Below are 121,896 nucleotides of genomic sequence, written 5' to 3'. Positions count from 1 at the left end.
TCAGACGTTCTTAAGTATCGAGTGAAAAACTCGATGTCACCCAATTTCATTTCTTGTACAAGCCTGTGATATTTGCCAAACTGTTGTAGTTTAAGGTGAATTTCTTGCATATAATCACGTTTACGACATTGTCTTCTCCTTCTTAAATGTAAAACGAATGTAAAAATCTTCCATTTCTGCTCGTATACTTCTTGGGTCAACAGGAACAACAGTGTCTATGGCAGTGCGCTGATCGGGCGATAACTGAGCGACAGGCGGCTGTCACTGGGTTTTCAGCTGAGCGATACAGTATAAACCGGCCTTTACTCTAGGGGCCCATTGTTAATTAAACGATAGTGCCAGTCGATGATGGCTCCACCGTGTGACAGATGACCGCGATGGGAGTTATGGTCAACTATCACATAGTAGATCATCATCGAGAGGGCACTATCGCTACTAGAAAATTATTTTTACCATTGTTTTCTTTAAAAAAAAAAAAACACTTCAAAACCTAGATTTACCTTGAACTTGTACTGATTTGTACCTTTCCGCTGAGTAAAGAAATTCTAATAAAATAGTCCGGAACATTTTTTAATGCTAGAACTGGAAGCTGATTGGCTGACTGTACTGAATTGTTTTCTAATAGACTATAGATGCCCACTGGAATGCATCGGCACCAACTGTGAATCAAATTTAAAATCTATCTGCTCAAAGTGGTTTTTCTTTTTGACTTGCTCTGTACGGACGCCTCGGGAAGTACATACATTCAATGTATACGGACATCCTAAAGGGCCTTATTGCATTTATAATCCTGGTAAAACAGTGGATTTGAAGGAAAAAAATGCATAAATCATGTTTAAGGCAAAACATTTTTAGTGATTTTTATTAAATATCCTTATGCCATATAAAGTAGCCCCATGTAGAACTTTGAACTACACACTAAGATGAGTTTAAGAAGTTTAAGATGAGTAAATTAATTCAATTAAAACAACTAAAAAGTGTTTTTTGTTTGTTTTTTGGTTTTTTTTTGATAGTGTGCGCATTGCCATTGAAAAATACACCAGGGGGCGGAGTAGAGCCGGCACTGAGCTATTTATTTGCTTCCTGTCACTGTCAGTGCAAGCACAGAGCGGAACAGACGTGAGGAATAAAAATAAATTCAACTTTGTCTTGGATTTCAGTATTTTGTTCAAGATCTGTGCCAGAGAGGGGTGGGTACTGTGCGCAATTGTGTTTTTGTGTTTACAAACCACTAAAAATACATTATTTGAAGTGATGAGTCCGCATAAGGACAGCGATTTTTTGTGTGTTTGTTTTGCTATCTTCCAGTTCATTTAATTGGTCTTCATCAAAATCGGCAGTTTTACTTTGGGATGTTTTGCAGGTCACTCAGTTTCATAGTTACATGTGTACATCTGTAAGTGGGTGTAAGCAAGATAGCTGCGATACTTAGTTTAAATTCTGTGAGGCAGCACAGTGATTTATATATAATTATGTAATTGTATATGCATAATTGAAATAAGACCCTGCAGTTTAAGACATTTCAGTTTTTATGAGCTGCAGGCTCTGTGCTCATTGTACTGATATAGCAGACAAAAAGCAAATGTCTGCAACTCGTAAAAACTGAAATGGGTCTTCAAAGTCCTATGCAAGGAGAGTCTTATTTCCATCCATGTATCATGTATTATATTCTTGAAAAACGAATTTGTAAATAGAAACTACCATGCAAATGAAACCACTGCATTAATGAAAAACATGTATTATTATACTTTCTTCAAATTAGTGTTCAAACTATTTTCTTTGGGGGGGGGGGGGGGGGGGGGGGGGGGGGCTGCTGTTTGCACAATATCTCAACGATGGACAAAGGGTGAATACAAAAAACGAACAGATATCGTGAACTCAGTAATCACGGTATAGAAAAATGGCTGCGGTTTCAAAACCATGGCAGTCTATACCACGGTTTAACTAAATACCGGTATACCGTGACATGCCTACTCAATACAGATGTCTCCGAGAACACCCCTCAAAAAGCAAGCGAAGTGTTCTTACAAAGTTGACCACCAGACACAATATGCCAAGGCCAATCACGATATGAATCAATAAATACAAATGTATTTATTACTATGTCATGACACACGTGCATCAGCATATGAAATGAACAGAATGAGAGAAAATAGGCAAGGGTATGTTAATAAACTATAATAATAAAGTAACAGACAAACTAAACTAACTGATGACAAACTAAATTAACAAAGCACCCCATGCAGTAGCAGCTCTAACAGTAATTATTAATACGGGAGGAGTATTGAAAACAAGAATACATTTTAGCATATTAACACAGCACCCCTACACACGTTAAAAAATGCAGCAGCACCTCTAGATTAATTATGAACACAGGAGCAGTATTGATGACAATACAGAAATGGAAGATGAAGCGCTTCAGTTAGTTTTTACTTCTGCTTTACTTTTAAGAAGACAATGTCGTAAACATGCTTATATGTGGCAAAATCCACTGCAACGACTCAATTTCTTTAAAAATACTTCACGGGTGAATTGGACGCTGACAATGTGTTGATCGGGCAATAACCTAGCAACGGGTTTTCAGTCGAGCAACTGGCCTTCACCCAAGTATTATACAAAAATGAATGACGAAACAAGCATGGTTTGTGATGTTGACAGTCACTGTAATTTGTTAATTATATAGAATTAGGTATATAAGAAGAAAAACGTACCTATTTCTTTCAGCAGTTTTTATCTGACAAAAACCCCCCCCCCCCCCCCCCCCCCCCCCCCAAAAAAATATAAAAACAAGAAATAACTGGCAAGACAGAAAATCTACTCGCAGCAAACAGATTTCTGGCATCCCTGGCTTCTAGCATCCCCCCACCCATGCCATCGAAAAAAAAGAAGTAATGAGGCCCATCCCCGTAATTCAAGCACTAAGAATAGCTGGTGTATGTAATCTGGTTTCACAATAAAGTTGACGTTGTTGCAACCTTTATTAAGCATATGACGGCAACAGTATTGAAACGCATGTGTGAAGGTGTACTTTTCCAAGTGTGTGTTCGGGCAGTCGCTAACTTCGGCAGGAAAGGACACTGATGGAATCGCATGACAGATGTTTATGGGTGGTAGCAGCCCTAGTGAGATCTGGGAGAAAATGACCAGCAAAGGATGCCGTTCATATTAGGGACATCATGGAGCAAGTACAACAGGGAAGATGATGCCTTCCAGCTAGAAGGAGGAAGCTGGTAGTTAGTGAAGTGCAAAAGCAGGGGAGTGGATGAGGTGTGTCAAGAGGGTGTCCCAGGCCAAGCAGAGAGAATGGATGAGATGGGAGAGTGTGGAACATGGTAAGATTGGCTGGTGAGACCTGTGAACAATGGAACAGAGATCAACGTCATACAAATGTGTATATTCATACAAATCAACTGTTATTTATTGACTAGTTATAATCTTTTGCAGTAATAATTACATCAATACCATCTAGCTGCTAATCTTACATTCAAGTTAGTCAGTGACATTATATATGGTAAATGCTGAAGCTGTAACCTATTACAGTGTATAATACATATACCTGATGTATATAATGGACAAAACATCTACAAAATAGAGCATGTTAGTGGAAATGGCCTGTTCCTTATGTGATTGATCCATTTGTTGTGCAAATCTGTAATATATAAAAGCTGGGTCTCCCTGTTACAAGTCAATTTCGATCACAATGATAGAATATGCTTTGTTGCTTGACACGTTACTGATGTTAAAATAACTTATGTTTCATAAGTGACAGTGCAAACTCAATGGATGACTCTGCAGAGCAGTTGAGTCAGTGATGTCCGGGTTGCCCACGGTGGAATTACAGCCAATCAGTAGTGTTGTGGCAGGTGTTTTAAATGTTTTGTCCAAGCTCTCTCTCTCTCTCTCTCTCTCTCTCTCTCTCTCTCTCTCTCTCTCTCTCTCTCTCTCTCTCTCTCTCTCTCTCTCTCTCTCTCTCTCAACACACACATTGTGGAGTCAACGTCATTTCCTTGCTGGTTGAATACTTTGCCCTCAGTATCAAGAGTGGAAAGTATGTACTCAGCAAGGGTTAACTCTTACAAAAGTTTACCACAGTAAAATAATAGCAGTGAAATGAAGAACAGTGACAGCATGTCAAAGCATAGGTAAGCATTGTAAATCCCTGAGAGGTATGATGTATGACAAAAATATAATAAACCATAGAAAATGATGGTAAATACATTGTATAAACATGGGAAAATTGCTAAATTACCATGTACATTTCTCATGGTAATATTTTCTTGTCATGTGAAACCAGTTACCAATACAACATGGCTAAATGACCCATAGATAAAATCACACAAACAAGTGTTAGTTTACACAAAGCAAAAGTAGGCACAATTGTAGCACAATTGTAGTATAACAGGTTAGACCAATTGCCATGAGCAAACTCAGTGGGCGGCTGGTAAAAGGGTTTCAGCACGTCATGTCAGCAAGAGGAAGGTCAGATACTGTAGTATATCAATGGTAGCAGTTAGCAGTCTAAAGAAACCCATCTGGTAAAAGGTCCAGTCTAGAAAGTAATGGATTGTCAAAATGTAGTCAAACTAGGCCAAACAAGACAGACTTGATTCAAGTTTTATAGTAATATTATATTACTGGACTTCAAGTTAAAGGTATACTTCAATTAATCTCCTAATATATGGTTTTCTATTGTTGTCTGCTAGATGAAGCATTATTTGCTATGCTATTCCAGCAAAAAATAATGCAGATTGAGGACAACAGAGGTAGGGAAGTATCACAGTGTTGCACAAGCTTCACCCATGGGTTTCTGAATAGTAAGTACGCACGGCAAATAATGATATAAACAGTGCCTGCAATAAAGAATACATATGAGGATATTATAATATACCGAGTATCAAAAGAAACTTATCACTTCTATTTGAATAAAATTCACTTGGTGTGATCAAAAAATGACAAACTCTGTTTTAGAGCAGGTGCAGTGACTTTTTATTGTGCTAATTAACAATTGACATCATGAAGATGCTGCAAAATGATCTGTCGATCTTGGGCAGGTGTTGTGACTCTTGGTCTCCCAGTTCGTGGCCTGTCATTGACAGTGTGTCTGGTTATACCATCTCGCCAGGTTTGAAATTGATTGCTGTGCACACCCAAGACAGTGAGCCACAGTACGCTGCCTTAGTCCAGCTTTCAACATGCTGATTGCACAAAGGCGCTGCTCTTTTGTCAGGCGTGGCATATTGTTTTTTTTTCTGTGTAGCAGGGCTAGATCTGTGCTGACTCTGCTGGCGTGTTCACAGTACTGCAGGAAGAGGGAGGCAGTCGTCCAACAACCGCCTGTGAGTCATGGCAGTGACACAGGGAGGTGGGAAAGTGGGTGTGTGGACTTTCCCCCTCTCTGAATGGCTGAGAGGCGAGTCTTGGGAGATTGCTAGCCCTATGAAAAAACGCTCTGCTGTTTCCTCAGCTCTGCCCTCTTAGATACGCTGTGTGTACGGAAGCGCTGGTCGAGGACCGAGAAACCAGCTGGGAGAAACACGGCAACAAACAAGGCAGAGAGTGACAGCGGGGAACCCTTAGGCAGACCCCGAAGTATTGTTTAGGCAGGGAGCTGCTAGAGTAGGTCGGTGATCCGGGTCGTGTGGGTAGCAGCGACTGGGATAACGCTGCCGAGTGCAGCACCTTTTATTTGTAGTTTTATTATTGTGTTATTTTGCCTTGTTCTTTTTGCCTTCTGTTTTCATTATTATTTCTTTGAGCACCTGCGAGTGCGCCTGCAGTGAATTCGTTTACCAACTTTGGTATTTCTGTGGTGCTGTCTATCATCGTTGGTAGGCAGCCCACGGATAACAGTGCCCTCTGCCGGTGAAAAATAAGAACTGTCCTAAAAATAAAACTGGGCACCTGGGTGGTGTTCCAAGTACAACCGTTCTGTCTCGTGTGTCAGTGAATTACCCACCACCCTTCCACACTGTGATTTTCTTTATTGCTTTTATTCAAGCTTGCAATTCAACAGCTGAAATCACTCCATAGCCAGTGTCCAATCAATTGTCTCACTAACTAGGTGATTAAGTGCATATGCTTCAGTCATAGTCGCTAAATCGTGTCATGGTCAAGGATGAATGATCGAGTGATTAAAAAGAAACCAAAAACATGTTGTCAATGTCCCATCATTTATATCCCTTATTTTGTTCTGAAAATAAATGTGTTATAATGGTGATAAGTTTCTTTGGATACTCAGTATATAAACTTTAATATTCTGCCAGTACCTTTTATCCATACCTGGTTTAAGTTTGGCAAAAATCATCCAGAACATTTTTCACACAGGCGGAGTACAGACTGCCATTTCAGTCATATATAGGACATTGTTAATAAATTACTGCTTAATACATGTGCAGCAGCTACAAAATACAGCATATATATTCTTCAAGTATACAATAATTACTAATATTTATCATAAATACAGGAGTTTAAGAAAAGCTGTGCATGTTATTAATTTTGTTATTCATTTTTTGCCATTAAACTTGATAATTCACACGCCCTAGTAAATCGTAACTGACAGTAACAATACTGTATCGACAAACATGTCACATTTAATGAGCCATTCTCTAGATAAAACAGGAAAAGACCTCATCCTTCCACGACTGAAGGAAAGATTTCTTGTCCCTTGTTTCTATACACTGACAGTTAAGACTCTTGCTTGTTAACCTTCATTAGACCTTCCTAAAGACTCTCACATATTTTGCAGGTTCAAAAAGTTTTTTGTCAATATTTAAGTATTGTTGTATTAAAAAAAAAAACTTACTGTTGTCATTTCACAAAAAACCCAAACAGAATAAAAGGTTTCTGCCATTCCATTTGTTTACTAAGAGTAAAAAGATATTGACAGAGTGCCATTTAGAACTCCACTTTGTGCAAGAAACCTATTTTTTTTACTTTAAAATGCAACCCTAAACAGGTTAGCCAGATTATTTGCTAAAATAAAGCTAAAATAATAATAGCTAAAAAAAATGTTGTAATATTTATTTATTTATTTATTTTTATTTTTAATACATATATAATTTGATTGACTGGATCACTAAAATATGGTCATTTTAAAAACTTATTAAAATGTGGCCATTTTAACCTTTATCTCTGTGTGTATTTAAAAAAAACAACAACTTTTTTTTGTAACTTCAGTCAACAGATGACTTTTAGGTTCCATTGCATGCTATGTGTTGTATGTGACACTCCTTTAAACCAGTATTGGAAGAAGCTATCTTTATTGTTAGATACTGGTAGTGGAAATCAGTTCTGGGTTTGCTTTTACATCTTTCAATGAAGATTCCTTACAGCTGGGTATATGATCCTCTAGATACAGTAGTCTCTGCGTATAGGAACACTTTTTAAGAGAGCACTTCGGCTGAGGGAACAACTGTGGTAAAACAGAATTTTACAATTGTAAATGCTCCGCCTAAAGGAATAGAAACTTCACTTAAAAGAACACCTTTTTGGCACCAATAGTGATTCCTGATACAGTACAATTCTGTAACATGATAACTGATCATCATCAAACTCAGATTCAGGTTGCTATGTTAATAACCATTGTGTTAAAATCAGTTCTCGTATTCATAATTACTGTTAGAGCCGCAGCTGTGTTTTTACCATATGTAGGGGTGCTTTGTTAATTTAGTTTGTCAGTTTATTTATTAACGTTATTGCTTTTCACTTAATCTGTTCTTTTTTGATGTTGATGCACATGCGTCATGACATAAGTAATAATACTTATTGATTGTCTTTGGCATATTGTGTCTGGCGGTCAACTCTGTCTTAGAGAATACTTCACTTGCTTCCCAAGGGGTGTTCTCTTAGCCAGAGACTACTGTTTAGTGAAAAACACAGAATACTGTTACTGGATATCTGAATTGAGCACTTATTTTAATAACTGTACAATGAAATACAATTAATGTGCTCGTGTTTGAATATCTTTACTTTAAACTAAACCTAAACCTGTTGATTCAATAAGGTTTTAGATTTTACGTTGGTTGAAGATAAATGAAACCAGTTTTTGATTCCATTTGCCACTGCGTCTATTAAGCGGTTTTCATTGTATGTTCAGGTGCCTCCATTGTGTCACTGTTGCCAAGTGATATGCATCCCACACAGGGGATAACCAGAGAGAGTAGGAAGCTTAATTGGGCAATCACAAACTAAACTCAAAACAAAAACAAAACACAGCGCAAAGACAGCAAGAAATTAATTCCTAAATATAATAGCAGCATCTAAATATGTTTCTGTGTGAACTGCCCATGTCCACGAGGATGGCTGGACAAGTGGGTAGTTTTATTGTTTATGTAACAAGTACAATGTATGAATAAAAGTACAAACCAAAATTAAGCATCTTAATTGTTGGGAATCCCTATATAAAGAGCTGGATCAGAAGCAAAATGCTGTGCTGTTCCACTTCAACACTCTTTCTCTGTCCCTCCTACGTTTTTACATTGATGTTTCATGTGAGACCAGTGCTGATTTTAACAGGGTGCCACTGGTGGGTGGCTCAGACGGGCTCTCAACAGGAACCTGAGGGCAACAAGGGAGTTTAAAGATGTTAGTTTATTACCATAACCCAGGTTCAATGAAAGAGAATTACAACCATTACCAAATGGGAAGAGCCTCTCTGACCGTCAATCACTGAGCATATATAAAAAAGCTGCTCTATCAGGGCCCTGCTGTGAGGGGGATGTCCCTCCCACCTCCTGTTGAAGAGGGACGTCCTCACAGTAGCACATTGCCATTTTCTTTCGAAAACAGAGGTCAGCTGGGGACACAACCTCAAAGGGTAATGGTTGTCATTCACTTTCAGGGAACCAGGGCTATGGTAATAACCTAACGTTCCCTTTGAATTCAAATGACAACCATTACCGAATGGAAAACCGGTACCAAAGCTGTCGTGACTCCAGATGACCGACAGTACAACCCCACAGCGATAGCATCAGAGCCCACATAACGCCTAAGGGCATGCCGCCTGCAAAACTCTACAGCCCAGAGAGGGTCTTGTTCAGTTTGTAACATCAAGGCAGTAAAAACGCACAAATGTCTGACTACTTGTCCACGTAGCAGCATTGCATAACTCATCTAAGGAGGCGGCATGAAGGAAAGCCCACGAAGTTGCCTGGCCCCTAGTAGAATGGGCCGTAATGTCCACCGGTAACGGGGAGCCCGTCTGTTCATACACCAAGCGTATCGCATCTGTCACCCAGTGTGCTAAACGTTGCTTCTATAGGGCCTGACCTCTAGAGTGGGACCCATAGCAGACAAACAGCTGGTTGGACTGTCTCCAGAGCCCGAACTGGGCATAGCGTGTGTTGTCTACGGTCCTCCTCTGACTTGTGCGGGGGAGGTCTGAAAGTTTCCAAAACCACTGATTGGTTAATATGGAATGGGGATAATGTTACCCGTGAGTCTTTCCCAGTGAAAGCCACACATGTGTCATCGATGGACAGCACATGAAGCTCACTTACTCGTCTGGCAGGCTATTAAAAATGCCACTTTCAATGAAACAGGGCGCAGTTCTGCTGACACCATCGGCTTGAGTGGGGCACCCATAAGGGCCCGCAGTACCAGTTCTAGATCCTACTTGGGGACCATACTTTTCATGGGAAGACGAAGCCTCAGAGCCCCGTTAAGAAATTGCACTGTCAGGAAATGTGCCCCAGGAGACACAGAGTCAATTTTGTCATGGCACACTGATATTGCTGCCAGGTATACCTTCAAAGTGGATGCTGACTTTCCTACATCAAACAAGTGGAAAACTTTCCATTTATATGAGTATTGGGCTCTAGTGCTCAGCGCCCTAGCAGACTGTAGTGTCTCTACTACTGCATCTGGCAAACCTCGTCTAAATAGACGGCTCCGTTCAATGGCCAGACCCAGAGTTGGAGCTGGGCTGGGATCGGGTGCCATAATAGCCCCTCTGCTTGGCTCAGGAGGTCCTTGCACAGTGGGTGCTGCCACAGCTGATCCGACAACATGTCGGAGAGAAGAGCAAACCAAGGGCGTCTCGGCCATCTGGGTGCAACCAGCAAAACCCATGCTCTCTCCACCCTGATCCTCTCTAGTGTCAGGGGTAATAATGATAGCGGAGGGAATGCATACAGTAGCCCCCGTGGCCAGTGGTGAGCTAGCACATCTACTCCCAGGGGGCCCCCATCTCCATGGAGAACCATACGGGGCAATGAGTGGACTCAGCTGTGGCAAAGAGGTCCACTCTGAGCTGTCTGGAGCTCTTCTGGACAAGTCTGCTGCCTTGTTGTCCACACCAGGGAGGTGAACTGCCCTGATGGAACGCAAGTTTCTGTGCATCCAGGACAGGAGTCTGTGCGCTGCGTGGTGAAGGCCTGGCGAGCACAGGCCGCCTTGGTGGTTTATGTGGGCTACCACTGTAATATTGTCTGTCCGGACCAGCACATGTTTGTGCACTAACTGATGGCAAAAATGAGATAACGCCAGGTTCACTGCTTGCAGCTCTTGAGCATTTATGTGCGCTTGCTGCCAATGTCCCTTCCACTGACCTCTTATTCCTTTCCCATTCCAGACCGCTCCCCAGCCCAGGCTGGAGGCGTCTGTAGTGATCACTTCCCTTCTGTGAGGTGATCCGAGGGGAGACCCGAGGCGTAGATTGCCACGACGGAGCCAGCACTCCAGTGTCTTCTGGCATTGTCTGGACACTCGCAACAGCTGGTACCGATCTCGGACTGGGTGCACCTTGAGCGTATTTATGCAGGCTTGAATCGGGTGCATTCTCAGCAGCCCTAGTGGAAGGATTCTCGAGGCGGCTGCCATCAGCCTCAATAACCTTTGATATACCTTGACCTGTAGGAGAGTGTCCTCTCTGAATAGGGAGAGTGTGGCCTCCAACGACCGAATCCTGTCTTCCGACAGCGAGGCAAGCATGCTCACAGAGTTCAATTTGATCCCCAGGGACAATGTGGACTAAGACGGTATGAAGTTGCTCTTCTGTTGATGTATTATGACCTGCTTTGTGTGTGCCTCTGTGCGTGCTTTTTAATACGTGCAAACTAGCCAATCGTCCAGATAGTTCAGGATCTGAATACCCTGCAGCCTGAGTGGAGCCAGTGCTGCATCCATCCACTTTGAAAAAGTACAGGGCGCCAGCGAGAGCCCAAAAGGCAGCATGCAGAATTCATACGCGTTGCCTTGAAAGGGGACGTGAAAGTAGGCGTCTTGCAGGTCGATCAATGTGAATCAGTCGCCCTGTTGGACGGACTGGAGGATACACTGTGCTGTCAACATGTTGAACTTCCTCTGTTTGAGGAACAAGTTGAGGACCCTGAGGTCCATAATTGGTCTGAAACAGGCGTCCCTTTTGGGCACCAGGAAGTACCCAGAGTAAAAGCCGCTGAGGGCATCGCTTGGACTTACCAAGCGTACAGCGTTCTTACTTTGAAGATTGACGATCTCCTGTTGAAGGAGTATCACCCTCGCTGGTTCGACGGTAGTGGGGAGCACACTCTTGAAGGGTGGCAGACCTATGCGGAATTGTACAGTGTATCCGTGTCTCATTGTCGATAGCACCCAGAAGTCCTGGGTGCAGCCCTGCCAAGGGTCGTTGCCGTTGGGCAGTCCGGTTGTGGGAGGGTGTGACAGAAATACAATGAGTTCTCGTGATAAATCTTCCTCCCGACCTGTGACGGAGCTAAAGAACGAGAGGAGAAGTATCTGGTAGGGCTGGCCTGACAGTTCGTTTCCGGGACCGGGAAGTGGTTCAGCCTGGAAAGAAGCGAGACTCTGTTGTAAGACCGTATTGACTTGAAAGGTAAACGGGGGGCAGCTGCAAGTAATAAGGCAGCTGCAACCGTTTACCTAGCTGTCATGCGGGATTACATATTACATACCAAGGTGAACGCTTGGAGAGAGAAGGACTGAGAGAGGAGCTCTCGTTGTGAAAAAGAATACGTGTTGTGTATTGTTGTGTTTGTCTTTATAACTGTCTGTGTTTTCACCACTAGACAGCTAAACGCACAAATCCGGGGCTGCCGGCGAGGGTCAGCACGAACCGGATCACCACTGCACCAACCGTCACGAATTACCCGTGTCTTCGCCACTGCATACGCACATCTGCACTCACCCAGGACTGGTGACCATGTGTTTGTTTTTGTTCGGGACTGTGCCTTGTTATTGCTATCCCCGCGCTTTACACATTGTTGTGTATAGCCGGGGATTCATTATTTTACGGTCTCCAGACCTGGATTACAAATAAAAACACTTTTTTTACTGGATATCGTTGTCTGCCTGTCACTCCTGCATCGCATCACCGCTACACCTGTTCCCCTTTACCAGCCACTTTGCCACAGGGGGTTTGGTGGCAGCCGGGGCCCCTCAGGGGCGGTCTCCCTTGGGCTTGGGAGGGGGCGGGTCTTTCTTAGGTCCTGGCCTTAGTCTCCAGCCGGAGAACCGGTTACCCCTGGCCTGCGGTGGTCCCCTGCCGCTCCCTGCCTCTGCCTCTGCCTGCTTGTCTACCCTGGGGTGGAGGGCAGTGTTCAGACCCTTTCACCCCAGCAGGCTGCCTATGCCATCTTGGGCGCTGACGGTAAGCCGTAAGGCGTGAAAACTTGGAGGCGACCCCAGTGGTCTTGTGGGACCTCTCAAGGCTCACATCAATGGTCGTCCCAAAAGTCTGCCCCGGTGTAATGGGGGCGTCCAGTAGCGCCATCTTCTCAGTCTCCACGACCTTGGCTTGAGTCAGCCAAAAATGTCGGCGAGCAGCCACCAGCGACCTCCCCTATTAGGTTGGTCATCGCCTTAGCTACCGCCTGGAGCTCCCCCATGTCTGCTTGTATAGCTCTCTCCTGCAGCCTCTCTGCCAACTGGTTCTGGTAGAGCACCAGTATAGCCATGGCATTTGCTGCTTGGGCCAACAGCGCTGCTGATGCGTAAGCTTTTTTAAGCATCGCATCTGTTGTTCTGCAAGGCTTGGATGTACAGGTTGGGTCCTTATCCCCCTTGGTGAAGGTGGAACCTTGCACCAAAACCGTGACTGTGTCCCCAATAGTTGGGAATGTGCCTAGGCCCGCTTCTTAGGCTCCTCCAGGAGAAGCGCACCAATTCCAGGAAGTCCTGGCATAGGTGGAGGGCATGCTGTGGGTGTCCTTTTTGTTGGCGGAAGCGGTTCCCCTTACCATCTTGTTCTGTCGGCCAGGGAGCGTCCGTGGCTGTAGCTGCACGCTGCATTAGGGCCCGGAACTCTTCCCTCTGCGACATGTGTGGCAAAGGCGTTAAGGAGCCTCCCACTGTGGCCTGCCCGATGGAGGTGGCTTGGTCCGAGACGTCCAATCTGGATGCCAACAAAGACTAGGGGGTCTAGGCAGAGGGGATGGGAAACGAAACTGTGCTGGGGCTGCACGGTGGTAGGGCGCAGCCTGCCCTGAGATTTCAATAGGGTCTCCAGCATGGTCTCCACGAACCGCCGCTCAGCCGAGCTTGGGCGCCTTCGAGGCAACTGTGACGGTGAACGTCTGCGGTGCGTGTAGAAGGGGAGCAGTGCCTGAGCGGTGACCACCTGCCCCTGGTGAGTGTCCCCTCGAGTGGTACCGCCTCGGCGGTGACCATCTCATCTCCCTTGAGAGGTGTCTGCGCCTCTGTACCGGTGGTGGGGTAGGGGAGGGTGACCCAGATGAGTGGTCATTGTAGCAGGGGGGGTCCTGGCTGACCTCTGCGGAGGCTCTTGGACCACTGATCTCATTCTCCCCTGGCTGGAGGAGAGAGACTCTGCTGGGGATAGGGCTGTTGTCCGTCGCTTAGTTCTCCTCGAGAACTTCACATGGACAGCAGTCCAGCTCTCCTGCCAGTGCTGTTCACCGGCCGCGTGTTTTGGCCCTAGGCGTCTGGTGCAGGACCGGTGCTCGTCCTGCCTTGGTAGCTTCGCCACGCATTGATTGCACTGGTGGAACCCAGCGGAGGACCCAATTGATTGGATTGACATGGTTTCGCAGATAAACTGCTGCGCTCGGTGCCGATAGTAGTATGGTCGTTGCCGGCCTGTAGACACTTTTGAGAAATTCACTGGTGCCAAATTAATCGGTGCAGGGACTGGAGTCGAGGCCAGCGCTGTCGAGTCAATGTGTAGTGCGTTCGGTTCCGGGTGTAGACGGCCCCGAAGCTATTCACCAGTGCTGAATCAGTCGGTGCGAGGATCGGGACAAAAATAGCGTGGTCGGTGTTGAGAGGTTGGTGCCGAGTCAATCGGTGTCAAGGTCGATGTCGATGTGTAGCATTGTCGGTGCCGGGCTGTAGACTGCCTCAAAGAGGTTCGTCGGTGCTGAATCAATCGGTGCCGGAAACGGAACCGAAAAAAGTGTTGTCGATGTCGAGACAGTCGGTGCCGAGTTGACCTGTTTCAAGGTTGTGCCGATGGTAGGCACAGTCGGGACCAAGCTGCAGGTTGCGCCGAAGATGTTTACACTGGTGCCGAGTCAATCGGGACCGGGTAGGCACTGTTTTCTCAACCTCGCGATCGGCGGGAAAAAACGCGGTCGATGCCGGGGTATGCAGCCGATTCAGTCCGCGTGGTCACCGAGGGCAAGCGCAGCTGTGCTAGGAAAGCTGTTTTTTTAAAAAAAAATGTAATGGTCGCTGTGACCAATTAAATTGGTGTAGAGGTGTATATGCTTAGTGATTGGCGGTCAGAGAGGCTCTTCCCATTTGGTAATGGTTGTCATTCGAATTGAAAGGGAACCGTGGGTTAGCAACCGTTACTGAATTGCATGATTCCAACACAAACATTCATAGGGGTCTAGCCTTTGGCATAGAGCAATGTAAAGCAACTGGCATTCACTTTAACATAAACAGGTAATTATATAATTCTACAACCTGCTATGTGTTTATGGGCGAGTATTTAATTAGTATTACTGAGCTAAACTGATTTAGTTTTGTCAGCGTGAGAAAACCATAACTCTTTTAGAATCACTGTGGTGCTGGTAACCTAGCTATAATAGTAGTAAAACCTGACATCATGCTCCAACTAGGTTTTTTTCTGCAAATGTTTTTAGATTATTAATAATATAATAAAGATAAAAATGTCTTGTGTTATCCTCCTCTACCACCAACAAAGTAAATAAAACATATATATTATGTTACTTACTGCTTCTACAGCGTTGTTTGTAATCCCCATGTTAACATTGTGTCTTTTCAACTCAGATTTGATTAAAGCTGTAAATCAGAAGAAAAAAACTGTTAAAATGCATATTATGATATGAAGATACTATAAATAAAGTATCTTTAAATGTAATTGTTAAAATGTAAAAAAAGTATTTATGAACAATAAAAGACCAAGACTGTTAATTTAGTTACAAGCTACCTCCCCATTAAAACACAAGCTTTATTGGCCCTTTCCATTAGGGCACTCTGAGAGTCTAACACTACAGACCATGCTTCTGCTATTTGTAGCAGTAATAATATACCATTTAGAGCCCAAACATGAAAAGCTTTAAAATTATAACCTTGAAGCTCTATTACAGCTCAGGAATCAAAAAATAGTCTTTTTGCGTTCAGCGATAAAGACAAGCTCAAAAAGTATCCTATGCCTTGTCCCATAACATTGCACCACCAACCTGTTAAAATGACTCCTATAAAGATCCAGACACAGAGGAAAATATTTCCGGCAAGGGGATTATAATCCGTTGTTAGTTTCCCTTGAATTAAGGTGAAAATAATTCCAAATACCTCAAAGGAAAAACAAAAGGGGGGCATTTTACAGACTGTGATCAAGCATTACACACTGAAGACTGGTAAGCATTATACTTCATTTAACTTTATAGCATGCATGTACAGGGTTCTGAAATGTCTTTTTATCAGCTGGAAATTACACTGCACAAAGATTGGCTATACTGCTTAAATTATTCTTATTTAACTATTTAATAGTATTGGGTGCTGTATAAGACAGGAGCTGATTTTCATTATGATGTTTTTTACTCTGGTAAGAGTGTTGGGAGATCGCTGAAGCTATTAACGGGGCAACGTAGACCCTCTCATGCTTATCGACCGTTTTGTCGCCGACAACCCCAATTTGTCCCAGATTTTAAGAAATTAGTCGCCTACTCCTCAGCTCGTCGGCGATCAGCAAAAATCATGCAGTGTAAAGCCCGGCATAAGCCCGTTATTAGTGTCACGAGATTCTTGAGCCTGTTGGCAACCCTACTCTCAGGTCAGGTGACACAGGTTGAAACAGTGTTCGGCCAAATCTTTAGAGTTATACAGTTTTAATTTAGATGAATACATAAAATGGAACTGCTCTGCAAAATCAACAGACTTTCATATCCTGGATCTTCTTTACAGAAGGACTTTTTGCTGACGGTTTCCATAGATACCTGTGCAGAAGCGTTCAGGAGACCAGAAGATGTTCCTTCTGGCACCGGATATGTAATTTCAACTCCAAATTCGAATCCCAGTGGCAGGTATCCTGTCATAAAGAAACTGAAAATACAGTGGGACAGTTTAGGAATAAATCGTCATTCTCTTCTTCAGACCGTTTTTACATTACATACTCTATAAAGATGTACTGCAGCATGCTGGGGAAGTGTACATTTATTTCCTGCTAGGTTAAAGTGAGTGGCTTTAAATTTACCCTTTAATTGTTTGTAATCACCTGACTAGTTATGAGTTATGTTGCTCCAATATTTTTTCTCTAAATCTGCCTTTACCTGGCTTTGAGCTTGCTTTGAAAGGTCATACTGTCACTTGATGTGTAATGGATTGGTGTAAGAAGGCTGTTCAGTGCCAGCACTTAAGATTCTCAGGCAAGCTCAAAGTAATGTAAACCTCAAAGTACAGGAAAACAATAATTATAGCTCCTTGTTAAATACAGCCAGAACCAGTTGCTGCCCATGGTTACGTCAACAGTAACTTCGCAAACAAAAGTTTAAGCTCCTAAAGACTAAGGAATTTGCTAATGCTTCTTTAAACAGCTACCAATAAATAAATGTATTTATCCTCAAAGTTAATTCTCCTTTTGTAACCAGTACTCTCTTGCTGTGCGAAAAGCCTAAAATATTAACTTTTTCAATGTTGATTAAAGGAGCTGTCAGTCATCCAAGGGTCCACTATCAGAAAGCTGAACCACCCGCTTATGATTTCTAAAATATTTTTGTATTTTTCAGCTCTCTGTATGCTTTACTAAAACTGCGTTCCAAGTGAAAGGCACAAGTTTCAATCTGAGACAAACGTCTCTCCTGAAATCAACAATGTGGTGAGGGATGCTTTATTTTGCTGATTAAATTAAAGTTAAACTGAAGGGGCAGCAAAAAGGGTAACTTGGTATTAAATAAACAGCCACTTGGTAAGGGCATGGAGTGTGACATTTTGACTAACGTATTCTTGTTGCTGTTGGAACCACTTTGTAAATAATTTTCTCTTCAGTTCATTGCAGTTTTACATCCTGGTGACTTTTTAACAGCACCCCTGTGATAACTGAAAAATAAAACAATAAACAAAGTGAATCCAAAAAAGAAAAAGAGAATACGCTAATTAAGACAACTGTAGTAATTCGTAACTATACAAAGGTGCTCTGGAAAGTTAGTATTCTTGATTTTGTCTTAGTTACTATAATAAATGAAGTATTCTGGAATGAAAGCAGTAAATTACATAAAATAATTTGTACAAGAAGGAACAATTAATCAGAAACACTAAATAACATGACAAATATCTTACCCAAGTATTCCTGCTGTAACAAATACAAGAATGAGGTAGCCAAGTTCGAGTGTAAAGGTGAAAATAATAATTCCAATGAAGGACAGGAGGTAAACTATCAAAGTGGTCCCTCTGGAAAATGGGAGAGATTAAAACACATCAGTAAAGTTAGAAGAATAATAAGAAACAACTTGGGTAGTCCTTACATTATCAACCACTAGTTTTGTAGTATTGGAATTTTTATTTATGCTACAAACTCCACACAGTTAAAAAATGCATGTCCGTCTGTCTGTCTTTCGCACTCTACACGGTGAATATATTAAACCTGGCCAAACTGCTCTTGCAAAACTCCAGAACTTGTAAAATTAAATCGGTACGCTTCAAAACTGTATTTTACTCATTCAACTTGAACAGTCGTTGTGATTATGTTTCACAAGTGTCTGAGCAGTTACACGCACACCTGCAAAAATTATTTCCAAATCAGATTACTCACTATTACCAATATTAAACTCACATTAAAGTATAACTGAACTGCAGTAACTTCAAAGGAAACTCATTATCACTTCTACAACAAAAAAGCACGTTTGAACCTGAAAACTAAAGTTTTAGCAATTTTAGCCAGAAGATTAAAACTGATTGCTACTGGCTGAAAGAAAGCTTAAAAACAGTTACCTTCACCTACTCCCAGAGCATTTGCATCAGTAAAACAGTAGTATTGGACAGCTAGCTTGGAAAAAAATCATAAACAGTTCTGTTTATTAGGGCTTAAAGCAACTCTTTAGTCGGGAGAACACAACATTTATTTTGCTGTGAACATAGTGTTCTGGGGGTGACAATCCTATGCAGCCGAGCCCTATGGAGAGAACCCTGTACCCATATTCAACCCCACTGACAATTGCAGGGGAATTAGCACGGTACTGTGGAGAGCTCAAACCAGTCAATCGAATAATCCGTTTGTGGAGGTGTACATTTCATGCTATGAATCGATACACCAGAACTTCCTGCATAATAGCTGTTGCAGGAATTCATTTTTTAATCAGGCTACTGCGATTTAGGCTTTTTCAGTTATTTTATTTATTACTTGAACGCCAACAACAAACAACAGAACTATATAAGATTCCAATTGTTTGATCTTTTGGTTGTTTCTGCATATAAGACATTTTATTTGTGACAGTTTTAATATAATTATTTGCTGCTTGTTTAAAAAAAAAAAGAGAAATACTGTCCTGTAACATACTGTGTACATGAGTCAACTGGATGTCCTGTGTTAAGCATTTTGTGGAACAGTAATGTATGACTGTTATTTAATTAATATTTGAGTAGAATTGAACATACTTGTATGTTTTAGTGTAATCCAGCCAGAAGCCACAGATAATGGAGCCCACCATCCCAGCAACAACTAGAGTAAGTCCAATCCGTCCAGCATTTACTTCTTCACCCTAAATAAATTAGTGAAAGCAAGTGAACACAAAAAAGGGTTAAGGTCAGATACAAAACATCTTGATCTGCCAAAAAAGAAAATATTTGTACATTTTATTTTGGGAGGTACAGATGTGTCAAAATAACAAAATTACCCTTGGGCATGTTAAAACCAACAAAAAAAAACAACATATAAAAAAAAATGTTTACAATACCCATTTGTAACAGATCAACAGGCAGTAACTTTTGTTTCAAGTTATGTTTTATTTATTTATTAAGCTTTAACCATATTTAACAATACAATTAAATTAATTATCAAGACGTAATTTATATTTCTGCGTTATTCTTCACTTATTTTCTTGGGGCCAGTGACTGGCAAATTGTTCATATTTACACTCTTAGGGCTCGATTTATGATCCCTAAAGCTGAAGAAACACAAAGCCACATTGCAGTTTGGTACTTGGTTTCAGAAGACTAGGTTTCACTGCATGGCACACCATGGATACAGATACAGAAAAGTTGCCCCAAACTCAGTCTCCTGGAACCTGTTTTCAAGCCACTGTTCCTGAAAAATTGGCTTTGTGTTCCCTCAGCTTAACACGTCCTAGCACTCTGAAGTAAAAGACATCGAGCTCTGATTTGATGTAATTTCCTGTATTAAACCCCAGGTAACACACTTAGACACTGCCAGTCGGCATTAACAAAGGGGTTATTGAAGGTCTGGGTCAGGTTTATGTAGTTGGAGTGAAAGTATGACTAGACAGGGTTCAAATCTTGCATTTTATATACACACATATTTACACTTACCGGGCAGGGGATCTACAAGTGTAAATATGTGTATTTTGTGGCAGGGACAGGAGCAGGGGCAGGGTTAAAGCCACCCTGCCAGCCTAAAGTGTTTAATTTGTGTTAATTGTTTAATTAATAGTTGGTAATTGTTTTATTGTTTTGGCAGTTGGCCTCATTATTGTTAAATTAGAGCCAGCTGCCTATACCAGGGTTAGTTCATTTTAGGCTGCTGCTGAAAACAGGCTAATGGAGGAACAGCGCTATGCAGCCCGGCTGAAGGATAAACAGCCAAATAAAGAAAAAGAAGGTAATGTGTGATTTTGTATTTTATCCCAGGTAAATGACTTAGGTGTCCTGCACGTTAGTCTGGGCTCGGAAGAGCTTGCTGTTTATTTTGTTTTGTTTGTTTTTTGATTGTTTTGTTTAAAATAAAAGTGTGCAAATAAAGTGCATACAAATCAAGTTCAGCTTCTGGGACATGTTTTTTTATAGGGGCACAAATCCAAAATCAGGGCATCTTGGTCACATATATACCATGGCTGGAATATATATTGGTTACTATATTATATAGATATACACACACACACACACACACACACACAGTACTGTGCAAAAGTTTTAGGCAGGTGTGAAAAAATGCTGTAAAGTAAGAATGCTTTCAAAAATAGACATGTTAATAGTTTATATTTATCAATTAACAAAATGCAAAGTGAGTGAACAGAAGAAAAATCTACATCAAATCCATATTTGGTGTGACCACCCTTTGCTTTCAAAACAGCATCAATTCTTCTAGGTACACTTGCACACAGTTTTTGAAGGAACTTGGCAGGTAGGTTGGCCCAAACATCTTGGAGAACTAATCACAGTTCTTCTGTGGATTTAGGCAGCCTCAGTTGCTTCTCTCTCTTCATGTAATCCCAGACAGACTTGATGATGTTGAGATCAGGGCTCTGTGCGGGCCTTACCATCACTTCCAGGACTCCCTTGTTTTTCTTTATGCTGAAGATAGTTCTTAATGATTTTGCTGTATGTTTGGGGTCGTTGTCATGCTGCAGAATAAATTTGGGGCCAATCAGATGCCTCCCTGACGGTATTGCATGATGGATAAGTATCTGCCTGTACTTCTCAGCATTGAGGAGACCATTAATTCTGACCAAATCCCCAACTCCATTTGCAGAAATGCAGCCCCAAACTTGCAAGGAACCTCCACCATGCTTCACTGTTGCCTGCAGACACTCATTCTTGTACCGCTCTCCAGCCCTTCGGCAAACAAACTGCCTTCTGCTACAGCCAAATATTTCAGATTTTGGCTCATCAGTCCAGAGCACCTGCTGCCATTTTTCTGCACCCCAGTTCCTGTGTTTTCGTGCATAGTTGAGTCGCTTGGCCTTGTTTCCACGTTGGAGGTATGGCTTTTTGGCCGCAAGTCTTCCATGAAGGCCACTTCTGACCAGACTTCTCCGGACAGTAGATGGGTGTACCAGGGTCCCACTGTTTTCTGCCAATTCTGAGCCGATGGCATTGCTGGACATCTTCTGATTGCGAAGGGAAGTAAGCATGATGTGTCTTTCATCTGCTGCAGTAAGTTTCCTTGTCCGACCACTGCGTCTACGGCCCTCAACGTTGCCCGTTTCTTTGTGCTTCTTCAAAAGAGCTTGGACAGCATATCTGGAAACCCCTGTCTGCCTTGAAATTTCTGCCTGGAGAGACCTTGCTGATGCAGTATAACTACCTTGTGTCTTGCCATGGTGTATGACTTTTGACAGTAAACTGTCTTCAGCAACCTCACCTTGTTAGCTGAGTTTGGCTGTTCCTCACCCAGTTTTATTCCTCCTACACAGCTGTTTCTGTTTCAGTTAATGATTGTTTCAACCTACATATTGAATTGATGATCATTAGCACCTGTTTGGTATAATTGTTTAATCATACACCTGACTATATGCCTAAAAAATCCCTGACTTTGTGCAAGTGTACCTAGAAGAATTGATGCTGTTTTGAAGGCAAAGGGTTGTCACACCAAATATGGATTTGATTTAGATTTTCAGTTCACTCACTTTGCATTTAGTTAATTGATAAATATAATCTATTAACATGTCTATTTTTGAAAGCATTCTTACTTTACAGCATTTTTTCACACCTGCCTAAAACTTTTGCACAGTACTGTGTGTGTGTGTGTGTGTGTGTGTGTGTGTGTGTGTGTGTGTGTGTGTGTGTGTGTGTATATGTGTATATATATATATATATATATATATATATATATATATATATATATATATATATATATATATATATATATATATAATATATATATATATATATATATATGATGCAAAAAACAATTTGAATGCATTTTAATTCCAGGCTATAAGGCAACAAAAGGTGAAAATTTTGAAAGAGGGTGCAGACTTTCTATAGACACTGTATATATACACACATTAAAGTTATGTGTGCAAAAGTATGTATGTTCAATAAAAGTGTCATTCATATCAACTACATTTTATTCACATAAAAAAATGTGTTTGTTACACATAAATAAAATACATTACTTTTTTTTTTTTTTTAAAGTTTGCAATATAAACCCTGTGTGGGAACCAAACCAAAGCCATGCTTCCAATGCAGCTTGCAATGCAGATGCCCTAGCTTTCATGCCACAAAGTTTTTTCCATTTCATAACATTTGCAGGTAGTACAGCAGTAAAGACAGTTTTTAATAAGTAAGACGAATAAGATTTTGTAAATAATGATTATGTATTATCCTGATTGTATTGAAAGCGTTCATCTGATTGTGCAAACTATCATAATAAGCTTGATCCGTTCATTTAGTATAGTGTAACGTTTTCATGTTTAGGAAGTAGACGGTGTTGAATTCTCAAAATGTTTGTTTTATTTGAAACTACAGAGAATTCCTGTCAGGGGCCGGAATTCACGGCACCAAAATAATAACCCTACGTTTTAGTCTTGGCACTTTTACTGCATATTCTCTCCGGTCACAGCTCACACGCTCGCTCAGTCGCACCCACAGTTTCTCATTCAAGTTCAGCGCTGGACTGTCTCCAGTCCCCAGGCTCATGCACTTTTATATAACCTCCCATCATTTCCTGCCACTGTCCAGCTCATCAACCAGTCACATCCATGCTCTGAAAACAGCAACACACATTCTCCCCACTCATTCACTCACTCCCCCTTCCCATGCCATGACCCGTTCCCCTTACAATACATATAACATAAAAGACAGATGAGACAAACTGAACAGACAACAAGTCCTGCAACAAAGCAGTTGTCCGGGTCATTACAATATATATTTTAATTTTGAAAGTAAAAATATATGAAAGCATGATGACCTTTATGTACAAAAATCTTCAGTAATATGCAATTGAACAAGAACTGTTGTATTTATTTTCGTTTTATACAGTATTAAATGGCAGTGTTTATATCTGATAGTGACAAATTTAATAAATATCAAGATAAAGAAAGAAATGTCTATGTATTAATGTATGTGTTCATTTATTTCAACATTTATTTACTTATTTATTTGATTTACTTTTACCAAATATATAGGCTTTCCTTCAGCATAACTAATTCTCAGAAATTAACGTTCCTTTTTGTCCATTGGGGGCCACAAACAGCGTTACTTTCATCAACCAGTATCGAGAGGAACCATACTTCCCTGCATCGATAAAGACCACACTGAGCGTTACACTGGCAGGAGATCAATGATTATGCTGATTCGAAAAATCTAAAATAACAAAATCCAGAGAATTCTCAGCTGGCTGTCTTTATCTTTCAAAATACTGCTTGTTTTCTCAATTAATTGTATAGCACTAACACAGCATGCTTGCAAACTGAAGGTTATAGTTTCATTAAATCCCACACAAGCCATACTTTTTAACAAAATATTTTATTAAATAAAAAAATATGTTTTTTGCAGGCAAATGTGCCATTTTAAAACAGAAATAAATAACTTAATATAAATGATAGAGGCAATCCGTGGGACCCGGACTGGACGATTTTATTTTACAGCCGAGAGGAAAAATGTACGTCAAGAGGGGCTGACTTTCTGTGGGCGGCAAAGATACATTTAGATTGAGATTATGGAATTGGCATTTGTTAGCATTAGGTTTTTGAACAATAGGCTACTGTATGTGTGATCTGAGTGTTATAGGTGGGCTTGCTACTATTCGATTTTTATTTTCTTGCCAAATCGATGATTAATATTGACTTTTATTTTAGAAAGAATTTCCTCTTTTTTTTCTATCTTTATTTTTCAATTCAAGCAGAGAGTGGGTGAAATCAACCTTTATGCTTTAAATTTTTTTTAAAAAACTGGCTTTTTATACAGCATATAAAAGTGTATTGCCCAGACCTTTTATAGCATAAATTTACGAGTAAAAATAATATGCACAGAACAAAACATTAGATAATTGAACAGGACTAACTTGCACTTATTATTCGGAGTCTGAGCTCCCTCTCTCCGGCTTCAGCACAGACTGTCTCAGAGTCAGTGGAATGCAAGGCAGCCGGGCCTGCTTCGTCCTGCTGCAGAGACTTCAACCGTCTTTTGCGGCCCATTTTCAAATCAAACTAGTAACTGTCACTGTATACCTACAGCAAAAGCTTACGTACACCTTAACCTGCTAATTTCAAAGTAGCCGCTTTGAATGACAGGCACTGTAGCTGGCAAATGAGAGCTTTCTAGCACTGCTTCAGTCAGAGAGATGTGTTAGAACAGGGTGAAACTACATTACTAACAGACCACTGAGATGACTGACAGCGACCCCCAGCCATTCAGAGCGGAACAGAGACGGGACAGACAGCAAGTATAAACTACACAAACAAGATTTCTAAATGATTATTTTTGGTAAGAAAATAAAATAGCATTTTAACAACGTTTATCGTATATAAATCTATTTCAGTCGAACTCGTATTTTTCAGTGTGACTGTTTTCAAATTATTATAACTGTTATTAATAAGACACAATGTAAATAAAAAAAAAAAGTGCACTAGAGCCTAAGATAATACCTGAGGCAACAAGCTGCCAAGGTGGAGGATGCTGGCCTTAAAAGGCAAGTTTTCCTTGCTGTTGTATATTAATTTAATCAACTTTATATTTGCAAACAACTGAGGATTTATCTGTGTGTTTTTGATGTGGTCAGTTATGTTTGTTTTTTCATGTTGTCAGTGGATACGTATTCACAAGCCTTCTGAGATGCCTGTGTTAAACATACCTCATAGTGCACCATGATCATCTGATTCAGCAGTGTTGACACAGAGTAAAACGACCCAGTCAGTATACCTATAAAGAATGAAAGGAAAGCAGATTAATAAAAAAGGACAGTTTTTGGAAGAGATGTTCAGGGGTCAGACATGAAAACGGAAACACCTGCCATTTGTAGCAACACTTTTTTGTGTAAAATGGCTGTCCTTTGAACAGTTGATTTAGAAAATGTAAATGACATCTATGATATATATTCTATAATATAGGAAATCTGCATGGCTGAGACATGATGGATAAGACAGCTAATGAAGCACATTTATTTATTTTAAATCTTAGTTTGCATTAGTACTGTAATTTACCAAAAAAAAAATGACATGTACAATACACACACACACACACACGGTCAAATTGGGTACTGTAGCACACACAAGTGTGTGCTGGGAGGGAGCTAACTGAAATGTGCTGTGTAAATGACACCTGTATTTACTAGGGGGTAATATTGGCTTTATCTTTATTATTGTAGTAAATCTTTAAGGCGCCTAACTGCGGGAGCTGAGAATAGATTTCGGAGAAAAAAAGGTTCACAAAAAAAGTTAATTAAATCAATTTTACTCCTAACACGTTTCTCAGTTGTAATTGAGATCCATGAATGGCTTAACAAGGATCAATTGGTTTGAATTCTTAAACGAGAGTGTAAAATTTGAAAATAATTTGAAACATATTAAGGTTATAGTAGACAGTACTTTTCAAACAACATCATTGACTGTTATTCTGAAAGGTAACAATATGAAAAAAATAGTAAAATAAAACAGTGTCAGGGGAAATCTAAAGTAAATATGATGTTGAATAAAATGATTTACAAGTTTGAAATGGAGGGGAGAAGTACAAATGGGAGTCTAAATTGTCATTATGCAGCAAACAAACTAGCTGATCGTGGGAATTATACATTTAAAATACTGTATATCTTCACTTACTTTCCAATTGTTTCCTATGGTCCTGCTTTCTTTACTGCACTTAAATTATTGGCATGGGTTAACTGTCAATTTCCTTTTAAATACTTTCACCTGATACTGTTAACAGCTGTGGTTAACCTGACCAACCTCAAGGAAACATGTATAATTACTTAAGAGTGGCAGTGTCTATGGTATCTACAGTTCCAATGAGCCCTTTGTTTCTACCCAGTTTGAAATTCTCACTTGGAATGCTGCCTCACCACTGCAATAGAGAGAACTGAAAAGCAACAGGTTACCCTTAACTCTCACTGTCAAGCCAATCTTTTCACTCTTTAAAGCAATAGCTGTTACTAAACCCTGGAGGCAAGGACCTAGACTGGCAAGTCTTTGTCAGGCCTCGCTGAATACCTGTCCCCCTAGGGCACACTGAAGCAAGATGAAGCAGTTCCCCCAGACGATTTTACACCAGCCTGTGCAGCCATGACTGGCAATAGGAACTTGAACTGTATGGCTCAACCTGCACTCTATGCAGCAGTGTTTTTACTGTGACAGCCACTGGGGGACCTTTATTTATATATTACTCACCATAACTGACTAGCAGAAGCAGAAAGGAAAAGTTCTTGAAGAGGTTGATTATTGACTGCTTGTAGGAGTAATCTTCAGGAGAGCTTTCTGGCAGCACAGCCTGAGCCTGGCTTGGCGGGAGTAAAGGCTTTTCCTTAAATACTATAACAAAATAAAGCAGGATCATTAGTAACGTATAAATAACTAAGCATATGTAAAACTGTACATTGACACATGTAGAGGTGACAAAAATACTGGATTTAAAATGATATGCCTTTCCAAAATAATAATTTATTATAGGGAACATTTCCTAGTTAAACTATTTTCAGGTATGAACCCACTATGCATAAAATCTCACAAGAGCAAGTTATTTGTAATAATTTACCTCCATGGCATATCCACTATCACAATGTTCCTGTTTATTGCCAAATCTTATTTCAAAGTTTATTATATAAACTTGGTTGCTAAATTATGAAATGTGGAACACCATTCTGATTTCCAGATATGCTATAGAGCAGGGGTACTCAGATAGTTTAGTGAAGGTCCACAATTCTTGGTTACAGCAAGGTCAAGGTCCAGAGCACAATTTCACTCCCATCCCCCATACTGACAAACAAACACAGAGCTACATAAATATAGTTTTTAAGCAGGAGAAGTGGCAGGTCCTCAAGGGCCTTGGAGTTACAGGTGAGCTCAGCAAGAGCAATACAGAGAAACAAATCAGTGCATCAGTCAGAACAAAACGCCGATATTAAATATTAATAATGTTCATCTTCCAGAATGAATACCCGCACAGATTAATCTGCAGAAACTTGACAGGAAACATTTTAACTGCATGTGTTGTAAGCCTGACTTGGATCGCTGAAATTGACCATTTTAATTGCCAATACACGCAGCGTACTTATTGCTAAGCTTTTTGGTGGATCGTAGAATGATGCACTGTCTGTCGTGGCCAGGGTTCAGTCCGTACCATTGCTTGCAAAGTGAAGTTTCTTGTGTGCATTCTGAGTCAGAAGTACCAACAGTAACACAAATATGCATTGATTGGTATGTGTTTTTAAAAACCCTTTCGAAATATCCTATGGTCTTCTATGGTAACCATGGTAACCATGGTTTAATTGCAGTTATTTTAGTTACTGTATTAAATACCATAGTAACTATGTTTATATCAGTAGTAACCATAGTACCACAATGGTTTGTCTGTAGTTACTATGGTTACCATGCATAAAACATGATTCTGAACCTTAGCTGTTAGATCCAACAACAATGAAGGACATGTTTAATTCAATAAGTATACTGAAACATAAACAAAACTCTTATGATGAATCATTTATATTTCATGAATATGCCAATTGTCATAGGAACATCTTTCAAAAATAATAATTTTAGGTATGATGCACAACACCCAAACAGCTCTATCAACCACACACTATCACCTTTTCCAAAACATTTTCTAACAGATCTAACACAAATCCATTTCTAAGTTGGGTTTTAAAAACTCATGGACAACATGCTGACAGTGACATGCAATATAAACAGATTCTAAGAATAAATAACTATTTACCCTTTATAGGACAAGACTGGGGAAACAAACAATATGTTGGGGGGAAAAAAAGTCTGCATTTATACGTAGTTTCAATGACTGATCCAAACAAAGCACAATCGCACTATTTAAAAACATAAGAAAGGTTACAAACGAGAGGAGGCCATTCGGCCCATCTTGCTCGTTTGGTTGTTAGTAGCTTATTGATCCCAGAATCTCATCAAGCAGCTTCTTGAATAATCCCAGGGTGTCAGCTTCAACAACATTACTGGGGAGTTGATTCCAGACCCTCACAATTCTCTGTGCAAAAAAGTGCCTCCTATTTTCTGTTCTGAATGCCCCTCTGTCTAATCTCCATTTGTGAACCCTGGTACCCTGTTTCTTTTTTCAGGTCGAAAAAGTCCCTTGGGTCGACATTGTCAATACCTTTTAGTATTCTGAATGCTTGAATTAGGTCGCCGCATAGTCTTCTTTGTTCAAGACTGAACAGATTTAATTCTTTTAGCCTGTCTGCATATGACATGCCTTTTAAACCCGGAATAATTCTGGTCGCTCTTCTTTGCACTCTTTCTACAGCAGCAATATCTTTTTTATAGCGAGGTGACCAGAACTGAACACAATATTCAAGATGAGGTCTTACCATTACTTCCCTTGATTTAAATTCAACACTTTTCACAATGTATCCGAGCATCTTGTTGGCCTTTTTTATAGCTTCCCCACATTGTCTAGATGAAGACATTTCTGAGCCAATAAAAACTCCTAGGTCTTTTTCATAGATTCCTTCTCCAATTTCAGTATCTCCCATATGATATTTATAATGCACATTTTTATTTCCTGCATGCAGTACCTTACACTTTTCTCTATTAAATGTCATTTGCCATGTGTCTGCCCAGTTCTGAATCTTGTCTAGATCATTTTGAATTACCTTTGCTGCTGCAACAGTGTTTGCCACTCCTCCTATTTTTGTGTCGTCTGCAAATTTAACAAGTTTGCTTACTATACCAGAATCTAAATCATTAATGTAGATTAGGAATAGCAGAGGACCTAATACTGATCCCTGTGGTACACCACTGGTTATCACATTCCATTCTGAGGTTTCTCCTCTAATCAGTTTCTGTTTTCTACAAGTTAACAGCTCCTTAATCCATGTACATGTGTTTACTTGAATCCCTACTGCGTTCAGTTTGAGAATTAATCTTTTGTGTGGGACTTTGTCAAAAGCATTCTGGAAATCTAAATAAACCATGTCATATGCTTTGCAATTATCCATTATCGATGTTGCATCCTCAAAAAAAATCAAGCAAGTTAGTTAGACACGATCTCCCTTTCCTAAAACCATGTTGACTGTCTCCCAGGACCTTGTTACCATATAGGTAGTTTTCCATTTTGGATCTTATTATAGTTTCCATAAGTTTGCATATAATAGAAGTCAGGCTTACTGGTCTGTAGTTACCTGGTTCAGTTTTGTTTCCCTTTTTGTGGATCGGTATTACATTTGCAATTTTCCAGTCTGTCGGTACTATCCCTGTGTCAGGAGACTGTTGCATGATCTTGGTTAGTTCTTTCTGGTCCCTTTTTAACGCTCTGTAAAGTGCCTTTTTTTGCTGAATATTTTTTTAATTGATCTATTAAGCCATTTTGGCAATTTAGTTTTACATTTAGATTTATCTACTTTAGGGATGTAATTGTTTTGCGCCTATAGTACTGTATTTTTGAAGAACAACCATCCTTTTTCTGTGGATGTTTTTTCTATTTCACTCCAATCTATTTCTGTTAGTCTCTGTTTTTGAATTCTCCCACATGCACAAATTCATATTGACCCACCTACTCTAATCAAATACGTTAGAAAAGTGAATGTGTCACCTCCTTAACATCCAGTGTGTATCTTGAAAACTATACGTTATGTGTACCAGTGTACAATTTAACATTTATGACATGTCATAAGAGGCACACATATTTAGCTATGAGATCATTTTCATTGGCAGTCCCCGGACAAACACAACAAACACAACATAATACAAATAAAGTAACATTTAGAAAAGGAGAATATGATTGAGCATCAGATAACTGTATAAGAAGGAGAAATAAAATAGAAAAAGAAAAATAAGGATATGTAGAGAAAGAAATGGCAGATGAAAAGACACATTGAACATACTAAAACACAGAACTAACTAATAAAATAACACCAAAACAGCCAGTGTCCTTTCCCAATGTCCTTACACGGGGGCGTCACATGTAAATAGCCAGAGTTGCGTGTTTCATTATTTATTTTTTGAGCAGGGATACAAAAATAAAATACCTTTACGTTTCTTTAATGAGAGTGGCATTTATTCGAGGGCAGTGTTTACTAAAAAACTGATATCTGAGTGAGGCTTTAATTCAAAATATTATGGTGTGTGTGTGTGTGTGTGTGTGTGTGTGTGTGTGTGTGTGTGTGTGTGTGTGTGTGTGTGTGTGTGTGTGTATGTGTGTGTATGTATATATATGTATATATATATATATATATATATATATATATACACATACATACAGTGGCTCTCAAAAGTATTCACCCCCCTTGAACTTTTCCACATTTTATTGTGTTACAAAATTGATTTAATTAGGAGTTTTTGCCACTGATCAACAAAAAAAAGTCCATAATGTCAAAGTGAAAAAGAAAATCTACAAATTGTTCTAAATTAATTACAAATATAAGAAGTTTCTTGAGGAGTGTTGATTGACAGCAATCTTCAAGTCATGCCACAAATCAGTCATGCCAAAGTCAGGGCTCTGACTGGGTCACTCAAGGACATTTACCTTTTTGTTCCTTAGCCACTACAGTGTAGCTTTGGCTGTGTGCTTTGGGTCGCTGTCATGGTGAAAGGTGAACTTCCGTCCCAGTTTCAGCTTTCTTGCAGAGGGCAGCAGGTTTTCCTCAAGGACTTTGCTCCACTCATTTTCCCTTCTATCCTGACAAGTGTCCCAGTCCCTGCCGATGAGAAACATCCCCATAACATGATGCTGCAACCACCACGCTTCACAGTAGGGATGGTGTTCTTTGGGTGATGCGCTGTGTTGGGTTTGCGCCAAACATAACGCTTTGAATTTAGGCCAAAAAGTTCAATTTTAGTTTCATCAGACCACAAAACTTTTTGCCACATGGCTACAGAATCTCCCCGAGTGTTTTTTTGCATACTTCAAACGGGATTCAAGGTGGGCTTTCTTGAGTGATGGCTTCCTTCTTGCTACCCTACCATACAGGCCAGATTTGTGGAGTGCTTGGGATATTGTTGTCACATGCACACTTTGACCAGTCTTGGCCATAAAAGCTTGTAGCTCTTGCAAAGTTGCCATTGGCCTCTTGGTAGCCTCTCTGATCAGTCTCCTTCTTGCTCGGTCATCCAGTTTGGAGGGACAGTCTGATCTAGGCAGAGTCTTGGTGGTGCCATACACCTTCCACTTCTTAATAATCATCTTGACCGTGCTCCAAGGGATATTCAAGGTCTTTGATTTTTTTTTATACCCAACCCCTGATCTGTGCCTTTCACAACTTTGTCCCGGAGTTCTTTTGAAAGTGCCTTGGTGCTCATGGTTCAACCTACAGGAACTGCTGAATTTATCTTGAAATCATGTGAATCACTACAATTTAACACAGGTGGAGGCCACTTCACTCGGTGTGTAATTTTGATGGCAATTGGTTACACCTGAGGTAATTTAGGATTGCTATTACACCAGGGGGTACACAAGGGGGGGGGTGGACACTTATCCAACCAAACTATTTCAGTTTTTATTTTTAATTTTCTACAAATTTCTAGAATATTTTTTTCACTTGGAAGTTGTGGGGTAGGATGTGTAGGTAAATGAAAAAAAAAAATGAGTGAATTTTAATTCCAGGCTATAAGGCAACAAAAGATGAAAATTTTGAAAGGGGGTGTACACTTTCTATAGGCACTGTATTTAAGTTTTTTTGTAAATTAGCAAATAAATGATACTGCTTTCTTAATACATGAACCGGACATTTAAATGCAACAACTTTGTAAAGTCACTAAGGTATTAACGGATTAGAAAAAAATGTTGTGTAATTTATAACACTTGACGTTTACTGTTTAGAAGCATTTCAAGACACACTTTCTCCGGCAAAAAATACAATGCTTTTTTTTTTCCTTTCAATTTTAGTGTTGACAACCTAGTTTGATACAGTGGAACTGAGTTTATCCGTGTGTTTGGGGTGACATAAGTCCATGGATGTGTGAAATCCACAGATAAATGAGGTGTCATTGTGTGTGACTAGAATGCATGAACAAAATACAGAAACTAGTAATGTAAACCAAATTAGAGTTTACTGAAGAGGTATGCAATACAATATATTACACAGACAGAAGACTATTTTAAAATGTGTTTACTTTGACAGTGTTACTCCTAGGAAAAACGTTTCAAAATGTGATACACCTCCAACCCCGTTTCCCTAGCTTTCTCTGTTACCAAAAATAAATAAATAAATAAATAATACAAAATAAATAAAAATAGAAATACTACAAAGCTACAAGATCATAAGACATTGTATGACGGGAATAAGCTATTCAGCTCTTTAGAGCTTATAATTTTGCTATAAACTAAGTCGTGTATGTCTAGCAGCTAGAAATATCACAAGGTATTATCGATAATTTATTCCACGCATTAATATTAAATAATGTTAGCTAAGTGTTGCTAGTTTTACAGGATTTAAAAATAATAATTATTATATTTGTTTTAACTTTAAAACTAAATAACAAGCCTGCGGTGTAATTTTAACTTACATTTCAACAAAATACATAAACAGTGTTTTTTTTTTCTTAACAGCTTTTTTAAACAATTCACTCATTCTTTTGAACCTTGACAAAGTCCATCATAGTCTTTTGTTTCAGTGAGGCAAAATATATTTGCTGGGCTTAAGAATCGGCATCTTTCTGCTGTTCATAAAGGAAATTAATTCTCGCATCTGTTGTGCGGCTGTCTTGACATCTGCTCCACAGGTTTTGGACTGACGCATGCGTCTTTATATGTGTGTGTGTGCGCTCATCGCAGGCAGTAAGTCTACACTGGCAATAATGTATTGTATTTCAGTGATAAAACTCGTCAGGTAGCCGCGAATAACTGAAGTTGCGGATGAATGGGGTGCGGATAAATGAGGATTTTTTTACATTTAAACGCTACATTAAAACAAAATTTTTTTTTTTTTTTTTTTTTTTTTTTACTAGATTTGAACAGAAGTGATATTAGTTATTTATTGGACATGCACAACCCATCAATTTTGTGAAACCATTAAAACATGAATATTGACAAATATGTTATGTTATATGATAGAAATGAAATGCTTACATATGAGATTATCTGTACAATATTTTATTATTATTTTTAAATACAATACAAACTATAAATCTCATGGCATGTTTATGCATTAATTCGTGTATGTATTTATTTTTCAGTGAGAATAGTATAGGAAAAGAATGTTGCCCTCCCAAAAAAATTTAAAAAAATTAAACCAGGATCACCCTGCTGCAGCAGTGTTCCAGTTAGCCATCATGGGACAGGATGTTAGATGAGGAGAAATTCCACAAAGCAGTGGTATTCGTACCTGTGATGCAACAAACTAAAACACCTGTACATCAGGAGTTGGATTCAGCTTATAGAGAAAGAAATTGCTTATTATAGTTGTACTCTTAGTATGTTACTTACATTTACTAGCAAATGTGTTTCAAACTGCACAGAAATGAACATTTCCTTAAAGTATGTTATACATTTGTTGAGGTGAGGTGGGGCCCCTGTTAATCACCAATTGACTGACTGTGTTCACTGTTAAATAAATCCAAAATCCTACAAGTTTTATATTCTACTTTTTTGTGTGTGTTCTGTGCGACGGGGAGGGGACAAGTATATTTTTAAGAAGGACAACTAGATTTTTCTAACATTTTGTCCCTTGGACAACAAGTGTTTTTCAAATACTGCACACCCCTGCTCTCACTAGAAATATGTTGTCTGAATAAATTCACATCATTTCCAATGTGAATGCAAGTGAAAACACAGATTGGCATATGACTTGGCGGTCCGGTCAAAATGTACTTGCGGTACGGATTCGGATCGGAGTCCACCTATTGAGTACCTCTGTTATAGAGGAAGGAGTGTCAAGCAGAGGGTTATTTATGTAAATTATGCAGATTTCATAATCCAGCCTCCTTGGGCTCTATGTACTAATATTACTTACGTGTTTGTAAATACTGCGAAATCGTAGCCTTCGGCCTTCATAGAATTTTTGCGTGTAATGTACTAAACAGCTCTTTTTCGTGAACAACTACTGTAATATCACCGCAAGTTTACGAAAAGCATAAATTACTGCTCATTGTACATGAAACAGAAATAATATCAAGAAACATTATTTAACACTTTGCAGGACCAAATAACATTATGAAAAGAAACAAGGAAAGAAATAACTAACAAAATACATTCACTGGGACACAGTAAGCAACAGACACTTAACATTTTAAAAAATGGCATGACCTTAGGATTACAAGAACGGAAGCAGCAGAAAATAAAAAAAAAACAAACAGGACAAACTGAATGTGATGTGTTAAACGTAGCCTAGGCACAGCGAAAACAAACCAAAAGCAAATTCATACACTACTTGTTTGACTGAATGAGTACTACACAACAAGCTTCAATATGAAAGCTGAACACAAATTTCAGTAAACAACAAAATACTGTAGCCTACTTCACAACTTTAGTGAAGTAGGCTTTTTAAATACCAGTGCTTCCGATTATACTACTGCTTAATAACAGGAACAACATTTTATTTAGGGTTGGTGTTGAACTTAAACGCGTTCTGTAACCCCCACCCCCACCCCCCCCCCCCCCCCCCCCCCCCCCCCCCCCGGCACATGAACAATACCCTAACTAATTCCCCTATGTATTTCTATTCAGGCCGTGCACCGGAATTATTTCAAAAACATATATAAAGAACTTAAGTTTTTGAAAAAAGGTAATTGTCTTTGCAAACAATATATAAGAACTTAAGAAAGGTATTATTGTCTTTGCTTGCAGTCCGGCACCGATCTTTCTTTACAAAGTAGGTACTGGTTTTAGTTATCTATGCATTAGTTAATTATTGAAGAAAAGATTTCACTCTGTGTTTAGTTAAAGAACTCTGCAATGATTTGTTTCTGTGTTTCCCTACATTATTAATGTATAGTTTAAATTAAAGCACCTTAAAATTTAAAAGAAACCAAAACAAAATGTATTTATCCCATATTTATTTAATATAGACTATTAATAAATGCATTTTTTTTGTTATTTAGTTAACTAGATCCTAGCCTTTTATTTAATGTGTTTGCACTGTTTTTTTAATGTTGTATTTAATGTGCTACACCCTGTATTGCAATTTAATTAATGTTTTATGCATTGTTCCTCACTATCTTGTAAAGAGCTTTGTGATGGTGGTCCACTATGAAAGGCGCCATATAAAATAAATATTAATTGATTGATTGAAAGTAACTAAAAGCCTACAAACCTTTAAACAGAAAGTTTCACATATGAACAGCTAGTTGAATCTACGCCAGTGAGAGGCATGCGTAAAATAGCAGGCACAAACTGAAGCCATAAATCAGGAAAAAATGATAACACATCAAGGGCAAGCGTGAAACTTCGGTATTATACTGAGATTCGTACAATTGCATACGAAAGTAGTTTGATACAGAATAATGAACAAATTGACAAACGCTGGTAATTTCTTCCAATTCTGAGATGGTGACCCTGGAGCCAGCTCCCGGTTTAGCATGGAATTTACCCTTTTTGATTTACAAGTTTAAAACGGTTTTGCTTACCAATGACTGTTAAAACGAATAGCAGAGTAGACGCCACAGCTGTACCGTAGAACATGATGCTGATGTTGCTGCCAATTAGATCTATATTGTTCTTGGTGTAGGGTACCAGAACCGGAGGCAGCAGGAAACCAATAGCTGTACCAAGCTGAGGAGCAAAGAAGGAAAAATGGTATATTAGTACTTTGACTATGCATGTGTCTGTGTGCACTACACATTGTACAGAGATTTGTGCTTCTGGTTAGTACCAAGACATGCAAATGTGCTGCACACCACAGTGTCTGTACGCCTTATGTGATACAGGTAGTCAAGATTCTCAGACAGCGATGATTTTTCAAGTTGCAACAGGACACTGGAAATCTATGCTCATGAGATTTCTACCAGAATGTTGCTGCATTTTTAAATAGGCTTTATAAAATGGTAGCAAAAGAATATAATCAAAAACTAAAGATACTGATATACACTTTGTCAAAATATTTATTTGCCTTAAATGTGCGATAATCAAGACTTTGGTCTGAGCAACTTTAGACTGACCCCGTTTCATTGTGATTAACAGAATTAATGGTGGCCTTGCAGCCATTTTGGCCGTTGTGCCCTTTCCTACAGCAACTAGGTATGCCTGTATTAGGAAGTGTTTGGATCCAAACAACAATACCACATTTCCATGAACCACATAACCTGGGTACATGCCCCTCTGCACCTCAGTTTCCATGTTTTTAAATTACTCGAGTTGGCTCTTCGCGATTTATCTGGTCCAACTTCACTCCTGGGGCTGGCCTGAATTTTAAAGTCTGAATTTGGGCTGGGAGGAAATTACATCACTAAATGTCAATCAAACATATTGTAGGGGGCGGGCACATACCGTATAACGGGACATTGTGGCTATTATTATATTCGACAGATTTGCTACCTTGAGGGATTTTGACAGTTTTTGAATTGCCGTTTTTAACCAAGCACGTTCACAAAAAAAATGCAACATAGTTTTTCATTTATATTTTTAATTCCAAAAACATTCAATAAAAGTAACTTGTCATAGAATCTACAATGTCACTGCAGCAACATGGAGAACAATAAGGTCTTCTAATCAGTTACAGTATTTGTCGTTCTTATATGGCCCTTAATTTTAAGATAGCATTTGCTATTTGTCAGTTTTAAAATGTAGCTATATTTCACAACATAACACAGTAGAATGGTCACAGTATCATGTAATTGTAGGACAGTATTGCCATGTGTGAAAATTTTAACAATATAAAGCCAAAACGAAAATGCTTTAATTTAAAACTGGTTAATAGACTAGCAAGCACTGGTAAATCAGCTCAGTTTTATACAGTGCAGAAAATAAAAAAAGTTTTGTTTATGCAAAACAAATGCAAAATAATATCTAGATGGATTTATCTTTTAAATCATTGACAATTTGACTAAAACCGCCTGCAGTGAATTCACGTCTTGACATTTAACTCGCAAGTATTTCTGGGGAAATCCGTAATATTGCCCAACCTTTTTCACCAACTCGCATTGTCCATCAGCTCGAGTTCTGGGAGAGTTCATGCTAATTCGAGCCCACTCAAGTCGACTCGGGTTGGCTGGCCATGGATACAAGGTATAACATGATGATGTGATTTGCATGGTTAAGTCGCATCAGCCGAGGAAAAAAACAGTAACAAATAAACATGGAACACAACCCTTTCAAGCACATGGATTTCTACTGTGCGTAATAATGCCATCTTAGAAGAGTCCAGAAAATAGAAAGCCTTGCACAATATGCACAATTGAAAAAAAAAAAAGATTATTTACTGTAACTAACTTGAATGTTTCAGTTGCTGTTATCCCCTTATTTTAATTTCTTTATTTTCACCCAAACCGTAGTTTAGATTGTATTACTGCGTTTATTAGCATTATTTGTCCATCTTATGGTAGAATTTTTTTCAGTTCATCCATAAATACAAAATCTGTATTTGTATGTTACACGGGGGGAACGAGATTTCTGAGTTTAGTTTAAACTGATCAGAATATACAGTACTGTGCAAAAGTTTTAGGCAGGTGTGAAAAAATGCTGTAAAGTAAGAATGCTTTCAAAAATAGACCTGTTAATAGTTTATATTTATCAATTAACAAAATGCAAAGTGAGTGAACAGAAGAAAAATCTACATCAAATCAATATTTGGTGTGGCCACCCTTTGCCTTAAAAACAGCATCAATTCTTCTAGGTACACTTGCACACAGTTTTTGAAGGAACTCAGCAGGTAGGTGGGCCCAAACATCTTGGAGAACTGACTTCTGTGGATTTAGGCAGCCTCAGTTGCTTCTCCCTCTTCATGTAATCCCAGACAAACTCAATGATGTTGAGATCAGGGCTCTGTGGGGGCCATACCATCACTTCCAGGACTCCTTGTTCTTCTTTACGCTGAAGATAGTTCTTAATGACTTTCGCTGTATGTTTGGGGTCGTTGTCAAGCTGCAGAATAAATTTGGGGCCAATCAGATGCCTCCCTGATGGTATTGCATGATGGATAAGTATCTGCCTGTACTTCTCAGCATTGAGGAGACCATTAATTCTGACCAAATCCCCAACTCCATTTGCAGAAATGCAGCCCCAAACTTGCAAGGAAGGCTTTTTGCCTGCAAGTCTTCCATGAAGGCCACTTCTGACCAGACTTCTCTGGACAGTAGATGGGTGTACCGGGGTCCCACTGTTTTCTGCCAATTCTGAGCTGACAGCACTGCTGGACATCTTCCGATTCCGAAGGGAAGTAAGCATGATGTGTCTTTCATCTGCTGCAGACTTCCTTGTCCGACCACTGCGTCTACGGTCCTCAACGTTGCCTGTTTCTTTGTGCTTCTTCAAAAGAGCTTGGACAGCACATCTGGAAACCCACGTCTGCCTTGAAATTTCTGCCTGGGAGAGACCTTGCTGATGCAGTATAACTACCTTGTGTCTTGTTGCTGTGCTCAGTCTTGCCATGGTGTATGACTTTTGACAGTAAACTGTCTTTAGCTACCTCACCTTGTTAGCTGAGTTTGGCTGTTACTCACCCAGTTTTATTCCTCCTACACAGCTGTTTCTGTTTCAGTTAATGATTGTGTTTCAACCTACATATTGAATTGATGATCTTTAGCATCTGTTTGGTATAATTGTTTAATCATACACCTGACTATATGCCTACAAAATCCATGACTTTGTGCAAGTGTACCTAGAAGAATTGATGCTGTTTTGAAGGCAAAGGGTGGTCACACCAAATATGGATTTGATTTAGATTTTTCTTCTGTTCACTCACTTTGCATTTAGTTAATTGATAAATATAATCTATTAACATGTCTATTTTTGAAAGCATTCTTACTTTACAGCATGTTTTCACACCTGCCTAAAACTTTTGCACAGTACTGCATGCTATTGAAATTGTGCAAAAACAGTTGTGTTTGGAGCTGCTGGTTACAAAAGAAAACTAATTATTTATTATTAAGTTAAACTGTGTTGTTTCCTTCTGTGGCCAATTAGCTTTATATATGCATCTTAAGCATAGTTACACAACATCCTATACTTTGACCTTGACTTAAGTTTAGTGGTCTTGGTGCCCTCTACGAATTTATTGAACTGAAGGCCATTTGGGCCTTTTCCTTTTTGTTGCTAATTTAGAGCCCTGAGATGTGTAGGTTCTGTATTGTAGTTGTTTTGTTTTTTCTGGGATAATCCAAATCTTAGTATTTCAAGCACTGTTCTTGTAATGTGATCATTGTTTGTTTCATGTTTAGTGTGATTACAATTTCCAATGAGCAATCACTTAAGGAAATAATCACTCTACAAAAAGAAAAACACTGGGCCTGTATTTTACTTTTCCTTCTAAAATGTACTTTTTAATTGTAAAGCAAGGGATATTTGTATCTTTAAAAAGCAGGATAGAAAATATGTTTGACTAGTATTTTACTGCCCAAGAAAGGGAACTCTCTTCAAATAAAACATACATCATAATTTCCAAAGATTTACATTTTCATTGTTCTTTGTCTATACTTGAATAAAGTTTGTTTGGAGGAAGGTTTGCCTTTTCCCCTTTTGCTCTAAATGTTTGCCACAGTTAAGACATAGTAATGTGTACTAAAGCATAGTAAAAGCAAGGTAAGGAAGCCCAGAGAGGTACAGTATGGTAAACTATTACAATTGCAAATGATGGCATGGTAAAAATTGCAAAATGGCCATTCAAATTTACTATGGTAAACTTTTATAAGGGCTACATTGCACTATATATTTGTTTAGATCCTCCCAAAAAACTATTTTGTCATTTACTTTTACTTTTTCAAATAAAAATGTACTTTTTTTCCTAGTGGACATTAGGAGTGTACACAAAGACTAGTACAAAATAAAAGTTAAAATTCAGATTCTGTAAATAAACTCTAATTACAGTGTACTGAAATATACTGTTCAAGTCTGGTTAGATCCAACCAATAAAGTAATTGATTAATGTAGTGTCTTGTTTTGTTTAAAATGCAGTATCTTGCCTGTTTGTGCACAGCAGACTCTTACAAAAATATCATGTTTCCCAATGACTTTCTCGTGGTTATACTATGCATGCAATGTCCTACCATAGTTAATGGATGTTCATAGGAATGTTTTATTATGTTTATTAATATGCTTTACTATACCTGTACTCTATGGGCTTTGCAAGGCTAACCCCATACTTTCACTAAAATAAACATTTATGAAGGGGATATGTGTCTAGAAAAAAAAGATTTTTTTTTTATCAGACAGGCTGAATAAGACTGAAAGTTTATCAGAACAGATTTCTTATACAATTTCAGTTCATATGAAATATAAAGGAATTGGTGGTTTTATACCTATGCAATTTTTTTTTTTTTTTTTTTGGTATTTTGAAGTAAATAGTTTGCTTTTGTTAATTACAAATGCCTGTTAATGAAAGTAAACGAACATTTTTAAGTCAACCGTCGCACAATCATCGTATATTTCACAATACAAATATACTGTATTTAGTGTCTGTTTACCACACAACATTTTTCTTCAACTCAGGCTGTGTCTACTGTTTCATAAATCACTGACTGACTCGTTCGTTTGTGTCTTCCAAACGAAATACTTATAGGGGTTACAAATGTCATCCTTACGGCTCATTAAATGAAACAGGTATTGTGCAAAGCGATGTTTTTTATAGACTAAACGTATTATTTGTAAGCTTATTTTAATTACATCTGCGTTATGGGACACTTGTCGAATGCAACCCATAAATTATAACTTGTAGGATATTAACATTAACATTTTGTCGTTCAGTTATCAAAACACCCACCTGATTTCCTAAAACTGCGATGGCACAGGCGGTTGATACTTCCTTGGGCCCAAACCACACCGATGCAATTCTTGAAGGTAGCCCTAAAATGAACACCTGGGCCACTGAACAGATAGTTTGTGCAAACATGGTCACTCCAAACAGGTCGGGTCTCACACTGGCACATTTTATCCAAGCCCCAAAGCAGTTCAAACCTGCGCCCAGGACCGCCGTGATCTTAAGACCCTTTTTATCCAGTAACCACGTTGCGGGGAATATCAGAGGCACATAGACGATCATGTAGACAACTGACAGCCAGTCGATCTTGTCGCTTGTCACATTGTAGTAGTCCATGAAGATATTGGTGATGATGCTGTACTGGATCCACTGGAAGGCGTTGACTAGTGAATAAAGGCTAAATACTATCAAAACTGCAAATCTACGCCTGTAAAGTTTGGTTTCAAGTGGCTTCGGTTGCCCAAGCAACATGGTATGGTTCTCATCGGGAGATATCTCATGCTCAGCGGCTATTGAATTCCCATCAACAGTGACCTGCACTGGTCCAGGAGTTAGGTTCATATACTGGTTTCCATTTGGAGCAATTACATTATTTTCGTCTGGTGTAGTAGTCATGTGGTTTTCGTCAGGTTTGCATCCATGCTGTTGATGCTCCTGTATGTTGCTCGCCACCATGATGCAGCTAAATTAGTAATATCACTGAGTCTTCTGTGTAGAGAAACAGGAAATCCTCCTCGCTCTGGAGCTTGTATGTTATACCAAATATCGAATTGAAATTTATACAAAAAGAAAAGTGAGTCAGATAAATAAACTTTTGTTTTAAAAAAAAAAAAAAAGAAAAAAAAAGCCATACAATATTATATGAGCACTGGAGTGTGAATACGAATGCTATTATCAATTCTATGGAAATATATTAATCCATACTGACAACGGTCGATTGATATACAACATACACAAAAAAGACTTTAACATAGAATATACAATACTGCCAACAACAACAATGTTCGCTGATAACACCGGCTTTTCCATCTGATCCCACAGGCAGAGCAAGACGTGTGTAAATTATATCCACCTAGCAGTCCTTGGTGTTGCGTGAGTATGGCGATTGGCTAGCACACAGACAAGCAAAAAGCCAAAACACCCGATGTTACGACAGCCAATCCCAACCAGACATGGGTGTGGTTATTCTGTATACATAAGGGAGTGGAAAGAGCTATACAAAATACTGTACAAACAACTGTATAATCAAAGTTATTATTTATTTTCCTCTCTTACTACAGTATTAGTCTCAAGGTTCTTTTAATATTTTTTTTTTTTTTCACTATAAAGTAAATAGATAACGAGGAGCTTTGTTAAATGGTAGCACTCCGAGTCATAGCATCATGGTGCATGGGTTGCGTTTAATACTGGTGTCCGTTCATTTGACGTACTGCTAGTGCATATCTTATTATTAAAATTCAAGAAAACCCTGTGTTTAAAATATAACAGTGCACACAATATAGTTTACACTGGCTTTGAGAGATGAACGTAGCATTGTGTTTAAAAAAAAAAAAAAAAAAAAAAAACATTTAATGGTAGTGTTAAATAACTGATCGTTGGGTTTTCTTGATTTTTAATAATATGATATGCACTAGCAGTACGTCAAATGACGGATACCAGTAGTAGAAAGCGCAACCCATGCATGACTAAGCTTTGACTCAAAGTGCTAGCATTTAACAAAACGGTTACTACACTGAAGTCTAGCTTCTCCTGGCTTATTAATATGTTTTGGTAAATCAATAAACATTAACACGAAAGTGGAATATTACATTTTAAAATGTGAACAGGCTAAACTAGTTACATACGTTTTGTAAATCACATACAACGATATAAATACGTACAAAAAGTATATTTATTTATTTATGTAATTATTTTATATATCAGACCTTTAAGAAAACGGTGCTAAATGGATTATGAAGGGGTTCTCTCATTATTTGGTATTTGTTAAGCACGGTTTAGCTCACATTATTTTTTACTGCAACCACGTAATTAGGCCTACATTAATTTGTTTTTATTATAAAGGGGGTTCAGTTGTTTTTTTTTTTTTTTTTAAACCCAAACCAATACTAAATTAAACTATTGCAATTTCTGTGAACATTGGCGGTTTAGTTAGCTGTGCAGTATATCGCCTTTCTGATAAAATCTAGAAAAAATACTTTTATGTGCTTACAGTGTTATGTACTATTGTGGATCAAAGCAAAATATAATATTATAAAAAATAGCTTTTAATTGTGAAATACACAATATTGTATTCGTTAAGCCTGTACAAGTTTTAAGGACACAGCATAATACGTAATAACCTGAAGGAGTCTATTAATACTATGTGTACTGTACCCATAATGTCACCTGTTGCTGTGTGTGAGAGTGTGAGTTTGTTTCGCCAGCTAATCCTCTCGGTTTATTCTTGAGCAGCCTTCCTGCCTATTAGTTTGAGTGTGTATGTGTGCGTGTGTAAATGCCCGTGGAGAAAAACGGGCCAATGGGTGATGAGCAGGCAGAGTCCGCATTTAGGAAATATTATGCTGTGCGCCAATTGAGGAAGTTGAGTTCTATGCAGATGACCTGGTCCTGCTGTCACCTAAGCTGGGTCTTCAGCAGAGCCTGTCACTGATAGAGCAATACTGTTAGAACCGGGCACTAGCAGTAAACGTGGACAAGACCAGAGTTATGGTTTTCCAGAAGAAAGACAGATCTCAGGGAAACAGATACACTCTGGGCAACACCACACTGGAGCAACAGCACCAGCTACACTACCTAGGGTCCGACCATCAGCGCATCAGGGAGCTTTAACCTGGCAGTGAATGCATTAAAAGAAAAAGCACACAGAGCTCTATATGTCATTAAGAGGAAGCTGTATAACATGAATCCCCCATAATATGGCAAAAAATATTTGAAAGGGTTATTCAGCCCATTGCCCTATATGGTAGTGAGGTGTGGCATCCACTCACAGACCAGGACTAGACAAAGTGGGACAAACACCCAACATCAATCCTTCGTATATACTGTACTTCTAACTGATTTGGCAATGCCACCAATGTTGTCAGTCCAATAAAGCACCTTTACATTTGAAAGTCACCAGAAAAGAGCACGAAATCCATTGCTAAAAAGAGCCAAAATAAAACAGCAGTTTTCACTGCTTTCACTGCACGCTGTTGTCTGCCTCTTCATTGACCTCCAGAGCCCCCACACATAGCCGGCCGCTACACTGGTGTCAAAAGTAAGCGGGCTACAATGAGTAGAGAAGACACACAGTGGGCCTGGGGGAGTCAGGATCTCCGGATGCTGAGGTGTCAGTCAGGAGTAGAGTCGACAGTGGGTGCTATCGTGGCTGAAGACAACGCCAGTTGTGAAGGCTCCCTGGAGAGCTAAGATAGCTAAAATGAAAAAGTAAAAGAAAATAATTATCTTGAATTAATTTTTTCCAGTATTATATATTATCTCAAAATTACTGTCCATAAATAGTTCATTTTTGTTTAGCACCTCACAGGTTAGTATAGTTTCAAAATTATTATCCCATGTATGCATTCTGCTATGGAGAACTTTGCTCTGGGTACTTTGAGCTGCTCATGAACTTTGCAGTTTTCAGCTCATCGTATAATTGAATACTAATCAGTAAAGCAAAATCTGTATTTTTTAGAAGTACAAAGGCTTTGGTAAACAGAAATAATAATCCAACGTTTGCTGTTTAAATAGGATTTTTTTTTTTAATTTAATCTCTTGCAAGTTGGCAGCATTGTGAAATTAAAGACTGTCTTCTGCTATCATTGCTTAAACCTAATCTACTAACATTAAAAACATAATTGCTACTCCTTTACATCTGATGACTTTGCCTCTTTCTTCTGCTCCAAAGTAGCAGACATTCAGAAGCTCTCCTCCAGACCATCTTCTACCCCCTCCACACCTGAACACACCCCACCTTTCTGCCACCTCACTGTTTCTCAACTTTCCCACCTCTATATGACTCCTTACTCTTTGTCCCCTGGATCCCCCTCCTATTCTCTTATTCTAAGAGAAAATCAGACAGGGAGCAAATACTTTTTCATGGTACTGTACATTGCATATACTATGTATGTTCGAGACCTTTTGCTTATTACATAATGCATTGTATAAAGTAAATAGAAATAAAGAAGTTATTTCACTTCTTTATTAACCATGTGGATGCTTTGTTTTTGTCAGCAAACACTTTAAAAACATGTTTTCTCCTATGCCAATTTGTAGAGCTGGCAAACAAAGTTTCAACCGGTTCGACCCTACATGAGCCAAATGAGGCAAACCAGCGTCATGAAGCAAATGTTCATTTGGTTCAGTTGAACCATTACACATGAACTGTGTGCATTCTTTTTAGGTATCCTTTGACGTTTCAGACATTGACAGTAACAAAACGTAATGATTATACTGACACTGTCCAGTTTCTACCACAATATTCACAGTGCACTGTTTCAGGCAAGCCGCAATGCTGCAATGTTTTTGTAATCAACAGGAAGATATCATTTTGGTCACGTCCACAAACAGTCGATCAGATTCACATGAAAGAATTGTAATATGAAAGCAAACACCTTCTGGTGCGATTACAGTTGTCAAGGCGAATTTAAACTTGCTTAGAGAAAAAAAAAATAGTTTGGTATTTTTCAGTGTGAAACCAAGTGAAGCAAAATTGCAACATTTTAAGTGGATTCTGAATCTGATCTTTACAGATGAACTAGGTATGAAAGAGCCCTAAATTAACATAGCACCCCTACACATGTTAAAACTTGCAACAGCAATGGCCTATACAAGACATGCACGTTATTTAAGAGAATGGTGAAGCAACTCACCAGAACGGAAACACCAATTTGCTTATGACTTGTGTCTGATTCAGGTTTTTTTTCAAGAACTCGGCCAATTTCCAACTTTTTGTAGCTAGAGAAGCAGCGGCACATTTTGCCTTTTGTTTACATGCCATTTTGTAGCGATGAGGTGCACTTGTGGAAATCAGGATACAAAATGAGTCAATAATATGACAGCGGTTCTGGAAAGATTTAATAAACCAGTCATTGTGCCTCAAGATACTGTTGTGTTGACAAGTCGCTTTTGTAAAGACCAAATAAACCATTTCAATTTAAGTTTGATGCTAATGCTGAGTTATTAAGTTACAAAACAGTACTGTATCAGTTGTGAATGCTATCTGTGCCAAGGTGCTGTTCTTTTAAGTGAAATTCCTGTTCCTTTAGCCGGAGCATTTACAATGGGAAAAATCTGTTTCACATCAAGGGTGTTCCGTTAGGCAAAGTGTTCTCTTAGGAGGTGTTCCTATACATGGATACTACTGTATTGACTTTTTAGAGCTTAGCTCTAACTGCTATGTTTGAGATGTAAGTGGTAAAGTCTACATAGGAGCACCAAATGTAATTCAGTAGATTTAAAAGTAGGCCTGTATACACTATTTTGAGATGTAAACTCTATAAGGATCAGAAGAAATGCAGACTGCAGGATACCAGTGTCATCATTTGAGGGCTTTGTATTTTAATTTGTAAAGGATTTTTATTTTATTTTCAGATGCATTAAGCACATTAAATTGCAACAGTATTATGTAATACAGTACTACAAATGTACTCTGCATAAGAACAAATAAATAAGAAAAAAAAAACACTTATATGGAGGACTACATGCATCTTTTATTATTATTATTTATTTATTTGGCAGGTGCCTTTATCCAAGACGACTTACAGGGTAGTACAGTGTTATAAATAGGATGCAACAAGCTTATTTGCATCTGCTTGGGAACTAGGTATTCAATCCACTATAATCACTATAATCAAAGGAAGGACTAACATCTAAAGATAGCAGGTGGTTAATGAAAACAAAAAATGAGGCTGAATATTACAAAATAAACAAATATCCAACTACTATCAAAACATAAAACATTTTATTTGGTGTATAATCCAGATGATTTTGAATTGACACTAGCCTGTTTCTAGAAATGGCTATACACATAAAAGCTGCTATTAACAAGAATATGTTCTATCTGCATTTTCTGACTTTTGAAATGTGTGTTAATAACATTCTTGTCAACAGCACCTTCCTTTATTTGTTAGGCACGGCTGTATTTTATTATATGTTTATTTAGCAGATGCCTTTATCCAAGACGAATTACAGAAACGGGTGTGTGAACTATGGTATGCACAGCTGCAGAGTCACTTACAACAGTGTCTCACCCTAAAGACGGAGCACAAGGAGGTTAAGTGACTTGCTCAGGTTCACACAGTGAACCAGTGAGTGAGCTGGGATTTGAACCAGAGACTGCCTGGTTACAAGCCCTTTTCTTTAACACAGCAACAGCATTTGGTGCAATTTGCATTCAGTTCGATAGAGTATATCCAGACTATCCCGTGTCATTTCTCGAGTCAAAAATTTTGTTTATTATTTATCAATGTGTTGACCTAACTTACCTTTGATTTTACCCTCGTCCGATTTCACTTACATCCGACAGTACTTGGGCTGTCCTAGCTGTGGGCTAATTTGACTGGTACCCAGTTTGTATACTGGGAAGTCACGCTGTTTTTCCTCCATCCAGCCTCCAGGCTCATATACACCAGTTCCAGCGGTATGCAGCATACTTTCACGGTACCCTCAGAATCATGTTGTTACAAAACCACCATTGAATAAAACGCCAGAGAAAAAAGCTTTTTTACCTATTTTTGTTTACTAATACAAAAATAAACCCTTGATATGCTAATGCATGTTTTAAATACAAATACAATAATTCAAGTTTAAATACATTGTACATGAATTGCTGCATTCCTATTCAAACTGAAGATTCACAATTGCTTGTTAGCATGTTGCTATTTTGTTACATACATGTTAATTATTACTGGGTAACACTGGCAATGGAACTTAACTCAGAAAATCACAGAATACAACTATTTACCAAATGTTAAAACAGCAGTTCCATTTTACTGAGGTTAAAGTAACCTCACCCCTCGTACAAAATATGAAGAATGCATTATCTCAAAACAGTAGGTATCCTGAACCCTAAAATCACACATAAGTCAGCCAGGTCACATGTCAAACTGAAGTGGCGTTAGATTTTGAAGCCCACTTCCTAAATTGTGCATGGCAAACACTGATACAATTTACTAAGGATACAAGCCAAACTACGTTGCTGCATTACTTTGTAGTCTAGGCTTGTATGATACATTTTCTGTACAATTTTAGATACCTATACTCACTCACATCTTCACAACGCATACAGACATATACATATTTCATTACAGTAATACATTATGATATCTGTCTTTTTATTTTCACAACATTTTATGTTGAATCTGTTTTCTCTTCATGTGTACTTTAACCTGATGTATTATGTTCTGCTTGATGAATTTTGTCCCTAGTAACTGCAAAATGATCCCTGTAGTGTTCATCTTTTTTTGTTGATGGAAACAGAAACACGGTAAAAGAAGGATTTAAAAAGGCCTTTTGGCACTTTGGTGTTTTTAATGATTTGCATTCAATCCATTCTTTTTCCATGCTCCTTCACACAAGTAATAGATCACAAGGCTTCCTGTAGGCATTTCACAATTTCACAGTTCTGTGAATTCTAGGAAACAGTTTTAAAGCGTTCTGAGTTGTAATTTCAGCAACTCTCTCTGGTGTAACACCTTTCACTTTAGCAATGTACTCACAAGAAATGGTGATGTTCTTTGGTTCATTTCGTACCTGAAAAAGATGAAAACAATAATTGCACAATTTAGATTTGTTCCCATGTTTTTAGGATGGTATTTATAAACCTATTGACCTTGAAAATACAGCAACAGAAAGGTACATTTAGAAGTTGGTGGTTATCTTGGCGAGAGCTGAGTCCAATATCAGCATGAAGTTTTAACACCTACTCTCATGTAATGGAAATCAAGTTTGTGTTCAGTCCAGTGCAAATACTGTATATACAAATGAAGGTATACAAATGTATTGTACTAAAGGTTGCATTGTGTTTGCTATAGTTCCTGTTTTACTAAGTGTTAACTATCTGTAGTGTATGTCTTTATTACCACCGCAGCCACTTCACTGAAATGTCAGTTTTGAACAATGATGATGATCACAGGTGATCCTGAAAGGATACATTCATCTTTGTGTGTTTGTAATAAAAACAATGACCTGTAAAATGATCACATCATCAGACATACAGATTTATTCAGAAGTTTAAACTATTTTACCTATTACTTATTGTCATGGATGGCTTGAGTGGTGTGTGTGGGTGGTGACGTCAAACCAGGAAATGAAACGATAACAATGAATGAATGGGCTAAAACTGAACGCAATAGCACTCAGCTTTTTATTATTTAAAAATAAACAAACAGTTTAAACAAAACACAACATAAAGGGCTCACTGGCCAAAGTAAAAATAAACATTAACAAATAATTATTTTTTACAGTATCTTGTTCACTGGCTGGTAGCATTCGCTCTTACTATCACAACTCTCTACTCTGAGCCTGGAGTGGGTCTTTTACTCTGGCTGGAGCCTTAACTACCCATTCAACAATTACCTTATTAAGGCTCCAGCCACATTCCCACAAGCTTTACTGGGATTGTGATTCAACCCCATCACCACCAGCTACCCTTTACGAGACTAGCTTTTCGCTGGTCTCAAACAATAAACAATAATGTCGGACAGCTATCGTCCGTCCGCACACACATATACAAAAATATAATAATAATAATAATAATAATAATAATAAAGGGGTGGGCACCTTGCCACACTTAAGTCATAAGCTTGTCATATCCCAGCAATCCTCTAGTACTGCTAAAATAACTTGTGTGCAAATTTTGTCAACACATATACCACACTATTATTTGCATAATAAACAGCTTGCACATCCCTGTACAGGTATTCAATGCATGACAGAGTAATGTGAGTGCTTGTAACTATAGTCCCCATTTCATGCAAATAACCAGCTTTGATTTTATGTACTGCATTGCTTGTGGCTAAGTAGTATTCTGAGTCCCCCTGACCTATCATCGCTTCAAGCACTGCTTTCCTGCTTAGCTCAAAAACAGCTGGAAACATTATTAAAATAAACATTTTTTTGTTGACTTGTTGAAATGTATCTTTCCAAACCCACACCAACAAATGTACTGATAATTTTGACCTCATGTACGGCAATATTTACACATATAATTTCTCTCAGTTAGGACAGAAATGTGTTTGTGAAGTGGATGAGAATGCTTAATAGCTGACAGGCACACTTCACAGTCACCAGGCACTTCATGGACAGACCTGATACTAACAGGTGTGTTAATGAAAATTACTTTTAATCTACCTTACACATTTCCATGTGTATTATCAGCAGACACATACTGCAAGACCAAAAGAGCATGCATACTACCTCTTTGTCTAGTCCAAGAGCTGGTGAATCTGTTTCTAGGCAAATGTGTTCCAGTGGAATTTGTTTAACCAGTAGAACACGCTATGGGAAAAAATAATAATAATAAAAAAAAAAAATCGTGTGAATACAAATGTGATATCACATATACATACATAAACTGTTCTCATGGTGGCTGACCTTGCCTGTACTGTAGCTCTTACCTTTCTGACACAGTCAACTACCAGACAGTAAAGCCCTCTAATCAGGGTTCCATTGATTAATGAACGTTTTTATGGACAGAGTAAGCAATACCTTGCTACAGCAGAAGATTGTGGTCTACTATCTGGCTTTTGCACTGCTTTAGTTTCTAGTATATTTAACTAATTTGTCTAATATTATCTGGTTAATTACATGGTTATTTTTACATGGTTATGACTGTTTTTAGTTTTATGAAACAATGAACAGAAACATGGAAGGACTGCTTTTAAACCACCTGCTTGCTTGCATGACTCACTTTGTGTGGATTTAAAAATAATCACCCTAAAATAACTATACAACTACAACTGGGAGAATACAAAAAGTCAGTTGATATTACCTGCGTGCATTTGAAATACTGTATTATACTGAAATATATGATTAATTGGGACACATAAATTTAATTACCACTTAATACTAAAATGTGAAATGACCCACCTGCTCATTTCTAGAGATGGCAGGAGGGAAGGAGAAGAAATAGCCAGCCTGTACTCCCTCCAAAGCAACCGAAGGCTTCCCAGCAAAGTTATGTAACAAGGCATGCTGAATTCCTGAAAAACATAGACATATAACTTATTTTATCACCATTATTTATGCATAACACATTCTATACATAATTCTATTAACATAAAAAAATACTTTATGTAATTTAAAAAATAACTTTATAACACAATCATAAACAATACTTCACATATATTTAATATATTAGTTATATAATAAGAAGCAAACCAAAAAAATCCAAAAAACTCTGGTGGAGGAATAATAATACAATTATAATTTCCACAAGAAAATATGGAACTCACAAACAGTTATAAAATCAACTAGAAGTTGCAAGCAACTCTTGGCTTCCAATGAGAATTTTAAATTTAAGAAATTCAAGAATTTTTGTTGAACGGCGTTCATTTTATGTGCAATGTATACAACTAGAGCAATGCTGAAATTTGATTGGCCCATGGCAGCCATGTATGATCATGTATGCCAAATTTTGCTTCGATTAGGTTAGCGGTTTTGGAGAATACATTTGTGTGTTAATTAGGTTATTCAACATGGCCGCCATACCACTGAACCAAGTCGCTTTGTTTTGAGCACTGTGCATCTTGGACAACCCCTAACCATGTACACCAAGTTTCAGAACTCTGTGATAAGTGGTTTCCGACAAGCAGATGTTGTAAATTGCCCCTAATTTGTCGTAAAATCCAATATGGCTGCCAAGCCATGTGACCAATTGCATTCCCTCAGCTGCGGAAAGAATAATAATAATAATAATCTTAAAAACAACAATAGGCTTCCCAGCTATGGACTTGGAAGCCTAATTAGGAACACCTGCAATGTCAAGGCAGCAGGATGACACATTCAACCTGAGGTGTTTAAATTGTTCTGGAATGTGACAGCGATTCTGACCTCTTATTCCTTCAGGGAAATTGGGGAAGCAAATCTGCAGTGGAGGCTGTGCTCTGGAATGGAACATAGTCATCACCTTTGTGACTGTTACTTGTCTTAAGTGATACATCAGTTGTGAATATTCAGTGTTTTTTCTTTTCATTTTGGACAAATGATACAGAAAGCTTATGATAGAGCTCCCCCTAGTGTTGAAAAGTAATTCTACAATCTCGAGATAAGTGGTTTTCACAGTGAGGCAGCAACAGCTTTGGAAAATCAAAAGGTACCATATTTATTTTATTGAAGAATCCTTATTTAATTAATGAAAACCAACTTTTAAAACAGTCACGAGTGAAAGTTTTGTGAATAGGCAACATCATTTTCAACTAAATACAATAATAAAGGACAAAGTATTTACACTAAAAGGATATAAAGTATTTTGAGGCAGTTGAGAGCTACTGTACCTTGCTCTTTAAGAGCGGTAATGGTCTGTCTTCCTGCTGAACGGGAGTGCACATTTCTGTTACAGAAAAAAAAGCACTGCTTTATTTTCAATGACATTTCAATTTCATGTGGATTATTGGGAAGTGTTACACACACTTTGTGTCATTATTACAGGATTAATATTATGGTGTTTGACACATGTACTGTGATAGCTCTGCTGCTAACTACTGTGATAAAAATGACACTTCTTCCATACCTTAAAGCTTATTATACACTTCATACTGCACACGTAATTGCACACATTTTTAATAGCATTTCACCTGAGGCTGAGTACAGGGGTTGGAAATTAAATTAGAAACATGTAATAACACTGTCAGTAGGGTTGTGAGCAGCTAGGATGGCACCAATTTAACATTAAAAACAAGAATAGAAGGTGTTTACATTGTTTTAAGGATACCATTCCTCAAGGATCTGCCCCTAATTCCTGCAGGGAGTCTGGATATTAATGTGGAATACAAGTTTGAACCACACAGAAATGTTTCAAGTCTGTCTATTCTGTTACTAGTGTTTCTTAATCATTAGCTCTATTATGATGCATCTTATGCAAAGTCTGAGTTGCTAAGGGAGATGCAGCAGGATACATATAGTGCCGTGAAAAAGTATTTGCCCCTGTCAGATTTTCTGCATTTTTCACATTGAATTTGGTCAGATCTTTTTGTGGGTTGTAGTAGTATATAGAGGGAGTCTGAGAGAAAAAAATGACACCAAAGTTTGGTGATTCTTTCATTTGTTTGGTGTGCAAGGTAATCAAACATGCAATCTTCAGGTGTGAAAGAGTTATTAGTTAACCCAATTAAAGAGATAATTCGGGTCAGCTGTTTGAATACTTTGGTTAACAATCAAGCCTGATTTGGGCCAGACCTGCCAAATATAAATCTGACTAACTTTGGCCCTTACCATCAGAGTTAAGTTGTCAGCACACAGATTCTAGAGGCACATCATGCCACGATCAAAAGAAATTCCTGAAGACCTCCGGGAAAAAAGAAGTTGATCCCCACCAGTCTGGAAAGGGTTACAAAGCCATTTCTAAGGCTCTGGGGCTCCACCAAACCACAGTCACAGCCATATTGTCCAAATGGAGAAAGTTTGGGACAGTAGTGAATCTTCCCAGGAGTGGCCATCCTGCAAAAATCTCTCTAACAGCAAGGCATAAAATAGTCCAGGAAGTCACACCCTAGAACAACATCCAGAGATCTGCAGGCCTCTCTCGCCTCGGCTAAGGTGAGTGTTCATGACTCCACCATCAGAAAGACACTGGGCAAAAATGGGATTCATAGCAGAGTAGCAAGGTGGAAACCACTGCTCACTAAGAAGAACATGAATGCTTGTCTCAAGTTTGCCAAAAAGCACCTGGATGATCATCAAGAGTTCTGGAACAATGTTCTATGGACAGATGAGTCAAAAGTGTAACTTTTTGGCCAACATGGGCCCCGTTATGTCTGGTGAAAACCAAACACTACATTCCACAGTAAGAACCTCATACCAACGGTCAAGCATGGTGGTGGTAGTGTCCTGATTTGGGGATGCTTTGCTGCATCAGGACCTGGATGACTTGCCATCATTGAAGGAACAATGAATTTTTCTCTGGATCAGAGAATTATATGGAAAATATCAGGCCATCCGTCCATGAGCTGAAGCCGAAGTGCAGCTGGGTAATGCAGCAAGACAATGATCCGAAACACAAAAGCAAGTCTACATCAAAATGGTTGAAGAACAAGAAATTGAAAGTTTTGGAATGGCCTAGTCAAAGTCCAGACCTAAACGCCATTAAGATGTTGTGGCAGGACCTGAAATGAGCAGTTTATGCTAGAAAACCCACAAATGTCACTGAGTTGAAGCAGTTCTGCATGAAGGAGTGGGCCAAAATTCCTCCACGGCGCTGTGAGAGACTGATCAATAACTACAGGAAGCGTTTGGTTGCATTTATTGCTGCTAAAGGTGGTGTAACCAGTTATTGAGTCTAAGGGGGCGATTAATTTTTCACATGGGGCACTGGGTGCTGCATAACTTTAATAAATAAATGAAATAAGCGTCAAAATTTTGTGTTATTTGTTCACTCAGGGTCCCTTTTATCTAACACTAGATTTTGGTTGAAGATCTGATAACATTCAGTGTCAAAAATATGCAAAAATGCAGAAAATCAGACAGGGGGCAAATACTTTTTAACGGTACTGTATCAGGGATGCCATTTTTATAATCAGCCAAGTTCTGTCAAAAATAAGTACTTTTTACACTGTAAGGAACAAATGAACAAAAATGTCGTTTTTTTTAGTTGTTTAACACTGAAATGAACAGTTTCTTAGTTTCATTTAGTATTTTTAAATGTTTAGTTATGGATGAAACTGTAAGATAGGACAGAACGGTCTAAAACATCAGAAATATATCTAAAAAGTTACATGAATGCATTGGCTCCATATGTGTGAAAAAAAAGTGAAAATATTGATAGATAAGTATCCTGTTAATTCCTAAAATATCTTCTAAGAGTTCACTGATGGTTTATATAAGCTGTATAATTAACAACTCTAGGGCTAGGGAATAGGGGATCAATGAATCTACACCAACCACTTGATTGGTGCCATACGTTGCTGAGTATTTTGAAGTGTGAACGTGTCATGCAAGAGTGAACTAACACTAAGAGATGGTTTAGTTGAGCCTTGCTTGTTTTCTTTTCAGATTTACAGAGCTATGTTCACATGTCTCCCCAAAACAGTGTAATAAGGCTTAGTGCACTTTGACACGTGGGATAGAAGGCAGGAACATCATGTAACTGAACAGTGAGCCCTAGAGATGTGCAGAGAAATAGATATTGTGGCTACAACCCCTCCCCCTTTGAGGGATTGTTTTTTACTTTTGACTGAAATGTAATTTTTACTTTGAATATTGTAATTGTATTATTTGTTTCATTGTTATCATCGTTTAAAGGGAGCATCACGTGTACATTATATCTGGGAACATCTAATCTCTCTTCAGCAACCCCTACTGGTCAGAAATGGTAATCTATTTTATGATCTATTTGGAATTTTCATAGCACCTGTTCCTTTATGTGTACTGCAGGCAACATTTGTTCCATCTGGGAGGATACTCTAATGGAGTTCATCCTGGTCAATATATATTACATTAAAAAAAAAAAAAAACCTCACACTGGCAAACCAAGCTGCTTGGCAATATCCAGTTGTGATCTGAAAACTTTCTGTTGTTCATCACGCTGTTCAGAATGAGGTGCATACCAAGGTGTAAAGTCAAGGCCAATCTGCAAACAGCAAGAAAAAAATCATTTTGAAGTAACAACTGTGGAAATCCATGTAGAGATATTGTTCTATACTAAGGTGGCACAAGCTTCAATCTGCACAGATTATTCGACTTAACTTTCTAAACATTGCTACAAATAATTAAAAAAAAATGTAATTCTGAATATCAGTTTGAATACTTAAAAAAAAATTTATCCCCCTCATATATATATATAATTTACTAATAAGGGATTGCATCAGCTCTGGTGTTCAGTACCTTCTTACACTGACACCCAATATAAAGCTGGAAACAAATACATGCCTAACAAATGTGTTCTTTGCAGCTTGTGATCCGCTGACACCTGTCTCCCAGAGTGTGTGACAGACCAGCACTATATAACTACCAATGTGTAACAGACCAGCACTATATAACTACCAGAGTGTGACAGACCAGCACTATATAACTACCAGAGTGTGACAAACCAGCACTATATAACTACCAGAGTGTGACAGAGCAGCACTATATAACTACCAGAGTGTGACAGAGCAGCACTATATGATTAGTACTTAATTAACAATGTTGCTCTTTCAATCTGACTGCTAACACACCTAGTTAACAATTACAGGTTCATCCATTGATTTGAGCCCGGTATCTCCATCTACAGTTTACTAAGGGAATGTCTTTCCCAAAACATTGCTCACTTCCTTACAAGGTAACATTTCTCTTATTGAAGGCAAAATGTACACCAGCCATATATATATATATATATATATATATATATATATATATATATACACACACACACACACACACACACACACACACACACACACACACACACACATATATACACACATATATTACCTCACCAACTGCAGCTATTTCATTTTTGTACTTCTGAAAGAAAGGCAGGGCAGGTTCCAGATCCTGAAAGAAAGCCAGTTTCATTACAAAGTCTAAATGTAGGAAAAAGAAATACGATCTTGTACAACTACTAACTTGTTCGTATTTGTATCACATCAAAGAAATGAGATAGAAAACCTTTGTTTTGTAGTTGCAAATAAACAAATACACATGAACAGCTTTATCTCCTATTTTAAAAGTGTTACTGTTATTTCCAAAAGGAATAAAACAATCTAGTGTTAACCAAAAACAACACTTCAGCTGTACTTACTGGTTTCTTACTAGTCTAACATTACTAATACATATATAGTCTTTAATAAATAAATACACCTATACTGGTTCCTTGGTAGGATATTACTGCTGATTATTTTGTACGTCACATATCGGTATTGTCCATGACAGTTTTTCTGTTTTCATCATTAGCAGTCACCTAGTTTATTTTCACTGCACAACTGTCACTACCAGGACCTTTAACTGAACTTCAACTGACAGCTCTACAAAAAACAACAGCTGCCTACACACATAAACCATTAAAACATCAATGGAATGTGTTAAATCATGGCATACTTTCAGATTTTAATTCAGGCCAATATTATAATACACTATATACACTTTAAAGTGACACATTTTGACAATGGAATTTTTGGCTACCTAACCCTAACATAGACTACAATAAATGCTAATCTGGGTCTCTGAAACCAACCGGAAAAGTGAATTATTTTCTTGTAAAATGTCTCATGACGGTCTACACTAGTACAACTATGGCCAAAAGTTTAGCATCACCTCGCATTTTAGGATTGAGACATAATTAAAAAACCACATGAACATAATTTACATCTTTTCTTTAACATCATGCAATCAAAGAAAATACAAAATGATATCGCAAAAGTCTACCGGAAGTCATAACAGTAGTACAGTACTTCATGTTAGATTTCACAATGTCACTATTTTTTTTTTTTTTTCAAAATTTTAATATCTTGGTAAACTGGAATACAGCCCATCTTTAAATGCAGACAAAATGTGTATTTTAATAAGCAATCTGTTCCAAAAATTCAGTTATAACCCAAATATTTACTACTAATCCAGAACAACTGGGGCATGCGTTCTTCATTATAGCCCCAAAATAGTTTTTAGGGTTATTTTGGAGTAAAATGAAGACCACGTGCCCCAGTCATTCTGCACACATTGTTAATACACTACCTGCATTGTTACACTGTGCTGCTGCAGTTGGGGAGCACAGCCTTGAACAGGGTGAATCCCAAAGCATGGCACCACAAAATCTGGATACCTGAAATAGCGATACTGATTAATGGGATAACCTGTACATCTTAGGGTCATTCCACAGCAACTCAACCAGTGCTGTTGCCCATCCATCTCAGATTTTCCTAGAAATATTCAACCAGGGGGTTTCAGAAATGCTGAGTTCAGAAATGATTTTTAAATGTCCCCTTTGACCTGTGACCTTGCAAGGGTCAACCTAAAGTGAGAAAGGGACGTCGACCAGAATAAATCATCCTGGGTGCAATTTAGATGCTAACATCATGTGTATCACCCTGTTCTACTCGTATTGATTAGGGCGTTTCAGAAAAAAATTCCAGGAGCACCCTACTAACTTCTGGCAAATTGACAGACAAGGGGCAACTGACAAGTTTTATTCGAACTTCAGCCTAACCCTTTACCCTGTATGGGATGTGGGTCCCAAAATGTAAGTATTGCTGTAAGACCCTTAGGTACCAGTCTTCCAAATTTTGTGAAAAATTGCACCCAAGGTGATTTTTCTGTTCAAGGACCCTTTCTCACTTTAGGTTGATCTTTGCAAAAAATAATGGCTATCATTTCTGAACGCAAGTCAGAAAACCCCCAGGTGAATTTTTCTAGAAAAATTTGAGACGGATGGACAACGAAACGTCCCTTTTCTGGTTGAGTTGGTGTGGAATTACCCATTAGCATTATACTGTGCCTGATATTAAATGAAATGACAGCTATTACTTACTTGTGTTCAGCTAAACTTATTGAGCTATAACAACAGGAAGCATGGCAGCTGTTATGTGGCAAGTGCTTAGGACATTCCTTTTTAGAACTAAGAACTGTGTAGATCTAAGTATAACTGAGTACAACTGTATCAAACTGAGCTTGACAAGAGGGTGAGTTAACCCTGTTAGTTAAAAGTAAAAAATAAAAGGGTCATGAGAACCAGAGTTAGACAGCCTGACCCATAGTCCCTGCAGGATCGGAGACAGGTGCTGCCAGCAGTATTCATTCTGCACATTGACCCCAGGCAAGCAGCTACACTAAGGCTGTACACAGCTGAGTGTCAAAAGAGAAAGTTAGACGGTTCTATATACAGTGCAACATGAATAAAATACGAGACCATCTTCACCCTCCTGCATAGCAGACAGGTGGTCATAATAAAGGGCTGAATTGGCAATTCAGTAAACAAGACTACAGAGTGATTCTTCAAGCTTGCACTCCTGTTTTTAAACCACTAATGGTGTCATGTCATTTTCTAGTACTCGTCAGAGCTAGATGCTTTTAAACACCATATCCTGGTGGTGTTGTCCTCCAGGGGTAAATTGACCCCTGTATTAACCTCACTGAAAACCAAAAAAGAAATAACAGAAATTTGTTGTAGTATCATGAGGAGAAAGTCCCTGCCTGTTTTGCTTACCTAACCCACAGGAGCACCAGAACAAATGTGACGCTCCCTTTGGAATCCCCAGTGAAGACCAGCCTACTTCGCACAGCCAGGACGCGAATCTGTGCTGCATGAGTTACCCTGTGCACCACGCAGCTGGGGTTTTACAGGGTGAGCCATTTGGGGAATGTATAGAAATGTTACAGAAATGTATAGAAATATCAAATCATAAGTAAACATTTTTAGTGTCTTATGAGAATAAATAAAACACAATTATATAACTATTAGTATATTAGTTTAGTGGTCTACTGAATTAAATAGTTATTTATCTTTTCTGTACTACTACAGTGATCTGAAGTTTTGAGTGGAGTTTTCTTTCCTAGATTATTCATGAGTTAAAATTTTACAAAATAATTAAAACAGAAAAAACAAGGAGTAAAATTTGAATTCAATTTGACTTTGGAACATGCACCCATATCACACAATATCCCGTCATTGTATACCTTTTGTGCAACTGGATTACTTTTTCAAATTCATCAACATGTTCTGTAACTGAAACAAGTGCCTTCACTCCTGCCTGAAAAAAACAGTAATATAAGTAAAAATCACAATTACAATGAGTTCACTGTAAGACATAGATTGCCCTATACTCATGCCATTTTATAATCCTGCACTCCTGAGAGACGTGTGTGTTCATGGTCACTACATTCTTGGAGGCTGAGGGCTAGCAATAGTATTAAAGCAGAGGCCTTTTCCATTAACTGCGATGAACAAAAATAACACTAACAAATAAAATAGATGTTTACCGTAATGTGTGTTCAAAATATGAAAAAATGAGAACTGCATATTTAACAATTAATTTTAGGTAAAATGTACTTGAATTATTGTGTAAGCTTTGTGTCCTTTTAAGGTAAATGGTTGGTCATTTTTGGAGGTGTTTTGATTTTGAATGTAATACAATCATTTTACTGTATGAATTTGAGTATCAAAACAAATAGATTTTACTACTATCCCCTGATCCCAATTAGTAGGGAAAATACCCCAAGACAAGGTATGTCAAATCATTTATAGGGTTGATTTTTTTAAAAATGTTAAATATTAACAGTTATATTTTTTCTTTTTTTAATGTAAGTGTTAACATTACACAACTATAAAAACAAGCCTTTTTAACACTTCATTTCTGGAAAAAAAAAACGTGAAAGATTTACACTAAAGAAAATCCACCTGTATTCTTTTAAAGACCAGACACTACTGACCTCTTTAGCTCTTTTAATGACATCTCCTACATCCTGTAGAAGAAATAAATACAATTATAATTATACCAGAGTAGCAGCACTCAGTGCATAAAACTTATAAAACTTTCTTTTGCAGTTGAAAGTAAAAGACTAGAACTAGAGAAAATGAGAAACATGCAGAGACAGCTGTATGGAAACGCACCCCTCCATATTTGTCCAGGAAGACAGCTGTCAATGGACAGGAAGAAAAAATCTATTTCAGAAGTACTGCCCCTTTCCTATCCCACCACTGTGTGCTACTAAGAACTAGAAACCAATTCTAAAGTTAGCATCATGTACAAAGCCGTTTCAGGGTATATAAACCCCAAGAGAGCATTAGTGAGTCAGGCTGCAACTTCTGAGCACACACCAGCCTCTTACAACATCTCTAGTAACCAAAGATGGCACCCAAGGTAGCAAAGAGAAGGGCTGGCGGTTCCACCAATGTCACCTCCATATTCGACCAGACCCAGATCCAGGAGTTCAAGGAAGCTTTCACCGTCATTGACCAGAACCGCGATGGCTTCATCAGCAAAGACGACCTGAAGGACACCTTTGCCGTCATGGGCTGCATTAACGTGAAAAATGAAGAACTGGAAGCCATGCTGAAGGAGTCCAGTGGTCCAATCAACTTCACCTCCTTCCTGACCATGTTTGGAGAGAAGTTGAAGGGGGCTCACCCGGAAGACGTCATCACATCCGCCTTCAAGGTTCTGGATCCAGAGGGTACGGGCACCATCAAAAAGGAAATGCTTGAGGAGCTGCTGCTAACCCAGTGTGACAGGTTCTCCAGTGAGGAGATCAAGAACCTGTGGACTGCCTTCCCCCCTGATGTGACCGGCAACGTGGACTACAAGAACATCAGCTACACTATTACCCACGGAGAGGACAAGAACGAATAAATAGACTACCTTGGCATGGGGCCTACCGATGGGACCTGACTCACTAAAGGAACAAACGTTATCAACACTTACCAAACCAAAATGTCTTACAAATCTCATGGCTTTTCCTTGTTTGTCAAGAGTGAATTCATTGCCTAATAAATGTTACTGTTTTATGTTACTGTTTTCCAACTGGCATTGAAAAACAGTGTGAGGCAGCGTAAACATTCATATTAGCAATTTATCAAAAATAAAAAAAAAAATTTTTTTTAATGCAATATGTTTCTGGGTCAAATATTTTCTAGATGTATTCCATATATTATTTACCATGTACACGTTACATGCACGACTACAGTTGTCATTCACAGTCACATTTGCAACATGTGTAATTGCTCAATATTTAGGTAGTGTGAGCAGGGTATGGGTATGGGTATCATTGTGATTCTCATTCCAATCTTTTAAAAAAGTATTTTGAACACACCTACAAGGAAGCTAGGCTGTAACTGCAGTGGCAAATTGCACATAGCTATATTTAAAGGTGTATTGCCAAATCATTTTACATGTTTACACATATTTCAGCAGGTTGGCATGTTATTTGTTGAAAATATCGGCTTCATCTCAGCATGATTGTGGGACACTGCAGCTTTACTGTTAACACTGGTGACAGTGTTAAGAACAAGATTTTACTTTATTTAACAGTAAACCACCTCTGCAAACTGTTGCCTCTTCATTTGAATGCATTATAAACAAGCATTGTTACTGTAAGTATAACAAACGGTTTCATGAATCAGTAAGAGGTCTATTTAACATTTAAACCTCAAAAGCGACATCGTGTAAATGGGGCGCCTGTGGAAACCCTGCGCGATGCGTTTAGTTTTAAATATGGTTGAATCCGGAGTTTCTGTACCTATCCCGATTACTCTGACTTGGAGGAAACCCACACTTCAGTGACAGCTGTGCTTGTGTTACGCAGCGCCATCGTGTTTGTCGCATAAGTTTAACGGATATTTTAATGTATACACATACACACGGGGAAGACGAATCTTAATTATAATCTTAACCAGACAAAACGCATTCTTGTACCAGCATGTTTAGTCTGTTTGGTTCACCTATGATAGTTAAATCCAACATAAAATCCTAGATATAATCTGTGTCATTTGTGAGCGTGGGGTGGCTAGACTGCATTTTTATGGTTGCGTTGTATACTTGATATCGAATATGAATGATATAAACAGTTTACCTCGGCAAACTCCTCCACTGAAATATGACAGTGGCAGTCGATGAATCCTGCAGCCATTGTTACTTTTTGATGTTAACGTTTTGCATTCTGGGAGTTGTAGTCCTATGCAATCACCTTGTTTAGTCAGCTCTTCCAAATTGTAAGATATCAGGTTTGACACAAATGTATCAAATTGTCTTCAAATGTGTGGCAGCAAGTGATCCACTTGCTCTTAGTGATCAATATTTTAACTGTGTTTTCCAGTTCTTTTCCCTCAGTTGTGCATGTTTATGAATAGTTTGTGTTACACATTTTGTATACAACAGTACTTTCAAAGTATGTGTCTGGGTTTGCTTGAATGCAAATTTCCTTTATATGTTATATATACACCCACATATAATATAGTAACTTATATTTTTTTGCATTACAATGACGTAGATACCCAATCCAGCAAAGTGACTCTTCTCCTGTGAGGAGGGTAGCAGCTCTGCAGAGGACTGTCCCACTTAATGTTGGTGTGTTGATAAGAAACCTGTTTAATCAGCTGAAGCTATACAAAATATTGTTCAACCTAATATAGAAAATATAACCTGTTTCAGCAGTATTAATAGTTCTAATTCTTGCTTTTTTTAAGTATGGGATTAACCTTCAGAATAACCCTCTTTTTGTCTTATGTTACAGATTTAATACATGTGAATAGAAATGTTGTTTAACAGAAGAAGCATATTATGTAAACTTTTGCGTAAAAAAGAGTACACAAAAATAAATCATAATAAGTAGACACGAAATAAGCTTACTTTGTTGTAATTGGCCAAGCTTTACCTAGCTCATAACTTGTAACATATCTCTTAATAAAAATAATATTTTTGTAATTTACCAAGACAAAGATTTACAGGTGTTTTATTACAGAAGTCCATCCAGTTTCAATATACACACAAAATAATATTTATGAGTGACAGTTGATCAGTCACACCCGAAGAAACTTCTGCAGTTTTGGAAAGAGCTTCAGTGCATTCTGTGTTGTCACTTCCATAACTTTCTCCACCGAGACCCCTTTCACATTTGCAATGTATTCAGCAGAGACCAAAATATTCCTTGGTTCATTTCTCACCTGCAAGAGACATACATTTGCTTAGCTTATATTGTGAACACCGCACACACAGTCAGCACTCACATATCCACCCCTTTTTTGACTTCAGTGACGGTTAAACGAGTGTCACACATGTCTGATTATTTCATTTTGGCCCGTTCCAACCATTGTCAGTTTTTCAGGAACCATAAAAAAGATACAACATCAACACAAAAACAAAAGATACAAAAACAACACATTATCCAGAGTTGAAACAGTATTCAAAATTGCATGTAATGCTCAATAAGGTTCTAACTACATAGTGCACTTGTAAATGAAAATGCACAAAAGCAAGCAAAAAAAAACCCAAAAGCATCACAGAGTATCTAAAACTGTTTAATGATTAACTGTTTCACATTACCATATCTGGAATTGCTCTTCTCGTTTATTTATTTGTTGCTGCATTTTTGTCAGGTAAAACTTGCTGAAGCAAAAAGTTTCTGTGAAACCACCCGAGTATCTCTACATCCACTGACACACAGCCATGTACATGGACCAATAATGCGGGGGGGGGGGGGGGGGGGGGGACAAAAAAAAAAAAAAAAAAACAGCCTGTGATGGATAATCAAATACATTTAACATTAAAGAGATGGGCTTTGTATCAGAAAACTGCTGACTGAGTCAGAAATGGCGCGTGACAGGTAAGTGCATTCATTTATTACATATATAAAATGGGAATTGATTTTATTCTTAATACAGTGCTCCCCCTTTATAACGCTGTAGTCGGGAGCCGTAGTTAATACCAGTGTTAGTGTAATGGCATTATGGGGCATGTTTTCATGCAACCCTATTCCTGGGTCATTTCAGGGTCAAATGCAAATAAGACTTCTGTTGCATAACAATTTGAGCTTGACATGAAAGGTTCTAAAGTAACTAAGCGTATACAATATTGTATTGTACATTGTAGTTAGAATTAAGGGTAAATGAGGGTGTTTCTGAATTGGCAGGAAATATATGTATAAAAGGACCAATATACCTGCTTTTCTGGTCCCAATGCGGGAGAGTCTGTTTCCAGGCACATGAACTCCAAAGGCAGTTGTTTCACTAGCTTTTGCTTCTTGGAGAAAAGAAGAAACTTAAATCATAAATACACGTTTTGGCATTTCTGATATAGTCATTAGCCAAATGAATGATCTACTTCACAATGATGTACTAATACAAAAAAAAGTTAAGGTCTGTTATATCAGTGGTTTAGATATGCATCCTAGAGTAGTTAAATATTTCATTGTGGAACAGGAATAGGGTACCTCTTATCTGCACTGTTGAGTGTGTCTTCAATAAAATTATACATATAGTTAATATTTGTATTTTTTATATGGTGGTTTACCTGTCCACTCCTTACAATAGAGGGGGGGATTGAAAAGAAATAGCCAGCCTTCACACCCTCCAAGGCTACCGATGGCTTGCCATCGAAGGCATGAAGCAGAACCTTCTCAACTTCTAGTTGATAAAAACAAAAGTATGTCAGTAACATACATCTCCCATCATGGCTGTAAATTCAGAATTACAGCTATAGTACGACAAAAAAGTTGACCATAACTTATCATCAGGAAGTACAGAATAAAACAGAATTAAGAAACTGCAAGAATAGTTTAATGACAAATTGATGTGCAATTGTACAGAGAATATATATATATATATATATATATATATATATATATATATATATATATATATATATATATAATATATATATATTATATAATTACAACAATGTCACGTGTTACACTGTCAGGGTTAATTGTGATTTATGACTAAATAATATAAATACTAAAAATAAAATAAAAACTGGATTTCATCCACTGCTAAGGATAAGTGTGAAATAGCCATTAAATATCTTTTAAAGTGACTGCTCCGAACAAGCAGGAAAATTTCCGGAAAATTCTCTGCCATGCACATGTATTCATTTAAATTATAGGTGTCAAATGTGCAGTTCTGAAAGAAACACATTGTAGCAAACAGGTATTTTCATTCCAAAATGTGATATCTGAAACTACACAAGGTTAAACAGATGCATTTAGAATGTCTTGTACTTCCTGGGTAATTTTACCTAGAGAGTGAAATTGTTCCCACCCATTTTACTGGCTTCTTTCCTGTCAATAGTCAATAAGCTGCTTTCCTTATTGATTGACATGCTGTCAATCAGTAACATGCCTTGACCCAGAAGACACTGCTGAGGTGAGAACCCTGGGAGTGCAAATGCAAACAGATGGATAGCTTCCTTTAACCTAAAGTAGCAACAGAAATCATGTTTTACAAATAACATATCTGTGCTACAACATGTATTTACTTTAAAACTGCACATTTAAGACCACAGTAACTAACAGAAGTGCAAAACGGCTAATTTGTATGGAATTATTTTGTTAGCTGCAATTACTTTAAGCATACTAATTCTTTTTAATTTCACTAATATCGTGCCTCACTTTAATAACAAGATCATATTTTACAAATAGAAATTAGAGTTTTCGTGAAAAATAATAAAAACAAAACACATGTACCTTGCTCCTTTAAGAGATTAATAGTGGGTCTTCCAGCAGACCTTGAATGCACATTTCTGCAAATAAACAAGTGTTGATATTTTAATGAATGCAACATACAACCTGTAAAGTGGTAAGTTAAAACTGACCATATTTCAAATGTTTAAAAACTTAAGTCCATAGGGGCTTCCAGTAAAGGCACTCCGCCCAGACTGCAGGATGTGCCCTATAGCTTGGAGATCACCCGAATCCAGGCTATGCCACTGCCGACCATGGCCGACAGTTCCCAGGGGGCAGCACACAATTGGCCAAGTGCTGCCTGGGAGAAGAGGGTTAGGTCAGTTGGGGAATCCATGGCTCACCGTGCACCAGTGACCCCTGTGGCTGGCTGGGTGCCTGCAGGCCTGCCTGCATGTAATTAAAAACTGAGTGGTTTTGACAACACTGTAGTTCCGTACGGTCGAAGTGCCATTACTGGATGCGCCACACGTTTCAGAGGACGCGAGTGCTCGTCTTCGTCTGTCCCGAGTTGGTGGTGGGTTCCAGAGGTGATCCGGGTTGAATAATTGGGCAGTCCAAATTGGGAGAAAAATAAAATTGCAGATTCCAAAATAAAAAATAAAGAAAAACTACCATATTCCTAAACCATCCAGTTGCAAAACAGTTGTCTATAATCACACAAAAATAGAAATCATACTTTTATTATTAGAATTTGCAATGTTTTAGGAAATGATATGGTGTTACTATTGAAATAAACAGTGTGTATAGCTGTCTGAAGGTGGTCTGCTATTTGTGTCGGTAACAGATTAAAAAAAAAAAAACAAATAAAAAACACTTACAGAGGCAAGTCAAGCCTTTTTGCGATTTCAACCTGGCGAATTAAGACCAGCCGCTGTTCTTCTCTTTGTGTATCTGTGCTGGCAAACCGAGGAGAGAAGTCTAGTCCGACCTGCATGGAAGGAAAATTTAGCATCAGAGGCACCGTTATGGTATACTCACAGATCATCAATGATATTCATATCCATCCACATGATGCTGCATATGTAAATAAAATGCAAAATGATGACATTTTTGTACAAGTACTGTCCTTATCGATCAGTAGGGATACAACCAGGTCCCAAAGTTTTAACCATTATGATGTTTGATTTTGATAAAAGACAAATCTAAGCTGTAATTGTGAATTTGTGTTACAGAGATAGCAACATGGCCCCATAACAACTTTATATCTTCAAGGCTCATGTTTTTGGTACTTTTCAATGGTTAGGATGCCAATAAACAAAGATTATTAGCGAGAATTACCTCTCCAATAGCCAGGAGTTGGTCTTTATAGTTCTCTATCAGTGGCACTGCAGCATCTAAATCCTGACAGAAGAGAGAAATTTACTATACACAAATAATAACGATGTTGCAACAGAAAGCTTGTAGGATAAAAAAAAAAAACAACAGAGTCTCTCACAGAAAAAAAGATATGGAAAGATCAAAGAGCTCAGCTAATGTCAATACAGTAGGTAGGGTCTATATATCAACCGAAAAGAAACAAGCAGTATTTCTTACAAAATCTTTGCATATAGAGTGCAGATTTGTAATTGATTGTACTTCCATTTATTTCTTTCAATTTCTCATTCAATGTCTATTAAAATCCCTGTTCTTTTCATTACACTTTGCTTTACTGACAGTGTCATCACAGGCTTTTCAATAGATTCAATAAAATAAAAAACTGCTTTATGAGTGACATGTTTTTTTTACTGTTTTATAGCACTATACAGCTTTAGCAAAAATAAAAAACAACAACGTTATGACCCAATTTAAATCAAATACAGCATCTCTGGAAAGTCCAATTAAATGTAGCCATACAGTTTTATTATTGTGAGTGTTGTGAGGTAAAATTAAAAGGAAATTCAACTAGACAAACATTTTAGCTAGCTTCATCAGTTTTTGACTGTATGGGTGACCGATCGAATTGTATCTTGTGAGTAACATGATCAGGTGCTTGCAGGTTTGAATCTTGGCTGTGCCAAACTGCCAATCTAGGGGCGCACAGGGAGAGTTGCAGTGGTTTTTGCACTACCATGCATGCCCCATAATGCTTGAGCAAACCCTACTGGTAACACCCTTGTCTCCAGGGTTCAGTATCATGGTATTATCCAGCCAACAGTTGAAAGGATTCTCATATTTGGTTAGTTGTTTGCAAAATTGAGGTGACATTCAAATTGAGCATTTTAAATTGGGTGGAAAAACCTAAAATAAAATTCATAAAACAACCGATAAGTTGCTGAACGAAACAACAATTCAGTAAGTTCAGTTCATATTCTGACAAAGAGTTTTTCAGAATTTCAAATAACAAGCATTGTCTTGTTAGGTTAGGTAGTTCTAACGAAAACAACCTTTCAAACTTCCATCCCAAAACACCGTAGTTACCCGCATAGTGACCCCACGCTGCTCTTGTGGTGGGATGCCCTGCACCGGGTGGACCCCAAGACAGGGCAATACAAAACCTGGGAATCTGAAAATGTCACACAATTAAAATACGTTAGCTGTTAAAAATACATATAAAGATTTTTTGGTAACATAAAATCAATTATAGAGAAGCTGATTTTTTTTTTTTTTTTTTTTTTTTTTTTTTTTTCAAACAGTAACATGATTTGACCCATATAAAAATGCCATGTGGAAATTACCTTCCATGCTTCTATTTAGGATTGGTGTGTTTACTTGAACCAGTTTCAAAATATGGCTAAACAGAAACAAAGTACACTGTACAAAATAAAGCGCAGAAGCAGGTACTGAGTCTAATCTGTCTAATTTGTTTTGTCTTCACTGGTACATTTGATAATTTGAAAATATTTCAGAAAATTTGATATTAAGCGACTAATGTGCTTACTAAGAAAAAAATAAATAGCATGACAGACAGACCAGTTCTCCTCTTATAATAAATCAAACACATGTAGTAATTCATAGACAAAAAATATATTATCAATTTATAAGAACTGTGATGAATTTGAGATAATACTATACCTGTTTGACAATTCGATTATTCGTTCAAATTCTCCACAGTGCTCAGCTACCGCAACCAATGCTAACAGCCCAGCCTGTATCAAGAGAACATTACTCATGTATATTGAGACATTTGCTCTGTTAACATAATACAAATCTCTTCTACAGACATGCAACCTAAAAATGATTGGACTTTAATGAATGATTCATTTTGCAGGTCATACTTCAGGAATTGAAAGACATGTGTATGAAAAAAAATATTCTTGATGTTGCCTTAGCTTGAATTTTGTACCTACGGAACAGTACAGTGGTTCTGCAGAACACATCAGCCAAAAGCATTTAGGCCTACCTCTTTCGCTTTTCCTATAACATCTTCAATATCCTAAAAGAATTTAAAAAATAAATAAAAGATTATTTATAAACCAAAAACAAGACGTCTTCAGTAAACACAGAAGGATTGAACAAATATGTAGAAACATCCGCCATAACATTATATACCATACTTGCAGCCTCTAACCCAACCAACTAGTAAACACCTAGTATCATGCACCCTCAATCTAAATCTGTCAGAGCAGCTTCCATGACTGAAATAGGAAGATGCAGCCATATATAGGCTAATACAGACTACAAATGATTCACATACATGGTAGACTAATCTGTGAATTTTTATTTATTTACTTTTTGTTCAAGCTCTTTACATTAATATTTTAACCTAAGAATCGTTGTAGGCCTTTATTATAATATGCACAACAATTAAGATGCCAGGCTTAAAATAAATACATAAATAAATAAATAATATAAAAAGGTTGTTGTGAGGCACTGAACGCAACGTTTTCAACCTAGCAATTACACTTTTAACTGGTTTTGTTACAATGACCAACTGTAGACTATTTGGAAAATATCTTTCAGTAATAAATATCACCGCGTGATAACACATTTTACATTTCCCTTATCAAAACTACACTAGACTGTAAGTAAGTCAGTTTACATGCGTGCTTTTGCGCGATCATTACATTTCTTAAAATAAAACCCTTTACTTTGTCAAATTCTTTTGCTGAGATGTGACAGTGGCAGTCGATAAAACCTCGCATTCCTTTAACACGCTGCACCCAGAAAACAAATAATATATTTCAAAGAGCACCCCCTTGGTTAGGTGGGCACGTATGAGTATACGAAAAAAAACTAATCGATGTAATTAAATACAGTAAATCTTTACAGTCAAATCCACAATAACAGTTTATGAAATGCACTAATGTTTTCCATTGGATATCTCGATTTCGGAACTATTGTTCAGCAAATGCTGTTGTCCCCGGAACGATTAGTGTGTCTTTGTTTAATTTCCGCTTCCGGACCGATGTTTAAAAAAATTTGAGAAAATGGCGCTAATTCCAGAAACTGGCGATCCCAGTCCAATAGAAATAAACTGTGATTTGGGGTCGGATTTGAAGGACGGGGATATTATTACAACGGTTCCCGGCGACGGTGGGGTATCAGAGGAGCGGGATCACAAGCTCCATTGTTACTCGAAGCGCTCGGTTGCAGAGCTCCTTGAAAAGTACCGAGGGCTGCTGAAGGGAGGGCAAGACCGAAAAGCTCAGTTTTCCAGGGATCATTTACTTCAGGAACTACAGCTGGTGAGTGTATTTTAAACCGCCGCAGAGCACAATATCCAGATTCAAATAGATGGTGTCATGTGTTTCTTTAAAAATAAACAGAAAGGCAAAAACGCACGTAATTATTTTGCTTTATTTATAGAGCATTGAAGCCTAGGAAACAAATCACACGAACACTGCATGATATGTGGGTGTGGCTGAAAACTAAGTGTCATTTACTGCGTTTATACCTAAAATTCTGAGCTGCTTTAGGGTTAATTAGATTCAAATGTTCTTATCATTTGAGACCCGTTTACACCTGAGCAGCTCTTTAAACCGGTGCCGCCAAATAAGTCTGTCTGTCGACGAATCTATTCTGAAACCCCGAAAATAAAACAATACAAAAAAAAACTGGCTCCCCGCCACGAAATAAATTCGCCCTATAAAATATAATCTATTACATGAAACGCAGATAAATATTTGTACATTCATTTGTAGATGTTTGTTTGTGAACTGTAAATGTTATTTTTAAACTTGAATAATACATTTAATAATAATAATAATAAGAATAAGAAGAATCGTCATCTGCGGTGGGGCTGCCCATGTTAACCAGTCGGCTGATGATACAAATCCCATAGATTAAGTTTTCTTCCAAAAGGCTTTTAAAGGTAGGATTATGTACTTTTTCCAGAGGGGATCTGCTTTTATCAAAAATTATGTCTGTTACCTGAAATCTAGGGACTAACTTTGCCAGCTTTTGTCTGAACACTAAACAAACTAGAAACAGTAGTTTGCTTTTTCGTAGTCTCCCCAGAGTCGCTCTGTAGTGTCCAATTCTACTTTCATTTTTGACTAATAGATATAACCTGCACAAAAATATCCTTATAATGAAAGGATTGGCTGAAAGGGGTCAGGCCTACAGGTATGGTATTTTAAAGTAAATAATACATACTTTGCTAATAATTTTCTTGTTTATTTTTACAGCACTTTGATGCTGCTGTTCAAGAGAATATTACCATCAATGGTGAAACTTGGGAGGGTGCTTCAGAAGAGCAGCCCACAAATGGTAGGTTTTCTTTTCTTTTTTTCTTCTTCTTCTCTCTGTGGTTTCAGTTATGAGAAGGCAGATGGATCTCTTTGCCTTCAGAAGGGGAGTGATAACTGTCTGCTCTGGCTGCATTGACCAGGGTGTCCACCAAGACAGCCTCCCCGTTGCTCCTGGAATAACAGCATAAGAAGGGCCTGTAGATGTGTAACTTAATGTGACATGCAACAAATCTGCTACAGTGGACCAAATCACAAATTGCATTACTTTTTGTAAGAAGCAGGAAAGAGATGTCCACATTTTTAGCCTTAAGCCAACATATTGAGTTTACCTTATGTAGGATAATCTCCAATGACATGTTGAGAAATCAGTTTGGATGTGTTTATTTTATTTTGTTCTACATTGATTCCTGTTTTCATTTTAAGTACAGTATTGTTGTACAGTCGATCAAATTAGAATAAGTTATTCAATTACAATCCAGAACTGCCCATATAGACAGTATACACATTTTTTGGAAACATCATCCATGGGATGGGCAAGATTGAGTGATTGTAATTGGAGATATTCACCTGGTGATCGTCTGGAATAAATGTATGGTGTGGGTTGCTTTGAATTCCATACAAGCTGGGGCAATATCTTCCTGATTTAGCATGTCAGTTAATGTGTTTTTCTGTGCATTTTCAGATGCTGATAACAAGTCTCTTGATGACTTGTTGGACGAACATATTTTGGAGACTGTTCTCAGACGCAAACACTATCCAAAAAAAATCCTCCCATATGTAGTGAGGAGGTTGAAAGCTGAACGGGAAATGATGGTGTGTATTCTTCTGTACAGTCCAGTGATTCACTTGTTTAATAAGTTCTTTGCTAACTCAGTCTGAAAGTCTTTAAATCTGATTTTTACGGACAGTTTACTGCCACAGACATACAAAATGTGCTCAATTCTACTCAATAGGCCAAAGTAAATGACAAACAGTAATATACAGTAAAACAAAACGAAATGGGATTAGACGAATTTTCCAATACTATTTTCCAATTTTCTACATGTCTTGGACAAACATTGCAGTCACTTATTGTAAATCACTACGTATAATACGAATTCACTTAACACAAATTCCCTGTTAGTGCAAATTAGTTTTAGGCCCTTCCAGGGAAGAATTTTGCCCTACTTTGAACAGCTAAGTGTAAAGGATATTGGGAAATGTATTCACTTGCATCCAGATTAGTGCCTCTGGGTGTATTTTAGTGCTGTTTTGGGACTACAGATCCTATGATGCACTTCGCACAATATCCTTGCAGACAAAAGTGGAGGCAGTGGATAATGTACCACTGCAGATATCGGCTTTATGCTGAACACTCCAGGCCTATGAACAGCAAACTGGTTGCAAGTCATCAGTGTTTCCAATTTGCTCAATACCCTGACGTTGAGGGCGCTTTTAGTGGTTTAAAAATGCCCTTGATCAGAATGAGACATGCAGATTGCAAGTGTAGTTCATTTGTAATGTATACTTTTTAAAAGTTCACTTCCAACTGTATTTTCAGTAAAATACATAATACTTTTCATTGTTCTGAAATTGAAATTTATTTCAATGTTAACTGTAACTTCAATAAAAACTGTCGCTAAGCATTTACACTAGATTCCTGATAATCCAAATTGTTTTGCTGGTCCCTTGCAATTATGCAGATTACGTTTACAATTGGGCATGCTTACAATTCAAAAGTAGAGCACAGCATACAGGCATGCTAAAGAATCAAGAAGAGCAGTTAACATATTTGACTGGTAAAAAGTTGCTGCAGTATGTCCACTGTTTCGTCATTTCAAATATTTTCACAAAACAAGCATTCAACTTTAAAGCTACAGTGTGCAGTGCAAAAGCACATCATGAAACACATTTGTAGGTGAAAAACGCTAGAGTAAAAGTCACTACATTTAAAAAAATACATAAACATGTGAAATTTTTTGTCCACTTAAATAAATGGCTTTACATAATCTGCAAGTAATAAATTGAAGTGTCCATTGTGAAAACACACTAAATAATACACTAACGCAGCATCCAAATTAGCACTGTAGCATTAAAATTCAGTACAAAAAGTCTGAATTACAAGCTTTGTGTCTAAAAAATAAATTATTGTTATGTAATGTATTGTAACATAACGGGAAAGTCCTCAGTAGAATACGATATATATATACACACACACACACAGTAGGCTTGTAACGTTAATGATAATAATCAAGAACGTAATCTGTGTTGTTGCTTCTAAAAGTTACTGAGAATATGCGTCTGTTAACAAGTAGAATATGATGTCGCAGAGATCAAGAGTAACCTGCTTTGTTGATGTATTTTATACATATTATTTTGTTTTAAATCAGTCACAACTGTAGCTGTCTGTCCTTGAGCCAAACTAATAATATGTAATCAGTGAGGAGAGCCCAGAGTGGTTATAAAATTGCTGCTGTTAAGTGTCAGTCAATATATTCTGTCCAGTTTTCTTTTTGAAATTGAAACAAGCTTATAATCGTATGAGGAACCTGGACTGATACACATAACTTAAATTTAAGTGCAGGTTAAAAGTACACAAAATAGACAGTTTTCATGGTGAAGTATTAATTTCACAGTCCGTGTACCGTTTTTCACGGGCGTGAAATAAGTAGGGCCTTAGTAATGTACTGTGTAAGTATAAGCGAACCCACATGAGGAAAACGCCTCTCTGTGCACTCCAGTATGTGACGCATTTGTTTTTGACGTGGTGTGTAGATTGATTAGGTCTATATATGTATGAAAGATATGTTCTACATATCATGGTTGTGATGTGGGGAGTAAGTCAATTAATAATAAATCCACATACATGTATAAAGAGAGATTATACATGTTCAAGTATGGAGACGCAAAATAACATTTTCAGCCGGAGTTGTTGCTGTCGAAAGTTCTGTTGCAGGAAAAGGTAGGCTTTCTCCAATGTTCTGTTTGGAAGAATGACGATATAGTTGTATTCACTGAAGATAATGCAAATCTAAGTGGCTATGCAAAGTCATGTAAAGTTGTGATTTTAAAATATGATAGCAAAAAGTGAAATGCATCTCTGCAGCCGCGGCACACTGGGGACTGCTGCTTTCACTAGCAGAAGCTGGGCCACGTAATTCATAAAGCAATAAAAATGTCTTATTGCCAACACATGAATTACAGCAAAAGTAAGGGTGGGGATTGTATTGCCCCTTTTTCCTCACTCAGACCCTTTACTAAGTAAACATGTTGGTGTCCCTGAATAGCTAATTGTCTCTTTAAAGGATATGCTAAATATTTTATTGGGCAGACATCTCACAAGTAGAATGGTACCCTGAAATGTTTTCCTTTTTCTAGGAAAGCAGTACAACTGGGGATGGGGAGTTTGTTGCCGGATAACTTCACTCTGACTACTGCCAAGATTGGTACACTATTCAATGCAGTGTTGTCCTTGGCAGTCCTCAGCCAGAAAGCTATTCTTGATGGTAAAATGTAGAGAAAATATCATACCCAGTCATTCTGCATTGGTAATAAGTGGATCATATTTGGGATACCATAGCACTTGTGGGAGAGATTGTTCATTAAAATAGACGATTTTCTATTCAAGGTTACCAAGATATTTTGTGAGAAAGTAGTCTGAGTGAATTTATCTGGTAACAAACTTCCCATCCCCAGTTGTACTGCTCCTAGAAAAGGGAGAACATTTTGCGGTACTATTCTACTTGAGATGTTTTACTTGTTACAATTTATAGCGTGTTTTTTAAAGAGGTGACGATTATCTATTCAGTTACCTGAGTTTTTAGTATGTAAGGGGACTGAGTGAGGACAAGGGCAATACAATCCCCACCCTTAGTCTTGCTGTAAATCATTTGTTTCCAACTTTTGAAGGCTGCTGTATGTGTGTGTTTAATATCATGATGTGAATATCTGCAAGCTGTTTTGACTGTTACAGGATTTCTGGCCAGTGCAGTTGTTACAGACCTTTTGTGGCTGCACATGTATGCTCTTTACTGCTACAGTAATATTAAAATGAGGTGATGCACTTCAATAATGCACATCTGAAAAAAAACATGCGTTGGGAAACGGATTTTAGTGGATTAAATAATGATGGACTAATTCATTCTAACATAATGTTGGTGCCATCTGATGATCTGGCAATGAATAACTTTCCACCCAGTGCAATTTAAGTAATGTAACTAAACCCACAATAATAAGAAAGAAAGGTTAAGTAATGTGTTTTTCTCTTGTAACAATGTGTTTGTTTTTAAGGGATTGTACCAGCAAGTAGTTACACCACACAAAATAACAAGCGATCCAGAACAAGGTAAGATTGAGAAATTTTATTTCAAACAAGTTGTTGCATGGAAACCATGACAGATTGGTTCTGGAATGCAAGCATGATGTGATGTGATAATCCCAACACATGCCATTTCAAGTTTTTAAATCTCTGAGCCCCCATGTTGCAATGACTCCCCTTCCCTCCCTGTGCAAGCTGGTTCATTCAGCTCTTGGCAAGAATGGTTAGTAAAACAGTCTCGGGGCAGGTTGAGTGCACATAGTGGTCAAAACAGCAAAAGACATGGAGGATCCCATTCATAAGCTTCTTTTGAAAAGCAGAGAGGACAAATGTAACCTTGTGGAACTAATATGAACTATAAGGCTTAACTATTTATTAATTACTGTATGATATTTGAAATAATCTTATTTATTACACTAATTAGAATTTTTATACGAACTGGTACATGTAACTTCCAGTACTCTATCTTGCTGTCTGTGGGGGACCATGCTCAAAAAGAAAACTTCTGAACATTGTAGTGCATATTTATGAATATATAATATTTAACACTAATACCTCAATACCCTAGGCCACACCCCAATATGTTGGTAATATACAAACATTAGTTAATATTATTTTCTATTACTTAATATTACTTTTCTATTTCTTATAAATTATTATTATAAAAGATAAAGATATTTTAATAAAATATTAAGGTAATAACTACAAAAGTTTATATAGTTTTCTTGATAACTTGTTTCATCTTTTCTTTACTCCGATTCAATATTTATATACAACAGGTCAAAGTTATAACTCTCCAATTGGTCAGTTTATTGTCAGTTATTTTGATTGTGATTTTCAACACACATATATATATATATATATATATATATATATATATATATATATATATATATATATCATATATATATATAGATATATATATATCAATTGTCCCAGGGAAGTGTTTATTTTTGTTCAAATATTTTATTAATTTTTGTGTTAAAAATAAAACGGCGCACCACGCATCTCTTTCTTTGAACTGCAGTTACCTGGTTGTTTGTTGTTACTCATTCTGGCCTGATGTCACTGCTCAGCCATTTTCTGTGACACGTAGTGTCATCGTGGGATTGACCACAACCTCCGACTCAGGCCAGAGAGAAGGGGTACTGCAGTTTTTTTTTTTTTTTTTTTTTTTGTATTTTGTGTGGAGTGAGCGAGAGGATGGGAGGAAAAAGGAGCTGGAAGAAGCAGCAGCCAGAACAGTAGAGCAAGAGGTGGTGGTCACTGGACCCCCATACTGTGAGGACGAGTTGAGCAGTAGTGGGCTGAAGGGGCCCCCCTGTGCGTCATGTGCAGGGAGTTTGGGCATACTGCCCATATGAAGACCCCTGCTTCTGGAAGGCCTACTCAATGGGGACGGTGCGTCCGGATGGTTTTGGCTGCTGGAGCAGCAGACCCCATCACCTCCACAGGCCGAGAGAGAGAGGGGAAAGGTGAGGAGAAGGAGGCAGAGAGGGGACACGGACCTGGGGTGGGAGAAGTAGGTGCATCCGCGGCCCAAGCAGGAGGAGCCGGAACGTCCTGCGCCTGAGTGGGAGGACCCAAGAGGGGGAAGGCCGAACGTCCACATCCCAGGTACTCACCAGCAGAGGGAGAATACCTGCTGGTTCTGCCTCCACCACCGTGGGAGGACTGTGTGCCCATCCCACATTTGATGCTGTTCCTCCTTCGCCTGGGGCCGCTGCCTGGCTCTGCTTCGCCTGGGGCCGCTGCCTGGCTCTGCTTCGCCTGGGGCCGCTGCTAGTCCTGCAGTACCGCAGGAAGCACCGGGGCCGGCGACTCAGAAAAGAGGGCTGTCGGCTACAAAGAATGGGGGGGGGGGAGGTCAAGGTCAGGAGACCAGCTCTCCCAGCCACACTTTCGCGGCAGGAGGTATGGTGGCCAGAGCCCCACAAAGGGGAGCTACCAACCATGAAGGGAGGAGAGGTCAGGAGACCAGCTACCCCTATTGCAGCGCGGCCAGTTGCCCACCAGAGGGTGCTGCCGGCCACGAAGAAGGGGGGGGGGGGGGGGGGGGGGGGGGGGGGGGGGGGGGGGGGGTCAAGAGACCAGCTCCTCCAGCTGCACTTTCGCAGCAGAAAATTGGGTGGCCGGAGCCCCACAAAGGGGAGCTGCTGGCCACATGGAAGGGGGGGCGGTCAGGAGACCCGCTCCCCTTGCAGCATTTTCGCTGCCTTACAGTGTGTACCGGGAGCCCTGGAAGCCCCATCCACATTTAAATCCTGTGCAGAAAGTGGCCTTCTCCCAAATTTAAGTGATTAATTTGTTGCTAATCGGGAGATGGTCACCTTTATAAAAGCCCTGCAGTTTTCCCTGCTTGTGGTGGGGTGTTCAGAGGCAGGAGGAGAGAGAAATATAAAATAGAGGATCAGTGACAGCAATCTGCCCAGCCTGACCTGTGTGGATAGTTTATTTTGCGTTCGTGATTTGTTTTATTTAAAACCTTTTATTTTCACTCTGTGAGCAGAGTTTATTTTTGTTCAAATATTTGATTTATTTTTTGTGTTAAAAATAAAAAGGCGCATCACACGTCTCTTTCTTTGAACTGCAGTTACCTGGTTTGTTATTCTTCTGGCTTCTGGCCTGACGTCACCTCAGAGCATTTTCCTGTCACACACACACATTATATATACACACCAGATATATATATATATAGACACACACACACAAAACACACAAAATTAAGAGACCACTGCAAATTTTTCTTAAATCAGCATCTCTACATGTATGGCAGCCATTCCATTCCAATGTCTGTTGAATTCCAACACAGGCATACCTCATTCTACTGAGTGAGGTACTGATTAGGGGATCACCTGAACCAAATCTTATTTAACAAGGAAAAGTATAAAAAACACTCCTGTGGTCATCACTATCCTCTTGCAATAGGACCAGCTGGATGGCGAAACAGTGCTAGTAGTACCTCAAAAGTAATTGAAATAAAAAAATAACTATTGACCATGCCCAAAGAGTTGAAAAGGAAAGTTTTGAATGAGGAAAAGAAGGGTTCAATTCTGGCTTTACTGGCAGAGGAATACAGTGAGCATCGGGTTGCTTCCATCCTTAAAATTTCAAAGACGGCGGTTCATAAGAACAAGGTCAAGCAGCACACATTGGGGACAACAAAGCTACAGACCGGCAGAGGGCGAAAATGACTCTCCACTGACCGGGATGACCGCCAACTCATTCGAATGTCACTCAGCAACCGTAGGATGACATCAAGTGACCTACAAAAAGAATGGCAGACGGCAGCTGGGGTGAAGTGCACGGCGAGGACGGTTTGAAACAGGCTCCTAGGGGCAGGGCTGAAGTTGTGCAAAGCTAGAAAAAAGCCCTTCAGCAATGAGAAGCAAAGACGAGCCAGGCTGAGGTTTGCAAAAGACCATAAAGATTGGACCGTAGAGGACTGGAGTAAGGTCATCTTCTCTGAGTCCAATTTTCAGCTTTGCCCAACACCTGGTCGTCTAATGGTTAGACGGAGACCTGGAGAGGCCTACAAGCCACAGTGTCTCGCACCTACTGTGAAATGTGGTGGAGGATCAGTGATAATCTGGGGGTGCTTCGGCAAGGCTGGAATCAGGCAGATTTGTCTTTGTGAAGGACACATGAATCGAGCCAAGTACAAGGTTGTCCTGGAAGAAAACTTGCTTCCTTCTGCTCTGACAATGTTCCCCAACTCTGAGGATTGGTTTTTCCAGCAGGACAATGCTCCATGCCACACAGCCAGGTCAATCAAGGTGTGGATGGAGGACCACCAGATCAAGACCCTGTCATGGCCAGCCCAATCTCCAGACCTGAACCCCATTGAAAACCTCTGGAATGTGATCATGAGGAAGATGGATGGTCACAAGCCATCAAACAAAGCCAAGCTGCTTGAATTTTTGCACCAGGAGTGGCATAAAATCACCCAACATCAATGTGAAAGACTGGTGGAGAGCATGCCAAGACGCATGGAAGCTGTGCTTGAAAATCAGGGTTATTCCACCAAATATTGATTTCTGAACTCTTCCTAAGTTAAAACATTAGTATTGTGTTGTTTAAAAATGAATCTGAACTTATTTTCTTTGCATTATTCGAGGTCTGATAACACTGCATCTTTTTTATTATTTTGACCAGTTGTCATTTTCTGCAAATAAATGCTCTAAATGACAATATTTTTATTTGGAATTTGGAAGAAATGTTGTAAGTAGTTCATAGAATAAAACAAAAATGTTAATTTTACCCAAACACATACCTATAAATAGTAAAACCAGAAACTGATAATTTTGCAGTGGTCTCTTAATTTTTTCCAGAGCTCTGTGTGTGTGTGTGTGTGTGTGTGTGTATGTGTGTGTGTGTATATATATATATATATATATATATATATATATATAAATATATATTATATATATATATTATATATAATAATTAACACACTTAATTATATGTGTGTTAAATTATAATCACAAACAAATTAATAAGTTTTTATTAAGGTTCATGTTAGAAATCACGGTAACAGAATTAAGTATAGGCACTAGTGTACATGTGACCGTAGGATTCGCGCGCATTACTTACAGTAACTGGGTTAGGCAGTGTCTGTTGTGTTGGATGAAGACTCCTTTTCTGTTTCAACAAGTTCAGTTCGTCTGTAGTATTAAGTTGTAATCTAGAGTTAATTCAAAACCTTGTAGGTAAACTCAATCAATGTTTAAATGGTTCCGATGTTGATGTTGTGTTCAAATGCACACAGTATCATCAGTTCATTTAAAGTCTCCTCTTGTTTCAGTTGTTCATCAAAGTAATTGTTTTTGCAAGTCTTTGAAATGTAATAGTTATTTTGGAGATGTGTTTGTTGTTGAAAAACAAAGTTGAAATGCAGTTGGTCTTCGAAACACGGAAAGTTGCAGTTTGATGTGGAGTCAACATCTTGGGATGATGTCGGCTTTATGGCACTTCGATTAAAGCACCGTACAAGCAAAGGCTCTGTGGTTACTTCATTGTGAGATGAATCTGAATCCAAGATAAAGAGAACAAGTTCATGCTTGTTTCACTTTAAATACAGGGGTTTACTTTGGCAATCCAATCCTTTCCAGGTAAAACAGGAAGCTAAACCCTGACCGAAATCAGTCCTTTCATTGGTTTAGAGTTTGAATGATGCTTACTTTTAGACAAGTAATGTGTGTCATTTAACATAGGTAGCGATGTAACAGGATTCGTACCATTTATAAAACAAAACTTCATTTTGTTTTAACTTCAGTTATATTGATCATAAACAAATAATTTCAGTTTCATTCTCCTAAATTACAGTTACAAGCATTTTAAGCATGTTATACAATAATTAAAGGAAAATATTTTAATTATTTTGTGTGTTCCAGTGGTTAAAGAAACTGGCTTGTAACCAGCAGGTACCCGGTTCAAATCCTAGCCACTGACTCATTGTGTGACCCTGAGCAAGTCACTTAACCTCCTTGTTCTCAGTCTTTGGGGTGAGACGCTGTTGTAAGTGACTCTGCAGCTGATTCATTGTTCACACACCCTAGTGTCATGTCTTGTAAAGTGCTTTTGTGATGTCCACTATGAAAGGCGCTATATAAAAATAAAAATTATTATTATTAGTAAACATTTCAATTTTATTGAGAAAACATACTTCAACCACTCATATGTCTGCAAGATCTGTTATTAAAATGATTCTTCAACCAATTTGTTTTTCAGTTAACTTTTACAATAAGGAAATTCATAATTTCTATTCATTTTAAAGGTTCTGTGTTTCATGGTAACAATTCATTTCAGGGTGAAGTCATGGCACTTCTTATCCACCAGGTGTCTCACTTCTTAATCATCGATATAGGACAGGGTTTCTCAAACTCGGAAAACAAGTTTAAAAAGTCTCATTAAACACATTCATAGATTTTTTGTTAAATTCACTTAACCCTAAATAGTAGACAACATAGGGCAACACAATCCACATCTCCAGAGTTTTCTTAATATGAAATGTTTATATGAAAGATTTAATATCTATGCTAGGTCCAGTAAAAATAGCAATACTTTTTGCTTATTTAGCAAGTCCTGAAACATCAGTGAGCCTCTTATTTATCTTGCATTTTTACACATTAGAAACAACTTTTCACTGATTTCACAGACTTTTCAGTCAACAACAATATACCAGTTATTTATTTCAAGTTTCCCAATTTTTTACAGGTATGGTAAATTTTACTCTTGAACTCGGGGATCTGAATAATTATCATTGCGAATGCACTAAATTCTTGGAATATTTTTCATATTCTGGAGATATTAAAATCACGGATTGCTTAATATCATTTATCTGTTTAAGAGGATACTGTGGTTAATCTTGTACCTGTAATACAGTTCTTAGAGACTATTCCACTCTTGAGTTCTGTATTGTAATGCAGCAGAGACTGGTTTAGCCAAACATTCTGTAAACCCTAACTTTTCACAATTCACATTTTCATTTTTCCCTTTAACAAAATGTGTCTGTCCATAAGAGAAATGTTGTCTTTCCATCATCAGTCACATCTCTGTCTGAAGAAAATGAAGAAAAAGAACACAGGACAGCATATTTTACACTTAACATCACCGTGACCTACAGCAGGATGTACCCCCAAAAAATTAAATTGAAATATCGGGTTTACTAAAATATTGCCTCTAATTCAGGGGTCTCCAATCCTGGTCCTGTGGGTCTGTGTCCCTCCTGGTTTTTGTTCTAACTGTACCCTAAATTAATTAATTGGACCAATTCATCTTCTAATTAGCAGCACAAAACCAGGAGGGACACCAGCCCTCCAGAACCAGGATTGGAGACTCATGCTTTAATGCAGTCTCTTTAATATCTACAAGCTTCATTTTTATTATACAAGGTATTTCACTAATACTAGATACTTTAAACTGTCTTACAACTGTAATACCAGTTAGCTGTAAGGATATGTGCAAAGTGATTTGCGGTTGTGTGGCAGGGCAGGGCCCTGCTTGTAAATATTTTATTATAATTTAAAATGTATTGTTTAAAATACATTGTATGGTTTGTGTGTTGGTGGCGATTGCCAGGGATGGGGTTAGTTTGCTATCCCTGCCAAATAGATGTGTGAATGTGGATGGAGCCTAATTGAATGATTTAATGGTTAATTTGGCTCCAGCCACATGGTGTTTGGGAGAAAGTAGTTTGGTGAGTGTTTACACTGAGTGTTTGCGGTTAGTATTTTGAAACTTTGTAATGAAGGCTAGTACTCAGCCTACAACTGTTTTAGTCGTTTGTTTGAACCTTTATTTTGGCCCTTGAGCCGGTTATTTTGTTTCTGTGTTTGTGACTTGTTTTGTTAAACCATTTTATTTTGCTCTGTGAGCACTGTTATTTATTTATTTGTGTTAAATGTGAACCCCAGCGCTTAAACCCGCAGTTCAATTCTGAGGCTCCTTCATACTTCCACCCCCCACCCCACCCCACCCCCCACACCCCCAAATCGTGTTTCAGCAGCATATGTAAAGAATGGTGTTCACCTGGCGTTCTGCACCTGCTATGATATTTACACTTTGTCATCATTAATCCATTAAAATTATATTGAAATGCATTCAGAAGAAGAGAGGATGGAATTGGGTGGGATCTAGATACAAACCATTGTAAAAGTGAGTAATTAAGAGCTTTATAAAAGCACACTCCTGCAGAGCCCTTTCACTGGCTTCAGGATGGCTGCTGTGGTATACTTCCTGATGTGGTGACACTTGGCAAGATGAAGAAAAATACCCTGCATTTTCAATCCCAGGGCCACTTTGTTTGGGAATTGGAGAATGTTGTGCTAAAGCATTATCGTCTCACTACGCAGGTCATCCTAGACCTAATAGTTGAATTGAGGGATGAGGTAGACCCCAGCGTCAATCTAGGGGCCGCTGTCCTTGTACATGTGAAAGTGCCGTGTTCTCTGCACAGTTGGAATGTGGAGGGATAGCTCAATCCACCTTTTCCAGAGTGGTAGGCACATTTATAGATGGCATGCTGAAAAGGGCACGTTAATATACATAAAACATGTTGATTGAGGTTTTTCATGCTGTGACCTCAGCCTTAAGGACTCTTAGCTCCTTCTCAGGAAACTTGTTTTCCGTGCACCAAGAGGACTTTGCTGCCCTTTCTCATACATATTTTTTTGTATTTTACTTTTGTGCTCCACAAATCTCACACCATGCCTACTGCTCTCTGTACTCCTAACTCTGTCACCTCTGGGCTGTAAGTGCTGCCGCCAAGTAATTCCAAAAACATTAATAATGAATTAAACAATTAATGTCTCAAACTAAGTAAAAAAAAAAAAAACAATAAAATAAAAATAATCAAACATTGGAGGTATATATATATATATATATATATATATATATATATATATATATATATATATATATATATATATATACACATACATACACACACACACACACACACACACACACACACACACAGTGCCTTGCAAAAGTATTCAGACCCCTAACCAATTTTTTCATATTACTGAATTACAAATGGTACATTGAAATTTCGTTCTGTTAGATATTTTATTTTAAAACAGTTAAACTAAAAATCAGTTATTGTGAGGTGACATTGGTTTTATGTTGGGAAATATTTGTAAGGAAAATAAAAAACTGAAATATCTTGCTTGCATAAGTATTCAACCCCCACACATTAATATTTTGGTAGAGCCACCTTTCGCTGCAATAACAGCTTTAAGTCTTTTGGGGTAAGTATGCACCAGCTTTGCACACAGTGTCGGAGTGATTTTGGCCTATTCTTCTTGGCAGATTTGTTCCAGGTTGGTTGGACGATGCTTGTTCTTGAGCCACTCCAATGTTGCTTTGGCCTTGTGCTTGGGATCATTGTCCTGCTGAAAGGTGAATTTCCTCCCAAGCGTCAGTTTTTTAGCGTAATGAAGCAGATTCTCTTGCAGTATTTTCCTGTATTATGCTCCATCCATTCTTCCTTCAATTGTAACAAGATGCCCAGTCCCTGCTGATGAGAAGCATCCCCACAGCATGATGCTGCCACCACCATACTTCACTGTAGGAATAGTGTGTTTTGAGGCATGGGCAGTGTTAGGTTTGCGCCACACATAGCGCTTTGAGTTTTGGCCAAAAAGCTCTATCTTGGTCTCATCTGACCACAAAACCTTTTCCCACATTGCAGCTGGGTCAGTCTCATGATTTCTGGCAAACTCCAGACGTGCTTTCAGATGGTACTTTCTGAGTAACGGCTTCTTTCTTGCCACCCTCCCATACAGGCCAGTGTTATGCAGAGCTCATGATATGGTTGACTGGTGCACCATTACTCCACTCCCAGCCACTCTGTAGCTCCTTCAAAGTGATTGTTGGCCTCTCTGTGGCTTTTTTTCACAAGTCTCCTTGTTTGAGCGCTCAGTTTTGAGGGACGGCCTTTTCTTGGCAGTGCCTGGGTGGTGTGATGCAGCTTCCACTTCCTGATTATTGATCCAACTCTCCTCACTGGGATATCCAAACACTTGGATATTATTTTGTACCCTTTCCGTAATCTATGTATTTGTATTACTTTATCTCTAACTTCTGTAGAATGCTCTTTGGTCTTCATTTTCCTTCAGATTCACAGCCTTACCAATGATCCTTCAACAGTGGGGTTTTTATCCAGAAAATGTGACGGCAACTTTAATGGTTCACAGGTGGAGGCCAATGGTAAGGTAATTGTGTCCTCGTCAGGGCAATTTCTTTCATTGGTGCAAACTGGGAGCTTCTTATGCAAGCAAGCTATTTCAGTTTTATTTTTCTTAAAAATATTTCCCAACATGAAACCAATGTCACCTTACAATAATTGATTCTGAGTTTCAGTGTTTAAAAATAAAATATCAAACAGAACGACATTTCAGTGTACCATTTGTAATTTGGTAATATGAGAAAATTGGTCAGGGGTCTGAATAATTTTTATATATATATATATATATATTGGGGATTGCTGAGCTTTTCATCTCCTCTGCATCGCAACTGAAAATAAATAAGCCACAGATGCTTAAATACAGTGGTAGTCTTGAGAGTAAAATACTGTACTGTAATGTCATTTTAATTCAAATGACTTTACCGCCACCACAAAGCTGTCGGCTAAGACCTTTTTTATCGAGGTGTCATTAACTTTAACAAGCAGTTAACCAACTGACCATTATCCTTAATTCGTTAAGGAAAAGCAGCTGTGGATTTTTCGCAGACGTGCATAAGTGCAGGAACTCGTGACATTTAGTGGTCAGCCTATTACACTGCTGGGAACAAGCTCTTCTCATTCTCTTACTAACATACTGACTCTGTACCACTTCACAGTAAACATATCGGTCCGCTTTTCAGAATCAACCGCTTATAAGAATAAAAACAACCGAGAAGGATGTGATTCTTATAAAGCAGTGAACTCTGTGTGTGTATATATATATATATATATATATATATATATATATATATATATATATATTTTTTTTTTTTTTTTTTTAAATAAAAAAAAAAATATTATATTTTTTCTTATGACTAAGTTATTCAAAAGCCCCCATTCATGTGGTAATAATTCTACAGGTGTAGAGAAATAAGCCACCCCCATTTGATATTTCATATTGCTATCAAATAAAATTTAATATCAATATATTGGATAAATTCAACATTGAAGAGATGGGCTTTTTATCAGAAAACTGGTGACTGAGTCGGAAATCGCATGTGACGGGCAAGTGCATTAATTTGGTACGTGTATATAATGGGGATTGATTTTATTCTTAATACAAGGGCGGTAAAACGCGATGTGTATCTGGGTAACGGTTATCCGAGTGCTGACTGTTTAAATAATGACAGCATACTTAAGAAACCAAGTACAAATGCTGCTATACCACCAACAACCATACATGCATGATATGTTAAGTAGCTGAAAAAAAAGACATTTTTTTTGTTTTAGACATACACATATTTTTCAATGAAACAGATTTCACAATTTTTCCATTGCTTTATATGGTGAGGGAATGCATTTGCATCTTCCATATGTCCCCATATAATGATGAGAAGAGGTTGTTTGTTTGTTTGTTTGTTTGTTTTTTTAAATCCTGGAAGGGTTAGAGAGAGACCTGCCACATTGAATTTAAGGGACACCTTGCTTTCTCACTCAGTATCTTGGTATGTTAGGAAGATTCTGAAGTGAAAGTGTACTCTCCAAATATTGATTCGCTCCAGGTCTGGATTAAATCAAAATTATGTTAGTGCTGTGACCATTATAGCTATGGTGCTGCCATATACTTTGATTTAATTCAGGCCCCAGTGACTGGTCCAAGGATATTTTAGTATTTACTGTAGCAGTATTCAGGTTGAGAATACAGACCTTCAATTGGGAAGAACCTGGACTCCAAACAGTTCATTGAAAATCATTCAGGGGAAGTATATTTTAAAAGGCCTTGGATTGCTATACATGCAATGATTTGATGATACAGTACAATAGAATTCTTCTAATTTCAGTTACTTAAATCAAACATTATCATCATAAGCATGATTTTTTCTTGTTTGTTGCCTTAAATAAAGCTTATTAAGAGATGGATGCAAGCTGTATTTTTTTTGAACATGCTTTATGGTGTGATGGACATTGATGATGACTTGGAATTTTAGTTTAGTTATTCAAGGTTTAGTTATTTCTCTTGGTTAGGGGAGGAGAGAGTATGGTTGTCTCTCACTAAACAGAGGGGGTTTCCACAAAGGTGACAGATTTAAACATAAATAAGTAAATAAATAAAAACAAGCACCAGCACATTCCATAGTGCTCAGTTCATTTTAGATGTATACATCATAAGGCTGAATTAAAGTTTTGTCCTCAGTAAAAATATAACTCACACTTTCTTTTTAATTAAGCGCAAAGGCTACCATTAACACAAAATAAATCATGCTGCTGCATTGTACACATTACCAAATGATTTTAGTGTATCTTCTTTTTTTACCACAGCCTACTTAGTACACAAATAACACAAAATAAACCCTGGTGCCACATTGACATGATGTGATACTATACAGTACCTTATATATACTGCACACACTTAAATCATTTTTAAATTTGCATAGAAAATGTAAGTGTCTGTGGCTCCAAGTAAAACACATAGCCACAAGGCCTACCTGCTACTTTTGTTTTCTGTTGGTATGAGTCAAACTCTTTTCTTTGCAAAAAGCAACTGATGACTTAAATTCACAATTGTAATTGTCATAGACCACATCTTGTGTTTCGAACCAGTGGAGTCCACCAGTATTTCTGACAGCTTCTCGCCCTTTTCCAACCGTTAGATCTCGGTTAAAGTTAGAGTATGAGTTTATATGCCCTCGTTTAATCAATTCTTACTCTTAGTAAGCTATTTGTATCTCTTCTGTTTTATTTATTTATAATTTGTAGTGTTGTATAACAATGGGTCTCAAATATACACTTTTAGGATTGTGATGTGAAGAAACCTACATCTCTTGCTTTCCAAATATAGTGGTGTTCCTTTCAGATTCATTAGAGAACAAAGGTGTTCCCTAAATGACTTGCGTGTTTAAACCTCAGACTTTATTCATATCTATCAACATTCAATCATAAGAAAAAAAAAACTAATCGTTTGTACTAAAATTAGTACATTGTTTATTACCCAAAGTTCTTGTATTGGGTTTAATGGAAGTCATGGATGTCCTAACTCATTTGTAGTTCAGTTCTTATCAGTTGCTACCATCAATATCATTTTGTACTTCTCTTGGATCCAACCGTGGTTACGATTAGCTAGGCTTGTAATATGTCAATCAATTTTTTATTAGGAGTAAGCAATCAAGAATGCTGGCAACATTGCCAGGTACATCAGACTTAGGAAAATAAATACATTCCAGCACAAAATTTGGACTGACGTGAACGTTGGGAAGTGATTTGATGGGAAACCCAGCTTCCACTCTCCAACATATTTATGGGTGCTTCTGTGTAAATGACCACTATTGAAGCATAATAAACAGGAAACTATTTTTTTTGCTTATTCTGGCAGGAGTGTGTGTTCATATGATTATCTCTTAAATATGTCCAAAGAATTTGGTGTTGGGATAGTAAAATCCGAACAGTCCCTTGGCTGATGATAACCTGGCTAAAAATCTACATGTGCAACAATACATAATACTGGAATACAGCTGATATACAGTATATGGAGTGTTGGAGCAAAACTTTAGAACATTTAAAAGTTAATCTGTAAATTTTGTCTTGGTAAGTTTACTTATCGTAGTACTGTAACATTTTTTTTTCATTTCTGTCTTTCATTTCCTCAGTTCTAACTTTTTGAAACTGTAAGACTGAACTGCGACATTAAGTTCCCACACAAGTGTTTCATAACTGATCATCCCTGTTTAATTTAGTGCTAACCACGAATTTAACACTAAACATCTTCAACTTCACAAGTGCAGCTACGTTCTCCCCTACTGGTCAAGTGAACTAGGAACCTATCCTGGTACAGTACAACACAATGGCCAACAGAAGATGCCTTCTCCATCTATATTACAATGGCCTCATTTTATTAAACCAAATCTACCCTTCTCTGAGTATCCCTTATTATCTGAGGCAAAGTCAGACAGGTTTCTGATTTGGTCTGGCACTTGCTATTTAAGTAAGTACGGTGCTTCAAATGAAAACACAAATAGGGTTAAATATACCAAATATACCAAAATTAATTCAAACATAAATTATATCTCATTTACAGTACCTTTTACAAATTCAAAATGAAAAATGCACAACAAATAGTAGAGCAGTGACAATACTGAAGCTATTAAACAGTCAGAAAATGTGTATTTTAAATAAATAAATAAATAAATAATGCTCCTTTAAGTCAGCTCACACTGTCAACCTCAGTAATGGCCTAATGATGGACAATCTGCAACTGCAAGCGATTGCATGCAGATGGTGTGTTATTTGGGCACTGTACGTCCAGTATTTGTTTGAAATGTAAAGCTCTCTATGCCTATTATACCAGTTACCAAAAACAAATCTTTTTTTTCTTTTTTTTTTTTTCTTTAGATGTCATAATGACAAATGTGTTGGCTTCTGCGCCTGGAATGGCCAAGCAGGCCAGCACAGTCATGAAGGTAGGAGATTCCAGTTCATGTAATACATTTCTTGTTCTTAATGTGTAGTAGTGCTTTAAGTCTGGTCAGTGTAACAAAACAACTAACTGTGAAATATTAAATTGTGAAAAAATAAGGAAGCACTGACTGTATATCAATTTAAAACTGAATTTTCATTAACTTTAACAATGCTGTACCAACTTATTTGCTTTGTTTTTAAAGCATTGATGCACATTGTTTAGAGTTTAGAACATGCTCCTTTTATTTTATAAGAGGTTTAACTTTTTCTGCAACCAAAACATGCAATAGCACTAACATGATTCTCTTTCTTTATAAAGTCCTTGCAAGCTTTGCTTCAGAGAGCGGAAGGGTTGTCCCAAGTTATGAAAATGGAGCCTGATATCAAGCTCCCCAAGGCACTCCAAGCAGTTTTCGAACATGAGAAAACAGAGGACAAATGTAATAGTCCGCTGGAGGTGACTCCCACAGAGAGTGGCACAAAGAAGTCTCTAAAGATTACATGCCCGTTGAAAAGAAAATCTGTGGAGACAGAGATGCGGGCAATGTACCCTCAGAGATCAAAGAGACAAATCAGTCTTAACGGAAGCTAAAAATAAATTGTCCATGTTAAACTTTACAGATGAAACCCTTACAGATATTCAAGAAGAAAAGACAAGAATGGAAAGGAAAATATACACCACTGCTTGTGTAAAGATGTCACATATCCATTAACAGTAGTGTTCATTGCTTTACACAACTCCCAAGCATTGGCTTTGTAATTTTAACCTTGGCGTTTTTTTGCCATTTTTTTGTACATAAATATATAAAGCTATATGTAAATGATGCGCTTTTTTCAGGGGGTATGCTTTTAAAGTGTTTGACAATTTGTATAGGATCTTGCACATGTGTATATAAACCATTAAAGCTGTTTTTTAAATATATTTTTACACAATTTTTTTTTTTTTGTAATAACTGTCAATCTGTTCTGTTTTATATATTATTGTTTCTTCAGACCTCATGTAAATGGCCTTTTAATTTTTAGGCATGGGGGGACAACAAAATTACAAAAAACAATGTTAAAATGAACAAGACAAGTGGTAAACCTTTCTTTACTGAAACTCTTTTTGATTCTGTATTGTAAATACAAATATGTAAAGGTCTCATCTTCCATCTTGTCTGCTTTATATTTTCCTGAAATCATATTTTTTTGTTGTTTTTTTCCTTTTTTTGTCGCTTTTAGATATGCTAAAAAAAAGTCTGTCCATTTTGTAAATATCCTTGTGCTGAAATAAAAACATAAAACAATTCCATACAACTAATTATTGGGTCTACTCATTTACGGAAGTAATGGTCCTCATTTAAAAAATAGATTAATACATAAAAAATGTATGGTAAGAGCAAAATTGTTAGGGACTGAACATTAAACTGTTATAAAGTTTTTCACACTGTCCCCTCAGCAGTTTAAGTGCTGGTCTGGCAAACAGAGTTGATTTGCAAACTAGGCATAGAAGTACCCAGAGATTACTGATCTAGTAAGAGGTGTATATTGTTACTCTGTCAATATGATTTAAAATAGAACTTGTGTATCAGATATTGAATCAGCTGGACTCGCGTGTAGATCATTTTAACCTGTCACTACCTGGGCCTCATTTTCCACAGTGGGCCAATTGCCCAGCTAACACATGTACTACAGAAAGTTTGATTTGCCTGTGATTTTCCCATAGGGGAAAGGGCAGGCCCCTGTCCTTACAGATAATAGGACCCCAACTCATCCCACATAAGTTCCTGTGTCAAATGAAAAGATAAAATATAAACAGCAGAACAATAAGTGTGCTTAGTTTACTCTACTTAATGCGCCCAAACGCGGTACTATCATGGAATCAGCAGTTAAACTAGATTAAGTTTGTTACTGATAGCAGCGCACTAACAAGAAGCAATATTTGCATGCAAATCTGTTTGTTTTTATTCACATTTAATTTTTGTTCTGTACATTTCTTGTCTTGATCATCATTCCAGGATGTAATTTAGGCATATCTTTTAAGAGTGATTTAAACTTTTAACACAACATGCAACCCTTATGAAAAAAGTTTATAATAACGGTAGTTTCACATGTTTTTCCAGTGCTACTATTATGCTTTTTTAAAATTATTATTGCTTTTACTTTGCTTTGCCATAGCTTTCTGTGTACCATGGTGACCTATACTATACCATGCTTTCATCATGCGATATTGAACTATTGGTCTTTTATTTAGTTTCTTGTGTTTAACTTGGTAGTTTGGCTGTGTTGGAAATTTGAAAGTATTGTTTTAGTTTGCTAAGTCTCCAATTAGTTTTTTTTTTTTCTCCATATTCCGTTTAAATGTAAGCAGATAATTAAATACAGAATGTAAAATAACCACACAAAATGTAGAAAAGTTTACATCCCATTTGAATGTTTTCTGTTACATGTTATCTTGCATGTAGTTCATGTGACATATTCCCAGTGCTTATGACACAAACTAAGCTTGACTACCAGAAAACTACGGAGCCCAGGAGGGGACATGAGAGAAAAAAATACTTATCTTGTGAGCATGACTTACTATCTGATGTGCACAAGATAGCTATTTTATATCGTGACCACAAGATAGTAAGACATGCACAAAATACTGTGTGTGTGTGTGTGTGTGTGTATGTATGTATGTATGTATGTATATATATATATATATATATATATATATATATATATATATATATATATAAAATTAGTAACACAGCATGAAGGGGGTTAATCCTCCCTGCAAAAAAAAAAAAAAAAAAATGTGTTAATTGTTTTAGTAGTAATTATCCCCTGCACCTGGCTATGATTGTAAATTAGAGCCAGGCGCAGGGTATTTAAAGAAAGCTGCTGTGTGAAGAGCTCGACTGTGCCATACCCAGCATGCCCCAGAAAGCTGGCTAACCAAGGCAGGAACCTCTGCCAGGTTCAGCCACACCTCCGCTTTCGGGACAGAGATTTCCGAGGGTGGTAAGCAGCAAGAGGGGGGCAAATGTAGCAGTGGGGTGGCTATCAAAGACTGATGTGAACTGGAGGGGAGGGGGGGATAAACACGTAGTTAGATGCCTTGTATTGTGTAGTGTGTTACTAAGGTATGATTGGTGCGTGGGTGCTGACTGTACATCTCAGATTGGGTGGGAGTATAGTTAGTTATTGGGTGGGGGGGGGGGGCTAGCATGCTAATTAGGGCAAACCTTAGTTGGCCAATGACCGATCCCGGTTGGGCTATATTAGGGAGAACAGTGCCGCTGCTTGGGTTGAGTGTTCATAAAAGAACGATAAACTGAACTTTTAAGTGCCTTTCAACCTCAAGCTTTGTCTGCCTCAGTAACTCACCTCCACTGCCGCCGCTGAACCAACCTCCCGCTTGGAATCCACAGCACTCTCAATGCTACATTGGTGTCAGATCAGACAATAGGGATTTGAGAAAAGGATCCAGCAGAGACAGAGGGAACCAACCTGGGGGAAAAGCCGTCCCAGCTCGGAGCGCCCGTCGGGAGCAGAGAGTGGACTATGGCTTGGCTGAAGGCAATGCCAATAATTAAAGCACTCTGGATTGGCGAAGAGAAGACGCAGCAGATTGAACAGAATCTCTGGTGGAGATAGAAGGAACAGGAAGAGGTCTATGAGCAGGAAAATCGACTCGAAAACGCTGCCTGATAGCCAGACAGAGTCAGAGAGATGGGCAGCCAGGCAAAAGATCTCTGCCCCAAGCAAACCTCACGATGGAGCTGGGGATTCTCTTGCTGTCTACCCTGCAGCGCTTCAATCTCATGGGGGAGAGGAACCTTCCCCAGAACACAGGGCTGACAGCTGCTGCAGACGAAGAGCATCCATTACGTCATGCAGAGAAAGATCAGACACTGCAGAGCAGTGAGAGACAGAGAGAAAGGACGTACAGTAATGAGACATGCCCCCTGCAGACAGGAAGGGAATCCAGGCTCCAGTTACAAATGGAGGGGGATGGTCCACACCCTGTCTTGTTTCCCCAACCACCTGCCCATTTGCATGGACTGGTCCAGAAGCTTCCTCGGTACAATGGTGTCATGTCTTTGGAAGCCTTTTTGACTCAGTTTGAGCTAGTGGCTGAAGATTATGCCTGCTCCCAGTGCAAGAAGACTTCCTGCATGTCTCAGTCACTGGAAGGCCGGAAGAGAGTGTTAGTTACCCTGCCCTGGTTGATACTCTGAAGTGCCACTTCAGAGACAATGAGTCACCGTACCGCCTACGGGATCAACTTTAGAGTAGATGCAGAGCTAGAGGGGAAAAAACTAAGGTTTCCCCTAATTAGAATGCTAGCCCACCAATCCCAACTAACTATCCTGCCACCCAATCCCAGCGGTACACAGCTGGCACTTCACTAATACAATACACAATACAAGGCAACTAACTATGTGTTTATGTTTACCGTTGCCCCCCCCCCCCCCCCCCCCCCCCCCCCCCCCCCAAATCAGACTTTGATAGACGTCCCACCGCTACAACTTAGCAACTGTGCACAGTTGCAAAGAAAAACCTTGTCATTTATTATAAATACAAAGTTACCTGGTACCTAACAACTTCCTGTAGGTGTGACTGCTGTTTGACTATTGGAGTAAAACTAACCTGAAGCACAGTGAGAGATTAGGTACCATGAAGCAACAGAAACCTGTGATCTTTTCAGTTGTATCTGAAATATATGTTAAACTTAAATAAATAAATAAATAAATAAAATTGTAATCTACAACGACTACTACCACCTGTAAACTGGGAAAAATTACAAATAACAATCAGAATTGTAAGTCGTTGTGCACAGAAAACACTGCGGTATCAGGGCCCCACAAACTCTTCACTGCAATTAACCAAGTTCCCCGAGCACGTGACTTAAAAGAAATTTCAGGCCATTACAAGAATGCGGTTAGACTGTAAAAAGTGAAACCACTCGAGAGTTCAGCTTGCCTCACTAATAAATGGCGCAGAATGGAAAGAACACCCGGGTAGCTTGTTGTGGATATTTCTATATTTAGCAGAGATGCTGGGGCTGTATGTTATACTGTAAGCACGAGAATAACCCAGTGCATGTTGCTTTCATTAGGGTACCGAAATCATTGTATTTTATCTGCAAAGTACCAGTAACCTGGGTCCGTGTGTTGATGTGCTGATGTGCTGTTCTGTCCTGCAATGTCTGAAAGCGACTTTTCAAAAGAAAACGACTTGCTCCACGAATGTCAGGTAATGTAAACAAATGCTGGCGAAAATAAAAAGGGCACACTTGCTTTTCAAAGCCATGCCACTTCATTATTCTATTAAATGTTGTTTGTTGTGTTAAATGTATCGCTTTCAATGTGTTCAGCTGTTTGTTTACGGGGACGTTTTTACAGCATTAAATTATGAAAATTGATTAATTTATTCAAATATCTCAACGTTAAAAGAACGTTGTCTTTGACAGAGCAAGACATGCTGTGCAAGACAATCAAAACGTGTATCACAAAAAAGTGAAATTGCAACGAATTAGTCCAAACAACAGTGACACTGTGCTGCAAGACTGCAGCTGCAAATGAACTGCAGTGCCTGTAATATAATTGTCTTGTACAAATAAATGCAGAAAAAGGTTTAAATGTCATAGACTTTGGATAGACAGTATGTAATATCTGAAAGCTAGGGAACTGGAACACACTTGCTGTTTAGTTTGGACTACCTTGGTTAGTGTCTAAAAAGAATACCAGTACATGCAATGAAACACAATGATGAAAAATACACATACCTGGCATTATTATATCTAGTACCAGCAGTATATTTATTAGCAAAAATAAATAACTACATAAAAAAGAACCTTCATCTCACATAATGATACCCTCAATAACTTAAAAAGTTCCTTCACAATTGAACAGATGCAGGTACTTACACTAACTTAAGAATGTATTTCAAGTTTTCATTATAACCGGATAAGCAATTTTCTAGATCAGTACATGTAAAAATGTAAGTGTGAAATACAGTCAGACAAATATAGCCTCATATTCTGATAATATTAATAACCTAATAACTAATGAATGTCATTAAGTTTCATCTCAATTGGACAAGCTGCTCTCAAGATATATGCAGCACTCTTAAGTGTGACAAATAAACAAACGTCTGTACTACCAATACAGAGCATAAGTTGATATGACCACCTCAGGATATAGATCCCCAGCATGGAATCATTAAAGATTGATTGCCCTGACTGTTCAACTTCATTGGGTACTTGGCACAATAAGGAAACATTTAAAATATACTTCTTTCTCAGACCTAATGCAGCATGGTTTAAATACATTTCAGAACTAAGGTAGCATCACATCTCAAGTGCTAACAAAGTGAACTGTACATTTAGCTGAAAAGCAAGAATGCTCTCTTTATAATTTTCTTTGAACTGTTTTTACCTCAGAGCTTCGAGGACGATGATAAAAGGTTAAAGAGAAGAGAGAAGAACAGAGTAGCTGCACAGAGGAGTCGGAAAAAGCAGACGCAGAAAGCAGACAAACTCCACGAGGTACATGTGTAGTCTCCATTGAAAACTGAACTAGCATGTTCTTCAATAAAGAACAATTTAAGGCAAGACCACCAACATTTGTTAAGAAATGTACAATATTTCATCAATTATTCCTTACTTCTTGAATTCAGTGTTTTCCTTACAAATTAGATAATTACTTTGAAAAAAGTAGATTGTCTTCCAAATATGAATGTCGTTTTTGAACATTATTGAGCTATGTTCATTCATTGTTAGAAAATGCTGATTTCCTTACAGTTGAATTGTGCAACACACAGGAATATCTTGTCAGCAATTTATTTAGGCTCACATGTTAGGCTAGCTTCAATGTACCAGTATGTACATTTTTAATTCATAATGTAAATTGGGGTCGGTAGGTCATCAAAGTGATTTCAGTAGTATTTTTCAGTTCACTCTCCTAGGGCCCATGTGCGGAAACTTGTGTCTGGGCCTCCTTCACAGTTATGTAAATAAGGGACACCACATATCACAAGCTAGACTGTCACTCCATACACCCGTTAACACTGTCAGCAGGGCCAGTATTGAGCACTGCTGAGATGTGGCAAGGTGCTTTGGCAAGGTGTTTCCATCTCTCTGGAATGATAATGACCAGTCAGTGATTACCACGTCTAATTCCTACAGCATCAAAGTCAGTTTTGCTTAAAACAAAAAATACATAGACTGTAAAAACAGGAGTCTTTACTGAGTTGTGTAGGAACTCAAGCCCCTGGCTTTCCTTTTTAGTAGCGTAACCAATCACTGCTTGTTCAGATATCTGAAGCGATAATAGTGTCTAACTTTGTTATCACTTTCACAGGAGTATAAGTGCCTTGAGCATGAGAACTGCTCCCTGAAAAAAGATGTGGAGAAGCTAACCGACGAGCTGAGGCGTTTGACTGAGGCATTAAAATCCCATGAGTCAATATGTCCCTTAATACACTGTGCCATAAACTTAATGTCTGTGCCCCGGCCAGAAGTCATAATGCCAAGATAGAGACAAGTTGTTTGTTTTGTTTCACCCAAATGCAGGAACTTTTCAAGTGAAGAGGTGCAGATAGTTTCAGCCTCCTCAGAACAAGTGCTACATTTCCATCTGCACAATGATACTAGTCTCTCAAAAGCTCTCATCTTGTTCCAACTGGTGTGCCGTCAGTTCCATCTGCAGTCTACAATCCAATCTGCAGCTGGATGTTAAAAGATCACCTGTATGCATAACATTTGTGTGTTATTTCTGTTTGTAAGATAATTCAATATTCACCTTCCTATGTTCTGCCTACATGTATTTTTTCCTGCATTACGAGATTTAAAACCTCAGGTAACTTCCATCAGTGCGAGTTGGAGAGATTGATTTCCAGCCCGCAATCCTAACAGGGTCACACAGAGTGCTAATTTAAATCAATTTGCAAGTCTGGTTTCAAATCGCTTTTAACCTAGCAGCAGGTGAAAATGTGGCAACATTTAAAGTGTTTCTTTGTTTGGAAGCCACTGCTGTTCCACAATCATTTATTTTTGCGTCCAGATCTTTTGTAGAACACTATGTAACACAATTTTTGTTCCTGGGTAGTAAGTGTTATTTCCTAATTGTTTATGCCTCAAAAGTATAGAAAATGGGTATTTTTCCCCACAAACTTTGCTTTTGTGACCAGGACAGTGATATTTTGAAATTTACCTATTTCCAATGAGAAAACGGTCTTTTCGTTCACATAAAGTCAGAAAAAAACAACATATGAATCCAAATTAACATGTATTTATACTAAAGTAATAAAAAAATGACTACAAAAGATTTAGAAGGGAGTAGTTTTTTGGGATTTACGATTATACTGTAAATCACTTTCACGAATCAGCCCCCAAATGTAGTCTCCCATCATGTTCTCGTTATACTGTCCTTGGTAGCGGCGTTCAAAGTCCAGTATATCGTGGTGGAAGCGCTCGCCTTGCTCCTCCGAGTACGCTCCCATGTTCTCCTTGAATTTATTAAGATGAGCATCAAGGATATGGACTTTGAGGGACATCCTACAGCCCATTGTGCCGTAGTTCTTCACCAGAGTCTCAACCAGCTCCACATAGTTTTCAGCCTTGTGATTGCCCAGGAAGCCCCGAACCACTGCGACAAAGCTGTTCCAAGCCGCTTTCTCCTTACTAGTGAGCTTCTTGGGGAATTCATTGCACTCCAGGATCTTCTTTATCTGTGGTCTGACGAAGACTCCGGCTTTGACCTTTGCCTCAGACAGCTTAGGGAAGAAGTCTTGAAGTTACTTGAAGGCTGCCGACTCCTTATCTAGAGCTCTGACAAATTGTTTCATAAGGACCAATTTGATGTGCAGTGGTGGCATCAGCACCTTCCGGGGGTCCACCAGTGGCTCCCACTTGACGTTGTTCCTCCCCACAGAGAACTCGGTCCGCTGTGGCCAGTCCCGCCTGTGGTAGTGCGCCTTGGTGTCCCTGCTGTCCCAAAGGCAAAGATAGCAGGGAAACTTGGTAAAACCGCCTTGGAGACCCATCAGGAATGCCACCATTGCAGCCTCTTGATGCCATCTCAGAAAAATGCAGATATGTATCCACTTAGGCAGCTGGAACTAAACTGAACTGGTGGGCTTAAGGCCCCTGTATTTATACTACTATTTATATTACTGGAAAGTTCTAGAAGTTACTCCAAGTTTACTCAGCACTGAATCTATCTGGAATGTTCTGGAAAATAGGTAAATTTCAAAATATCACTGTCCTGGTCACAAAAGCAAAGTTTGTGGGGAGTAATAGCCATTTTCTATACTTTTGAGGCATAAGCAATTAGGAAATAACACTTACTACCCAGGAACCAAAAAAAATAAAAAAATTGTTACACGGTGGAATCATCAGAACCCTTGTTATGTTTTACATATTATGTTCTGACTAGATAGAACCGGTGAATGGGCAAAATATATAAAGGTATTTGTACCAAAATGCAACTGTTACGTTTTCATTTGAACCATGCTTTAAAAAATAGCAAAAATATAATTTATCCGGCATTGAGAGTTCAATCTGCATTTCTGCTTGATCAGTCCATCGAGGTGTGTGTGGTCATTTTAAAGCCAAAGAAAACAGTAAAATTTACCAAGACAAAAGTCATCATTACCTCAAATTGAAAAATGACAGGCTTATTCTTAATTTGTGCAGTTGAATGTGTATCACATTCTCACATAGTTTTGAGTTATTTTACTATGAAGAAGACTCTCATGTTTTAACAAAATGTCCTTGGTGGTTTCAGGATGTTTTGTGTTTATAACTGATAAAAAATCAGGTTTATTTGTTCCCTCTTCATTTAAACTGGCTTAATTTTATAGAACCAATAAGTATACAGGGCCTTATTTGATTGGCTGGAAGGGTTACCTCGCCCTGAGTTTGTTATTGGAAGCAGAAAGCTGTTGGAAGTATATTTGACACCTTTGCAGTAAATACATAAACTGATTGTTTATTGTAATAACATTATTTTGTGGGGTGGGGGTGGGGGTGGGGGGGGGGGTGGGGGGGGGGGGGGGGGGGGGGGGGGGGGGGGTTGTTTGCACTAGGTATAACCTAGGTGATCCATAAAAAAAAATTTTATTTCTAAATTAACTTTTTTATTTCTCTATGAATGTGACGCAGTAACTGCTTTGTTCAATATTTATCAGATTCAGTGTTCATAAGCAATAATTAAATTATAAACGTTTACTACTTGAAGATAAAGGGGGTCTATATCATTGATCTAAACAGCTACTTAAACTTGTGTCAATCTCACTGGTTTTATGTGTTTTCTTCCACGATTGGGCAGGTTTTGAGTTTTAAAATTGTCCAGTTTTGATAAAATATTGCATTGACTAAAATGTTATATGATGTGCAGTTAACCCTAAATAAGGGCCCTCTGTCTATCGTGACTAGGGATGAACCTCACATGCTGAATATCTCGTGCTACCCAGAATTTTTAGACCCTTGTGGTTGTTAAGTAGGCTTCACTACTTCAAAAGGTAGTATTAAGCTGTCAACTGCCACAAAATAATGATATCAACTGCCACTATTTAATGAAATGTAATTTTTTTTTTTTTTTTTTACTGTAATTTATAGTGAATCCAAGACCAGTGATTTGTAATATTTGAATTAAATATTTTGAGAAAAAAAGGTTATTGTAATGTGTCATTTTAAGTGTTCTGTTTCATCACAGCTTTACTTTTTTCACAAATCAAATAAATGTTAAAAGACTTAATTTACAGATGCCTTCTAAATGTCTTGTGTATTGGTCTTCAGTCAGAAAGGAAAATGACAAAAGCCAGTTCACCAGGTAGACCAATCAGTGACAGATAGAAGGGAGCTTTTGAAAAAGAGGAAGTGCATGAGTCTATGCACATTCCCATATACAATAGTGTTGACATATTGCTTAGGTGACTATGGGTGTATTACTTTGCTCAGAAGAGAGGGGTGGGCAAAATTACACTTTGTTATTTCAAGCTTAAAGCAGAAGAGTGGTTCTGAAAAAGGGGGAAAACAATGACATGACAAAGCAAAATCTACTGCACTTCCAAAGGAATCTCAGGCTGCTATGCTCCTAGAGCACTACCACATGCTGGAGGACCATAGAACATAGATACAAAAGCAAAATACTGAAAAGGAGAATACATCTGTAATTTAAATATTTAAACCAGCTACACATATAATCTCAATAAAGACTTGAATATAGGGCAGTAATACTGGTAATTGTTCTTGATTTCACGATGAGGTAATGCTATCATTCTTGTAGTTCTTAGATGTACTTTCTACAAATTGAGGACAATTTACAAATGGATCCTTATTGACAGGTATCCTTGCTCTTCAGTTTGTGATGTGGGGTTGAGACCACAAAGCTAATTTCAAATGGATTATACAGCAATGTTATGGTTTTATAAACAGACTAACCTGTGTGCTTGTTAAATGCAAATAAAATGTTTTGGATGGAAATGTCTACCTTACCACTGAAAACAACACAAAAAAGCACTACAACTAGGAAGTAAAACTTTTTTTTTTTTTTTTTTTTGTTTGAGCTGTTTCCTCCACAAGTAATTGAGGAACTGAGTGAGGTTGCCATGGTTACAGGTACCTCAGAAGGTCATGACTCCTGGGATAGAAAAAGTGAGGCTGAAATTAAACTTCCTTTTCTTCATCAAAGGCAGACCACTGGGAGCTTAAAATATAAGCTAGTATGTACAGCTGAAACAGTCTAGTGGTGAAGTTATTGTGCCTCTAAGATGCCTTCTTTGTGAATAAGCCCCTTTGCTTGTCTGAGAGGGAGCTGCAGTAAGAAGTATGTCAATAACTTGCATCCCCTGCCACGGCTGTAAAAATTAGAGCTATGATGATGATGAACGTTGACCATGACACATAGCAACAGTATGTACAGAATGGTCTAGAATAATAAGAGCAATTCAATATTTAATCACAATTTTACAAGCGACTCTCCAGATATATTCAAGAAGGATGGATGTACGGACAGAGACCACCCCTATATTCCCAAATGTGGATAGTCTCAATAACCTATGCTAAAATTAGGTAAAAGCAAATGGCATGACAAATAGACAAGCAGTTCTACAGGCAGTGTAAGTGTGACAGATGGACAGATGTACAGACAGACAGACAGAGAGACAGCTCCTATATCTTCAGAATCTGATATTCTCAATAAAGTGCTAAATAATATTAATACCAAGTTTCACGACAATTGGATATATGGTTGGTCAGTTATATGGAGAGACGTGTGAAGTGTGTCATATCTATGTAAGAACGGAGATATGACTTCCTCCAGTACATCCGCTTTGCAGTGGGGGATAATAAAGACCTGCATGTTACTTATACTTTAATTATGTTTTTACAAATCAAAATGTATATTTGGAAATATTATCAAATTCAAGGTACACATCTAAATGTATGGCGATACATTATAATGGAAATATATAACTGATGTGCTTCACATTATCACAGTACAATTATTTCCTGTGGGATTTGAACCACGCTTGCATGACTCATCTAGCCATCCAGCAGCAGTGCCTTTAGAGACAAATGGGACATCCCCTTGCTTTTTAAATTACAAACCCCAGTAGAATCACTGGGGCGATGAAAAGAACCCTTATGAAGGTGTTTTGCACACCCGTCTGGTTTGACATCATGCTCTTAAAATGAAAAGCAGCTGGAACACAGAGTAGGGTAGATACATTGATAACAAATAGAAAACAGAGATCTCTCCTAATCCATGATCACACCTCAATCCTGACCAGACCACTCTCTGTCATTCAGCCCTGAGTTGCCAATTGTATCAAAGGATATCCACCTATAAGGGGTTTTTTGGATGTGTATTGTCCCTTTTATCTATAGATGTGTGCACCTTGTATGGTATTTGGGGTTGCGAGCAGAAGCTTACATTATTAACCCTACTGTGAAGTTTCCATCGTATCTTTTAACTGGCAGTTTCATTCAGCCCCCTCAAAATGTATTTAAAAAAAAACAAAAAACAACAAAAAAAAAAACACCTGGGGACTGACGTTTTTTGTAAAGTTTCAGTAAAAATATTTATCGAAGTAAAACTTGAGAAATTGCTGCTTTTTTAATCATGTTTCTAGAATCTAGATGGGTGGCAGGTAAAGCTTACTGTTAATAAGTGCTTGGATATTTATTTTTTTACTTGGGTTTTGGAATATTTTATATGATGAAAAGTGATGGCCATCCTAAATTTATTGAGCTGTAGAGCTCAATGGCCATGGAAAGTTGAACTGAAAAACATGTCCCCTCCTCTCAAAGTTTCAAAACGACCCCTGCATGTAATATATGAATTTGTCTAAAGGGTAAACCCCATTTAGCATCTGTTAATGTGACCACTCCATTCACACTACAGAACGTACAATAACGTCGTTATTAACCACAAAAATAACTCTTTCAGCATCACTTGACATTTAAAATTGACACACACATGTAAGAATAGGTTACTAAACAGTGTAGTTCCTGTAATTAATACAATGTAAGTGATGCATACTGTAACATTTTGTCATGCATGGGGAAGGTTTATTTATGATGAAACATTTCACACAGCTCTTGAGGCCCTGGTCTTGGACTGTATAGTTTCATTGAGGCCGTTTCCATGGAAAAAGAAAAAGAAGTCTCACTCTATTTCGGTAGTACTTTCGAGTAGTGTGCGTTTCCATGTAGTTTTATTTTAGCCAGAGAAATTCTCCTCCCAAGTGCAAATGATTAATATTAAAACAAGGAGTTTCTGCTACTTGCAGTGAGGAAACACAATCACAAACAAAAGAGATTAACTAATACAACTGTAATCACTCCATTATTTTTTTTTTCTATTAGCATAGTTTTGCTTGGCAGCAAGCCACACATTAACACACTTGGTAAAACCGATCAGTAATACTAGCTGGTAAAACTTCTAGAGATAAAATAATTTTAATTTAGCCTAGCACCTCCAAAAATAACATATTTCTGTTTAACAGTGATACATATTAGCATTTTATTAAATAAAAGTTTGTTATTTGAGCATTAATACAGTTCTATATAATTGCAGAACAAGAGATGAGGATTAAGATAAACGTATTTATAAACCATTGGGGGTCTCGCTATCCACAATCAAGGTGCCTTGTAACGTAAAGGAAACGGTTTCAACCATTTACAGCACTAGTAGATTTTCACTATAGCCACGAGATGGCGCCACATTGCTATTGCTAAAGTCGAAAGCATAGGTTAAGGTAATGTGTAGTGTCTTTTGTTAGGGAAATAAATCATTCCGATCGAGCACCAAAACCGCATAAATCAGACTGCATGAGATGACATTTCCCATAACAGTGAACACCCTACACCCTTTCCTCAACAAAGCCTTAACTTAGAGTATAAGCTGAACTAATGTGAAAATAACGTCTGGAAAAGAGGCATAAAAATGTGTTTTGTAAGCCATGGTTTTTGTCCTTAAGTCACTCCTGACTTACACTATATGAATAAATCCAAAGCTGATGACAGTAACAGTGATTGTTGCATCTTTTTTATGCTGTGTGGACTTTGTTTGACTTGTTTATTAGCTTTGTTAGCACTTCTGTTTTTTTTTTCCCTAAGAATTACCAGCACCAGAAAGCTGTAAAAAACAGGAACTGATACAAAGGGCTTTACAAGCCTGAGCACTTCTTATTTTCCCTTCCAGCTACTTTCTTTAGAATGTGTTCTTGATTCACAGTTTCTTATTTTTGCAGCCACTTCTAATTTAGTCTCTAACTTATATATTCTGCAGTTCTGTCTCTACACATAATAAGAATGTGGACCTTTTAACCTGGGTACACAACTACAGTTGGTGTTACAAACTCTCTCATAGCAAAAGGATATATATTTCACAATTTTAGTCTTTTTGTTTTTCTTTGTACAATTGATTGGGTAGTTACACTTTAATAAAAGATGCAGAAAGAACTACGAATGGGGTCATGTCTTTGATATAATGCCTGCTACAGTTTTAAGTTTATGAGTAGATGGCTTTTTCACTTTTTATGTTTAGCCTACAAGGTTCATAATATAAATGCTTCAAGTTGTCTAACATCTATATTAGAAACTTGTAATTATATGCATGTACCTATGTCTAATGATGTGCATACTTTTAAAATCCCTAAAATAAAAACGAGTATGATCAGCCAAAGCTGATTTATAAAAGTAAACACAATATAGTCAGCTGCTAAATTGGATAAAATATTATGTTGTAATTCTGGCAATGCACAGTTGTGCACTAGAGGGCGCTGCCACTTCATAGAATAAAAATAATTCCGCTGATGTAGCCTAGGTTACATGACTATATGGCAGCTAAGTGGAACTAAAGAGCAGCTCCTGAAGTCGAAAAAATAAAAAAAATACATTAGTAAATGCAATTAGAACTACTCTCTAAATCGGACCAAGCAGTGAATATTGTGAAGGTGATTATCTGAATTATAAATGATTGCTTTCTTATGTTGTCTGTTGGTTTTATTTATTTATTTATTTATTGATTTATTTTTATAATAGCCAATTGTTTTCACTGACCTGAACATGTTTGTTTTGTTAGATTTTTTAAAACTGAATTTCTGCTGCCTTTCTTGCTGGGACCCCCAGGAAAATAAGATGTATATCTCAAGGGTTTTGTACTGATTAAATAAAATGCATTTAAAATCGGAACCGTTGTTTGTTACTGTGACCATAGTCACAGGCTGCATAGTGAAAGTATAATAAAAGATAGCTGTGCTTGGTTCAAGTATGAAAATCAAGAAGTGTAAACCTCTGTAAACCTTATTAGGTCTATGTAATATTAGTTATGAATGCTGAAACAGTGAATTCAACATTGCATTATAAAAAAAAGTCCAAGTTTCATTATGCAAAGAGTATCCTGGTGACATTTATAAGCAGATATGCAACTCAGCAGACAAAACCAACAGCTTTGAATGGGCTTAATTTTAGTGCCTTGGTTGTATGGACATCTTGTGCTTTCTTTAGAAGCTACAGCTGGTTTTATATGAGTGTTGTAATCTGTAACTCTTGTGAAACAACCTAATTTCCATCAGCATCAAACCATATTTTAAAAATGTAACACATTACAAAAATTGTGGCTGAAAATATCAGCTCATGAAGTTGAATATTCTACTGACGCAAATAAGAAAAGATGAGTACAGAAACACATATTGTTTAAATGCAAAATAAAAATATAAAGTAGGTGTAATACAGAAAGTGTTTTTCATTTGCATTAATAAGTTTAAAGTCAGGCATTTGCAGTCAGACAGTGTACAACTGTGCACAGTAATTATGGCACAATTTCTCGAAAGTCAGAGAAATGACTCTGAACATAATGAAAGCAGTAGCATTTCTACTACAAACAATCTATCTCACTAGGTATCACAATCCAAATTTCAGGGGGGGGGGGGGGGGGGGTCCTCAGTCAGGAGGCCTAATGTCACAGGGAAAGTAAGGGAAAGTTACCCCTTCCCCTTCCAAAAGGCCTGAACACACATAGGTGGTGCAGTAACTCTGGGCATTTTTGCGACGTGATACCGCTAGTCTCCAGCCGGGCACACATTATATATTGTTGAAAAACTGAACGGTAGTTCTCAGTACCACACAGTAGGCTGTGTACTCGAATATATTGTACAGCAATGGCCAAAAGTTTTACATCACCTAGAATTTTAGGATTTAGACATAATTTTAAAAAAACAAAACTATCTGAGCATAATTTAGATCTTTTAGTTAATATCAGGTAATCAAAGAAACTGCAAAATTATATCGCCAAAGTCACATTTTTCAATCGTTGTCAGTTTTTTGTTAAGCATGTGGAAAACTAATTCAATATGTTAATGTAAATTTATTCAGCAGGTTTCATTTGACGAATTAAATTTGTTAATTCTATAGGGTGATGCAAAACCTTTGGCCATAGTTGTAATGTCCCCCATCTACTGAATAAAAACATTGGTTTGTTTATCAAAGTTGCTTTTCTGTCATCTATATGCAGGTATGAAATGAGCAATCAACAATACCAGTGCTAGAAAATATATCCTTTTACCATCTTAGCTAGTTATTTAGTAAAAATACTAGTAAACTACAGAAATTATTTTTAAAAAAGTGCAAAAAGTGAGAACAGTTTCATTTGATACTATAAGGGAACAGCGATTTATGTTTACCATTTACTAAATAGGTTACATAAAGGATGCTCATCAGGAGTGGTGTATAAAACACTGATCTGCCTGTCTTGTTCTGCCAATTACTGCTCCTATAGCTTCCCATCTCAGCATCCTTGTATGAAATATGGGAGGGATCAAACATTTCAGGGTGCTCTTTCGCAGTACTGAAAAGAACTGAGCACGGGTTTATTTTTCTTAAATACATGTTCGGCCATGGAGTTTGCACAAAAAATTTAAAAAGGTGACAAATACAGATGCACTCACTGTACAGTGTTTTCTATCATGCCTGTGCATGGTCAGGGGCGGATTCATTAAATCTGGAGTCCTGGGCACAAACGTCTGATGGGGCACACCCGTCACCCAACCCACCTGTTCACAAAACCCCCTTGCCTCCTTGTGTAACTTTTTGACATATTAGGCATTTTGTTTTGATTATGTATCAGGTTTAATTTTATGTGGAAATCCGATATCGGTTATTTTTAAAACGGAAATCAAGAGAAATGCAACATAATAACATAGACTTCACAGGGCCCTACATCTGCTAAACAATAACAACACACACCTCAGCAAGAAACGCAACATTATTTGCCCTCAATGCAACAATCACAAATACTCTCTCACACAGAGTACGTAACCACATGAAAACACAACAAACACTGCGTACTTAAACCTTTGCTGGCTGCAGACATCCACTTTTGAATTTCCGTCCGCCTCCCGCATTGTACACGATTACCTTTGCCCGCCTTTTTTTCTAAAATGTCAACTCTCAAATGAAAAAGGAACATTTCTTAAATTGTAAAGAGGCATACTGTGCACATTTCAGACAGAACAGGTTTTTAAATTGGCCCTAAAACTGAAATAAATGTGTGCGGAGACCCTGGCTTACCATTGAAGGAGATGTTGCCAGTAAAATGTTGCCTGGCATCGTGCCGTGTATCCAGTCGTTTAGACATGCTTTTTCTCTTGGTGAATGATCTTGATTAAATGTTGAGAAATTCCGAGTTGATTTATGACCAATGTCATAACATGTGATTAAAAGTGTACATCTAAAAAAACTATCTATGGCACAATTTCTCGAAAGTCAGAAAAATGACTCTGAACATAATGAAAGCAGTAGCATTTCTACTGGTACAAACAAACAATCTATCTCACTAGGTATCACAATCCAAATTTCAGGGGGGGGGGGATGGGGAGTCCTCAGTCAGGAGGCCTAATGTCACAGGAGGCCTTGAGCCAAGAAAGTTTGGGAACCCCTTCCAAAAGGCCTGAACACACATAGGTGGTGCAGTAACTCTGGGCATTTTTGCGACGTGATACCGCTAGTCTCCAGCCGGGCACACATTATATATTGTTGAAAAACTGAACGGTAGTTCTCAGTACCACACAGTAGGCTGTGTACTCGAATATATTGTACAGCAATGGCCAAAAGTTTTACATCACCTAGAATTTTAGGATTTAGACATAATTAAAAAAAAAAAAAAAAATCTGAGCATAATTTAGATCTTTTAGTTAACATCAGGTAATCAAAGAAACTGCAAAATTATATCGCCAAAGTCACATTTTTCAATCGTTGTCAGTTTTTTGTTAAGTATGTGGAAAACTAATTCAATATGTTAACGTAAATTTATTCAGCAGGTTTCATTCGACGAAGTTAAATTTGTTAATTCTATAGGGTGATGCAAAACCTTTGGCCATAGTTGTAATGCCCCCCATCTACTGAATAAAAACATTGGTTTGTTTATCAAAGTTGCTTTTCTGTCATCTATATGCAGGTATGAAATGAGCAATCAACAATACCAGTGCTAGAAAATATATCCTTTTACCATCTCAGCTAGTTATTTAGTAAAAATACTAGTAAACTACAGAAATTATTTTTAAAAAGCGCAAAAGTGAGAACAGTTTCATTTGATACTATAAGGGAACAGCGATTTATGTTTACCATTTACTAAATAGGTTACATAAAGGATGCTCATCAGGAGTGGTGTATAAAACACTGATCTGCCTGTCTTGTTCTGCCAATTACTGCTCCTATAGCTTCCCATCTCAGCATCCTTGTATGAAATATGGGAGGGATCAAACATTTCAGGGTGCTCTTTCGCAGTACTGAAAAGAACTGAGCACGGGTTTATTTTTCTTAAATACATGTTCGGCCATGGAGTTTGCACAAAAGTTAATAAAAAAAGGTGACAAATACAGATGCACTCACTGTACAGTGTTTTCTATCATGCCTGTGCATGGTCAGGGGCGGATTCATTAAATCTGGAGTCCTGGGCACAAACGTCTGACGGGGCACACCCGTCACCCAACCCACCTGTTCACGAAACCCCCTTGCCTCCTTGTGTAACTTTTTGACATATTAGGCATTTTGTTTTGATTATGTATCAGGTTTAATTTTATGTGGAAATCCGATATCGGTTATTTTTAAAACGGAAATCAAGAGAAATGCAACATAATAACATAGACTTCACAGGGCCCTACATCTGCTAAACAATAACAACACACACCTCAGCAAGAAACGCAACATTATTTGCCCTCAATGCAACAATCACAAATACTCTCTCACACAGAGTACGTAACCACATGAAAACACAACAAACACTGCGTACTTAAACCTTTGCTGGCTGCAGACATCCACTTTTGAATTTCCGTCCGCCTCCCGCATTGTACACGATTACCTTTGCCCGCCTTTTTTTCTAAAATGTCAACTCTCAAATGAAAAAGGAACATTTCTTAAATTGTAAAGAGGCATACTGTGCACATTTCAGACAGAACAGGTTTTTAAATTGGCCCTAAAACTGAAATAAATGTGTGCGGAGACCCTGGCTTACCATTGAAGGAGATGTTGCCAGTAAAATGTTGCCTGGCATCGTGCCGTGTATCCAGTCGTTTAGACATGCTTTTTCTCTTGGTGAATGATCTTGATTAAATGTTGAGAAATTCCGAGTTGATTTATGACCAATGTCATAACATGTGATTAAAAGTGTACATCTAAAAAAACTTAATATCCAAGTGTGATAAAATGTGTGATGTTATTGGCAATATCAGAATCAGGGTATTTACTGAGGGTATTTATTGTACGTCTCACTTACATTTTTACAAGCTGGATCAATACTAATTGTGTATATGGCTGTGACAGGGAAGTACTGTATGTCACTAAGATACTGGCACTTGTATTGAACTCAACCCCACCTCAAGTTTAAATGAGCTGCACCTGTGACATTTCAAAAGAAATGTCAGCAATTGAGGTAAGAGAGATAAAATGTCCAAAGACATGACTCATAGTTTTGACAATTATTTTAAACAAACCAGTATCTTGAGTGTGAAACAGAAGGATTATTCAACATCTAATATAGTTATACCTTCAGGAGAGAGCTACCAATTTTTATTTGGTCACTTTGTGTCATCCCAGCTGCCAGTAATCCACAACCAATGAGTCAGCAAGGGTGAGTCGACATGCAAAACAAATATGAGAAACTGTAGTAGGCAATGTACAGCATGATCAAGCTAAAGGTGCCAGAGAAGGCTGTTAAATGTGAAAATGCGGAGAAAGAAAATCATCTGTACTATAGTTGACGTTTGAAACGCTCCATCAGTTTGCGATTAACGCTGTAAGTAGAAGCATGCATTCTATGGACTTGTTTGTGTAAATCTTTCTGAAATCCAAGGTGATAGAATGACCACACTCACTGAGGAACTGCCAGGAATCAAATAGAAACTGTGTTGAAAATGTCTTCAATCACAGCTAATACTATTTGTATGTACATATGTCCAATTGTGATTAAACTTGCTTGGGACTCTCTTTAGCCCATGTTATTGCGTCTATCAGAATGTGAGGATATATGTCTGTCCTACTGTCTGTAGTGCACACTCACATTTTAACAAATATCTGCAGAACCACTAATCTAAAATTGATGATACATGTTAAGAACATTCTTAGCGCAAGGTATTGGTTGTATAAGAATTTGGGGGTCCGTGTTTATGTAAAACTTAGATTTTTACACATGGGTATAGTAAGTGTAGGTCATGATAATTTATTTTTGTCCATGTTTCATGGATCTATTTTTGTATTTACAGCAGTGCTGGGGATCTATTTGACTGCCATAGTATGGCAGGGCTGAGGCTTGCACCCGTAAAAGATGATTTTGTGTTGATTATAAATATGGCTTGGTGGGGTTGTAGCTGAAAAATGGGTTTAATTTGTATTTTTTTCTAAAACAGTCTGTCTAATTGAAATTCAGTGTACACCAGGTTACTAGGTGTGAATGGAACAATTGACAATCAATTTACCCTGGTCACCTGCCTTTAAAAAGGGACTGGAAAGTCACTTCCTGGGTTCTGTGCTGTTCCATGCTGTGTGCTGTATTGCTACATGCTACATGCTGTGTTAAACCAATGTGAGTGAACCTAGACCGAGGACCATCGCGTGTAGAACCGGAATCCTTGGTATACTTAATATGGAATTAATTGAGGGGATTATAATCCCACCAGTGTTTATTTAGTTTATGCTAGTAGGAGGTAGCGCATGGCTCGAGCTTGGCCACCTTTTGTTTTCTTGTTTTTGTAAAGTGTTTTGTTTTGCATTTTGTATTCATGTACTGCATGATATATATCCTCCCGCGCTACGGCTGCCAATGCTGGTACCCTAGTCCCGTCCACCAACACTACAACTGCACCAACTTTCTGTAAATAATAAAACCCAGCCCTCTACCCCTGGTAGAGCCCTGACATCACCAGAAACCAAAAGTGCTCATGCATCCTGCTTACCAAACCAAACTCCACCCTTGACAGTGCATTACAAGGTCAGCTTGTGCTGCATGGAAAAAAGTAATTGAGCAGTCATAGACTCTGAAAGTTGTATTTTTTAGCTGTATACTTAAATATTTAGCTCTAGACAATATGACAGTATTCATATATTATGACAATGTATTGCTCCAACCTACAGTAAAGTACACATATATTAAGTAACTGGAAATAATACAAGAGTCAGAATGTGAGGACGAGACCCTCACTAATCTTTAAGTGGATGTTATTGGAATTATTATTGTTAATGTTACGCTACTGGCAATAGAGCCATGGTTTATTTTGAATCATGCATGTTTTTGAGCAAGTGTATTTGAGATATGATCTTGTATTGTATTGTATTTAGATTAGGATGCGTCCCTTAATTAAGTTGCCGTAGCTACATGTGATTTAAGAGTTTTGCTATAGCCATATGTTTGGTGATCTTCAAAGAGAAGGGGTAATACTAATTTTCAGTCTTTACTGGTAATGGATAGGGACTAGAGACTAATAATGACAATGATAATAATAACGAGTAAACCATAGAATACTTTAACAATTGTGTTTGTAAACAAAGACGGTATTCATGCAGGTTAAACAAATACCTATAAAGGAGAAGAAACATGTTTAATGTATATATGTTTAAATATTTAAAATATCAATAAACATATGGTTTCAATCTTTGTGACGCTTAAGTCAAGTGCCTTACAGAAAAAAAAAAAAAGTTTTTAATCTGCAAGTGTTTATTTAAACTTATTTTTGTATTTTAGATATAAATAACTTTTCATAACCATTACCACATAAAGCAGGGTTTCCCTTTCAGTGGAATGACAACCATTACTGAATGGGAAGAGCCCCTCTCTGTCCGCCAATCACTGAGCATATATAAAAAAGCTGCCCTATCATGGCCCTGCTGTGAGGAGGAGGTCCCTCCCACCTCCTGCTGAAGAGGGATGTCCTCACAGTAGCATATCGCCATTTTCTCTTTCACTTCACTGAGACAGGTCACAGATTGCCTCATGCTTTCTTTGTCCGAATTTGGCGGATTTGTTGGTTCTACCTTCAAATTTAAAAATTTCTTTCATGGTAAAATCACGCTTACGAGCGTTATTGAGAGTGCTCCTGCCTGATTGTCTTGTCAGTTTACTGACTAGAGCTGGTTTCAACCCATCTTGCAAGATTGGCAAGCAGCCATTACTCTCTTCCACTACCTCTCTCTCCTTCCCCACGCAGGTGCAGATGATCCCCATCGGAGTTGCCTTGGAGGCGCCCAAGCTTGGCTGAGCAACGCTTTCCTGAGCTGGTGGAGATTGTAAGGGCTCAGCAGATGATGCTAGAGACCCTACTCAAATCGTAGGGCCAACTGCCCCCAACCACTGGGCAGCCCCAACTTCCACAGTCTCGTTCCCCATCCCCAGCACCTAGACCTCCTAGCCCAGACGAGCTGTCCTTCACAGTGTTGAGGTCAGACATGTATGACCCAACCATATCTATCGAGCAAGCCACAAACGGGGGGCTCCTTACTGCCCCTGCCGCATGTGTCGCAAAGGGAAGAGTTCTGGGCACTCATGCAGTGTGTAGCTGCAGCCATGGACGTTCCCTGGCCGGCAGAACAGGAGGGAAAGGGAAACCAGTTTCTGCAGCAAAAAAGGCACCCACAGCAGGCCCTCTCCTTATGCCAGGATTGGTGTGCTCCTCCTGGAGCAACCCAGTGTAACCCACTGCAGGAGCCCAAGAAGCGGGCCTAGGCACATTCCCCACTATGGGGGACACGGTCACGGTATTGGTGCAAGGTTCCACCTTCATCAAGGGGGATAAGGACCCAACCTGTCCATCCAAGCCTTGCAGGACAACAGATGCGATGCTCAAGAAGGTGTACACATCGGCAGCACTGTCAGTTCGAGCAGCGGATGCCATGGCTATACTGGTGCTCTACCAGACCCAGTTAGCAGAGAGACTACAGGAAAGGGCTACAAAAGCAGACACAGGGGAGCTCCAGGCGGTAGCAAAGGCGATGACTGACCTAATGGGAGAGTTAGGTCAGGTACCAGGGAGGTCACTGGCAGCGATGGTGGCCGCTCGCCGGCATTTGTGGCTGACACAAGCCAAGGTCGTGGAGACTGAGAAGGTGGAGTTAATGGATGCCCCCATTACACCGGAACAGACATTTGGGGTGACCATTGATGTGAGCCTTGAGAGGTCCCACAAGGCCACAGAGGTCGCCTCCAAATTCTTGTGCCTTCCGGCTTACTGCCAGCACCCAAGGTGGCCTTCACAACTTGTAGGGGCAATGGGGCCAGAACGCCGCCCTCCACCCCAGAACAGACAAACAGGCAGAGGAAGAGCTGATGGCAAGGGACCACCACCGGCCAGAGGTAACCGGTTCTCCAGCTGGCCTAAGAAAGACCCGCCCCCTCCCAAACCCAAGGGAGGCCACCCCTGAGGGGCCCCAGCTGCCACAAACCCCCCTCACAACCGGACTGACCAAAGACAACGACCCATGGAAAGGCTGCACCCAGGACTCCTGGGTGCTATCGACAATGAGACACAGATACGCTCTACAATTCCACTTAGGCCCGCCACCCTTCAAGGGTGTGCTCCTCACCACCGTCGAACCAGCAAGCACACAATACTCCCTCAACAGGAGATCACCAATCTTCAACAGCAGAACGCTGTGCACTTGGTAAATCCAAGCGATGCCCTCAGCGGCTTTTAATCCAGGTACTTCCTGGTGCCCAAGAGGGATGGCGGTTTCAGGCCTATTCTGGACCTCAGGGTCCTCAACATGTTTCTCAAACAGAGGAAGTTCAACATGTTGACAGCACAGCGTATCCTCCAGCCTGTTCAACTGGGCACTGGTTCACATCGATCGACCTGCAAGACGTCTACTTCCATGACCCAATCTGTCCCGCGCACAGAAAGTATCTGCGCTTCGCCTTTCAAGGCAACGCGTATGAATTATGCCTGCTGTCATTTGGCCTCTCGCTGGCGCCCCGCCCATTTTCAAAGTGCATGGATACAGTACTGGCTCCACTCAGGCTGCGGGGTTGTTCGGATCCTGAACTATCTGGATGATTGGCTAGTTTGTGGTGTTCCAAAGCATGCGCCGAGGCACACATAACCAGATCATAGATCATCTGACGAAGCTATGGCTCTCGATACATCAACAGAAGAGCAACTTCATACTGTCTCAGTCCACAGTGTTCCTGGGGATCAAACTGAACTCTGTGAGCATGCTTGCCTCACTGTTGGAAGACAGGATTCAGACATTGGAAGCCACACTCTCCCTATTCAGAGAGGATGCTCTCCTACAGGTCAGAATATATCAAAGGTTGTTGGGGCTGATGGTAATTGCCACGAGAATCCTTCCACTAGGGCTACTGAGAATGCTCCCGAACACGCTCAAGGAGCACTCGGTCCGAGATTGGTACCGACTGGTGCGAGTGTCCAGACAATGCCGGAAGACACTGGAGTGGTGGCTCCGTTCGGTCAATCTGTGCCTTGGATCTCCCCTCAGATCCCCTCACAGAAGGGAAGTGGTCACTACAGACACTTCAAGCCTGGACTTTGGAATGGTATCGAATGGGAGAGGAATAAGAGGTCAGTGGAAGGGACAATGGCAACAAGTGTACATAAATGCCCAAGAGCTGCAAGCAGTAAACCTGGTGTTATCTCATTTTCGCCAGCAGTTAGCGCGCAAACATGTGCTGGTCCGGACGGACAATACTACAGTGGTAGCCTACATAAACCACCAAGGCAGCCTGCACTCACCGGGCCTTCACCACGCAGCGCACAGACACCTGTCCTGGATGTACAGAAACTTCTGTTCTTATTATTTGACTGAATGAAAGACAGCAAAATTAGATGTACAATAGGCAGGTGACTTAATACAGGTTTGACTGTATATGCAAATAAACATCAAAAACTGTTAATGAACAATGTATTTTTTTTATTAAAGTATCAAAAACAATTCACATACACAGTATAGAAATGTCTCCTTAATGCATTTCTGTAGAGTATCTTAGGTTTTACCTGAATACAGTAGACATGAATTTAACGTCCATGAAGTGCTTAAGCCTATTACTCTTAAATAGTTTAGACAGCTTGAACCCAGAATAATACCACCGATGGTTTAACACAATGTAATCATATAAAGAAATTGACTCAAACCATTTAGCTTCCCTTTCTGTTAAAATATTCAGTAGTACCTTAGTCACGACTAGCATGCTGATACGTAAATTAACTATACTATGCAACAATAATAAAATGAAGCCAATAAAAAGCAGGACGCCTGCGTCTTTAATAATTCTTATAACAGTCACTATATGCTACCTTAACTGACCCTTATTGTAAAGAATTTACTTCTCTTGAATCACAATTTAACATTTCATTTTATTTTAGAACACGTAGGATTTACCCTTTCGAGTACTCAAATTGATTGCAATCCCCCCGCCCCCCTCCCCCCAAGACTGGAGCTGTGTTTATTTTAATAGTTTGCTTCTCATTTATTGCATGTGTATCTAAAATGGATTTTGGTATTACCATAAATATCACACAATAATCTGCCATTCATTTGTGTAAATGCATAATCACATTGTAAAGATACTGTGTGCAATCATGCATTTAGGAACTGTTGATTATGAATCCGTACTACCCCGACGCAAACTTGAAAGCAATAGTTTTGACCATGGGACACGTCCAGCTACAGTAACTCAATTAGGCATAAATAAAGTTGTATGAAAAAATAAATCAGGATTCAAATTTTATATCAAGGTCAACCTGTGTTTCCAACCATAAAAAAACAGCTGAGCAGCTGATATAACACAACTCTTAAGCTATTGGACAGTTAAACATGCCTCCTTGCAGAAGAGACAGACGTTACCTATCCATAGACTTTAGGTTATCCATTCCTTAGTAGTAGCACCAATTGATACTGGTGCAGGGCAAGCATGAAGATACAGATTTCTAATATCGAGTGATTAGTACAAACTTAGAGTAGGGTGTTTGTTATATTTCCCCCAGATAGTAAAATACAACCTTCAGTTAACTTAGGCCTCTGGCTGTTCAATACATCAACCCATGTTTACAGTTTACAGCAGTCCCTAATGGGCCAAAGTGATCCTTTTTTTGTGTACAGTGCAGATTTTTATTCCTAATGTCTTTGCCAGTAGGTTAATATAATAACTGCAGCAGACGACGCTAGATCTTCAGGACATTAGACAGTGGTGTCCACAGATGAAGACAGACAATAAGTTGTGTTTTAGTCTTTTTGAATATGGATTTTCTAGCCCTGTAGCGTTCCCTCAGCGATCTGTTGAATGAAGAGGTTCCTCTCATCCTCTGGGGTCCTTCCGATCTGAGCTCGGACAATGCAGGTCGGTCGATGCAGGTTTAGCATGTAGACCAGCTGTTGCTTCTCTGACTTTAGCTCCTCGATTTGGGATTTCAGGCCAGCGTTGATGGATTCCAGTTTTTCTGATTCCTAAACAAGGTAAAGAAATACAGTACGTTTTAGTTTAACAGATTGTGCATGAAACTTTCATGATGCTGAAGTACAAGTTGTATGTCAATTATAAATTATGGTGGGTGATGAAATCCAGGGCAATTCCACTGTGATGAAAAATGCAGCTGTGGCTTAATGTCTAAGTGAAGTGCACACAATTGTATTTTGCTTTTTTTATCCTGCTGGAGGGCTGCCATTAAACACAACACACCCTCCTGGAAGAAGTTAGCATGTTTTCCTTCCAACTCCTACAAGAAGTTGTGCAATTTGAGATTTTTAATCTGCCTGTTTGGTTTTGCTTCATCAGTATATTGTAGTGCTGGAGACTGAACCTGAACCTAAGCTTGTACAGTAACTGGTAATAACCCTTCCTTACTGTATTACAGGGGTGTTCAATCACAGTCCTGGAGGGCCGTTCCACTCCAGGTTTAACAGGTCTAATGAAATTGTTCAATAGTTTAGGGTGTGGATGGATTGGTTCAATTAAACCATTTAGAACAGGTTTGGAACAAAGACCAGGGCTGACTTTGGCCACCCCTGCTGTACAGTGTATATCATCTGCATGACATTTTAATGTTTATTTTTAAATCTTGAAATAGACTCAAATCCATATTTTTTACAACATAAACAATGAATTAGCTGATGCCTTAAAAACTAACACCAGAAATCCTTATCTATTCTGGCTATGACACAAAACCTGTACAATAAATTAGGCCTTACTTAAACTTTTACACATTTAGATGCTCTTGAAGTTTTCATTTAAAAAGTATGTTACTGAACTTGAACACCACATTTTTCTTAATATGCAAATATTTGACTGAAAAATATAAATGCAAAAGACTTTGCCATGTGTGTTTAGTCATTTAAAAAGCACATACTTCAATTTGATATTTCTTCTATGCAATTTTTGATGCATTTAGAAATTTAGATAGGTCTTTGCATGAGACACTGGCTATCCTGAGAAGTAATTATCTTATCAACCTGTAACCTACAGCTATGGCCAAAAGTTTTGCCTCACGTAGAATTTCCGGTTGCAACATAATTAACTATAGAACATAATTTAGATATTTTATTTAATATCATTTAATCAAGAAACTACAAAATGATATTGCAAAAGTCTACCAGAAGCCATAATATTAGTACAGTATTTCATGTTAAATTTTGAAATGTCACATTTTGCAATTTTTGTCAGTTTTTCTTTAAGTATATGGAAAACTACAAAGCAATATGTAATTCTATATGTTAATGTAGTATTATTCAGCAGGTTTCATTCGACTTTATGAAGCAAAATTAGATCATTCTACTGGGTGATTCAAAACTTTTGGCCATAGCTGTACACAACAGAACCCACTTCAATAATTACATCTCTCTCTATTTATTGTAGGATGCCTGAGGTAGCTTTTCCTGAATAGTATTTGATGGTCTTATCACTTGCTCATTTGTTACCCAAGAAGCACTTACTTTCTGTAAGATGTCTGTCCTCTCCTTCTTTTTGTTTCTGCATTTGGCGGCAGCTATTTTGTTTCTTTCCCTTCGTCGTTTTCTCTTTTCGCTTTCTTCAGGGGCAATCTGTAAAATAAATAACAGGGATTACTTTATTTGTAGAAACCTAACAGGAAACTAAGTATGTGTCCAATAACGATCAATAGCAATGCTAAATATAATTTAATGCAGACATGTGAAAAAAGAAATCCCGATAATGTAAAGGTGGATTTCTTCTTGACAAGGTGATTCTCATGTTATTATTCCTCTGATATTGAGAACACTCTTCCCTTTCTCAGCCCATCAGGTATTATTTTTAGCAACCTTTTACATTCACTGAACCACCTGTACCACCCCCTCACAAATAAGATTTACAGGTTTAGTTGTGAAACAGTGGTGTAACATTCTAAAGTTGAAATTACTTTTTTTATTTACAGAAAGTGTTGTATATTGAACCAGCTTTGTGGCTGGTATGTATTTAACTTAGTTTGTGCCAAACCAAAAGTTGTGGTAAGGAGAAATATGGTATTTTGCAACTGTACTACATGCAAATAACTTCCTCTTTAGATACCATTATTTCATAAAGAAGTGAATAACAGAAGATAAGATATTTTTGTATTTCATTTGTATTTTGGTTAATGTTAAACACTTACACACCAGTTACATTTTAATTCTGACTTGCTTCTATCAAAAACTACAGATTATCCCATCTTCCCTTCTAAATCAAATGAGTCAATGAAGCAATTCATCATTGCAGCAGTCTGATGTACTCACACTTATCTTATTTCACTTTATTTTGGTTGGAATGTGTTGAACCACAATAAAAAACAGCAATCATTCTTTGGAAATTGATGAGTAAAGTATATAGAATATAATGGTTCACTAATAACACTGAAGTTACATAATGAAAATGGAACTAGTAAACGTGAACTAATTATACATTCCACAAACCCAAACCTAACATAAATTCATCATAAAGAAGAGAAGTGCTACCACGGAGAGACACATGATCTGAACAAAATAAATTTCAAAAATCTAACAGGAAATCAGATGATAGTTATTTTGTTATTACACTGTTATTAATGCAACTTAAGAGGTTATTCGGTGCTATATTAAACAAAACATAGGGTTAAGAAAGCTCAATTAATTTTTGGAAGGTAATTATCATAAAAAAAAAATCTTAATATACCTGGAAAGAAGACTGAAGCATGAGGAATGCAAGTTCTAAAACTGTACAGTTCTCAAGTAAATAAACTGTATATACCTCTTTCTTTACACATGGATGTTCTGTGGGTCGCTCAGTGTTCATGGTCATGCACTCCATTGTTGGGTTCATTCTGTTTGCTAGACGCTTGTTATGGATTGCAAACCTCAGCTCTTCCTTTACCAAAGGGGTAAAATTTGTGAATTCTTCAAAGCCGAATGACACCGGAGGGGACAAACAAGGTACCAGAGCAGAAGCACTGATCTCGGAGGGACCCAGGCCAGGGTGTTGAAGCATCATAGTACTAAAGGAGAAAAAATATAATAATGTAGTGTGAACTGAGACACTATCTTGCAACGTAAATACAGTCAATACTGGCCACAAAGGCTTATTTCTGTTTCAAAATAGGAATAAATATCTGAAAATGCCTTGTATGACAGTCTTTATCTCAATAGAAAAAAAGCAATACAAGTTACAAAAAAAAAAATACTTTTTTAAAACTATTTTGTCAAATGGCAGCAGTACCTCTTCCCTTTTATAATAAATGACCCCCTGAATATATGTAGACTCTTATAATTAGATATATGTCAGTTACCCACAATCACTGATCAAATCCATTATTATTTGATTTAGATAATGACAGGTTTGAACAGAACAGTTCCTGAACAACTTCAAAGCAAAAGCGGGGAAATATATTTTCTGTGAGTCGTCCTGGCCACATAAAAATACATAATCCGAAATCGTATAACAAGAAATGACCTCAAACCTTTCCTGAAAGCCCCTGGCAAAAAAAAAAAAAAAAAAAACTTTTTTTTTTTTTTAACAGTAGGGACATTACAAAACAAGTTCTAGGAAATAGCGAGTTATATTTCCCAAATGCATTTTGAAAATTCCCTCATATAAAATATAGTACAGTAGTTTTTATTTATTTATTTATTTATTTTTTAGCCCTCAACTTTTTTACACATTTCGAAAAATATCTGGGTTTACTCATTTGATAGACAACCCCCTGGAGACAACTCAAATATATAAGCATAACACAACACAGAAACAGTAACAGGGACTTGTCACCGAATGACATATTGTACGTCATAGGAGGAAGTTAGAATAATTCCCTTCAGTTTTGTTTCTTTGTTAATTAGTGTTTACTCATCCAACTATTTATATGCAAAGCAATTTAA

The 121,896-nt window shown here is 38.2% G+C and overlaps 7 protein-coding genes across 8 annotated transcripts in view; 3 read left to right on the top strand and 4 right to left on the bottom strand.

The window, feature by feature from the left end:
* Window positions 1-5,968: 5,968 nt before the first annotated feature.
* On the bottom strand, window positions 5,969-42,383 carry LOC121317093 (feline leukemia virus subgroup C receptor-related protein 1-like). Its single transcript, XM_041252690.1, has 10 exons — window positions 41,279-42,383; window positions 35,994-36,138; window positions 26,640-26,780; window positions 25,112-25,179; window positions 19,015-19,118; window positions 17,701-17,811; window positions 16,362-16,467; window positions 15,606-15,717; window positions 15,137-15,204; window positions 5,969-8,556 (listed from the first exon to the last, which is right to left on the bottom strand). The coding sequence occupies exons 1-10, from the start codon at window positions 41,948-41,950 to the stop codon at window positions 8,473-8,475; spliced, it is 1,611 nt and encodes a 536-aa protein (XP_041108624.1). The 5' UTR covers window positions 41,951-42,383; the 3' UTR covers window positions 5,969-8,472.
* A 5,638-nt stretch (window positions 42,384-48,021) lies between these two features.
* LOC121317091 (putative deoxyribonuclease tatdn3) lies at window positions 48,022-63,016 on the bottom strand. The gene is made up of 10 exons (XM_041252688.1): window positions 62,954-63,016; window positions 60,815-60,847; window positions 60,062-60,135; window positions 58,124-58,211; window positions 56,885-56,947; window positions 55,933-56,042; window positions 52,753-52,808; window positions 51,347-51,459; window positions 50,675-50,755; window positions 48,022-49,009 (listed from the first exon to the last, which is right to left on the bottom strand). The coding sequence occupies exons 1-10, from the start codon at window positions 63,008-63,010 to the stop codon at window positions 48,866-48,868; spliced, it is 819 nt and encodes a 272-aa protein (XP_041108622.1). The 5' UTR covers window positions 63,011-63,016; the 3' UTR covers window positions 48,022-48,865.
* Window positions 61,083-61,962, top strand: LOC121317092 (myosin regulatory light chain 2, skeletal muscle isoform-like). Its single transcript, XM_041252689.1, has one exon. The coding sequence runs from the start codon at window positions 61,234-61,236 to the stop codon at window positions 61,732-61,734; it is 501 nt and encodes a 166-aa protein (XP_041108623.1). The 5' UTR covers window positions 61,083-61,233; the 3' UTR covers window positions 61,735-61,962.
* Window positions 63,017-63,816: 800 nt separating the features above from the next.
* LOC121317090 (putative deoxyribonuclease TATDN3) lies at window positions 63,817-70,830 on the bottom strand. 2 transcript variants are annotated; one of them, XM_041252686.1, is made up of 10 exons: window positions 70,567-70,830; window positions 69,879-69,911; window positions 69,551-69,624; window positions 68,957-69,041; window positions 67,838-67,900; window positions 67,378-67,487; window positions 66,560-66,615; window positions 65,389-65,501; window positions 65,038-65,118; window positions 63,817-64,043 (listed from the first exon to the last, which is right to left on the bottom strand). In XM_041252686.1, exons 1-10 carry the CDS (start codon window positions 70,618-70,620, stop codon window positions 63,900-63,902), a joined length of 813 nt encoding a protein of 270 aa, XP_041108620.1. In that variant the 5' UTR covers window positions 70,621-70,830; the 3' UTR covers window positions 63,817-63,899. The 2 variants fall into 2 exon arrangements, with proteins under 2 accessions (XP_041108620.1, XP_041108621.1); XM_041252687.1 differs by having other exon boundaries at window positions 65,038-65,115.
* Window positions 70,831-70,884: 54 nt separating this feature from the next.
* On the top strand, window positions 70,885-91,875 carry LOC121317089 (kinetochore-associated protein NSL1 homolog). Its single transcript, XM_041252685.1, has 6 exons — window positions 70,885-71,163; window positions 72,106-72,187; window positions 72,851-72,981; window positions 76,438-76,492; window positions 90,519-90,586; window positions 90,904-91,875. Exons 1-6 carry the CDS (start codon window positions 70,906-70,908, stop codon window positions 91,174-91,176), a joined length of 867 nt encoding a protein of 288 aa, XP_041108619.1. The 5' UTR covers window positions 70,885-70,905; the 3' UTR covers window positions 91,177-91,875.
* Window positions 91,876-95,517: 3,642 nt separating this feature from the next.
* On the top strand, window positions 95,518-98,634 carry LOC121316539 (basic leucine zipper transcriptional factor ATF-like 3). The gene is made up of 3 exons (XM_041251571.1): window positions 95,518-95,807; window positions 96,997-97,101; window positions 97,916-98,634. The coding sequence occupies exons 1-3, from the start codon at window positions 95,757-95,759 to the stop codon at window positions 98,090-98,092; spliced, it is 333 nt and encodes a 110-aa protein (XP_041107505.1). The 5' UTR covers window positions 95,518-95,756; the 3' UTR covers window positions 98,093-98,634.
* A 17,820-nt stretch (window positions 98,635-116,454) lies between these two features.
* LOC121317088 (cyclic AMP-dependent transcription factor ATF-3-like) overlaps window positions 116,455-121,896 on the bottom strand; it is a 6,453-nt gene continuing 1,011 nt past the window's right edge. The window contains exons 2-4 of the mRNA XM_041252684.1: window positions 120,776-121,019; window positions 119,491-119,598; window positions 116,455-118,008 (exon numbers count right to left, since the gene is read on the bottom strand). Coding sequence (XP_041108618.1) covers window positions 117,811-118,008; window positions 119,491-119,598; window positions 120,776-121,015 — 546 coding nt within the window. The 5' untranslated portion in view covers window positions 121,016-121,019 and the 3' untranslated portion in view covers window positions 116,455-117,810. The remainder of the gene's footprint in view (window positions 118,009-119,490; window positions 119,599-120,775; window positions 121,020-121,896) is intronic.

The sequence above is a fragment of the Polyodon spathula genome, chromosome 6, assembly GCF_017654505.1.
Source record: "Polyodon spathula isolate WHYD16114869_AA chromosome 6, ASM1765450v1, whole genome shotgun sequence".
Taxonomy (NCBI): domain Eukaryota; kingdom Metazoa; phylum Chordata; class Actinopteri; order Acipenseriformes; family Polyodontidae; genus Polyodon; species Polyodon spathula.
The sequence above is the reverse complement of the archived record's forward strand: the minus strand, read 5'-3'. Positions and strand labels throughout refer to the sequence as shown.

Excerpts from the sequence above, each read along its gene's own strand:
- LOC121317093 (XM_041252690.1), bottom strand. The coding sequence starts at position 41,950 with ATGGTGGCGAGCAACATACAGGAGCATCAACAGCATGGATGCAAACCT. Across the intron at positions 36,139-41,278 it reads TCGCAGTTTTAGGAAATCAG|CTTGGTACAGCTATTGGTTT; the intron begins GTGGGTGTTTTG and ends TTTGCTCCTCAG. Across the intron at positions 17,812-19,014 it reads GATTACACTAAAACATACAA|AGGGACCACTTTGATAGTTT; the intron begins GTATGTTCAATT and ends CCCATTTTCCAG.
- LOC121316539 (XM_041251571.1), top strand. The coding sequence starts at position 95,757 with ATGTCTGAAAGCGACTTTTCAAAAGAAAACGACTTGCTCCACGAATGT. Across the intron at positions 95,808-96,996 it reads ACTTGCTCCACGAATGTCAG|AGCTTCGAGGACGATGATAA; the intron begins GTAATGTAAACA and ends TTTTTACCTCAG. Across the intron at positions 97,102-97,915 it reads AAGCAGACAAACTCCACGAG|GAGTATAAGTGCCTTGAGCA; the intron begins GTACATGTGTAG and ends TCACTTTCACAG.
- LOC121317089 (XM_041252685.1), top strand. The coding sequence starts at position 70,906 with ATGGCGCTAATTCCAGAAACTGGCGATCCCAGTCCAATAGAAATAAAC. Across the intron at positions 71,164-72,105 it reads TACTTCAGGAACTACAGCTG|CACTTTGATGCTGCTGTTCA; the intron begins GTGAGTGTATTT and ends TTATTTTTACAG. Across the intron at positions 72,188-72,850 it reads AGAAGAGCAGCCCACAAATG|ATGCTGATAACAAGTCTCTT; the intron begins GTAGGTTTTCTT and ends GTGCATTTTCAG.
- LOC121317092 (XM_041252689.1), top strand. The coding sequence starts at position 61,234 with ATGGCACCCAAGGTAGCAAAGAGAAGGGCTGGCGGTTCCACCAATGTC.
- LOC121317091 (XM_041252688.1), bottom strand. The coding sequence starts at position 63,010 with ATGGCTGCAGGATTCATCGACTGCCACTGTCATATTTCAGTGGAGGAG. Across the intron at positions 60,848-62,953 it reads CAGTGGAGGAGTTTGCCGAG|GATGTAGGAGATGTCATTAA; the intron begins GTAAACTGTTTA and ends TTTCTTCTACAG. Across the intron at positions 49,010-50,674 it reads CTCTTGGACTAGACAAAGAG|GTACGAAATGAACCAAAGAA; the intron begins GTAGTATGCATG and ends CATCTTTTTCAG.
- LOC121317090 (XM_041252686.1), bottom strand. The coding sequence starts at position 70,620 with ATGCGAGGTTTTATCGACTGCCACTGTCACATCTCAGCAAAAGAATTT. Across the intron at positions 69,625-69,878 it reads TTATAGGAAAAGCGAAAGAG|GCTGGGCTGTTAGCATTGGT; the intron begins GTAGGCCTAAAT and ends CTCTTGATACAG. Across the intron at positions 67,901-68,956 it reads AGCGTGGGGTCACTATGCGG|GATTTAGATGCTGCAGTGCC; the intron begins GTAACTACGGTG and ends CTCTTCTGTCAG.